The following is a 144,179-nucleotide window of genomic DNA, read 5'->3' on the forward strand; positions in this document are numbered from 1 at the left end:
ACTTTATCCAGGAAAAATGTCTGTTAGTGCTGCCTTGACACCAGCCGATGCTAGCCAACGCTCACTGACTCTCAGAACACACTGTAACTTGATAGAAGTGCTGAATCCTCGACTTTAAGTCCAGAAGATCCAGGACTTTGGATTACAGAACTACTGACACTGCGGTACTGCAAAGTCACTGGCTACTCCCCCCCAGCCTTGCACTGGCTTGAGGTTGTTTGTTGTAGGTTCCTGTATGGCTGCAACTCTCAACTGACACTCTGTACAATCCAGGGCCCAAACTGCAGGTGTCCCCTTTAATCTTTAACTCTTTGGGGTTCACTGACTATGTACCTCCATAGTAACTTCAGGGTCCTCAACCTAGGTACCCCCTTTCCTCAGCTAGCTGACACTGGATCCTAGAACCTCCTCCGGAGTGGTCCCCTCTGACTTTAGGCAGACCCCCAGGGGCAATCCTCAGTACTCACGACCTGTGTAGGCTTTCCTGGGACTGAACCCCTCTTGCTCTCTGCAGGTTCTCGGCACACCGGATCTCCTCCCCCAAACTTCCCCTTCCACAAACACATCTGGAACTCATCATCAATTTGCAGTGACCAGCTTGTCTGCCCCCATTATCAATTTGCAGTGAGTGAGTGACCGTGCCCGCCGTGCCCCCCCATCAAAGCAGAGACCAGCGTGCGTGCGTGCCACCTTTAAAGCAGACAGCGTGTGGGCCGGGCCCCCCCCCCCCCCCCGAGGCATCACTTACCTCACTCATGCTGCTTCCTCTGAGTCAGACGAGTTAGACGAGAAGATCACTCCGAATGAGACGAACGACTCCCTCTTCTTCTTCTCCCACCCGCCGGCTCTCTCTGGTCTGACGGTGCCGGCGGACGGGAATGGGAGGACGTGACACCGGGATGGTGAGTGACTGACGCACGCACCGCCCCCACATGTCACGTCACCCGGGATGTCCTCCTGTGTGATTGGTCCAGGCTGGAGTCTGGACCAATCACAGCCAGGACATCTCTAAAGTGGGGAGTGTCGGGCGCATTGCTCTGCACCCAGATGACCCCCAGAAGGCCGCCAAATGCCCGTCCCACGTGGGGTGAAACCCCCCCCCCCCCCATAGCAACCAATAGGTCCGGCGCCCCTAGTGGGCTGAAAATTGATTTTTTTTTATTTTTGTATCTTTTTTTTTTTTTTTGCCCACAGATTGGGGGGCGACGCCCCTGCGCCCTCTACAGACCGGCCGCCACTGGGAGAGCTCTCTCTCTCCTTCTCTCTCTCGCTCTCTCTCTTTCACTCTCTAGCTCTCTCGCTCTCTGTAGCTCTGAGCCCAATGATGCTGTGAAGGGTGAGACTGTTGACCACACATATTCAGGGGTATGAGAGCTCGCTCCTCTAATGGTGTGGGTGAGCAGTAAAGGCTGGGAGTGTCCTAGGAATGTCCTACAACAGGGCAGGATAATGCCATCTCTGGAAGTTTTTTGACCAGGCTTCAGGAGGTATATGAAACGCCTACACAATAAAAGCCAGGACATTTTTTACCTTAAAATCTGCACAGTTTGTTTTTTTCTCCAGGCACCCCTTATCTGCATTTGGTAAAGGTGAACTAACCCTTACATTTTTTGTTTAAAATTTTACATGCCAACATGTGTTTTTAAAGTGCACAATGCAAAAATAAACCATTTCCCAGCAAACAAAGTACTAGTACGTCACTAGATGGGAAGGGTGATATCTTGGTCATCGCTGCAGCAATGATCGAGATATAATTTTTTTTTCAGCTGGCAATTTCCTTCACTGGGAGCGGCTTACTTTTAAAGGTGGCAGAAGTTGGTCCCCCCTCCAGCTGCCGCCGCCACCGCCGCCTTTATCTCTCTATCCCAAGCAAAGGGGGGATCCTGGTAAGGATGCGACCAGCAACATCCAGTTTCTGGGGCAGAGGGAGAAGAATTTATGTTGTCCCTCCCACTGTGTCAGAACCCGGAAGCAATGAGGATTTAGCCACTTCTGGTTTCGGTTTATTGTTTACAAACAGTTATAGAAAGCATCTGATCAAACTGATCTCAGTTTGATCAGATGCTTTGGATGCCAGAGGAGACATCTGGGGCCTAATGGACCCCAGATTCTTCTATTAAAAGAACCTGTCACAGCCCAAGCTATCACAAGGGATAAATAAAAGTGATGAAAAAAAAGAAAAATTAAACCAATTAAAAAAATAAATACCCCCCCCCCCCCTGCTCATGTTAAAATACGAACACATGCGTTAGTCCTGTAGACATACAGTGGGTACGGAAAGTATTCAGACCCCCTTACATTTTTCACTCTTTGTTATATTGCAGCCATTTGCTAAAATCATTTAGGTTCATTCTTCTTCCTCATGAATGTACACATAGCACCCCATACTGACAGAAAAACACAGAATTGTTGACATTGTTGCAGATTTATTAAAAAAGAAAAACTGAAATATCACATGGTCCTAAGTATTCAGACCCTTTGCTCAGTATTTAGTAGAAGCCCCCTTTTGATCTAATACAGCCAGGAGTCTTTTTGGGAAAGATGCAACAAGTCTTTCACACCTGGATTTGGGGATCCTCTGCCATTCCTCCTTGCAGATCCTCTCCAGTTCTGTCAGGTTGGATGGTAAACGTTGGTGGACAGCCATTTTTAGGTCTCTCCAGAGATGCTCAATTGGGTTTAAGTCAGGGCTCTGGCTGGGCCATTCAAGAACAGTCACGGAGTTGTTGTGAAGCCACTCCTTCGTTATTTTAGCTGTGTGCTTAGGGTCATTGTCTTGTTGGAAGGTAAACCTTCGGCCCAGAGCACTCTGGAGAAGGTTTTTGTCCAGGATATCCCTGTACTTGGCCGCATTCATCTTTCCCTCGATTGTAACCAGTCGTCCTGTCCCTGCAGCTGAAAAAAACCCCCACAGCATGATGCTGCCACCACCATGCTTCACTGTTGGGACTGTATTGGACAGGTGATGAGCAGTGCCTGGTTTTCTCCACACATACCGCTTAGAATTAAGGCCAAAAAGTTCTATTGTGGTCTCATCAGACCAGAGAATCTTATTTCTCACCATCTTGGAGTCCTTCAGGTGTTTTTTTAGCAAACTCCATGCGGGCTTTCATGTGTCTTACACTGAGGAGAGGCTTCCGTCGGGCCACTCTGCCATAAAGCCCCGACTGAAGGAGGGCTGCAGTGATGGTTGACTTTCTACAACTTTCTCCCATCTCCTGACTGCATCTCTGGAGCTCAGCCACAGTGATCTTTGGGTTCTTCTTTACCTCTCTCACCAAGGCTCTTCTCCCCCGATAGCTCAGTTTGGCCGGAAGGCCAGCTCTAGGAAGGGTTCTGGTCATCCCAAACGTCTTCCATTTGAGGATTATGGAGGCCACTGTGCTCTTAGGAACCTTAAGTGCAGCAGAAATCTTTTTGTAACCTTGGCCAGATCTGTGCCTTGCCACAATTCTGTCTCTGAGCTCTTCAGGCAGTTCCTTTGACCTCATGATTCTCATTTGCTCTGACATGCATTGTGATCTGGAAGGTCTTATATAGACAGGTGTGTGGCTTTCCTAATCAAGTCCAATCAGTATAATCAAACACAGCTGGACTCAAATGAAGGTGTAGAACCATCTCAAGGATGATCAGAAGAAATGGAAAGCACCTGAGTTAAATATATGAGTGTCACAGCAAAGGGTCTGAATACTTAGGACCATGTGATATTTCAGTTTTTCTTTTTTAATAAATCTGCAACAATGTCAACAATTCTGTGTTTTTCTGTCAGTATGGGGTGCTATGTGTACATTCATGAGGAAGAAGAATGAACTTAAATGATTTTAGCAAAATATAACAAAGAGTGAAAAATTTAAGGGGGTCTGAATACTTTCCGTACCCACTGTATGTAAACGCACCACACATGTGAAGTATTGCTATGTACGTCAGAGTGAGAGCAATACTTATAGCTCCAGACCTCCTGTGTACCTCTAAACTGGTAACCTGTAAAGGCCTTTAAAGCATCGTCTATGGAGATTTTTTAGTACTGTACTTTGGTGCTGTTCCGTGGGCGTACGTAATTTTAAATCATGAATTGTTTGGTATCTATTTACTCAGTGTAATATCATCTCTTATGTTACCAATGTCCATATTATATTGTTATATGTTGTGCATTAAAATTCATTAAAGTTAATTTTTTTTTTTTTTTAAATTGTGGGAAAAACGGCTGCGAAAATATTGTGTAACATAAAAATATGCAACACTCATTTTATTCTCTAGGGACTCTGCTTAAGTCCCGGTTCACATTTGTGCGATGCGGGAACGCTGCGAATATGCAGCGTGATCCCGCATCGCATCCGCACCCTTGGCAGTTCACACTGCCATATGCGATACGCAGGGGGTGTCAATTAAAAGTTAACGACACCCCCAGTTGCAATCGCATATCGCAGTGCAATCTGCAAGTTCGCACAGAATCGGATTGCACTAGTGTGAACCACTATGCGATCCGATTCTGCTTCGGATAAAAAAAAGGGTCAGGTGCGTGTTTAGTGCGGATGCGGTGCAAATTCAGCCATACAAAGTGTATGGCTGAAATTTGCACCGCACATGAGATCGCATGTAATTTAGGAGCAGTGCGCTGCGAATTACATGCGATCTCCGTGAACGCACTAATGTGGACCGGGGCTTAATATATAATGTCCGGGGTTGTAAGTAGCTAGCAAAGAAAAAAAAAAATTATTATTCTTACTTGTAGGAGAGGAATGTAAGAAGTTGCCAGGTCTGGAACATAAAAAAAAAATGCAGTACATCTCTGCAATATATTTCTCCATGTTTTATCCTCTATCCACTAAACTTACATTTACGGCGGCAGGTCAGCTCTAGTGCGAAAAATCACGTACCTGTACATCATTTTGTGCAATTACCACTAGATGGCACCATCGCACCGCCAGAGGCGCTAATGCATCGTGATTGGCTAACAGGGATGTCAATCAACGGGTCCGATGGACCCCATATCCGCCGGCCACCTGCGATCGATCCCCAGAGAAGCAGAACGGTGAACAAGGCAAATCGCCGTTCTGACAGGGAAGAAGATGGAGATCTTGTGTTTCTGATAAGCAGGAAGACCAATCTCTGTCTTCGTCCAGTCAGACCATCCCCCCACAGTTAGCTAGCACCAGCTAGGAGCGTACTTAACCCTTTGATCGCCCCTGATGTTAACTCCTTCCTCGCCAGTGCCATTAGTAAAGTAACAGTGCATATTTTTAGCACTAATCACTGTAATAATGTCACTGGTTCCCAAAAAAGTTTCAAAAGTGTTAGGTGTCCGATTTGTCCGCCACAATGTCACAGTCCCGCTAAAAAATCGCTGATTGCCACCATTACTAGTAAAATAAATAAATAAATAAATAAAAATGTCATAACAATATCTCATAGTTTGTAGATGCGATAACTTTTGCTAAAATTAATATACGCTTACCAAAAATATGTAGCAGAATGCCTATTGGCATACATTGATGAAGAAATTTGATTACATTTTTTTATTGGATATGTGTTATAGCAGAAAGTAAAAATGATTGTTTTTTTTTTCAAAATTGTCGCTCTTTTTTTGTTTATAGCACAAAAAATAAAAACTGCAGAGGTGATCAATTTCCAACAAAAGAAAGCTCTATGTGTGGGAAGAAAAGAACATAAATTTTATTTGGGTACAGCATCGATCGACCGCACAATTGTCAGTTAAAATAACGCAGGGCCATATCGCAAAAAACGGCCTGGTCATTAACCACTTACCGACCGCCCGCCGCAGTTTTACATCGGTCATTTGACGCTAAATACCAGGGTTAATGCCCAGCAGATAGCTGCCATAACCCTGGTTTTTTTTATAGGGTGGCCGATCAGCTTTCAGATAAGGGTGGTCCCAGCGGCAGATTCACCACAAGATCACCCTTACGATGTGGCGGAAGAGGTGCCCCCCCCTTTTGCCGCGTCCCGCCCGTTTTCCCTGCTTATAGGACCCGCCGGCAGCGTGGAAAACGATCCGGTCCCGGATCCTCTGAGAAGTCGAGTGAGGGCAAGATGGCCTTCACTCGACTCTATGGTCTTGGAGGACCGGAGCGACGTCAAACGTCGTTACCTAACAACCGGTTTAAAGGGCCGATTTTTTTTCAACACTTTTTTTTTGTTTTTTTGTTTTCTTTTTTAGTGTAGCTGTGAGGTCTGAGGTCTTTTTGACCCCAGATCTCACAATAAAGAGAACCTGTAATGCCTATTTCTATTACAAGGGATGTTTACATTCCTTGTAATAGGAGAAAAAATGATCAAATTATTATTTTTTTTAAACTGTGTAAAAATAATAAATAAAATAAATAATAAAAAAAAATAAAAACTAAAGTGCCCTGTCCCCGTTAGCTCGCGCGCAGAAGGGAAAGCATATGCAAGTCTCGCCCACATATGTAAACGTGTTCAAACCACACATCTGAGGTATCGCCACGATCATTAGAGCTGGTAGCCGTAGACATTTTTTAAAGTGATGCCTATGGGGATTTTTAAGTACCAATGTTTGTCGCCATTCCGCGAGCGTGCACAATTTTGAAGTATGACACGTGTGGTATCTATTTACTTGGCGTAACATTATCTTTCACATTTTGGAAAAAAATTGGGCTAACTTTACAGTTTTCTTATTTTTTAATTCAAAAAAGTGATTTTTTTTCCCAAATTAATTGTGTTTGGAAGACCGCTGCGCAAATACAGTGTGATAAAAAATATTGCAACGATCTCCATTTTATTCTCTAGGGTCTCTGCTAAAAAAAAAAATATATATATATATATATATATATATATATATATAATTTAATGTTTGGGGGTTAAAAAAAACCTGATTTTAGCTTGTAAACACGGGGTGTCAAAAATAGGCCCGGTCTTAAAGTAGTTAAGGGGGTAAAACCTTCCGGGGCTGAAGTGGTTAAAGACCCTGCAAGTCCAGAGAAATACCTGTTATCTGCCAGAAATGTATTCAACTCCTAAGTCTTGTTTGCTGACAACACACAGCGCTTTTTGTAGGCTGAGTGCTGTCAGCCCCACACAGTTTTCTCTTGCTGAACTACTCAAACCCACGTACTCACCCATCTCCACAATATAAAGGCTACTCAATTTGTAGTCCTAAGATAAAGACAGGGAGGGGAAATTACTTTTTTTGAGATCACACAAAAGGTGAGCAGAGAACACAAGACCACAATGAAAGGCGTTTTTGCACCTATTCAACAGATATAATAAAACACTTTCAATGGTATATTTAGCAGACCAAAAGAGAGCAAATAACATAAATACATTTTAGGGTTTCCATACATTTTAAATAAAAATACAACAAGTTATGTATTAGTTTATACCACTAGAGGGTGCACTTGTATAATACAATTCTCAAGATTGGACCAGCAATGCAATTTTCAGCACTGAGATTCCGGACTACTTTAAATGAAGCATTTGTCCAAAAGATTATCGATATTAGACTATTCTGCATTTTAATTGGATTTTACAAATTCTATTGCAGCCTAAACACTGGTATATTATCACTACTCAGAAATAACTAAATATTTTTCTAGGCTTTGATTGAGTACACCTTATCAAGATTATTTAATTAGGTAACAGGAAAAAAGTAAAACTGCAGTAGCTTCTATAAACCAATCATAATTCACACTTTTTGCATTTTTCAAAGCTTAAATGGGCAATTTTTTATCTTAGACTGTATATTCTGCACATATATATACTTAATAGGCATACATATTGAACTGTATCATCATTAACTATAATTGATGCATCTACATAGAGTTTAGTGGTTGTAAGCGTTTTGCTTGCAGAAGAAAACCAAAAACACTAAAAGTAAAACTTTTTTAAGCTTTAGAATGGTGACGGGTAAGAACCACTGTCAGGTTTCTACAGCTGTCTGTGTTCCTTTTAGGGAGATTCAACCTCTCCATTTTTCCGGATGACCAATGTCACTGAGAATTAAAGTGAGGGTATATCCCTCCGCTGAGCTATTGTATTCTGGTAGTAGGACTTCTTCGCTGCCAAAATACAGATCGAACGGAAACATACTGGTAGTTCCATTTGAAAGATCTAGTGATCAACTCCTCTTAAAGAGCAAGTAAAGTCTGCTAATTTTTTATTTTATACATTTTTTTACCTGCAAAGTAAAGGCATAATGTGCTAGTATGCATCGCATACTAGCACATTATGTGACATTTACCTCCAAACAAAGCCCTCTTTGTCCCCGCTGGAGGCCATTCCCATCTTTGCCTGTCTTCCTTCCGAGTGCATGGACTTCAGCTGTGCTACTGGCCAGAGCCCCATGACCTCACTCCCCCGCGTGTGCGTGGGAGCTGTCGGTCATGGCACAGGGCTCTGAAGAAACGGCAGGGGCGGCTGCTTCTTCAGAGCGCATGTGCCGATGACGTCATTGGCCCAGTACACAGTAAATATCTCCTAAACAGTGCAAGTTTAGGAGATATTTACAGTACATATGGGTAAGCCTTATTATAGGCTTACCTATAGGTACAAACAGTAGAGGGAAGTTTACAATGACTTTAAACAGGAACAGCCAGACATTGATTGAAATTTTGTTGTTTTGGTCGCTTAGTATAATCAATCTTCTATAATGTGTTTCCAGACTATGACTGTTTCCTGAGTAAGGATTCCAAAAGATGTCTGGCAACCCTCTACTGACTATGCCCATGTTTGGGATATTTATTCAAGGTAAGGACAGACATTCAAAGTATAAAGACAAAATATCATGGCCATCAGAGGGAGAGGAGAGGAACAATACACTAAGAGTGCTGCAACAAATTAGGGGTGTGGCCAAATTGCAGTACCTGTGGGTGGGGCTTAAATGGGGTGTGGGTAAATAAAAACCTGAGCCTACGGGTCAAGAAAGTGTAAAACATACAATGCAAAGGTCAGGATTGACCACCTCAGCTCTGAAAGGCTGACTGGCCCATAGTAAAAGTACGTCATAACCTTGACGTTAAATACCGGTGGTATGGCAGCAGCTACCTGCCATAACTCTGGTAATGTTTTTTACTATAGGCGATTCTGTGTCGGATAAAAGTGGTCCCACAGGCGCATTCACTGTAGGATCATAGGATCACTTTCACTTTTAGAGGTGCTCTCCCCCCTTCACTTCCCGGTCGTTTCTGGGCTTACCAGAAGTGATCTGATGTGGCCGTTTGCTGGCCAGAAGGTCGAGTGAAGGCAGGATGGCCACCACTCGTCTCTATGCCCTTGGAGGACTGAAGCTAACCCTGACGTCACTTTGGGTTCTGTGGCTTTTTTTTTTTTCTTTTGATTTTAAAGGTAAATTAGAGATCTGAGATCTTTTTGACCCCAGATCTCTTAATAAAAAGGACCTCATATATATATATATATATATATATATATACAGTGGGTACAGAAAGTATTCAGACCCCCTTAAATTTTTCACTCTTTGTTATATTGCAGCCATTTGCTAAAATCATTTAAGTTCATTCTTCTTCCTCATGAATGTACACATAGCACCCCATACTGACAGAAAAACACAGAATTGTTGACATTGTTGCAGATTTATTAAAAAGAAAAACTGAAATATCACATGGTTCTAAGTATTCAGACCCTTTGCTGTGACACTCATATATTTAACTCAGGTGCTTTCCATTTCTTCTGATCATCCTTGAGATGGTTCTACACCTTCATTTGAGTCCAGCTGTGTTTGATTATACTGATTGGACTTGATTAGGAAAGCCACACACCTGTCTATATAAGACCTTCCAGATCACAATGCATGTCAGAGCAAATGAGAATCATGAGGTCAAAGGAACTGCCTGAAGAGCTCAGAGACAGAATTGTGGCAAGGCACAGATCTGGCCAAGGTTACAAAAAGATTTCTGTGCACTTAAGGTTCCTAAGAGCACAGTGGCCTCCATAATCCTCAAATGGAAGACGTTTGGGACGACCAGAACCCTTCCTAGAGCTGGCCGTCTGGCCAAACTGAGCTATCGGGGGAGAAGAGCCTTGGTGAGAGAGGTAAAGAAGAACCCAAAGATCACTGTGGCTGAGCTCCAGAGATGCAGTCAGGAGATGGGAGAAAGTTGTAGAAAGTCAACCATCACTGCAGCCCTCCACCAGTGGGGGCTTTATGGCAGAGTGGCCCGACGGAAGCCTCTCCTCAGTGTAAGACACATGAAAGCCCGCATGGAGTTTGCTAGAAAACACCTGAAGGACTCCAAGATGGTGAGAAATAAGATTCTCTGGTCTGATGAGACCAAAATAGAACTTTTTGGCCTTAATTCTAAGTGGTATATGTGGAGAAAACCAGGCACTGCTCATCACCTGTCCAATACAGTCCCAACAGTGAAGCATGGTGGTGGCAGCATCATGCTGTGGGGGTGTTTTTCAGCTGCAGGGACAGGATGACTGGTTGCAATCGAGGGAAAGATGAATGCGGCCAAGTACAGGGATATCCTGGACAAAAACCTTCTCCAGAGGGCTCTGGACCTCAGACTGGGCCGAAGGTTTACCTTCCAACAGGACAATGACCCTAAGCACACAGCTAAAATAACGAAGGAGTGGCTTCACAACAACTCCGTGACTGTTCTTAAATGGCCCAGCCAGAGCCCTGACTTAAACCCAATTGAGCATCTCTGGAAAGACCTAAAAATGGCTGTCCACCAACGTTTACCATCCAACCTGACAGAACTGGAGAGGATCTGCAAGGAGGAATGGCAGAGGATCCCCAAATCCAGGTGTGAAAGACTTGTTGCATCTTTCCCAAAAAGACTCCTGGCTGTATTAGATCAAAAGGGGGCTTCTACTAAATACTGAGCAAAGGGTCTGAATACTTAGGACCATGTGATATTTCAGTTTTTCTTTTTTAATAAATGTGCAACAATGTCAACAATTCTGTGTTTTTCTGTCAGTATGGGGTGCTATGTGTACATTCATGAGGAAGAAGAATGAACTTAAATGATTTTAGCAAATGGCTGCAATATAACAAAGAGGGAAAAATGTAAGGGGGTCTGAATACTTTCCGTACCCACTGTATATATATATATATATATATATACACATATGTATTATATTGGAAAATTGATCAATCCTGATGGATGATCTTATTTTTTGAGGCCCTTAAAATGCCAGGATAGTACTAATTCCCCTAAAATTAGCCCTTTTTGGAAAGTTTTTTCAAGTTGCAATTTTTTTGTCACAAGTTTTTGGAAAATGAGAACATTTAATATTTTTTTAGATACTGTCACCAGATCGGGGATTGATTTTTTACACACTATGATTGCTGTGATGATCATTGTAACAGCAATGTTTTCAACTGTCATGAATGGGTTACATTGATGATAGATGACAGCAGTGATTACTAGGGATCTGTGATTGGCTACAGATAATCACATGGTACAGGGTGCTGTGATTGGCCCGGTACCATGTAATAGCCGTGGGCCAATTACTGCATCATTCTGCAAGAAACACAACTGTTATGAATGAAATAAATTAATAACAGCTTTGTTCACATTGAGATCATGTGATCTCATAGCAATCCAACGATCCCCCGTCCGGTGGTCGCGGGAGTGGTTCTAACCTGGAACAATCTGGATAACATACATGTACGTCATCCAGCCTGCCTGTGCCAGCTGCCTGCCCTTAATGTACTGTGAGAAGTTGGCAAGTGATAAAGTAATTCAGGGGTTCAGCTCAGGAGTTCAGCTCAGGGGTCAGGATTAGTTACTGCACAGAGTCAAGAGACCTGTCCGCAGGAAACAGGGACAAATAATAACCTCACTACTAAGATGTGTCCCTATTCTCAAGCAACTCCTAAAGTTTGTGTACAGTCTCTGACCATCTTCTGTAGCAGGCCTGTAGTCTTTGACCATCTCAAGTCATATCATTAAATTGTCAAAAGTATTAGGATGCCTGGCTTTACACACACACATGAACTTTAATGGCATCCCAGTCTTAGTCCGTAGGGTTCAATATTGAGATGGCCCCCCCTTTGCAGCTATAACATTTTCAACTCTTCTGGGAAGGCTGTCCACAAGGTTTTGGAGTGTGTCTATTGGAATGTTTGACCATTCTTCTAGAAGCGCTTGTGAGGTCAGGAACTGATGTTGGACAAGAAGGCCTGGCTCACAGTCTCCCCTCTAATTCAAAATGTGCTCGATTGGCTTGAGGTCAGGACTCTGTACAGGCCAGTCAAGCTCCACCACCCCAATCTCGCTCATCCATGTCTTTATGGATCTTGCTTTGTGCACTGATGTGCAGTCATGTTGGAACAGGAGGGGCCATCCCCAAACTGTTCCTACAAAGTTGGGAGCATGAAATTGTCCAAAATGTTTTGGTATGCTGACGCCTTAAGAGTTCCTGGAACCAACCACTTCACTAGCCCAACCCCTATAAAACAACTCCACACCATAATCCCCCCCTCCACCAAATGATTTGGACCAGTGCACAATGCAAGGTCCATAAAAGACATGAATGAGCGAGTTTGGGGTGGAGGAACTTGACTGGCCTTCACAGAGTCCTTACCTGAACCTGATAGAAAACTTTTGGATTGAATTTGAGCGGAGATTGCAAGCCAGGCCTTCTGAAAGAATAGTCAAACACTCCCATAGACACACTCCTAAACCTTGTGGATGGCCTTCCCAGAAGAGTTGAAGCTGTTAAAGCTGCTAAGAGTGGGCAAACTCAACATTCAACCCTATGGACTAAGACTGGGATGCCAATAAGGCTAATGTGCGTATAAAGGCAGGCATCCCAATTACAATATAGTGTATCTGCAGTCTCTTACAGTTTTCTGTAGTATTACAACACTGTATTTTGAGTGTGGTTCTTTGATGATGTCTGGGACTGCACTTAGGGCCCCCATATCAAGAAAGTGGACCACCACTGCCTTAGAGTAGACCTTTCCTAAGGGAAAACATGCCACCTTCTCCATCTGCAAAAGCTATTTTCCTGGCTTTTGAGCTTTCCTGATGTGCATTCGTATTCCAGATCAGGTGCTGAAGCCATAAAAGTCGACAATATCAGAGAAGCCATTTCAGAAAGAGGTTGACAATGGCAGCCCACATACTTTTTCAGGAATTATTTATTTAGGAAAATTGAAAAAAAAAAAAAAAATCTCATGTTACAGTGTAGCCTGAAATTTGACTTGTATCAGTGTAGATTTCAGAGCAAAGCAGGGAACCAGTAATTTCACAAGTAGGAATCTCTGGAGTGTCCTGTATATATGTCAAGATATTTCTTGATAAAAAAAAAAAAAAATCTGAATCTCCAAATTGAAATTAAAAGGTCATTTTTCGTTTGAAATCATTAAATTACAAAATGTATTCTGCTATCTCAAGTTTATAGAGAAAGCGGAGTATTCCTTTAAGTGTCCGTAGTGCTCTTTTCCTTTATGACCATCTTAGCCCTCTTAAGAAAGTAGATACGCTGCTGCTTTAAGGAATGTTCCTGTATTGCTGTTTATGTAACACATCTGCTAATATCTGATGCAATTTCAGCAGTCAAAAGATGTAAATTAGGCATTAATTGCAGGCTACAAATGAGTTAACTTCAGTAGACAAGATTCACAGTCATTACACCTTGGCTCACATAAAGGAGCACTGGGGATCCGCACATCTGAAAATACCAGCTGTTAGGTGCTATCTTTCACAATGCATCTTGCAACATGGTGATTTTTAGTAGTTTATTCACCCTACTAAATTATCGTGAAATATTTTTCCTATCAAATTGTAGCAGCATTGGTAGTAAATAATACCACATATACTACATAAAAAAAAAAGAAATAAGGGAAAAAATAAATCCCACACAGAAAAAAAAAACATACTGGCACTAATGCAAGTCAGGTGCCTTTTGTTCTTATTTTTTGCAGAGACTAAAAATGACTGACATGTTTTGGTAGCATGACTCAGCGTTTCAGCGCTGTCTTTAGTGCGAAACGCATTACTTTTTATGTTCCTGTCATACCTATGATGTGATTTTAATGCTTCAATAAAGATATTAAGGAGTGCAGCAATATTCCAGATTTTTGCAAGCTACTGAATCTCGCAGATGAGCTGTGAAGCATCCTGGGTTCCAGTTCACAACATGTGAGAGTCAGTCACTCACCTAGAGCAGCATTACTTTGGCTTTACTGACATGTTGTAGATAAAAGAGAAGTACGGTGTTTGGGTTTATTGCAAATTTATACTTACCTAGGTGGGTACAGCATCGGTCCGATGCTGCATCTGTTCCCCGGTGCCTCTACACTGAGAACTGAGTGATTGAACATCGCCGATCGCTCGCTTCTGACAGCTCCCCGAGCAGAGAGCTGTTGACTGTTGGTCACCACTCTCTGCTCTGCCCCCTCCTCGCTCACTGGAGCGATGGGTTGTAAAGGGGAGGAGCGGCCGGCTTAGGCTCTCAGCGGCTCGCTGAGATGCTGAGCCGGGTGTCAGTCCAGGCACCTGGTGGATCCTGACTCCGTGGTCGTGATGACGCGGTGCCTGGACCGACTTCTGTGACGTCAGCAGAGAGTGGACTTTAAACGGGATAAAAAAGGGTCACAGGAGTGCAGGGCGAGCTGCCATCCTGTGATCCATAGGAGATGTACAGCTAAACAAGCTTTGGCTGTAAATCTCCTTTAAGTAAATTAAAGAAGAACTATAGGCTCAATTTTTTTCTTAATTTTGGATAAAGTAAGGGAGGGTTATAACCCCTGTCATTTTTTGCCTTTTTGGAGATTTCTCTTCACTTCATGTCCCATAGGCAAAACAGGAAGTGAGAGGAAATTGCTTCATAGTGAGTGAATCCCATGTTGTCACCAGGGTCACCAGAACTAGTCCACAGCAAAGCTCAAACTATTGTACATCCAATGGTGTCTCAACCCATAATTCTTTGTGCGATGCTCCCCTCCTCAGATTGGGAAATCTCCAAAAGAACTGTAAAAACACACAGGAGGGTACAAATGCCTAGTGCATTACTGCCACCAATGTTTATTCCATCCAACAGACAAAAACCTACACAAAAGGCATATCAAACACAACTCCAGCCGTAGGCGGTGTCATCTGACATCCAATCTTGGCATACACGGTCAGATGACACTGCCTACGCCTGAAGTTTTTTTTGGATATGCCTGTTCCTTTTTAATGCCTATGTTTTTGTCTGTTGGATCCAATAAACATTGGTGGTGGTAATGCACTAGGTGTTTGCTCCCTCCTGCGTGTTTTCACCAGAACTAGTGTCCACATTGGAGGATCTTCCCTTTATTCCTGTTCTGGTGACAACCCAAAATGTTGAATTTTCTTTCACTTTACTGATAATAGTAAATAGGACAGAAAACATGTAAATCTCACTAACAAGGGCACACACAGCAAGAAAACATGACACAGTTTCTAATCCCTCTCCATTTTATTTAAAATGTTGCCTTAATGCCTTTTGTTATACTTTAAGAGCTGGTTCACACTAGGAATCACACCGAACACGCTGTGCATTCCTGTGTGATTACAATGCAGTTGTTTGTGGTGCCATTTCACCCTGTTCATTTTGAATTGGGTGAAATGGCACCGAGCTGCACCAAAGTAGTGCATTCACTACCTTTGGAAACTCACTGCAATCAGATAGCATGGAACTTCTGTACCATGCAATCCAGGGTAAGCTAACACATTCTGTTGGTGGCCTGCATTTAGGGTGTCATTATATGAATATTGACACCTGCTGCAAATTGCAACTGCAGTGCATTTTCAATGCGGTGTGGACCACGCTCATGGAACATGAGTTCCCTGCACCGCATTCTAGTGTGGATGAGCTCTTAAAGCACTGGAAAAATGCTGGTCAGTGAGCATACATGATGGAGGGCGCTGTCACCCATTATTGATACCAGATTTCTCTCTAATCATGTAGATATCTCTGCTGCATTCTGGGCTCTGTGGTTCTACTGTGTACTGCCTTACTTGAACTCACAAATTGCTTTTTACCTGCGTTTGGTTTGATGTGTTTAGAAATTTGAATTTACTATTGCGCTGCACTTTTTGTCTTATAGTGTGCATACATGCACAAATGGTTCATACATTTTTCTGCATAAAGTGGACCTGAACTAAAAAAAAATGAAGATTTATAACGTTATAAGGAACATCTGGAAATGGTAATTGTGTCCAAGTGATACCATTAAAAATCAACCTTTTTGCTCTGAATTCCTCCAGACAAGAATAGCAGTGCACTTCCTGGTATGTGAGGATGCCTAGGCACTCCTGTGCTCTACAGTCTCATGGCTGTATATCTGTAGAGTGAGATCTAAGGCACTGCTGCCCCTGTGGTGATGTAACTACTGTGCTTCTTGTTGGAGATGCACTACATGTATCTCCCTCCTATTACTTCATTCATCCTGTGCTCTGTGAACCTCTTTTGTTGCTTTCTGAATATTCCTCCTCCTGTTATCATATCCCCAGTTGCCAAAAACAGCTCTGACATTAGTAAGCACATCCTTTACCAAGATGGCATCCCCCAGACAGAGGCACAGTACAGAGCAAGGTTTGGTAAGTCGTAATGTGGAAATGATAAGCTGTAGGGTAAACCGCAATGATAATCTCCTGCACATTGATGTGATGGCACAAATCGGGCTAAAGTCCACTCTCTGCTGTTGTCTCTGCTGAGCTGGCTGCTCCCTGCCCCTCCCCAGCCCAGCGCTCCAATGAGAGAGGAGGGGGCAGAACAGAGAGCTGCTGACTAGCAGTCAGCACCTTTTTGCTCGGGGAGCTGTCAGAACCAAGCAATTGGCGGTGTTCAATCGCTCGGTTCTCAGTGTAGAGGCGCCAGGAGATAGATGCAGCATCAGAGCGATGCTACATCCACCTAGGTAAGTATAAACCTAAAAAAACACATTCCCATACATATCTTTTAAAGATAAATAAAAATAAAATAAAACTACTCACAACTGTAAATAATAAGCTCGAAAAATCAAATCACTACAAGTGGCTGCAAACTTTGCCAGAGCCTCTAGCTCAAGGAGGACCAAACCAGGGTCTCTGCCGGCTGACGGGTTTCAAAGGTAACCCTTCTTCATCTGAGCCCTCCTATTGGCCGCAGGCAATACTGGTGATTAGCCTTGTGACCTCTCCCTGCCTTTTTTGGGCACAGCTTCTAGAGTTTACACAAAGAGGAGAAAATTGTGCTGGAAAAGTAAATTTTGCCCTAGTAATCAATTAAAAATAGCAGTCTATAATTGATACATCCATTAGAAGAAAATGTCCATAATAGTCCATATGGGGTGAAAAAGGCTTCACAGCATTAGTGAAAGCATCCCCTTAGAGTGAAACAAAGGCTCTGTGAATGCACAAACAGAAGTCACAAGGGGGTGCTAACTAAATGCAATATATAGTAACACATTTATTAAAAACAACAGATACGCAAATCAAGTTTTAAAAGAAGGCAGGCATTTCTACTTTACATCGGCAGAATGATGGTACCTAAACAGGTCTCCAAAAGGGGTCCAGGAAACCTGGATGCCAGCACACTGAGGTACCAGCAGGAGATGGCAGCAGGAAGCAGCAGAACCAGCGGGAAACGCACAGTGTCAAGACTGGATGTGATGTCACCAAGGAGCTAGGAAGCTGCAGGAAGCGGTGTGGTTACGTGTTTTAGAGCTTCTGATTCTTTGTCATATAGTTTCAGTTTGTAGTAATAGACAATGAGTAAAATCTTTCCGCAGCACATATAGAACTTCAACTAATAGAATACAAATAGGAGACGACGATGCTGGAAAGGTAAATATTACCTTAGTAATAGATTAAAAATAGCAGTCTACAATAAGTCCATTAGGAGCAAATGTCAATAATAGTCCATGTGGGGTGAAACAGTCTTTAGAGGTCAAGTCCTCTTTAATAATCATGCCCCATTTGTAGTCATTTTTGTAAGAAACCGCAAAAAATGTAAAGCGAACATTCACTCCCCTAAATTACTTTATGTCCCTGCACTCCCCCCCCCCCCTCAATAAAGTACAAGGGTCAGTTTATTTTTTCCATTATTTAATTTTTTTTTTTTTCATGTTTTATTCCTTGGCCCCTAACCCCATTCTCACCAATGTGAGAATAATGTATAATGTATCCCTGCTTTCGCAGCCTTCTGTGATATTCACAGTTAGAATATCAGTTTATGGTAAAAAAGTAAATATGGTACAGACACAACAGGTTACAAGATGGTACATAATACATACATAATGTAATAATTACGTAAAATACATAATAAAGGCAAATGTACAATAAGTACACATACAAGAAAGTGAAGGTCACACCTACAGTACAGATACTTTGGCAGTGTTTCTGGATCCAGCACGTATCAAGCAACAGAGAAGACAAGTTGTTTGTTCTAGATTGCTGATCAAGATTTATGAGTACCCCAACTTATTAGGGGACAAATAACCCACTCATGCTGTCCATGTTTGCCAAACTCTGTCAAATTTCTTGGGACAGTTGTCAGTTGATACATTGGTAAATAACTATTGACAGAGTTTTCCCAGAAGATCACAGTTGGAGGGGAGGAGGCATTTCATTTAAGCAATATAGCTTTCCTGGCATATTACAAAAGGTATGAGATCAAAAGCTTGGTTGGTTGGCACACCTGGCAAGCGTCATTGGGGAACAGCTGCCTCAACCCAGAGAGCAGCCAGTTCCTGATGTCAGAAGATAGCAGTCCAGGGCCCAGCCTTTGGCAGTGACACAGCAGATTGCAGCAGGAAAATCCTGGTGAGTATTTGATTTGAGGACAACCAAACAACCCAGCATAACAGGTAGGGGGGGGGGGGGTAAAAAAAAAGCAAGAGGAGGATTGAAAATCAACTTTAAGAAAGAATATCTTTTTTTCTACAGTGAGATCAACTGCTAACAATCACCTAAAGTATCCTAGGTATTATGCAAATTGTCTCAGCTTTAGTATATGAATACTTAGCTCCTGTGTATGCTTATAAATATGAATCCTAGTTGACGTGATTCTGGGTAAATTTTATTCAACCTATGATGAAACAATTGCAGTTGCAGGGGTTACTTTCAGTGAAAACTGTTATAAAAAAATCTGTATATCTAGAGATATAAAAGACTATGTACAATTCTTGACTTTTCTCATGAAAGGTAAAGTATTTACAGTTTTGCTGCCAAATTGACATAATGCCATTTGTTACATGTTTCCATGTTTCTAACTGCTACTTAGCTTTTTACTTGTTCAAGGCTAGTAAATGTCAAGGCTGTCCATTATTTACACATTTAGCTTTCTAAAGCACGATGGATGCTGCCTAGAGAGTCCTATGTATAAACCTGCTCCAAAGAAACAACTAGAAAGAAATGTTTTTTTCACATTTTTTTTAGGTATGGTGTGTGAATGGGAACACAAAAACGTATAATGTGGAAAGGGTTTCTAAACTTTGATTGCAAAAGTGGAAATACACTTTAAGCTTGACCCCCCCCCCCCCCCCGTTCTACGTTCCTGTTTGTCAGAGAGAGGTTGCCCATTACTAAGGAAGCCAATAGGAAGTTTTGGGAGGCAGGAAGGGTAGGTGATAGCTTACCTTTTACAGGAAAAATTCAAACCTAATGTCAACTGCCTATAGCTCGGGATCTACTGGTCACTTTAACATTTGTATTTTACTGATTGTAACCCCTACTTATGGTTTTCTTTGATTGAATACTCAGAATGATCTGTGACTGCATGTGTCAAAGTAAGCCTGTCATGAGAGAAACACAAGGGCTGGAAAAGTTGAGCTCCTTTTAAGAAATGCTAGTTGCCTGACTGTATGTCAGGAACCATGAACCAGGCAGAGACAGAAAATGCAGTTAAAAATCACACCTTTAACCACTTCACCCCTGGAAGGTTTTACCCCCTTCCTGACCAGGCCATTTTTTGTGATATGGCACGGCGTTGCTTTAACTGACAATTGCGTGGTCGTGCGATACTGTACCCAAATAAACTTGATGTCCTTTTTTTACCCACAAATAGAGCTTTCTTTTGGTAGTATTTAATCACCTCTTTGGTTTTTATTTTTTGCGCTATAAACAAAAAAAGGACCACAATTTTGAAAAAAAAAAGAGAAAACCATCATTTTTACTTTCTGCTATAAAGCACCCAAATAAAAAAAAAATTAAAAAAACTATTTTTTTTATCACTTTAGGTCAATATGTATTCTTCTACATATTTTTGGTAAAAAATCCTAATAATCGGTTATTGATTGGTTTGCGCAAAATTTATAGTGTCTACAAACTATGGGATAGATTTAGCCTAGCTGAAACACAAGATCTCTGTCTTCCTCTGTGACAGAAGGGCGGTCTTCCTTGTTTACCTAGGCAGACTGCTGTTCTGTCATTCTGCCAAATGATTGGCGGGTCCTGGTGGCCATTGCGGCTGTTGGACCCGCTGATTGGCTCCTGCTGTGTCCAATCACAGTGGGAGTGGCGCTCCAGTGGCGTGCATGCGCCCTTGACATCTCCTGCACAAAATCACATACATGTACGTGATTTTGCACAGCCGGGCCACCCTATTGCATTATATGTGCAGCAGGTGGTCCAGAATTGGTTAAGGTAATAGTAAAATAATACAAATCTGGAAAAAAACAGAAGCCAGGGTTAGGAAGTAAAAACAGGTAATTAGACGAGCCAGAATCAGGCAGCATGGAATCAGCATAGTCAGAAGCCAAAGATCAGCATCAGGAACCAGAAGAAACATCAGCCAGAAAAAGTCAAACAGGTACACAGCAGAGAGACACACTGGATATGTTGACCAGGCGAAGGCACCGAAGGAATGAGCAAAGCAGTTTAAAAACCCAAAAGGAACTGGCTGTAGGCTGGACTAATGAGGCAGGTAATTGTAACCAGGTGAGTCATTTTGGAAACAATGAGTGGCTGGTAGTTATCTGACAGCCGTCACGTACCTGGCTGGAGGCTGAGGTGAAGAGAGGGCTCCCCTTGCGGCTGAGTGCAGAGTACCCCTGAAGGTGGTGACAGAGGGTGCTATGCCCAAAGATGCACTGGTTGCCTGCAGGTGAAGCTGCCTGATAAAACCAGATGCAAGGACACCCATGGTAGAGAAGGTGGTCACAGCCAATGGTTCTCTGAAGGTACTGGCAGGTCTTGACCGTAGGGTAAGCAAGAGCAAGGTCAGAAGCCAGGCCAGGGGTCAAACACAGGATGTCAAACAGGAGCAGAGGCAGGTAGTGTAGTTAAGGTCAAGCCAGTGTCAAACACAGGAAGACAATCTGGAATAGACAGGAGCAGGTCCTTGAAGCAAGCCGGGTTCAGAGCTAGGAGAGAAGCCAGAGCAGGTCAAGGGTAAGCCGGCTCAGTATCTGGTAATCAAACAGAAGCACAAGACACAGGATACAAGCTGATGATAATCCAGCAATTTATGATAGCCACTGATGTTCTTACATAAGCCAGTGAACACTGGTAATTAGCACGCTTTGCGTACGCCAATGCGCCGTTGCTTACATCGATTCCCCATTGCGTGCCTTTTGCTAATGCACATGTATGAATTAGCGCGTCCATATTGGGCATTGGCATATTTGCCAGTTCTTCTCTGACTTCTTCCCTGACAACAGCTGAGCAGCCTGAGCACCGTGAGCACTGAGAAGAGAGCCGTTAAAAGCCCAACCCTGACACTTTACACCCTATCTCTTTATTATTTTCAGATTTACTGACCTAGAACAAGCATGAAGTTCAAGAAAAGGTGAAAACAATCAGATGTCCTTATCTGAACACTTGTCCTGGGTATGTGACTTAAAGTGAAACAAAACCCTCCCATTGTTTTCAGCCAAGAAGCTGCCATCTTGGCCTCTGTTTGATCTGGAACTGCCATGCTGCTTTACATGTGATCAGTTTTGAGTCATGACATCAGCCATTTGATGGTTTGACAGTTTGGTTGAGAGCACAACCAATGGGACAGTTACATTCTACATTACATTACATTCACACATATGTGCTGGAATGTAACTGTTTTTTTAAACTGGTAATCGATAAGTTTAGTTATGCTTTAAAATGTTAAAAGATTGGTTCACCTTTACTAAAAACCATATATAAAAAACCAACTGTTCAGCTTTGACTAAAGTTGAATAACGCCCTTGTTATAGGTGTAGGCCATTTATGTACCTCCTGAAGCCTAACAGAAAAACTCCCAGAAATGTTGTCCTTCTGCCTTGTTGCTAGAATGTTGCTAAGACACCAGCAGCCATTACTGCTTACCCCCACCATAAAAGGTATCAACTCTCTAAGTGATTCTGAGTTCAGTGGTGCTGTGATGAAGAAGATAGTGGGCCACACATGTGTGGGGGTTTGAGAGCTTGTTGCTTTTATAATAAGGGTGAACAGCAGCAGCTGGGAGTGCCTTGGCAATATTCTAGCAACAAGGCAGGACAGAACAACAACAGCTCTGGGAGTTTTTCACTCAGGCTTTGGGAGGTGAGTAAACTGCCTACACCTAACACAAGGTCAAAGCCAAAGCCAAAACTGCACAGTCAAAGCTGCACAGTTGGTTTTTATCCACAGGCACCAATTACCTTCATAGTTTTTTGTTAAAGTTGAACAAACTCTTTAAGGAATGGCAACCAGTCAACCAACATTTTCTGAAGATAAGGTCAACAATGACAGCCCCAATTTTCTCTTTCATGGCAGGTTTCCCTTGAGATCACAGAAAGCAGATGCAACTGTTTTCTGCTGCTTTTATGTGAAATCTGCATTTCCAAATGATCATTAATAATGTTTCCCCTGTTAGCCCATGGTGCACAGTGAAACGGCTGCTCAGCCAGATGGAACAGAGCAATGTTGGTGTGACACCGTCACTGATAACACCGCAGCAATGTGTTGTCCAATTAGGGAAATGCCTTTTAATATATTCAGTAAACGAGCTTCATTCATTTTCAGTCCATGGTAATTTTTTTCCAAAGGGAATAATTTATTTTTAATCAGTTTAGCTTGAAAAGTAGAAGTCTTTTGCTTCTGGAGCCATAGCAACACCTTGCTGCCTCATCTGGCAGTGAGCAGTTAATTAATTCTATTATCTTTGCGTTCTCATGCCATTGGAAAACATTGCTTTTTTTTTCTTTTTATGGTGGTTGTATTTGTAGTTCATTAATTATTTTACAAATTATCTCTGGCTGCCGATTTGACTCATGAAGCCATACTAAACTATACTCCGTCTTGGTTCCTTTTCTCTCTTCTGATCTTTCTTTGTCTCATTCTTAGAGTTATGTAGTGCCCCTTCTATCTGTTTGTCTGCCCCCTCCCCATCTCATCCCCATCTCACATCTCATATCTCTGTCTCCTTATTCCCTATCTTGGTGCTACACCCTCCCCACTCAACCTTTTTTTTTATTTCCTTTTGAATAATATTTTTAAGAAAAATATTACATGTACAATAAGCTGCAGCTAGGTCTAATCTTTCAGTTGAAAATTAGAATTGTAGAAACATATTGGCATCATACGCCATTTGACACAGTTCCAGCTCAAATGTTAAACAATGCAAGTATGTACACCACTGTGCAAAAGTTTTAGGCAGATGTGAAAAAAATGCTGTCAATTAAGAATGTTTTCATAAATAGAAGTGTTAGTGCCGGTTCACACTGAAGCTGCACGACTTCGGGGGCGACCTGTGAAGTCGCGAGCACCACGACTTCGGCGCGACTTGCATGGACTTCACAGAATGAATGTCTATGCAAGTCACTCCAGGTCGCCCCGAAGTAGTACAGGAACCTTTTTTTAAGTCGAAGCAACTTGTGTCGCTCCTAATAGAACAGTTCCTGTAGCACACAATGGACCGCGACGGACCGCGACTTGTCAGGCTGACAAGTCGCCTGACAAGTTGTGGTAGTGTGAATGGACACTTAATAGTTTATTTTTATTGATTAATAAAATTGAAAATAAATGGACAGATGAGAAATCCAATCTAAACTGACACAGTGCTTTCAAGGAACTCAGCAGGTAGGTTGTTCCAAACATCTTAGAGAACTAACCACAGATCTATTATGGATGTAGGCTGCTTCAAATCCTTCTGTCTCTTCTTGTAATCCCTGACAGACTCGATGATGTTGAGATCAGGGCTTTGTAGGGCCTAACCATCACTTTCAGGACTTCTTGTTCTTCTTTATGCTGAAGATAGTTCTTAATGACATTGACTGTATGTTTGAGGTCATTGTCCTGCTGTAGACAAAATATGGGGCCAATCACACATCTCCCTGATGTTGTGGCATGATGAAGACACCATTGATTCTGAATAAATCTCTAACTGCATTTGCAGAAATGCAGCTCCAAGAAACCTCCACCATGCTTCGCAGTTGTCTGCAGACACTCATTATTGTACCGCTCTCCAGTTTTTCAGCGAACAAACTGCCTCCTGCTACAGCCAAAGATTTCAAATTTTGACTTACCAGTCCAAAGCACCTGCTGTCACTTTTCTGCATCCCAGTTCCTATGTTTTAGAAGCTTTGTGGTGACATTGGTTAGAAAGGGGCTTATCTTGGAGATGTTGTGGAGATCGAGGTGTCAAGCTTTGGACAATGATTGGATGTGGGGCCAAAAGGATAGTTCAGAGTCTGGTATTACACCTAGGACCTTGGCATGGAGGGGGGGGGGGGGTGATAGTTGAGCTGTTGGTTTTGACAGAGAAATCAGGGGAAGTGGCACGTAGGGGAGGAAATATCATGAGCTCGGTTTTGGATAGGTTGAGTTTGAGGAAGTGATATGACATCTAGGCTGATATGTCTGTTAGTAAGTTGATGATCCGTGAGGAGACAGATGGAGTGAGTCGGGGGGATGGAGAGATAGATTTGGGTTTCGTCAGTGTAGAGATGATATTGAAAGCCATGCCAGGCAATCAACTGACCCAGGGAGGAAGTGTAGATTATGAAAAGGAGAGGTCCAAGAGCAGAACCTTGGCGGACCCCAACAGAGAAAGGAAGAGGAGAGGAGGAGGTAGAGTTGTAAGTGACACTGAAGGAGCGGTGGGATAGGTAGGATGAGAATCAGTGAATAGCACAGTCACGGAAACCAAAAGAGTGGGGTTTTTTGAGGATGAGAGGAGGTTCACTGTATCAAAGGCAGCAGAGAGGTTAAAGAGAAGTAGTACAGAATAGTTTCCTTTGGTTTTAGCCATTAGTGGGTCATGTGAGTTTAAGGAGAGCAGTTTCCGTGGAGTGTTGAGGGCGAAATCCGGACTGAAGGGGATCAAGAAGTTTGTTCATAGATGGCCGCTCAGTCGGTTGTAGACCAATCTTTCAAGGAGCTTGGAGGAGGAGAGTAAGGAGATGGGGAATAGGTTGTTAAGGTGGGGTCCAGTGAGGGCTTTTTAAGGATAGGGGTGACTAGCGCATGTTTTAGAAAGTTGGGAAAACTGCCAGAAGAGAGGGAGAGATTGAAAATGAGAGTTAGAGAGTGTAGAATAGAGTTAGACGGTGAGTGTAGCATTTGTGATGGAGCAGGTGGTCAGATGGACATTAGAAAAAAGTTTAGCAACTTTGTTATTACTAGCTGGGTTGATTGAGGGAAGCAATGATTGTACCTGTGGACATGGGGTGTTGAGGGGGGAAAGTTTTTGCACATTGGAGATCTCCTCACAAATTGTATCAATCTTATTTTTGAAGTGATTGGCAATCTCCTGGGCAGTGAGTGAAATTTGTTCTGCAGCAGACAACGACCCCAAACATACAGCCAACATCATTAAAAACTATCTTCAGCGTAAAGAAGAACAAGAAGTCCTGGACAGTGATGGTTTGGCCCCCACAAAGCCCTGATCTCAACATCATCAAGTCTGTCTGGGATTACATAAAAAGACAGAAGGATTTCAGGCAGCCTACATTCACAGAAGATCGGTAGTTCTCCAAAATGTTTGGAACAGCTTACCTGCCAAGTTTCTATGTTATGGACAAAGAACACAGGTGCATTTTATTGATGGCATTTTGAATGCACAGAGATACCGTGACGAGATCCTGAGGCCCATTGTTGTGCCATTCATCCATGACCATCACTTCATGTTGATAATGCACGGCCCCATGCTGCAAGGCTCTGTACACAATTCCTGGAAGCTGAAAACATCCCAGTTCTTGCATGACCAGCATTCTCACCCGACATGTCACCCATTGAGCATGTTTAGGATGCTCTGGATTGGCGCATATGACAGCGTGTTCCAGGTCCTGGCAGTATCCATCAACATTGCACAGTCATTAAAGAGAAGTGGACCAACATTCCACAGGCCACAATCAACAACCTGATCAACTCTATGCCAACAAGATGTGTTGCACTTCATGAGGCAAATGGTGGCAACACCAGATACTGACTGGTTTTCGGACCCCCCAATAGAGTATTTCTTCTTCTAATTTCTTCTAATATTTGCAATGTGCAGCTTTACTCTCAGCAGACATTACACTGTAGAAATGTTTTCACATTCTAAATCAGGGGTCTACAAACTATGGCCCTCCAGTTGTTCAGGCACTACAATTCCCATCATGCCAAGTAATGTCTGTGAATTTCAGAGCTTTACAATGCCTCATGGGACGTATAGTTCCGCAACAGCTGAAGGGCCGTAGTTTGGAGATCCCTGCTTTAGATCTTGGTCTCACCATTTTACTGAGAGGAGGAAAAAAAAACAATTTACTGACCACACTATAGGTAAACATTGTGCTGTGATGGTGGAGAACATTAATAGGAATCATTTAAAGGTTATAACGATAAACTAATTTGTCCGACAAATTTAACTTCTTACCTGTCAATTAAGGCCTAAGAGGAAATAAACTATCATCTATTGTATCCTAACAATCACCCAACTGGAGGAGGTACAAGATGGAGCCCACAAACAAACTAAACTGGAGCCTTTCCCCTGCAGTGCCACCTAGTGGCTGCTATGCATATTTTTCTTGTTTGAGAACTGCATCGAGAAGTATAGTGTTACTTGAATTGTATTCCAGGATTTGCTTGTCTTCAGCTTACAGAACTTAACAATTTAAGACTACATAAAGTCTAAGAAATCTTTCATTTTGGTGTTCATGTTATGTTCATATAGTTTGAATACCATGTCATAGATATATTATTTATCATTTTAAAAGAACATATTCCACACTTTTGTTTTTCAATTTTTCTTGAAAACAACTCTTTAAAAAAACACACAATTTTTTTTTTCAATTTTTTAGTTATTTTTCCGGCCTTCCCATCTCTAACCAATACAATATTCTTCTTTGAATTACTAAACCTGATTTGTCACATGTAGCTCCTTCTTCCAGCAATTTTGAGTACAGAATGATCTACTTAACATGTTACTTTTTAAAAGTGTACTGCTAAACAATATATATTGCAGTGTGTACCTTACAGAAATTTTTAAAGTGACGTTTACACATTCTTCACATGCTCCTCCATATTTTTATTCTTATATTCAAAATAGAGATTTGTTGATTAACCACTAGAGGGAACACTGCAACATAAAGAATGCAGTATTTTCATTTAGCCAGCCAAAATGGAGTTGATTTACTAAAGAAAAAGAGTGAAGATGCTTTACAAAGTGAATTTTCTCCATGCTTTGTGAATGAGGTAAAGCCAAGGGAAAATTTGCTTAGCAAAGAATACTCAGCCATGTGCAAAGCAGAAAGCAAAACCAAGCTTTTTGTTTGGATAGAAATGGATGAGTGAGGTCTTCACCTCATTGGCTAATCTGAAGGAAATTTCACCAAGCAAATTTTCATATTACAAAGTATAAATGCTTTATTTTTTTTTATAACCTTATAGACCTGCATTGTGCGAAGAAGCAGTAAAGCACAGCCACTGGGTAGCACCACAAAGCAGGAAGCAGAGCCTGTATATAGTATGTAGTGATCAAGTATGTATTCCCCTATGTGCATATACTGTACATTTAAAAATACTATATATTGTACAAGATGATCTTTTTACATGTACAATTTTCTTTTTCTTGGCAACAAAGAAATACTTTGATGTTATATAACTGTGGGTAGAGGGATTGTTCACATGATCAGAAACAGGATGTTCCCAACATTAGCTGGGTCTTCCGTGGAAACTACATGGTATTGCGTTCAAGCCCAGCTGCCCAATCTCCAGGGCTAACTGTGGAGTACCATACTCCTGGCTGTACATGACTTGCCCAGCTACATTTGCCTCATCACCTGCAGTAAGTTTGTGCCTCTGAGGGTGGGAAATAGGTACATTTATAATATATTGGCATATCCAGGAGATCAGGGGCTTGTGTGAACCCAAGGGATTTTGGGAATTAGATTCAAAGGAGCCCACTCCTGCATCTAAGCATGGAGAGTCAAGAGGAACTTCAATACATGTGCCCTGTTGATTCATGTGAAGTATAGATTTTAATGATCAGTAATTGTAAAGCCTGGTTCACACCAATGCAGTCTTCTTTTGATCCGTTTCTGCAGTGCTTTTTGTTGCACATTTTGCGTTTTTGCACTTTTTTTTCACACTTTTTTGGTGCATTTTGCTTTTTTAAACTTTTTTTTAAGGGGAAATGTTATGTTAGGTGCAAAATGCATCAACAATTCATCAAGACATGCACTACATGCATTTCTGCAGTGTGTCCATTGAAGTCTTTTGATCCAAAAACACACCATGTTTTGTTTAAAAAGTCCCTGACCCTTTCTAAAACAAATGCAGAAAAACTTATAGATTTGTCCCATAGAAAACCATGTTAAATAGACTGTAGTGCGTTTCTGCAAAACGCAAAATACAGTAAAAAACACATACTGTAGGTGTGAACCAGGTCTTAGACTCCATTCACACCTGAGCATATCGTTTTTAGGCATTTCTTTGGGTTTTTTTCAGACGTTTCTTTGTGCTTTTTTCAGGTGTTTTTTTGGGCTTTTTTCAGGCGTTTTTTGCAGGTGTTTGGAGGCAGGCATTGACATCTAGTAATTTGTCAAAAAAAGCTCATTTACTTTTTTGAGCTTCAGGCGTTTTGCCTCAGGTGACAAAACGCTCAGATGTGAACAGGGTCCATTAAAATGACTGGAATTTTGCTTGTTGGGCGTTTTGAGACTTCAGAGATGAGCATTTTAGGAGCTGAAAAATGTTCAGGTGTGAACTGGGCCTTAGTTTTGTGACTGGTGATCTAGGAGTCTTTGGAATGATTTGCTATTGGGTTGTGTCATATCCCACTGTATAACTTCTGAAATCATCAGTAGTGTGCTGTGATTTATTATCATCGACACTTGGAGTATCCAAAACACAGTAACAGTCACAGTGCTGTCTATGTCAGCCAAGGAAGATCTCCCTCTTCACTGCCTCCTTTGTTACTGAGGTTGGCATTAGGGAGAACCTCTCATATAGGTACAAAAGCAGCCCACATAAAAAAGAATGAAGGTTTGGTGGGAGTTCTAAATTAGACATAGCTTAATTGAGATATGTAGTATCCCATCACTTAGTACCGAGGTGCCGGTGGCCATCGTCCCTAATATGTAGAGAAAGAGAAAAACCTGCAATGGAGTTGGAACTGTGTAGGCGACCGTACACCCAAAAAGGCAAACGCAATTTGTCAAAAAATATATAACTTTTATTGTATACACATTAAAATATATTTTACAATCAACAAGGACATATAAAAAGAGGACTACATGTAAATCACAGCTCGTAGGACATGGTCCTTGAAATAGGTATTGAAGGATGGAAAATTGGGGTATGTATGACTGGAAGACCCGATACGTTTCGGGTGATAAACCTTCTTCGGGGGTCAGAAACTTAGACTGTGTGGATTTACCTATGTAGGTTCAAAATGTGAGAGTTTGTATATAAAATGTCATCTCATAAAAAGCACATATCAGATATATAGTTAGTAAGTAGTCCTCTCAAATGTGTTGGGGTCACTATGGAATGCAAAATTATTTTTTTTTGCTTTTTTTAAGCCTATCTGGGCAAAACTCACCCACCGATTGAGTTTTTAAATACGTTGTGGAGCAATATTATATTGGCCTAAGTCTGCCTTCTGGTTCCCTCATTGGTGCCATTTCCAGGTGCAAGGGAATGGTAATCCAGCGATGCAGATGTGCCGATGACAGCCAGTTGAAGAAAAAAAAAAAAGCCCCCTCGTTAGCTGGGAACATGTATAGATACTGACAAACAGAGGAACCCTAACCTGGTTTGTTTATCAACAAATGCAAGCACAGACATATTAATCACATGACTCCACAAAACTCTTCTCACCTGCCAACCACGGAATTATAAATGGGCCTTAAGGTGGGGGGACAGACTTGCCATTCATGTGACCAATCTGATTGGCTATTACAGTGGTGACATGATCAGGAGCCCAGTCTGGCTTGTTCACTGTGCTGGGAGCATGCAGTGAAAACACTCTCTGCACAGAAACCTCAGCCGCCATGGACGAATGTGTGCGACATGTGGGCGGTAAGGCCCACACACCTTGCTGCCACACATATGCATTATGAAATTGGCAAAAGGTTGATAAACAAGCTGGGTTGTTAGAAAACTGATTCTGGGTAAATCACTCTGCACATTCCTAATAAGTAGAGGCAATTGGGCAGAGGGAGTCGGGGCGTATTGCCCGTACTGTGAAGCAAGTTTATGAACTCCTGTATTTAACCACTTCTGGACTGGTTATACCCCCTTAACCTCCCTGGCGGTATGGTTAATTCACAAGAATTTCGTATATATATATATATATATATATATATATATATATATATATATATATATATATATATGTATATGTGTATATATATATATATATATATATATATATATATATATATACTGTATATATATATATACTGTATATATATATATATATATATATATATATATATATAAAAAGTACAGTAAAACTGCAGGAAAGGGCACTGGGGGCAATGTAATGTGATTTTATTTTATTTTGAATTGTATCAGTGTGTTTGGTGAGTTTTACATTTGAATTTACCGCCGGTTCCACCCCCCTTCGAACGTCACGTCGCCGGAGACGGAAGCCGGGGCTCGTAGACGATCGGGAGGAAGCTCCGCCGCTGCATACCGCCCGCATTCTTCCCGGAGAAAAGGTAAGTAAAACCTCTACCAGGATCCAGCGATCTTCCTAGCGGTACCCCGAGTGTGGCTCGGGGTTACCGCTTTTGGCTCTAAAATCTAACCCCCGAGTCACGCTCGGGAATACCGCTAGGAAGGTTAATGACCAGGTACATTTTTGCAATACGGCACGGCGTTACTTTAACTGACAATTGCGCAGTCGCGCGAGGCTGTACCCAAATAAAATTGATGTCTTTTTTTTTTCTACAAATAGAGCTTTCCTTTGGTGGAATTTGATCACCTCTGCAGTTTTTATTTTTTGCGCTATAAACAAAAAAAAGAGACAATTCTGGAAAAAAAAAAAAAAACAATATTTTTTATTTTCTGCTATAAAACACAAACAATGAAAAAATAAATTAAAAATCATTTTTTTTTCATTATTTTAGGCCAACATGTATTCTGCCACATATTTTTGGTAAAAAAAATCCCAATAAGTGTATATTAATTGGTTTGGACAAAGGTTCTCGTGTCTACAAACTAGGGAATAGATTAATGGCATTTTTATTTATTTATTTTTTTACTAGTAATGGCAGCAAATCAGCGATTTTTAGCAGGACTGCGACTTTGCAGCGGCCAGACACCTAACTGACACTTTTGAGGGAACCGGGGACATTAATACAGTAATCAGTGCTAAAATGTGAACTGTTACTGTACTAATGACACTGGCAGGGAAGAGGTTAACACCAGGGGCGATCAAAGGATTAAGTGTGTCCCTAGGGGATGCTTTCTGGCTGTGTGGGGGATGGACTCACTAGATGAAGACAGAAGCCTGTGTTCCTGAATAACAGGAACACAGGATTCCTGTGTTCATCTGTGACAGAACGGCAGTCTGCCTTGTTTACATCTCTATGGGGAGCGATCGCGGGTGACAGCAAACATCGTGTCCGCTGAACCCGCTAATTTGCTTTCCCACTGGCTATTGCACGAAATGACGTACAGGTACGTGGTTTCCCGCAATAGGGCCGACCTGCCGCAGAAAAACTATGGTGGCTGGTCAGCAAGTGGTTGAAGTGGTTATAAAGCCTTGTTTTTTTTTTTTTTTTAAATACACATCATACTTACCTGGTCTGTCTAATTGTTTTGCACAGAGCAGACCCGATCCTTCTCTTCTCATGCCCCCCGGCAATGCTTCTGGCCCCTCCCTATTGCTAAGTGCCCTCATAGCAAACAGATTGCTCTGAGGGCACTCGCGCCTGCTCAATCCCGAGCCGCCTTTGTGTGTCTAGCGGAACACATAGAGTGTGGCTCAGTCCCCGCCCCATCCTCACTGGCTTTGACAGCAGCGGGAGCCAATTGGTGTCTAAGCCAATCAGGAGAGAATCCTGGGAGAGCCCTGGTTCTCATGCACATCGCTAAATGGGGCTCAGGCATAGGTAAGTATTAGGGGGTGCTGCGGAGGAAGCTGCACCCTGAAGGTTTTTCACCTTCATGTATAGAATGCATGAAGGTAAAAAACCTTCAGTCTTTAGAACCACTTTAACCACTTGCCAACCAGCTGCCGCAGTTATACAGCGCCAGGTTCCTCCAAATCGCCGTACCTGTACTGCGGTTTGCAGGAGCGCTTCTGTGGGCTTGCGCGTGTGCCTACTTGCCAGTGGGGAAGCTGAGGCGTGGGGCCGGCAGCCACGATTGCCGCCGGGCACCCGCAATCGCTCCCTGTGAAGAGAGAACGGCGTTCTGCTGTTGTAAACACAGGAGACCATTGTTCTCTCTGGTATCAACACTGAACACCTGTGTTCCTGCTATTTAGAAACACAGGTCTCTGTGTTTATATTACAAAACCATCCCCCCACAGTTAGAAAACACCCCCTAGGCTCACACTTAATCCTTTGATCGCCCCTGGGTTAACCCCTTCCCTGCCAGTGTCAATTACAGTAACAGTGCATATTTTTAGCACTGATTACTGTAGTAATGTCACTGATTCCCCCAAAAGTGTCAAAAATGTCAGTTAGGGGTCCGATCTGTCTGCCGCAGTGTCACAGCCTCGCAAAAAATTGCTGATCACCGTCATTACTAGTAAAAAAATTAAATAAATAAAAATGACAAATCTTTTCCCTGGTTTGTAGACGCGATAACTTTTGCGCAAACCAATCAAAATACACTTATTGGGATTTTTTTTTTTACCAAAAATATGGAGCAGAATACAAATTGGCCTAAAATGAAGAAAACATTTGATTTTTTTTTTGGGGGGGGGGGGGGGGGAATTGTTATATAGCAGAAAGTGAAAAAATATTGGTTTTTTTTTTTTTTTTTCAGAGTTGTCGCTTCTTTTTGTTTATAGTGCAAAAAATAATAATTGCAGAGGTGATCAAATACCACCAATAGAAAGCTCTAATTGTGGGAAAAAAAGAACATCAATTTATTTTGGGTACATCATTGCACCATCGCGCAATTGTTCCTTTAACCGGTTGCCAACCGCCGCACGACTATTTACTGCCCCGGCCAGGCAGAGTGACGTAGATCTACGTCACTTGCCTGTCACTTCCTTGTGAGCCAATAGCAGGCAAGCGCCGCTGCGGCTTGTTCACAGGGAAGTCACAGGGAAGTCAGTGCATGTGACCGGCGGACTCGATGTCCGCTGGTCACTCGCCGATCGTCGGTGCAGAGGGAGAAAGTCAGGCGGCTGATGTAAACAAGCTGTCTGTCATTCTCCCCTGTGTAGAAACAGTGATCATACGGTTCTACTATGTAGGACTGTTGATCATTGTTCCTACACTAGTAGCCACAGCCAGTCACAGTAAAAAGCACGCCCCTAGGGACACACTTAACCCCTCCCTCCCCAATAAAGTTAACCCCTTCCCTGCCAGTGTCATTTTGCAGTAACAGTGCATATGTATAGCACTGGTTACTGCAGTAATGTCACTGGTAACCCCAAAAGTGTCAAAAATGTCAGTCAAGGGTCCAATCTGTCCGCCGCAATGTCGCAGTACCGCAAAAAAAAACGCAGATCGCCGCCATTACGCGTAAAAAAAAAAACACCAAAAATGACAGAAATCTTTCCCTTAGTTAGTAAACGCAATAACTTTTGTGCAAACCAAACAAAATACGCTTTTTGCAATTTTTTTTACCAAACATATGTAGCAGAAAACAAATTGGCCAAAAATGTTAAAAAATTTTGATTTTTACATTTTTTTTGGGGGGGGGGAATTTCATATAAAAAAATGTGAAAAATATTGTTATTTTTGCAAAATTTACGCTCTTTTTTTGTTTATAGCGCAAAAAAGTAAAAGTCGCACAGGTGATCAAATACCACCAAAAGAAAGCTCTGTTTGTGGGAAAAAAAGGACGTCATATTTGTTTAGGTACAGCGTCGCACGACCGCGCAATTGTCCGTTAAAGTCACGCAGTAAAAAATCACAAAAAAAACCCTGGTCAGGAAGGGGGTAAAATCTTCCGGGGCTTAAGTGGTTAAAGTAACGCAGTGCCGAATCACAAAAAATGGCCTTGTCATTAAGGGGGAAAATCTTCCGGTCCAGAGGTGGTTAAGTAACAGCCTGTATCATTCTAACAGTCACCCATCACGTTGAAACAGCCATTTTCAAAGGCTAATCACCTTATTATCATTGAATGGCGGATGTGCCTGGATTAGATTGTTTTTTTATAAACTCATCCCTATCGGTTCACAGCTTTAAAACCCTCTCCGGTGATCAGAAGTAGTGCTGCACTCATTTAAAATGCATCTCTCTGCAGGCAGAGGATGCGTTCCAGGTTAAAGCAGCAAAGGTTGCAAATGCACATTTATTTCAGTTTTATATGAAAATGATTCAGCCAAAGAAAAATAGCACAAATCTAAATAAGACACTGCCAGACTTCTACATTTGAAAATAGATTTCTTTCCATATAATTCGTTTTTGCTCAGCAAAAAATAAATTTTTTACTAGATGGACGACACAGCAGAGCCCTAAAAACTCCCCGTGAAGGGATCTTGAAAATGAAAAATGAACTTGTGCTTTCGAAAGGCATCCAAATTCTTCCCACCGGTGCGGAGGCTTAAACAGAGTCATCTGGGCTTCTGGGAGCGCGTGGCGTAAACACAAGAGACACGGTCACAGCGTTCGAGATGTAAATTTAAGAGCCACCTGGGAATCACAGAAAGAACAGTTTAAACATTAAAGACATCAAGAAATAAAGCACTAAGTGACAAATGGGAAGAAGAAAACTTGCTTAATCCAACTTTAAACGAATCTTCTTGTGAAGAATATTAGAAAATGACATTTTTATCAGCAAGCAGGGAAGTAAACATGGTGGCGTTATCTACAGTCTAATTTGTCATGCATGCTGCTGTCAAAGTTCAATGTTAGGTTTTATAATAATCCAACTTTAAAGCTTCATATAACAGATTCCTGTCATCCTTGTTTATCAGCAGATGTTTCAGTTCAGTTTGCTGGGAGAGTAGCTGAAAAGCAAGAATAATATTTGGGTGACAGTCAGATCGATTTACTAAAGGCAAATATTTTGTAGGGGAATTTTCCTTTTGTAGGGTAAATTACCCCAGAGCTTAGTAAATGAGGTTCAGCTCTGCTGACTTCCATCATCCACTCATGTGCAAGTAAAAATGTTGCTTTTCTTTTTCTTGCATGTAGTTGGATATTCCTTGAAAGGTGAAACTTCTTCACATTCATTAAATTCTAAAGCCCCGTACACACGTACCGAATGTCGGCCGAACGATCGGCCGTCTTTTGTCCGGTGCTGTCCTGTCGGTTGAAAAGTGCTAAAGACTGCACACAAATTTTGTCGGCCAACAACAGCCGACTGCAGAAGTGATGTAATGTGATGGTTAACTTTCCGTGTGTTTTTTCTTCTCTGAGCATGCCCAGTCTTGCTCATCTGCTGTTAGTCGGCCGAATTCTGTACTGACTGGCGTGGGACGCCTGTGCTATTCCCGTGACTTGCAATGGCACCCCAAACGTGGTGCGATTTTGCCGCGATTGTCACCCAACGAATGGCGGTAAAATCATTTAAACAGAATCGCGGGACGCCTGTAACCCCAAAAAGGTACAAGAACTTATTTTGTACGACAGGCATCCCGCAATTCTGTTTGTGCAATTTTACCGCGATTTGTAGGGCATCCGGTGATTTGCAATGATTCAGGCCCACAATACGAGACCCCTATATGTGAATGGAGCCTTAGGGAAGATTCCCTTGCACAATGCAACTTTTCTTGTGAAGTGAACAGCCTATTTGCCTTCAGTAAATGAATCCCAGTGTTTCATAGGTGTGCATCAGAAAATGTATAGGCTGGGGCTGCACCGGTTCCATTTTTCTATCTACGAGTATGAGTAGCAATCATTGGTGTGCGCAGGCTTTAGCATTAGGGTGTGCACACCAGAGCGCAAACACATATGTGTGTATATCAGCAGAGCAGTAGACAGGGTCAGCAGAGCAGAGATTGGTGTCAGTAGGGCAGTGGATGGTGTCAGTAGTTTTTATTTTTATTATTCTTTTACAATTTTTTAGGAGCCACGTCTGGTGGGCTTTGGTAGAATAACAAGGGTCTAAACAGAGAGAAAGGGACACTGAGGACAGATCTTCCCCAGTCTCTTTCTCTGCAGCCTCAGCTGCACTGGACAGTGAACGAATGAAAAGTGCTCTATGCTAAGCGGCTTCCTGTTCATTCACAAACTGAAGCATAGTAAATAGTTTACTATACTCAGGAATAAGCACAGAAGTGATCAGTACAGATCATTCACTGTGTTCATTCATTTATCCATTCTGAAACATACCCCGTAGCAGCGGGTGGGAGAGGAAGGAAGCTGGCAGCACTGCAGGGGGGAGACAGGGGGCACCAGGGAATCAGCAATGCACAGGGTGATTAGGGTGTGCCCAGGTACACCTGGTACACGCTGTGCTCATGCCTATGGTAGCGATACTTGGGCTCAAGTACTTGCCAATACTGATTACCGATACCTTTCAGTAGTAATACAAAATGAATGGGCTCAAATCACACTGCAAAGAATCGTGTGCGACAGGAATGGGAAACAGCATGCAATTCAGATAGGAATCGCACCACATTCCTGTTCAAATCACATGCAATTCTTTGCAGTGCAATTTGAGCCCATTTATTTTCTATGGGCTCAAAACGCACCACAAAGATATCAGTTTATGGTATTGGAGCATTTGTACAAGTATGAGCACTCGTGCAAATGTTTAGTTTTGGCACCGATACCATTGAATACCACTGAAAGAAGGCTATATTTGTGTGTGTAAAAAATTATATAAATGTAATATGTGTATAGTGTTGCATGATGGAGCAATTGTCAGTTAAAGTAGCACAGTGCTGAATAGCAAAAAATGACCTGGTAAGGAAATGGGTAAAACGTTCCGAGGGTCAAGTGGTTAAAGAAAATCCCAAATTTGGGGTTGTCACAAGAACAGAAGAGAAAATCTTCCAATGGAGACACTGTTTCCATAGACTCTGATGACAACTCTCCCTTACTTTGGAGGGATTTCCTTTTAATTCCTGTTTTAGGTAAAGGACAGACAGTGAAGGAAAATCTTAGGGACATAGCAAAAAACTGGCAGTTATAACCCTCCCTTACTATATCAAAAATGGAAAAAAAGTTTTGCCTTTACTTGTACTTTAAAAGGATAAGCCCCATTCATTTTTCAGTTTTTAGTAGATGCTGGAGACTTAAACCAATAAAAAAAATTCCTATAACTCTCAGAAAGTACTGAATGTTGGTGTGATGTCATATCAGTGCTTAAATTCCTGAGTCTAAGCATTAAAAGTGGGCATTATTAGATGTCTTCATTCACGCAGGAACAGAGTGGTGCATTATGGCAGGGTTGTCTCAAAAAATGCCTGATCGTTCTGGTTTGCAATGTCTTTCTTGTGTCTTAAACTAAAACTGTCACCTACCTGGGCAAATAAGAATGCATTGCAGGAGTCATTCCACTGAAAACTGCACGTTAAAACAATGAATAGATCTAAAGATATAGGCAGCCGAGGTTATATACTTGACCTTGTACATTTCCAAATCTTGAGCCTCCCAATTGACCAGTCACATAAAAGGTTCAAAATCAATATTTAAGAGATGGGCTCATGCTAAAGATTTGCAGAAAAATGTGAAAACAACTTCAGTTATCTACTTCTGGATCTGCTGGTGGTGGAAATGGATCAGGTTTTGTGCGGATGCATTTGCTTGCAGCGATTTCAGCTTATATATTTAGGCCATCTGTTTGTGGGGATGCGGGGGAATAAATTGGGTGGGTGACTGACAACTGGCCTGTAGCTTTAAGGTAAAAAATGGCTTTAAGGTAAAAAAAATGGCTTCTGAGGATTAGGAAAACTCCTTTCAACTATTCTGGATCTGGACCTGTTTGCTTCTAAAATTGTATTGTTCCATGTAGACCTATAGCTTCTTATTATTGGCTGTGGGTACTCAGGCCAAGCATGATCTGGTTATGTCTGGATGCATCTGACTGCAACGGCTTTTAGCTTATGTATTTAAAAAAAAAACATGTGTAGCACTGTCAACGCAGGGCCTGCAAAATTGTGACTTGATGGGCTCCCCTGATTACCAGCAAACAATTACCCTGAGATATAGTCCGTGGATCCCTCCTTGCTCCTGATGGCTCCTCACACACATAAACAGTCTAGGGGTGTTGGTTTTTTGGTGTTTATTTAGAACTGGGATAGGAGACGGGATTAGTGGGATACTCCAGTTGAACTATTCACATTAGTTGAGGACTTCTATCTTCAAGCCTTCTGGGTTAATTGGAAACAGCTAGGCTGCTTAATCCACACTGCCACAAGTGTAGAAAGGGTTAAGTCTCTTGCTCTTTACTTCCTAACAAGATGACTTGGTGGATGATAACTTATCTTCAGGGCACTCTCACTAGCATCCCCATTCAACTGACACCCGTCCACTGACTATCCTAGGAGCGGGGGTCCCCCCCCCAGGTCAGGCCCCTTGACACGAGATTCTGTACTCACTGTACTGAAGAGATAAATCCTCCAATGTCTCGCCTCTGAGTCAGCTTCTCTGGTCCTCCGAGTTCAGTTCCTCACTGCTACTCTCCAGGCCCTCAGGACGACCCCCTGAGGCAGAATGGCACCTCTACAGAGGAGGAGGCAGCTGCCCCCTCCCTCCAGGACTCCACTATCCAGATGAAAAAGACCTTGATCACATGTGCTCCTGGCTTTTATACAGTATCCCAACATGCACCGATGCACTTTTCCTCTGCCAAAACACCAGGGCTGTATTAGGTTTCCTCCTACTGTCCAATAAGACTCCCTATTGGACCAGTGTGAAACTCTCTCCAGCATGGGCATCCACAGGTAGGGGCAAGCGGGGGCAAATGCCCTCCCCTGGAATCTCAACTTCCCCTTTCAAGTTGTTGTTAAGCCACTTTATACCATCCTGTCTGGTCTGTTTAATAATCCTGTGTGTCTGTGTATGTGTTTTAAAAAAATAAGCCGTTCTTTACCATTTTGTTTCTCAACTCCGCTCCTCAGGGCACACTAACAGGCCAGATTTTAAGTATTACCTTGGGGAGATGCAGACTAGAATACTGCAATCACTGAGCAGCAAATGATATCACCTGTGATGCATTTCAGTTTTTTTGCAAACCTGGCCTGTTAGTGTGCCCTGAGGACCGGAGTTGAGAAACACTGCAGTAGGGTGTGTGAGTGTTGTCATCCTAGGACTATAATGGTAATAATGGCAAAATCACTTGATAAAAATAAAGGAAAACATCTTGAACAAAGAAAACAAATGCAGCCATTGAAGTTTTTCATTGAAGATACAGCTTAATAACAACATTTTTCCTTTTTGTCTGCCAAATTACAATTACGCCATGTTTAGTTGTTACCTAACATAACAGAAGCTGTGTTGTGGCAACACTTCCACTGAGTGTTCACACTAACACTGTTCTGTCCACCAGACTTCAATTCTGATTACTTGTGTTTATGTTGCCTAAAATAACATGTTGGGTTTTCTTGATTCACAAAAGTTAGTTATGTGCAGAGCACAAGCGCCACCTACTGTTCTTTTTTTTTGGTATAGCTTCAGTTGTTCTGCTATATTACATATAGTAAATTCTCAGAATGTATTAAATAAAGTTGTTAGGAACCAGGGCATTCTGGGTAGGTTTTCTACAGGAAGTGAATCTGCCACTATTTTGAGAAGATACAGCAGGGCAGCTAGACAGGTTTTCTCAATCTCTCTCCATCACCCCTGAGAGGGCTTAAAAAGTGAGTCCTTATTACCTCATCCTGTATAATAGAGCATTGTTTCTTTATTGTATGCAATTTTGTACTGATTGATGTTTGTTTTTATCAATTTGTAGTTTCACCTGGCGTGTTCTAATACATTTGAGATCAAAGAAATATGGTATCTAAGGTATATGGAGCAGGAAGGTTTAGCTCTCTATCCTAGAGACAGAACAAACACCATTTTAGAGACATTTGTATACTCCATTAACTCAATGTACACATATGCTAAATGTTACACCAGCTGACTGCTGTCTTAATTATTTTATAAAATGATGCAGGAGGGTACGGTCAGCATAGTCCATGGTATAGATGTTCCTCTGGCCTTTTTGGGTTAATTTGTGTTTAGACTACCTTTTACTCTGTTGTGTAGCATGGATGGTGACTACTCCATAATAGTCCTCAAATCTGCAAAAACAAGTTTATACTTACCTTTCCTGCTGCCCAAAGCACTTTGTTCAAAAGAAACCCATGTCTGGTGTTCAAAGGGAAATTAACACATTATGGATTGTCCACTTCATGGGTCTCTCCCAAGAAGTGTTATTTTTCCTTTGGACTTCATGAGATTTCTTGTAAATGTAGCAATGTTTTGTCGGTATGGGCAGTGAGAAACATACTGCGTGTATATAAATCTATATTTTTTGTACAGACTGTGAGTCCACAAATTCAGGCTGGCCATTATCTACTTAAAGTGGTTCTTTTTTTTTTTTTAATCCAAACTCTTTTATATTGATGTAAAAAGAAAAAGGCATCTGAACAATACAAAGACATATTAGTCAATAGATATCATACAAAATATGCATACAGAAGACATCAATCAATCCGTGCAAAGAAGGCATACGGTAAAGGAGTGTAAACAAAAACAAAAGAGAACAATCCAAGCTCATAGTTTAACAAGCTATGCAAATTGCCATTTCTTTCTGTTTTTCTTAGAGTAACATCCTATGAGCTCAGAACATTAATATAGCTGACACGAAAGGTTGGTAGAGCATTTCAGGCCCTGTAACCGTAGAAACCTAAATTGGTTCTAAAGCCTGGAGGTTTTTTACCTTCATGTATTCTATGCATGCAGGTAAAAAACCTTCAATTTACAGCTCCCCCTAATACTTACCCAAGCACAATTGCCATCCACAATGTGCATGAGAGCAGCTGCTCTCTGGGATCTCTACCTCCTCATTGGCAGCCATTGGTTCCCACTTCTGTCAATCACAGCCAGAGAGGAGGCAGTGGAGGCCGAGGCTGGGCCCTCCTCTGTGTGTCTTATGGACAAAGAGAGTGGGGCTCTCGGTGAAGAGGAGGAGCCAGGAGTGCCAGTGGAGGGGGGATCTGAGAAATGGAAGCTTGGGGCTGCTCTGTGCAAAACCATTGTGGACCAGGTAAGTATAACATGTTGTTTATTTATTTCATTTTACTTTAATATCACTTTAAATCTGGTGGAAGTGAGACACATGGAAGTAGGTAAGTATCTCACTTCCCTCTTTGGCACTGCATAACGACCTCTTAGTTGGTGAATTCTTGCCAGCGACAGGATGGCTAGCGTGTCACAGCCCTTAGAAAGACTTACCCTTGCTCTCCATCACTCCAGGTATCAAATCAATAAATTAGCAAAAAAAACTCTTTAAGTAAACAGAAAGTTCACCAGCCTTTATGTACAATGAGTTGGCACCAATTAAAAAAAAGCCAATTTCCTGTGTCCCCCTACACTGCTGAATGGTTCCTACCACTACTGGGACATGGAGGTCAAAGTGAGAACTGTGACACTCGATAATTACTCTTCAGCAGAAGGGTGGTTAGGGCGCATCAGAAGAAGAAGTATTCCGATGACATTTTTTCCAAATATGGAATTTTTAAAGTAACTTTTTCTTAAAAAGTGAATCTCAGGTGGGGGGACTCCCTTCTGCATGTTTCCATTCTTCTTAGTTCCATATCTTCTGCTGTGTCTCCAGGACAGGCAGTAAAGGGAAATCTCCGCGTGAGATACAGGTAGCAAAAGAAAAAACAACTTCATAGGGGTTAACCCTTCTCTACACCCGGTTGGGTACAAAGATCACCCCCTTTTCTCTAAGCAGGGGATGCTAATCAAATTTCTAAAAATATAGATAGCTTGTGTGCTAATGAAATATATTCATTATGATGACGTTTAATTGAACAAGAGGCTAGTGTTTTTTGACTGTCCAGTTGATAGTCTTTTATACCAATGATTTATGCTAATAAGTTGTACAAGGGTTGAAGTGTAATTAGCGGTGGTTATGGTTACCATATCTGGCGCCCATTTAAGAAATAGGGAAAGGGGTGGGCGCCCCGGGGGTCGGCGCCCGGTCTCTGTGGGGGGCGGGGGGGGGGTCGCACTGGGCCACAGTGATGTTCCCTTTGGGGGTGGTCTGGGGTGGCCTCCTTGTCGGCTCACTGCGGATGTTTAGGGCGGGGGGCTGGCCTAGGGGGTGCTCTGCCCTGGGTAATGCTATGGCGCTATCTGATAGCTGAACCAGGTATGCATTGTTCATTGTGATTGTTGCTGATTTCAACCAGTGTACCTGTATTTTGTGACTGTTATTTGTTCTCTTTGAAATTCAATAAAAACTATTGAAAAGAAATATAATCATTAAACTATGGAACAGGTATCAAACAGAAATAATAAAATCACCTAAGGGATATTTAGATAAATGTTACAATATAAAAAAGAGTATTAGAGGAATGTTATGATAAAAAATACACACATGCTGAAAATATGCTCTAGTTTCTTATTACGGAATTACAAATGAAATACACAACAATAGAAAATCTAAAAAAAAAAAAAAAAAAAAAGGAAGAGATGAAACAAAAAAATATACAATGCTGTTAAAACAATATGATTCATAATCATTTTTACTGAATATTTACATCAGTGGATAAATCATATTTCACATCTAAACACTGAATTAAATAGGAAACTAAAATTTAAAACCTTGAAAAATGTCAAGCCTCCGCACAACTTTCCTAAAGCTATCCAAATGCTTACAGCGTGTCAGTGATATTGAAACATTTATTCTTTGTCGCGTTAATATCAAAGTAATGTTTTGACAGGTAAGATCTAAACTTGTATATAGTGGTACAGACTGAGCTGTAAATAAAAAAAACTCGTTAAACTTCAGATTGGAGCTCACTATGCATTTAAGGAATGTCCACAGCAACCAATAGGGTTCTTCCTTTCATTCCTTCACTTTCACTCCTGCATGGGGAAGATGAAGGTTAGAAGCTGACTGTTTTTTATGGACAGCGGAAACATTTTAAATAAATGGCAGTATTTAATATTTAAACATATGATAATCGTATATCATCAACCCTCCCCTCCCTGCTTATAAACCTAAAACCACCAGTTTAGACAGATGTAACATAAATGGTAATGCATTTGTTTGCAGATTGTCCCAGAAGTTTTTAGCCCAAGCATAAATGTTTATATAACAATAAATTCCTTTTCATGATCATTCTTTCCATTTTCCCCAACTGGAGCAAACAAGAATTTTGAATTCCAGACCAATTACCCAATTAGAATGTAGGATTGTTTTTCTTTTTGGTTGATCTTGATGGACTTTGTAACCATGAAGCAAGTGCTGTAAAAGCAGTTAGTGAGAAAAGGGTTGAAGTCAAATGATGTTCAAAATCCGATTAGACTAGAGTTGAGCTCTCTTATTGTAAAGCCATTGTTTCTAGTTTTTAGAGACTCTTCAATGCCTGGCATTGACTACTGGATTGGCGCAATGCCAATAGGGATCAAAGTCTTTACCAAGTAACTAAAGACCGGTTTAACTTCTATAGCCAGTAAGAGTTTAACCACTTTACCACCGGAGGATTTTGCTGTCTTCCGTCCAGGCCACTTTTTGCGATTCGGCGCTGTGCGACTTCAACTGACAATTGCGCGGTCGTGCGACGCCGTACCCAAACGAAATTTACGTCCTTTTTTTCCCACAAACAGAGCTTTCTTTTGGTGGTATTTGATCACCTGTGCGATTTTTACTTTTTGCGCTATAAACAAAAAAAGAGCGTTTATTTTGAAAAAATAACAATATTTTTAACATTTTTTTTATATGAAATTCCCCCCAAAAAAGATGTAAAAACCAATTTTTTAAAAAATTTTTGGCCAATTTGTTTTATGCTACATATGTTTGGTAAAAAAAATCGCAATAAGCGTATTTTGATTGGTTTGCGCAAAAGTTATTGCGTTTACTAACAAAGGGAAAGATTTCTGTCATTTTTGGTGTTTTTTTTTTTAACGCGTAATGGCGGCGATCTGTGATTTTTTTTGCGGGACTGCGACATTGCGGCGTTACTGTAAAAATGACACTGGCAGGGAAGGGGTTAATTTTATTGGAGAGGGAGGGGTTAATGTATGCCTGGTGCTTACTGACGTGTAGGGGGGGAGGTGACTGTGTGAGTCATGGACAGATCGGATGTCCAGCTATGCTGAACACTCCAATCTGTCACTCCCTGTCACTATGGAGATCCGCCCGCTGTGTTTACACACAGCGGGCGGATCTCCAGACTCGATCCCCGACGATCGGGTAAGAGCAGTGGCGATCGCCGCTGCTCCTCCCCTGGCCCGACTCCCGCTGTGAATGAAAACAGCGGGAGCGAGCCTCCGGCGGCGCGCAAGCGCCGCCCAGAAGGGGGAGTGTCCAGTCACGTTAATACTACGTGGCTGGACGATAACGAACCACTCTGCCGCAGTAGTATTACTGTGAGCGGTTGTAGAGTGGTTAATAGAGGTCCACATAGAAGAGTGTTTGCTAGAAAACAATATTTTAAGCAATAGTTAGCATGGATTCATGAAAGACAACATTTTTAAACAAATCCGTTTTTTTTATAAGGAAATAAGCAAAAAACTTAGACAAAGAAGTGGCTAAAAGACCATATTCACAGATTAGTGATTAATGATTCATACGCTGAATGGTTTTAAGAGTAATATAGCGTATAGAATTGCGACACAAATCATATTGTAATTAAATTTGTTAATTAAAATTAACTTTCCTTTTTAATCTGCAGCGATTGCAATTTAAAAAAAATGCAATGCATTATGGCTACCTGGAGGTGTTCTGTATATAGAATGTGTACTGACCACCCTCAGAAACATTGTTTCCTGTATTTGCGATTAGCTCACCGATTTTCCCAAAAGTCTGCATTAAGATACAAGTCAGATTTCTGGGAGCCCCTGGAACAAAAATGTCATTTTTGGTGAGATATTCCCAATAGGAACATGTCTAAAGGGATGCAGACACAGCAGCTTTACTCATTAGTGCCCAGCAGCTGCCACAGCTGATTGATAGATATGAAATCACTCCCATTAGACCTACTCAGCACAGAGGCACAAACAGGTACTTTTGTAAAAGGTAGAAATATGCAACAAAGTTTGTTAAAATCCTTGCAATGTTCAGTACATAGATCACCCAGAGGGGAATGTTTTTTCTCCTAACAACAAAAGTGGAGTTACACTTTAAGGTTATTAGTGGTGTACCCCATGGTTCACTGTTGGGACCCTTACTTTTTTCTTTCTCTTTCAAATATTTTATTTTAATAATGCAAAAGCAAGAACATAAAGAAGATAACAATCGAAACATTTGCAATCTGGGTTACATAAGATTGTTGTACAATAAAGCAGATCCAACATTGATGACAATGCGTAGATGAGGCTAGAGTGAGAAATACAACAGAGATGTATCTGGGAGCTGTGATACCAAGTACGCACCAATTAAGTTAACAATAAGGAGAAGGACTGACTGCATAGAGTAATTACAGTCTAAGTTATGGCTAAAGAGTCCAAGCTCCCTCATAGCTGAGTAGGTGGGAGGAATCTACAGCATCGTCGGGTGGGTCAAGGACTGCATAGAAATATGGTACAAATTTGGACCTATCTAAGATAAAACTGACCCAGACTGCTGAACATAAGGAAGAAGAAAAGAACAGAGAGAGTGAAGCGAGAAAGGAAAGGTGAGGGAAGTAGAAAAAGGAAGAGAGAAAAAGGGGGAGGGGGAAGCAGCCGAACTCCAGAGAGGCACGCCCCAACCTCATGGCCTAAGTCAATCCCGGAACAAGGGATATTCCCACATGACCCTTACTTTTTTAACATACTGTACTGTTTCAGTTTGCAGATGACACAAAGCTATGCAGTGGAATAACATCCTTACAGGCTGTCTCCAACTTACAAGTGACCTTGATGCACTATTTAATTAGGCAACTTTATGGCACATAAAAATGTTGACAATAAGGACAAGTGTAAAGGGATAAAAACATGCATGCATCATGCATGTTAAGTGGAGAACATCTAGTTGAGTCAACAGCTGAGAAGGATCTGGGTGTTCTGCTAGATCATAGATTTATTATTAGCATGCAATGCCAAGCTGCAGTTTCTAAAGCTAGCAAAATACTTTATTGAATTAAAAGATGTACAGATTTAAGGGAGAGAGACATCATTTTTCCTCTGTACAAATCATTATTAAGACCTCATCTTGAATATGCAGTTCAGTTTTTTAAGCACTAGTTCACAAAACAGATAAACTGGAGAGAGTGCAGAGAAGGGTAACCAAACTGATAAGAGGCAAGGAGGAGCTCAGCTATGAGGAAAGATTAGAAGAACTTAATTTAAGAGGCAATTAAGGCTGGCCAGCCACGGCCGGGACTGACACAAACACTGGTAGGCTCCTTGCAGGGAGCGCGTGCTTGTCAGCAGCTGTGGGGGAATTCCCACCTCCCTCTCCTTCTCTCACTGTGCAGTGAGTGAGAAACACACAGACAGAGCAGCTCACTCTGTTCCCTCCCCTGCTTTCTCATTGGCAGGGGGAGGGAACCAAAGGGACTTCAGCACAGGAGGAACAAAGCATCACGGGACATGTAAGCCCCCAACACAAATGGACCCATAGCAGTTCCTGGGGACAAAAACTGCACAGACATAGTACACCAGGGGCTAACTGGGAGCTAGTCAGACACCACGAGGCAAGGGAGAAGACTGGACCCAGGGGAGAGGTGCAGCCTCCCGGGTCCATATGCCATTCCTCCCATAGATCCATGGCTGGTTCAGGGCATCCTGCCTAAGTGGGGGATCCCAGGTGCACCTGTACAGGTGGCGTGAATCATTCCAGTTGTGAAATAGCCTGTCGGGCTATCTGAAGAACCTACCTGATCCAGGACACTTCTCTTGGGCCTTGATCGCAGGATTGGTGAGTGAACACTTGCCCATTTTACAAAGATACAGAGAAACTCCCCGTTGCCTGTGGTTACCTACACTAAATTAACACTGTGCTGCACTCATCCTCTGCCAGGCAGTAAAAGTGTTCTTCTGTTTATTTCTATTTCTAAGACATTTTACAGTAAAGACCATTTCTGTGTTTTACTATAATGTGCGTCTTTTATTGGTGATGTTTGCACTAAGACTTATGCCAGGTGTGCCAGAGGGCCTCAGACTGTCTTTGGGTTGAGAAGCGGAGTACAGAACCAATAATACTCAAGCAGCTCATTCGGGGGTAGTGCTACACATGTATAATTACGTAAGTAGTCTATATAGTGAACTTGGTGTTGAGTTATTCACTATTAGGCCATTACAGAGGACAAGGGGCACTCTTTACCTACGAAGGAAAAGACATTTAACTTCCACATATGAAAATACTTCTTCACAATAAGAACTGTGAACATGTGGAATAGACTCCCTCAAGAATTAGTTCTGGCCAGCTCAGTAGATTGAAAAGAGCTGCATGAATTCCTAAATGAATAATATATAACTGGATATTTCCATTCTTAGGTAATAACCCTAGGGATTGTTGATCCAAAGAATATCAGATTGCCTCCTGGGGCATCAGAAAGTATTTTTCCCCACTGAAGCAAATTGGATCATGCTTTATTGTTTTTTTTTTTTTTTTTCCACTTCCTCCTGATCAACTGTGGGTATTATTATTATTATATAGGATTTATATAGTGTCGACATTTTTCACAGCACTTTACAACTTGAGGGCAGACAGTACAAATACAATACACTTTAATACAGTAAGAATCAGAGGGCCCTGCTCGTTAGAGGGTATAAGATTTTCTATTGAGGTTTTCCATTTGTTTATTTTTTCCATCGGTTGAACTAGATGGACTTGTGTCTTTTTTTTCAACCAAACTATGTACCTACAGTATGTACCAACAGAGCAGTTGATCATACAGAACATTCAACAAGGAGCAGTCTTCCTCCCACTGACACAAATCTAAGAGGCATTATTCCTCCCACTGACCACCAATGCTGTGGCAGTTTTACTCCCACTAAATAACAATCCCGGGGCATTATTCCTCCTACCAACCACTAGAGATGGGCTGAACGACCCCCTGTTCGGTTCACACCAGAACTTTCTAATATCACAAAAGTTCGGAGTTGAACATCGAACCGCATTGAAGTCTATGAGACCCAAACTGGAAAAATCAAAAGTGCTCATTTTGAAGGCTTAGATGCAAGTTATTGAGCATACAACGGATATGGGGGTCCGGGTACTGCCCTGGGGGACATGTATCAATGAAAGAAAAATTTGTAAAAAACATAATTTTTAAATGAGCAGTGATTTAATGATGCTTAAAGTGAAATATTAAAAATTCCCTTAAAGATAGTGCCTGGGGGGTACCTTTAGTCTGCCTGTAAAATGGCACAACTGCACCGTGTATTGAACCTACTACAGCAAAACTGACATATTTAAGGTAAAAAATAAATACATTTAAATTGTAAACAACAGCTTGGGGAGCCAGTCTGTATGACGAGGCCACAATTTAGTGCACTCGGAAAACGATTAGAGATTTTTTGGATAAATTCTGGTGTCTCTTTGGCAGACTTTGGATGGAAAAAAGTTTTGTACCACAGTGAGCAAGCCTTATGTGAAGAAGCCAGATTATAGTACACTCAGGCCCAAGTTCAATGGGGGAACATGATCGCCAATTTGTTTTTTATCAGTGTTCTCCCCACTCTGTAGGTTCATGTTACTCCCTTCCTCAACCTCAGAACCAACATCTTAGTCAATTAATGCCTGTGCATCATCAAGGATCAAGTGGCTGACGCTGCGTTCAAATAATTCAGATGACTCCTCCATGCATGATGCTGGGGCTATGGCAGGAATAGCTGTGGACAAGGAGGCAGAATAAGCCACTCTGGCAGCTGCAGTGGACGGCAGACTAGTCTCTGCTTGGGTATGAAGGGTGAAAATGGTTTAGTAAGGCAGTCCAACACCTCCTATGCATGCTGTGACTGGATAGCATGGGCAACAGCACTGAGGACGGACCACGTCTACCTTTGCCTGTAGACACAGTGCCAAGGGAACATCTGCCTCTCCTTGTTTGCCTCCCAGACATGATAGGGAAGGGATTATTAAGGGAATGTAATAGAAATGGGGAAATGTGTATGTGGATGCTCTTTTTTTTTTTTTTTTACAATACAGGAGTTTTATTGAAAAAGTATAAAAGCATAAAACAATATAAACACAATAAGAATCAAACAAAAATCGTTTGAGATGGTGATTTCAGTACATTCAGATGTGTAGCATAGACAAACAAGAGATCTGCCAACATAAAACAGCATGTACAACAAGTAGTTATGAGCACATATCGAGCAGCTTAGGGGGGGAGGTGGTTTGGGGGGAGGTGGTTTGGTGGGAGGGGGGGGGGGGAGGTGAAGGGGGGGGAGAAATGGAGAATCCATCAGGGTACTAACTAATAGCTAGCGCTCATAGAACATAATGAAGTACTACACAGTGTTACACAAAATATAACCCCACTGGTTGGATGTCCAGGGAAGCCACACTTTGTCATATTTCCATTGACATCCTCTGTTTGTATAGGTTTGTATAGGTGATCTTGTACATTGTAGCATCTATCATGGCCTCCCAGGATGTCATCGTGGAAGACTCTGCCAAAGTCCGCTTCAGAAGGATCTATTTTTTTGTATAATACAGGAGGTAAGAAATCAACATTTTTAAATAATTGGACCGTTGTGCATCATGAAGCCCTAGCAAGGCTAAATCTGGTGAGACAGGTAATGACAGTTGTAGATAAAGATTAACACTCAAAAACCTCTGACCAATATGGAGTGCGCTTGGAACATGTCCAGAACATATGCAAAAAAGATCCCAGGTGTATGCGACAGTGGGAACAAGAAGAGTCCCACCCCGGATACATCCAAGCTGAGGGGGTATAATAGACCCAGTGCAGAAATTTGACCGGTATAAGTTTGTCTCTGGAGAAGATAACCAGCTTGGGACCCCTTTCCAGACAGTCCTCCTAATCCTCCTTATCTATAGAGGGAATGTCTCCTTTCCAAATCTCCCACAAGCGCTTTATCTTAGGGGTGTTGACACACAGCAGTGCACTATAAAGGGTGGATAAAGGTTTTTGAAGGTCTCCCTGAGCCAGCAGCTCTTCAATAGGATCAGGCTGGAGCATGGGTAATTGTGGAAATTGTGCCCTGGCTGCATGCTGCAGCTGAAAGTACCAAAACAACATCTCCTGTGACAAACAGAAATGATGAGAAAGCTGAAGAAAGTGTAGCAGAACTCTAGAAGGCATTATATCAGCCAATCATCCAAACTTTCAGCGTGGCCTGGGTTGGATCCAGTACGGTCCCATATGCTCTGAGCCCCCGATAAGCTATATTATAAAGGTCAGCTAATGAGCCAAAATAGATAGCCTCTAGACAGACAGCAGCATTGGATCTAAAACCCCCAAACCACCAGGAAACTATCACTAGCATTGCCGCCCAATAATACAAAGTTTGGAAGGGCCAACCCCCCTAAACTAATAGGAAGATTTAGTGTAGCTTTCGCTAGGCGGCGGAGAAAACCGTCCTAGATAAAGGGGCCTACACAGCGATCCATATCCCAAAAAGAAGAGCCAGGGATCCACACCGGACAGATCCGAAAAACATAGTTAGATTTTGGGAGGATCATCATTTTTAGCAGGTTGATTCGGCCAAGAAGGTTAAGATGGAGACCCGACCAAACCTGACACCGTCCTGCAATAGTGACAAGAGGGGAAGTATGTTACAGTCAAAGAATTGATGTATATACTGTATGAGAGTGAGTTAGGGACCTTAAACTGTAAGCTTCTTGAGAGAAAGGACTGATGTGAATGCACAATATTCACTATATAACCAAAAGTATTGGGACACCTGCCTTTACAAGCACATGAACTTTAATGGCATCTCAGTCTTAGTCTGTATTGTTCAATATTGAGTTGGCTGTCCATAAGGTTTAGGAGTGTGTCTATGGGAATGTTTGACCATTTATCCAGAAGCCCGTTTGTGAAGTCAGCCACTGATGTGGACCAGAAGGCCTGGCTTGCAGTCTCCACTCAAATTCATCCCAAAGGTGTTCTTTCGGGTTTAGTTCAGGACTCTGTGCAGGCCAGTCAAGTTCCTCCACTCCAAACTCACTCATCCATGTCTTTATGGACCTTGCTTTGTGCACTGGTGTGCAGTCATGTTGGAACAGGAAGGGGCCATCCTCAAACTGCTCCCACGAAGTTAGGAGCATGAAATTGTCTAAAATGTCTTGGTATGCTGATGCCCTAAGAGTTCCCTACACTGGAACTAAGGGGCCAAGCCCACCCCTGAAAAACAACCCCACACCATAATCTCCCCTCCACCAAATGATTTGGACCAGTGCATAAAGCAAGGTCCATAAAGACATGGATGAGAGATTTTGGGGTGGAGGAACTTGACTGGCCTGCACAGAGACCTGACCTCAACCCGATAGAACACCTTTGGGATGACTTAGAGCAGAGACTGCGTGCCAAGCCTTCTCATCCAACATCAGTGTCTGACCTCACAAATGCGCTTCTGGAAGAATGGTCAAACACTCCCATAGACACACTCCTAAACCTTGTGGACAGCCTTCCCAGAAGAGTTGAAGCTGTTATAGCTGCAAACGGTGGACCAACTCAATATTGAACCCTACAGACTAAGACTGGGATGCTATTAAATTTCATGTGCGTGTAAAGGCAGGTGTCCCAATACTTTTGGTAATATAGTGTATATGTGTGTGTAAAGCACTGTGTAAATTGTTGTTACTATATAAGTACCTATAATAAATAGTGATAGTGTCAGCAGATATGCCGATAGCATGTTTTTTATCCTGCGTCTGACAGCTCTGGAGAGGGTCTCTCTGGAGCTGTTAGGATCTAAGGATGAAAAAACGTTCAGGCTGGGTTCACATTTATGCAAATTGGATGCGGGTTTCCCCGCATCCAATTCGCATGACAGGAGATTGTGACTGGCTCTCAATGGAACCGGTTCATACATCTCCGTGGCTGCTGCAGGGTGGATTGTACAGGGGTCCTGTGCGTCTTTGGCTCCGTTTGAGGTCAAAATTGAGGCAAAAATTGGGCCTGATTCATCCCTGAAATGAAGAACAGGGACGCACCGAGCCCCTGCTGTGAGCCGCATGCGCATTAGGTGTGAATCCAGCCTCATTCATGCTAACTACAAGCAAGCAACTCATTCATTGTCAGCATGCATCATGGCTTTCAAATAAAGAAACTCAATAAAAGAAATAGCATGCATATATCTATTTCATGTATCTATTATTCTTCATGAAAAAAAAGCTTGAACTGGTGACAGGGTCTCTTTAAAGTGCATTAAACCAACATAAAGTGTAAAAATTTTCCATTTTCTGTTGCGGCATTAAATCGTCCCTGACCTTCATAAAGAGAGTCTTCTTAGAATTGTATGAACACTCAAAGGGAAGTTGAAATGTTCCTGTAATTTTCATAAGCATGACACGAGCACATGTTTACGTGCATTAATGCATGTAAATTATTTGTCCGTTTAAAAAGAAAAATGACATCCTGTACAATAAAAGGTCACCTTACCCTGCCGGCAGACTACAAGTTATGTAATTACATCTTACATAATGAACCCTTTATTTTTATTAATTCCACTCTTTATCTGTGGGGTTGCAACTTGACTGAAGATTCAAGTGGAAATTACACAACAACAGTTTAATTGCCGATATTTAATTATCCACATGAAATTCGTAAATGCCTCTGTCAAAAGCATACAAAAGGGAAAAAAAATCAGTGCAGTTACAGAATTGCCACTAAGCCTTGATTACTGATAATTGTAAGAGATAGTTTGTATAGAGAAAAGGTACTGTAATTACAGGTTGTAAATATATACTTTAGTGTTTATTATTAAAGCAGCCCAATTGTCACAGCCAGGTAATTGTGACAAACTTAAGACTGATGATTAGACCAGTAAAGTTTTTTTCCTTTTGGCTTATTTAAGCTAAAAGTTTTTTTGTTACGGGGACCCTAAATTGAGTGGCAATAATGAAACTTGTTAAGTGTACTAAATAAGAATTATTTAAATTCAAAAACAGTAAGAAATAAAGTTGAACAGTGCTATTTTTAAATGGAGTCTGACATATTTTAAATTTATATGCAAAATTGTGGTCATATATATATATACAGTAAAACCTTGGATTGCGAGCATAATTCGTTCCGGAAGCATGCTTGTAATCCAAAGCACTCTTATATCAAAGCAAATTTCCCCATAAGAAATAATGGAAACTCAGATGATTCATTCTACAACCATTTATTCATAAATCCTTCAATTTATAGACCATATTAAAAGATTATAGCATTGCGATATGTTATATAACCATAAAATGTCCATCCACAAATAGCCGCTTCCACAAGGGGATTGGAAGCAAAATCCAGCAGGAGCTACAGGGTAGCAATATGGATACATTTAATGAAGGTACAACATTTTGCAACTCACATGGTTGATGAATAAAACAGGCACATCCAAGTATGCAGGCATCCGGGGTAAAGCTGTCCACATAGACCGTCCTCTGCACCGCCGGCTGCTAGTCTGTAATCCTGACCGGGAAGATCACCCTGCAGTAAAGCGATCTGAAAGCGAGGGGCAGCATGGAAAGGATGACGTAGATGACGGTGCGGAGGATGGTCCTATGTGGACAGCTTTACCACTGATGCCTCCATCCTTAGATGTGCCTGTTCCAATCATCAACCATGTGAATTGCTAAATGTTGTACCTTCATTAAATAACCATATTGCTACACTTAGAGGCGCCTCTCTTCTCTTTTATACTCAGCTGTGACTTGAGGCTACTTGTATATCAAGACATCGCTTCTATATCAAGTCAAAATTTATTTGAAAATTTTGCTTGTCTTGCAAAGCGCTCTTAAACCAAGTTACTCTCAAACCAAGGTTTTACTGTATATGATATTCTATATATATATATATATACAGTATTGTACAAAAAGTCTTAGGCTGGTGTGAAGAAATGCTCTAAAGTAAGAATGCTTTCAAATATATAATTTAATTGTTTATTTTTATCAATTTACAAAATTTAGAGTGAGGGAACAGAAGAAAAATGTAAATCAAATCAATATTTTGTGTGACTATCCTTTGGCTTCAAACCAGCATTAATTCTTCTAGGTACACTTGCACAGTTTTTTTAAAGGACCTCAGCAGGTATATATATATACACATTTTATACATATATACTGTATATCGTCCTGGCTAAAAATTTTGACATCCCTGAATTTCTGCCGTTTTGAGATCTCTCCTCAGGTGCTCAATGGGATTTAGATCTGGACTCATTGCTGGCCAGTTCAGTACTCTCCAGCACTTTTTCTTAAACCATTCCTGGGTGCTTTTTGACGTGTGCTTTGGGTCATTGTCCTGCTGACCCATGACCTCTGATGGAGACCCAACTTTCTGACACTGTGCCCTACATTGCACCCCAGAATTCTTTGATAGTCTTCAGATTTCATAATGCTATTCACACGATCAAGACATCCAGTCCTGAAAGCAGCAAAGCAACCCAAAATCATCAGTGAACCTCCACCATGTTTGACTGTAGGGACTATATTCTTTTATTTAAAGGCCTCATTTATTTCTGAAAACAGTAGAATGATGGGCTTTACCAAAAAGCTGTCATTTTGTTTCATCTGTCCACAGCATATTCTCCCAAAGGGATTTTGGCTTTCTCAGGTAAGTTTCGGCAAACTCCAGTGTCAACAGTGGGGTCCTCCTGGGTCTCCTACCATGGCATCCCTTTTCATTCAGATGGCGACGTATAGTGTGAGCTGAAACAGTTATACCCTCTGCCTGAAGGTCAGCTTGAATTTTTCTGGAAATTGATTGAGGTTCTTTATCCACCATTCAAACAATCCTTCATTGCAATCTTTGATCAAATTTTCTCTTTTGTCCATGTCCAGGGAGATTAGCTACAGTGCCATGGGCTGTAATCTTCTTGACAATGTTGCGCATTGTGGACACAGGTACATTAAGATCTCTGGAGATAGACTTGTAACCTTGAGATTGTCCATGATTTTCCACAATTTTTGTTCTCAAATCCTCAAACGATTCTTTGCTGCTCTTTTTCTTCTCCATGCCCTGTGTGGCACCCAAACACACACCAAAAAGGGTTAGTACATTTTTTACCAATTTAACTGGTTTCTATTTTAATGTGATTTCTATATTGTCAGCACCTGTTAATTGATGCAGGTGAGTTTAAAGTGGAGTTCCACTGGTTTTTGTGTATATTAAAAGTCAGCAGCTACAAAAAGTGTAGCTGCTGACTGTTAATAAACACACACTCACCTGTCCCACGGTCCAGCGATGCGGCTGGCGGGAGCCTCAGTTCTCTCCCTCTTCTCCCCGCAGTGCTGGCATCATTACTATGGCTTCTTAGCCGGGTGCGCACTACGTGAGTCGCGCTGTGCGTCCTGAGTGGACAGCTAATCTTCTGGGACCTGTGATGTGTCCCAGAAGATTGCAGAGAGGGAGGGGGAGACGAGAACTTCCCCTCGAGCTGCCTAAGCAGCCTGAGCGAAAGTGGGAGCGTGTACCTGTCAAATCTAGGTACTTGCTCCCCCCCCCCCCACCAAAAAAAAATGACATGTCAGGAGGTCAGGAGGCCTTAAAGCATAAGTTCCACTTTTAAATTACAAATTACAGGAGCATTGCAAACTTGGAATCCAATTATTTCCTAAATTTCAGAAGGTACCAATAGTTTTGTCCAATCCATTTTTAGAGTTTTGCGTGGAATGTATCAGATTTGGCTTTTAGTTTCTCCACTTTTTTTGGCATCATACCAATACAAGCAAAATAAATAAACATGAGAATGCCTAAACATCAATTTTCTGGGCTTTCTGGGATTTTACACTGGGATCTCCTTCATTTGTTCGGCCGTTGAGAGCAATAAAAATGTCTGGTTCTTCTGAATATGGGGGAGCATGTGACTCACTGCATGTCACAATGCTCGGTCAATCACCTGAATGGCAAGCACAGTTTCTCTTTAACATCTGTATATGGATCAGATAGCTGACTTTGTCTAAAAGCTGTGGGAATGTCACAGATCTTTTTTAACCTAGGTATATATGTAGCACCCTAAAAGGTAGGTGCTAGGTAAAAGCATAATGGGCTTTGGCTGCCTAACAGCAGGGCCATCATTTTCAGCTAGACTGTCATGTCTCCCAGGTGTGGCTGCTGAGAAGGGAGTCTTCCCACTGGGTCCATAAGAGGACTCTCATTGGGCAGTGGAGGAAACCCAACCAGTGGCTCATTCAGGCCTGTATCTACCCCAGAAGGCAGATTCTGTCGCAGAGGATTCTGGGAGTGGGTATAAGTTTGAGGGGAACGCATGATGCAGTGTCTTTGGCGGGAAGCAGAGTCCCAGGAGGCTATCATAGAAGAGCATGGCAGGGGAAGAGTTACAGCTCTGCGCAGGAAAGCGCACCACATGCAGACCTGCCTAGCAGGAGGAGTCATTGCCCAATATGGTGAAAGGGTGGAGACAGTGGGAACATCCAGCCAATCAGGAGTGACCAAGGGGACCCTATTAATATCCCCTCCTTCGGGTGTGGCTGTGCGGAAGACACGTGTAGGAGAGAGGAGCATGTCGTTCCTGAGCGAAACGAAGAGTGTACCCGCTATCACTGCCACCATGGATGAAGACTCTGCCAGGCAGAACCCGGAGCTGATCCACCAGCCCAATCCTTCACTTGTCTGGGACACCGGTATCCGGATGGTACTGGACTGCGGACTTGCGCTGTGCACAGGAGGCGGCCAAGAGTTCCTAGGAGCGGAACCTCAATGTGTCACTGTCACGTTAAGAGTACAAGTGTGGGTCCAGTGTGGGCAGTGTGGTTATCTGCTGCTCGGGCTGAATGTTGTTTTATTTTAACCAGCAAATGCCTCTTGATATTAGGCCTATGTGTACCAAGCCTTAGGGTTAATTGCCAAAATCTAAGACTCACTCCAGTTTCTCTTGTGGCCTGTATATACTAATACATCAATCATTTGTAGAACATTCTTAACACATGGGCTTGTATGCTGAAAAAACACTATTAACCACTTGTTTACCACACTATAACTGAAAGCCGGCTACAGTGTGGCTCTGTTGTTCTGGGAGGGCAACCATGCCGTTTGCGCACCCCCTGGGGCGTGCATCTGGCACGCTCTGTGATGACTGTGTCCTTCAAACACAGCAGATCACAGATCGTGGTAAAGGGCAAATCACAGCAGCCCTTTACCACGTGATCAGCTGTGTTCAATCACAGCTGATCACAGTGTAAACAGACTTGCTGGTTATTGCCAGTACTCCTCATGCTCTATCTGTCTCAAAATAATGATAAAAATTTAATGTAAGTACAGTGTTGCATGACTGCTTAATTTTCATTCAAAGTGCAACAGCGGTGAAAGATGAAAATTGGCATGGTCAGGAGGGAGGTTTACTGTAAGTGCCCAGTAAGCAAGTGGATAAATGATTGGCATACATTGCCAGTTTTTCTTTTAGCTTGCCTACTTCCCCCCATCCAATTTGCACAACAGGGGACTGTGCTCAGCTCTCAGTGCAGCCATTTCACACAGCTCCATGTTGGCTGCGGAGCAGCTTGCAGAAAAGTCCTGTGCATCTTTGGCTCCATTTCAGGCATGAATTCAGTCACAAATTCGGACCTAATTGGGACCTGAAATGGTGCACAGGGATGCACCGGACCCCCTGCTGCGAGACGCTCAGAATTAAGTGTGAACCCTGCCTAAAGCTGTCACAATGGATTCCATTATAAGGGCATGTAATGCTGGCAAGATGGGACAGGCTTGCCTAGTTTCCCTACCAGTGGGAAAGGATGGCCTTACCCATTTTAATCTGAGCTAAGGGACTTTTTATAAAATTGCAAAGCATTTTCTCAAATGTATGCCAAATCACATGATTCCTAATACCTAGTATATGTAGGTCCAAACAACAGAGTCTAAGTTTTTTTTTTGGTATTGAGTATAGCAAACATGCAAGCACCAGTGGTCTGGTGAGGGTTTTGGGGGATTGTACATACCCTGAGCAAATTAATAATGGTTGCCTTGTGTGGCATGAAGTCAGTTTGATCTGTGCCTTTTAAGGAGTCAATTACCCTAATGACTCTAGTGGCTAAAATTTTTGTGAGTGTTTTTAGGCACTACAACATTTACTTTGTTGTGGATATGAGAAGGTCTTGTTTCATTCAGTCTTCACTGCATGTTTGTTCCTAGTCAGAAAATCTAAAGGATTTGAAGCTGTAGGATCAGTGTGAAAGCCAGGCAGCTAACCTCTTTCTCTCTTAGTAATTTTCCTTTATTATGGTTACACAGTCACTACCAATCTGTATTTGAATTATCATCTTAAAAAATAGCAAGTGAAAAAAATGCAAAATTAAGAAAGCCATGCCAAAAATGTTACCACTTGCCGACAAGGCTTTTCCTGTAACTTTTTGTTTACAAGTTTAAATCAGTATTTTTTGCTAGAAAATGTACTTATAACCCCAAAAGATTATTATTTTTTTTAGCAGAGACCCTAGGGAATAAAATGGCGATTGATGCAATATACATGGTATTTGTGCAGTGGTTTTGCAAACGCAAATAAAAAAAAAAAAAAATGTAATGAACTAAAAAAAACACAATTTGTACCCCAATTTTTGTATAATGTGAAAGATGATGTTAAGCCAAGTAAATAGATACCTAACATGTCATGCTTTAAAATTGCACATGCTCATGGAATGGTGACAAACAATGGTACTGTATTTATCGTCGTATAACGTGCACTTTTTCCCCCTGAAAATAGTGGAATCGTGTGTTATATGCCAAATTTGTACCTGGCTGCCTGGGAGGGAAAGGGGGTGGGGCGGACGCCACATTACACAAAGCCGGGATCTCCTGTGTACTCGGCGGGCGCTCACAGTCACACACAGTCCCGTCTCCTGGACCGGCTCTTAGGATAGACGTCATATGTCCCGGCATTAGACCAGTGTTCTGCCCATCAAAAGAGCCGACCAGGGAGGTGGGACTGTGTGTGACTGCAAGCGCCGAGTACACAGGAGATCCCTCTGTGTATTCTGGCTGCAATGATGGGCAATGGCAAGGCTGTAATGATGGACAATGGCAAGGCTATATGGGCAATGCAAGGCTGCAATGATGGGCAATGGCAAGGCTGTAATGACTGGCAATGGCAAGGCTGCATATGGGCACAGATCAAGCTGCAATGATGGGAAATGGCAAGGCTGCATATGGGCACAGATCAGGCTGCAATGATGGGAACAGCTCAGGCTGCATATGAACACAGATCAGGCTGCATATGGGCACAGATCAGGCTGCAATGATGGGCAATGGTGAGGCTGCAGATGGGCACTGATCCTTATTTTGCTTCAAAGTTGTTTATTTATAATGTAAGTTTTTTTCTGAAACTTCCCTCGTAAAATTAAGGTGCGTGTTATACGCAGATAAATACGGTACCTAAAAATCTCCATAGGCGGCGCTTTATATGCCAATACAGGTTACCTCTTTAGTGTTACAGAGGAGGTCTAGTGCTAGAATTATTGCTCTTGCTCTAACGTTCCCGGCCATACCTCACATGTGTGGTACGAATACCGTTTACCTATGCGTGCATGACTTACTTTTGCATTGCCTTCTGTGTGCGAGCACGGAGGAATGGGAGCACTTTAATTTTTTTTTTTCTAATATATTTTGTTTTTTATTTTTACACTGTCCCTTTAATTTTATTTATTTATTTTTTAACACTTTTATTCCTATTACAAGGAATGTAAACATCCCTTGTAATAGTAAATAAGGATGACAAGTTCTCTTTTTGGAGAGATCTGGGGTCAAAAAGACCCCAAATATCTTTACCTTTAAAAGAAAAACATATCAAAATTTTTTTTGACATTTTGCTGAAAAAAAAACACAAAAAAAAATTTACTTCGAGCCTGGACCGGAAGTGATGTTGCATATAGGAGGAGCAGCCAGCTCCCGTTGGATCGCTTCTCGGTGAACCGGCTGAAATGGTAAGCCTGAGAAATATCGTCGAGCAGCTGGAGAGGGGGTGGGGGACGGGGACATTTCCTGCCGCTGCTTGGGAAACCGTTTTAGTGGCTCATGAGCCGCTCGGAATGGTTTCGTGAGAAAGCTAGCTTTCAGCTGAGAAAAAACAAACTTTGAAGGAAGTGTGTTGGGACTGGGAGGAGGGGGGTAGGAGAGCGCCCTTGCTTGTTCTGTTGGTATCAGTGCACATGTGAACACTGAACAGTCTGGTGTCTGCAGGTGTTTGAACTGGGAGACACGCTCCAGCAGAGGTCAATTCCTACCAGAGCCCAGGGGATTTGTGGGATCCATCCATCCATACTGGAGACACCTGAGCGATTGGGCTTCCATATTTGATGTGTAATCATTCTTGCTTGTGTGACTCAGTGCCGTAAAGTGCTTGGTTCCACATTTTCTGAGAAGTGCAGTATTACTATCCATGGTGGTGGGGTTGTCACGCTGGTGGTCATCAGCCATAGGATTTTCATTTTCATTCCAAGCACCCTTGTGGATTTTGATTCCATTTGGACACTTCCTTGTTGGCTCTTTGTGGATTGTCTCCATTATGAAATTGTAATTTTGCACTAATTTAGTTTAACGTTTTTGCACTTCTTTTGTGATATATGTTCATATATATGATCACTTTATACATTTAGTGCTGTACCTTAAAGTGGTTGTAAACCTCAGTCATGAAATATGAACACAGCATATCCCTCTATAGCGTATACTTGTCTCAATTCCTGTGTGCTGTGTGAAAGGGGGTGTAACCTTCCCTCCAATCAGCTCTCAGAACTCTCCTCACTGTGCTCTGCCGAGTGTAATTTCAATTCTTCACCCCCTACTTTTCTGACAGCTCAGACAAGCTTTTTAAATCCTTGACTTTGAATGGCTGTAGAGGAAAAAAGACTGCAGATAAGCAAGGACAACTTATGTAGAAAGATGTGTTTCATCTTTGTGTAGCACCCGAGGACAGTCACTTCTCTGGGTATATGTAAGAGTTTACAACTGCTTTAAATATGGTCTGTTCAATCATTTTTCCTTCTTTCACCTGGCAATCTGGTCAGTAATTTGCTTCCTTTCTAAGGGTGTCTCCACTTCATGGAGGAGCAACTGAGCCACACTTGGGTAGCAGCCTTGTCGATCTGGGGAGAGGGTAATGTTAGATGCACTAGTAGATTTAGATGGACTTGACTAACCATTTAAAAATGAACTCCAGCTAACACTTTTTAAAGCAGTTACAGCAAAAGTTTTTTTTTTTCTTTGAAATAAGAGTTTTATATAAATAAATGAAAGCTGAACATTGTAGGCACCGTTGTCAGTGGCAAATTGTTTACCTCAACCCTTGAAATGCCACTGTCCAGTGGCGTATTTAGGTTTTGTGCTGCCCTAGGCCTGACTAAACTTGTGCACCCCCTAATTTAAATGTGACCCATCCCTTCCTGTAAAGGCCACACCCCTTCCTGTTTAGGACCCACCCTGTCATCTGTAAACCCCAGTCTATCAGTGCAGCCTTATCAGTTCCCATAAGTTCAGACTCATCAGTGCAGCCTCATCAGTGCCCATCAGTGCAGCATATCAGTGCAGCCTCATTAGTGCCCATCAGTACAGCCTATTAGCGCCCATCAGTGCAACATATGAGTGCCCATCAGTGCAACATATGAGTGCCCATCAGTGCCTGGGGGCAGAGGAGAGTAGGTGGAGCATTTGGCTGCAGTGCCACACTTATTAGCATTGGCGGCAGTCGGGCCAGTTGTAATTAGTGTGGTCGGCGGCCTGCGGTCTGTCCGAATGTCCTGACCGGCCAGTATTATCGTACTGGTAGGTAGCAGTGTGACCGCTTTATGGGAGTACCAGACTGATTTGCCTCCTGGACCCTGTCTTCCGACCCAATTCACCACATAAGACTGGCACTTTACAAAAAGTGTAGTGCAAGCCGGCAGGGACCCTTTTCATGCCGGGAGGAGGCTGGTTTTTTTTTCGTGCAGGGTGCTGCTTTTTGCTGCCCCCCCCCCCCTTGCAAAGTGCCACCCTAGGCCTGGGCCTTGTTTGCCTAGGCCAAGATACAGCACTGCCACTGTCTATACCCCTGGGAAGTTGAGAAATAGCAGACCTACTGGTTGAATTGCCAGGTGAAAATAAAGTAGAAAAAGCCTAAAATATAAAAACGAATGCAACCACTTTGTTTTTGGGTTTCTTAAATCAAAGCCCAGGCATATCTGGCTACAATCCTCACCTCTTCTCCGGTGCTATCCACCACAGTAGAGCCTTTCCTCCTCTAGACATCCTTAATCTGCCAGGATGAATAATACTCAGTATCAGACGTAGGGGGAGTCACCCCATCTCCCTGCACTCATAGGGGGTGGTTTAGTAAAGGCAAATAGACTGTGCACTTTGCAAAGTACAGTTGCCCTCTGCAAGTGCAGTCGCTCCAAAGCTTAGTGGATGGGGTAAAGCTTCACTTTGCAAGGAATACCCAATCAGGTGCAAGGAAAATGAAAAAAAAAAAAACAGCATTTTTGCTTGCACATGATTTGATGATGGAAGTCAGCAGAGCTTCTGATAATTTTCTAAGCTCTGGAACAACTGCACTTGCAGAGTGCAACAATACTTTGAAAAGTCTTTTTGTCTTTAGAAAATGTAATGATGCTGAAAAGGAAGAGGAACTTGCACATCACCTGACTGGCCTGAAGACGCTTTTACTGATAACAGTCAATTGGGCAGATCTAACTTCGCTCTTTCTATTGGTCCTGGACCATTATCCCAGGGAAAGAACCAGGCTTTTTTTTTTCTCAGAGAATAAGTGCAAGAACTCCCCCTTTGTCTTTGCTCCCTACCCACCTCTGAGTACTGTCTCTTGGTTCCACCCCCTACCCACCTCACAGTACTGACCCTTTTAGACAATACAGAATCAAGCATCATTTTGTGCTTAATAGTATGGAACTTGTTGATGATAAGAAGAAAAGCAGTAACAAAGTCCCCCTAGCAACAAAAGACCCCCACACAACAATAGACCCCCCAGCAACAATGGATTCCACCCTGGCAATAATAGATCGCATCCTAGCAACAATAGACCCCACCCCAGCAACAATAGATCCCCCCACACAACAATAGACCCACACACCGCTACAATGGACCACCCACAACAAAATACCACACCCAGCAACAAAATATCCACCTCAGCAATATTACACCCCTTTCCCACACAAAAACAGATCCCCACCAGTCACAATAGATTCCCCCAGCAGCCAGCATCAATAGACCCTCCAGCACACCCCACACCCCTTGCTATTACAAACATTCAGTATTGGAGGTGCCAAAACTGCATTCCCGCAAACAATAGTGCAACAAAATTTTACAGTTGTAAAACTGTGCACTGTAGAAATACTAGAAATTTTAATAGAAAGTTTGGATCATTGCATGTAGAGAACCAATGGCATTTCCCCTCACTTCTATTTTGTCTGATACATGTCAAATGTTTACCAGTTCCATCTAATAGCTGCCACATTGACAAGACCTGATAAGAAATCTTCCAAATGGGGTCAAAGTAAGTCCCGGGTTCACACTTATGTGATGTGGGAACCCTGCAAATCTACTTCCGGTTCCCGCATCGCATTCCCAGCGCAGGCAGTTCACACTGCCATATGCAATTCACCGGGGGTGTCAATTCAAAGTTAACAACACCCCCAGATCAGTTCACATATCACAGTGCGAACTGACATTCGGACATGAATCGTATCGCATAAGTGTGAACCACCATGCGATCCGATTCTGGTGCGGGCCCAAAAAAGGGTCCTGTGCGAGTTTGTGCCGAATCAAATGCAAATTCAGCCATACTATCTGTATGGCTGAATTTGCATCCCACAGACATCGCATGTGATTTTCAGAGCAGTACGCTCCGAATCACATGCGATGTCTGCCATCGCACCAATATGTACCGAGCCTTAAACAACAGACTTTTTACCCTTCCATGGTCTGTGCAAAACAACAAAAAAAAAGGTTTTGGCTGGAGTTGGGGGTTAAACAGTTAAACACCTAGTATGAAATCCTCTACCCTTTATGTTTTCTTTTTCTTGTTTTCTTGTTTCTATTTCTTCCTTTTTATTTCACACTATTTTCCACCTTCTAACCTCGCCTGCTCCTCTCATTTCTGCAGTCCAGTCACAGACGGGACTTTTATGCTTCAGTAAAATAAGATAAGCAACATAGAAATTATAGACATGGCTGAAAGACCTTTCTCGGCAGCCCTCGCTGGCCTGAACTGATACAGTCTGAGAACTTCTTCTTCAAGTTCTACACTGATAAACAAATGACTCATTACACTGTTTATGCTAATATGGAAATGTTTATTTCTTGTAGAAATAACGCAAATGAATAAATGCTTTAACATACAGACATTTATAAATGAAAACTCTGCATTCTGACCCCCGGAAAATGAAAGCAATCAAAGTCTTCCTATGCTGTAATTACTTTTTTAGTTTAAAAGTTTAATTGAATAATTCTTCAAAGCTGCATCATTCTTACTCCTTAAAGGAGTACAAAAGTCACATTCATTACATTAGGTATGGTCTTAGTGCATTCTCTGCATTAGCGTAAAAAAACCTTCGATTTTTAGCTCCTCCCCCCCAAATACTTACCTGAGCCTGATCTCGATTCAGTGCTGTACCTGAGAGCAGTAGCGCTGCTCTCTCCCTTCTCACTGGCCATTTACTCTTGCTGCTGTCAATAAAACCCAGTGATGAGGGAGCATGGCTGAGCCGCGCTGTGTGTGTCAATGGACATCAAGAGCAAAGGCTTGAGATCGAGTCTGCACGTGTGCCACCATTGTCAGTGGCTCTCTATGGTGGCACATGGAGCAGACGAGAAGCCTACAGCACTGCTGGGGAACCCCAGAAGAGGAGGATCAGGGCTGCTCTGTGCCAAACTATTGCACAGAGCAGGTAAGTATGAGATGTTTGTTATTTTAAAAAAATAGCTTTACTACCCCTTTAAGGCATTAATCAGTTAGTCAGACAAGTGTGTTGTTGAAAAAATATTTCTTACTTTGAAAATGTGTGCTTTCAGTTGCAATACCACCAGTCCATCCCTGTAGCTGCAAATGCTGTTTTTTAGTATTTGCAGCTCTTCATAACTACCAGTGGTGGGTGATACATCAGCCTTCTGCTGTTTACAAATCCACTTCTATGGCTCCTTTGAGTGTTCTTAGTCATTGTATTGCTGTTCCATCTGAGCCAGACTGAAAAACCATATTCTCTGGTGCCCTTTAGATGTGCATATTCCTAGGGAGGGAGCTTGCTACTAAATCTTTACTGATGTAAACTGTATGCAGTCTGCCCATCAGTTGTTAATTACATTCTAGCAGACATTCTTTCTGAACTGGTATCAAGCAACTGATCAGCACAGCTAAAGTCTGCACCATCCACTCGCCAGCAGGGAGGAACATGATTGTCTAAAAGGATGTTGAGAATGTGTTCTTTAACATTTTGTCATCATTCATCATCACTTACACTTGTAGTCTTTGTTCTGAGTGCATCTAAATGGGTGACTACAAAGAGAGATTGCGAGAACAGAATGAATTGCAGACACAGGCATAAAGGACTTGAATGCAGATGGGGGATCTCTGGATTCCAAGCAGAGGCGTAACTAGAATCTTTAAGGCCTCAGTACAAGAAATCATGAATGGTCCCCCTTCCAAAAAACATGGTCAGTGGGATTGAATGGGGAGTCGCTCCAGCCAGGAGGACCACATGCACACGGTGAAGCTTGCTGTCTAAAAAGGAGATGGCTATTATCTCAGTGCTTTGCCGAGAGGATATGCATTGAATATCTCCCCTACCAGACATGTAAGCTTGAAGTGCAGGTCCATGAACTTACAAACAAACAGTTGCTATTCAAAAGTTGTAAGAATTGCAAGCTCGAGTCCGGATACTTCTGTGTCATCTCTTTTGGACCACATGTGAAGTCTTAGTGTGCCGCCTTCTCTTCCCCACACTCACGGTCCACGTCCGGAATATCCATACCTCCCCATTCTGGGGACCTGGTGAGGTGTAGGCAGTGTTGGATTGTGGGGTGATCTCTGGCATACCTCTCCTGGTTGGTCGTACAGTCAATGTTTTTATTCAGGCGCCTATGCTCACAACTGTGACAGATCCACATGATTGTTTGTAGTGGAACTCTGGTCTAAGACCCCTGAGGAAGAGACTTTATTTGCTATATCGAAATGCGTAGGGTCTCCAGGACCTAAGTCAAGGTTCCTCCATGCCATGTCAGTCACAATACAGCTATGCTCAGTCGCCATTTACATTTTAAAGGCTATTTTTTGTATTTGAACATGTATGTCAAGTATATATTTTCTATCTGTATTATGGAATAAAATGTATTTATATATAATTTTTTTGATACACTTATGAGTTATTACCTGATATAGTCCCACATAGGGGGTCCCCTTCCTCTTTTATGTTCACAAGCTGTACAATAGGGTTCATGGCAGAAAGGAGACTATTTAACCACTTTCGGGGACAGGTGGAGTGATCTACTGCACTGCGGTTCAGACAAGTAAATGAAAGCCCCGACCTGCCCAGCGGATTGATATAAAAGAGGCCGGGACTTATTTCAATTATCACAACCGCAGTGCTTTAGATCACTCCGCCTGCACCTAAAAGTGGTTAAATAGTCCCCTTTCTGCCCCCAGGTCCCTAGCTGAACAATGGGACTTGGGAAGTTTTTTTTTTAACTAGCTGCCAAGCGGGAGGTGCCCAAAATGTGTCAGCCAGACTCCTCTCTCTAACTCCCCCCCCTACTGAATTAACAGCGCTGGACAGAGCGATGTGCACAGCTGATTAGGGTGTGCCCGGACACATCCAGAACACCCCGTGCACACGCCTATTGAGGCTTCCAGGGGTTTGGCATCCCACGTGGGCCAAGGCAGAGGCGCCAATTGGCGGCCGTTCTGGGTGTCACCGGGGCACAAGCAATGCGCCCCGACACTCCCCACTAGTCCTGTCCTGGCTTATGATTGGTCCAGACTCCAGCCTGGACCAATCATGATTCAGGACATCCCTGCTGGCGTCGTTGGGGGTGGTGCCGGTGCGTGCATCAGTTACTCACCATCACCGCCCGGTCACCTTCCCGCCGCCACAGAACGAAGAGGAGTCTCGAGGAGAGGAGAAGCCGCTCACCTTCCTGCCGCTTTCTGCCACTGCAGGATGAAGAGGAGAGGAGTCACTCTCGAGTGAGTGTGAAGTGACTGTCACGGTTGAGTCAGCGAGCCAGCCCAGGAGAGCAGGTAAGTGAATGAAGCCGCTGCAGCGATGCCATGACCTGTGACCTGACCTGTGACCTGACCTGTGACCTGACCTGTGACCTGACCTGTGACATGACCTGTGACATGGCCTGTGACATGGCCTGTGACATGAGCTGTGACATGAGCTGTGACATGACCTGTGACATGACCTGTGACATGACCTGTGACATACCTGTGAACATGATAGAAAAAAATGACTGCTCCTGTGAAGCCAATTTCCAAGCACAGCCCCCTCATGCTTTGCACATTATAGTCCGAGTCTGCTAACATCACTTCCAAGATGGCGGCACCCAGCAGCAGTCCCAGGGTTTGTTTTACAGATTAATAACATGCGTAAAATACTGTACATTCAATGCATATAATAATATTATAGAGACGTTTTTGTTGCAATTAATGACCTGTTGACAGGGTCTCTTTAATTATTCTTCAAAGCAGTTATTGGGAACGCTGTGCACGAAAGGATCCGATGCCGATGAGGTAAATGATATCTGTGATCAGATTGCGTAAAATATCTTGCCATCAAAACATTAGAGAATTGGATTTGAGAAAAAGATTGTAATCTGCACAGACAGCTTTGGAAACAATATAAACAGTTTGAAGGAAAGTAGGGCAACGTAACAACGTAATCTACAATACATTAGCAGATGTTAATTTATGGTGATGGGTCCAGTTTAAAAACACAACCTGCATTATTGTGACAGTTCTGTCACTCCAGTTGTAAAAACGTGCCACACATCCTCTGAGATACAGATGGAGGAAGGATACAGAACAGCTTGGAGTAAGCAGTATGAGTCACATTTCTTATGGATATATACCCAACTGAATTAGCATTTTATTTAAAGACCAACTCAACAGCGTCATTTTGGATTGGAAGGGTTAGAATCGCAGTCAGGCTTTTTTTTTGTGTGCATCTCCCTTGGAGAGCTTTGCTCTTTCTTATTGTCCAGGTGACACCTGAGAGTAGGCAGAATTCTACCTTAAAGTGTTACCAAACCCACAACAGTAAAATCAGTGTGTATATGCAGTAAAGCATGCTTGTTATACTCACTGTGGAACCTAAGGGATTAATCCTTCACATTGTGTAAAAAGGCTGTTTGATCCTGTCTTCTCTGATCCTCCCTTTCTTCCACAGTCCCCAAACCATCTCCTGATAGAACAGAGCCTTGAGGATACTCTGCACATGCTCACTTTGGTGTGTATTGCTAGAGAGTTTTTTGTTTTCTTGGAAGAGTGCATGTGATCAGCACAGGGCCAATCAGCACTGTCCAGATAGAGGGTCAAGGGTCATGCAGCCTCATAGGACAATCTGAGAAGAATGAAAACACCTCCTACAAGCTTTAACTAGACACTGATAGAAGTCACAAGACTGCTATATATTACTGATGAGAAAAGGTATTTAGCAGTTTATATTTACTATTGTATTTCCATGTTCTGTGTACTGTGGGAGACCAGATATAAAGAATGCAGGGTCCTGGGTTTAGTAACACCTTTAATTATAAAGGTGGCAACTGAAATTTAATGTGGATAAGTGCAAGATAATGCACCTGGGGCGTAAAAACCCAAGGGCAGAATATAGAATATTTGACACAGTCCTGACCTCAGTATCTGAGGAAAGGTATTTAGGAGTAATTATTTCAGAAGACTTAAAGGTGGGAGGACAATGTAATAGAGCAGCACGAAATGCCAGCAGAATGCTTGGATGTATAGGGAGAGGTATAAGCAGTAGAAAGAGAGAAGTGCTTATGCCGCTGTACAGAAGACTGGTGAGACCTCACTTGGAGTATTGTGCGCAGTACTGGAGGCCATATCTCCAGAAGGATATAGATACTCTAGAGAGAGTTCAGAGAAGAGCTACTAAACTAGTACATGGATTGCAGGAAAAAACTTACCAGGAAAGGTTAAAGGACCTTAACATGTATAGCTTGGAAGAAAGAAGAGACAGAGGGGATATGATAGAAACTTTTAAATACATAAAGGGAATCAACTCGGTAAAGGAGGAGAGCATATTTAAAAGAAGAAAAACTACCACAAGAGGACACAGTTTTAAATTAGAGGGGCAAAGGTTTAAAAGTAATATGAGGAAGTATTACTTTACTGAGAGAGTAGTGGATGCATGGAATAACCTTCCTGCAGAAGTGGTAGCTGCAAATACAGTGAAGGAGTTTAAGCATGCATGGGATAGGCATAAGGCTATCCTTCATATAAGATAGGGCCAGGGACTATTCATAGGATTCAGATATATTGGGCAGGCTAGATGGGCCAAATGGTTCTTATCTGCCGACACATTCTATGTTTCTATGTTTCTATGATATGTAAATCCAATGAACTTCTTGTTTTGCTCCCTTTTGGTCTGTTAATTAGACAATTGAAAGAAAGAAAGAAAGAAAGAAAGAAAGAAAGAAAGAAAGAAAGAAAGAAAGAAAGAAAGAAAGAAAGAAAGAAAGAAAGAAAGAAAGAAAGAAAGAAAGAAAGGAAAGAAAGTAACATCTTTAGCAAATCTTGACAGGTGATAACTTCCTGTGCTGCAGTCTTATTAATTACATTTACCTCTGAGGTCTACAGAAACCCTCCCTTCTATGTAATTAAAAAGAGGAGAAAACAAATGTGTGGTGGGGAGCTATGAGAGTGCCATCATCCCAGTAAATACAGAAACAAAGGTAACCCTCCACCTTGCAGGACTTTTATAGACACCACGGACAAACACCATAGAGGCACAATATATGAAAGTATACATTTTATTAATACATTAAAATGGATCACTAAAACATGAAGAAAAAGGAAAATGGGCTACAGGTAAAAATACCAACAGACAGGTCAACTATATCTAATGCATGAAGAAATGAGGCATCCAGTGCGTTTCGAGATTTTCAGGTTTACACTCTTCTTTAGGCAAGTGTTGTCATCCTATGACAGGAAGTGTATTATTGGCAGGATCACCGATGAAGATAAAGGATTACAGCTTAAAAATGAAGAACAGAACAGTCAAAACTGGAAAGCTTCAATGCATTATGTTTTAGTTCTTCGTAAATACACATTTATAAATCACAATTGGTTCACTAGACATAAAATACAAGTTGATTTATATAAAAATGTAACCGTTGCATGATTAGATTAAAACAAATCTTAACTGTTTTGCAACTTTGACATTTGTTAGTAAAACTGTATGTATCATCGCAACTACTTCGTTTATCCAGTTGAATTATACTTTGTTTTTTCAGGATAAATTGTGCTTTTATTTGTTGGTAAATGATAACAGATATCCATTGATTTTTGTTTTATTATTAAAGGAAAACTGGCACAAAATTGCAAAAAAATACATTTTTTTAAATTACATTTTAAAATTATTATTTAATTTAAACATCCCAACATTAAATTGCCTTATGACAATCGCATTGATACCAGATATGCATATGTTATTTGTTGCATTTTGCTTTTTTTATCCTACCTAACACACACTGACACTAACTGACACTGATACTAAATGAAAAAAATGCTTTTATTTAACACTACCAAAAATAGACAAACCCTGACATTTTAAACCTACTTTTGACTCTGAACATGACCTTTGACCCTAACCTAAACCCTGATCTAGCTATTTTATCGTCTTTATTATTAATATTATTATTTACACAGTCTTCTTTTTTTTTTTTTACAGTTTATCCTCTAGCAAGGAGAAAAAGATACACTGTATCTTTTTCTCCATTCATAAGGAGAATAAACACAGGGGCGGGCTGTACATTGACTGATTACTGAGTTAGCAATAGCCAGTTAACAGCCTTATCAATATATCTGCGCCAGATACAATGTACTAGAAACAAACGCTGCTGTGCACTGTGCCAAGATACCTTAACAAATAAACAATGAGGCGACACGACTCTGTACTACTTCGGGAGGCGACTTGTCAGCCCCGTGCACCACGAATTCGGCACGACTTGCACGGACTTCATATAATGGAAGTCTATGGAAGTCGCCCCGAAGTAGTACAGGACCCTTTTTCTAAGTCGGAGCAACTTGTGTCGCTCCTATTAGAACGGGTCCTGTAGCAGTCAATGGACTGCGAGGGAGCGCGACTTGTCAGGCTGACAAGTCGCCTGACAAGTCGCGCTAGTGTGAACCGGGTCTAAAAAAAGTGCAGCGCTAAAAGTGAACAATTTAAATAATGTCGCTTAAATAAACAGAAAAATAAATGCGACAAGAAAAAACAGGAAAAAGGTTGAAATAGTGCAGTGGTCCTACAGCCGTGTTAGTTAGTTAGAATCCTATGTGAACCCAGTGACAACACACACGCTCAGATCCTGATTACCGGATAGCCAGTGACCCCCTATTAAAGTGGTCAATCTGTACTTGTGTGTATTCCAGCTCACCAGCATAAATGATCACCTCCAACACAAAGCCCCATCCGGTATACAGCACAGCCCGAGGTGGATGTCAATGGGGCAAACTCCAAACACTCCAAAGCTCCAGATAGGTTCAGATAGATAAAAAAATGCCCACAATAGTGTGATATTGTTTAAAAGCAAATATTTATTAAATCGAAAAGCACTCCCACATTTCCAGATCAGTACGAGCATGTAGTGTCATTACAGACGCCAGCAATCCACAGTTCCAGAAACAAAAATGGCTGATCCTCGAACACGCATGCGTAATGGTGTGCGTACATCTGCCCGACCTGTTTTGTCACAACTGACGTTATCAGGGGCATGCACGCACACCTCACCACACACTTAATATAGGCACCATCCCGGTGTTCCGTGAAAAAACCATACCCGTGAGAAAACCATACCCTCGTCACTTCCGGAGGGTATGGATTTCTCACGGTACATAAACTTGCCGCGGTTAGAAGAAAACAGCTCCTCTGCAACATGAATAATCTCCGCTCCTTTCCCTCTCACTTCCCTGCTCTCGGCTAATAAATATAAAAGCGCATCACGGAGACAAGATGTCCGTCATATCGATTCCATACACCCGCCGCCGCTTTTATATTTACTAGCCGACATCAGGGAGGTGACAGGGATAGCAGAGGAGATGATTAATGTTGCTGCCGAACTGTTTTTATGTACCCGCCGCAAGTATCTGATTATACACACTTCCGTTATGATTTCCTACCCTCCGAGCATGCGCACTTCTAATCTTCACAGCTGTTCCATGCTGTTTTCGGGGCTCTGAGCATGCGCACTGCTGCGCTGCTCAGCTGTTTCACACAGAAAGTGACGAGGGTATGGTTTCTTCATGGGGTATGGTTTTTTAACGTTACACTGGGAGAAGATCACGGTGATTGGTTAGCCTTTCACAGTCACCTGGCCCACCCTTCTAATCAAAAGATCTCAGTCAGCTGCTTTTATTGCTGTCCTGAGAGGCATTATGACTACTGACATCTTGTGACCAAATAAGAATTAATGCTCAAATTAAAAACCAAAAATCCTATTAATACACAATATATATATATATATATATATATATATATATATATTCTATATTCAAACTATTCTACAGGTAAATTTGACATTAATAGAAAGCCATTGATCTAGTCCTCCTACTACCTAGATCATCTCTCGGTACTGTGCTGATAACAGGATTGTATTATATACATTTTATTAAACCTATTCTAAAAATAATCTAAAACATAAAAAATGTAATAATTAAAGATAAACATAAAACTACTATGTTGAACTAAACTCTACTACTGTGAACTAAACTCAAGATAAGTTAGTCAAAATTAGTGCAAGATATTATGTCCTGGAATCATATTTAAGTGAAAAATAAATAAGGAGGGGCCATAACAAGGGAACCTTAAAGCTCAGTTGTTATTGATTAAACAATATATGTCCCAATCAATGTTTAAACCTAGAGGGGTCTATGACTTGAGGCGATATATCCAACCCGTTTCGGATCTGGAGATACTCCTCTTGGCATTACTACCCCTCCAGTTTTAGTGATATTTTTCTATGCCACAAAAGGCAGTTCCCTTGGGATCCTTATTGTGTTTCTCTACATAGTACCTAGACACACCATGACTGGGGAAACCCTTACAAATATTTGAAATATGCTCCCCTGAGCGGATATGGGTTTATATGTAGTATGATCCACATAGTCCAAACCGCATGGGCACTTAATGAGGTATACCACATTTTTGGTATAACAGGATTATACCTTATTATATATAAGTGATCCCTGTTTGGTTTGAAGTAAAAGAGGTCAACTTTCTTCCTCTGAAAGAATTAATTTGGCAGGCCCTGCATTTTTTACATGGATAAAAGCCATCCATGTTCCCAAAGAAAGAGGGTCTTTCTGGAGGGTCGGTTACATTGGTGGCTATCCTGTTTCCTAAATGATTTGCACCCCTAAAAATGACAGCCGGTTTATCTGGTAAATTAGGGTCCACTGTACGATAATTTTTTAAAACTGGCCAGTACTTCCTAATGATATTTTTATTAGCATAATGCTGACATGAATAGGTGGTCAGAAATGCTGAGCCAAAATTATTTTTGGCTCTCTGTCTCTTTCACCTACATCACAAAATATGTTATCTAATCTTTCTTTATTAAATCCCCTCTCAACAAACCCAGATCTTAAAATGGCTGATTCCCTCAGGTAATCCTCTCTGCAAGAGCAATTTCTTCTAAGTCTAAGAAATTGACCCTTTGGGACTGCCGCAAATCAAGTAGGATGACAAGAATCATGAGGGATATAATTATTCCTGTCAGTTTCTTTTTAAATAGGTAGATGTTATGATGGTATCATCCCTGATAGAAATTTGCAAATCTAAGAAGTGAATACTCTCAGAGCTATTTTCATAACTCAGATTATTTCCTTGATCATTACCATTCAGATCATGCATAAAGGAGTCCATTGAGTCACCATCCCATATAAATAGGACATCATCAATAAATCGTCTCCAGAAAACGAATTCTGGTCGCTTATCCCTAAAGATAATGTTCTCCTCCTGTTTTGCCATGAAGAGATTGGCCATACTGGGGGCAAATTTAGCCCCCATGCCCCTCTGTTCACCTGCAGAAAATAGGAGCCCTGGCACAAGAAATAATTGTGAATTATAGCAAACTAAGGAGTTCTAGAATAAAATTCCTTTGGATGATGGGAACAGAATTATTTTGAACTAGATAATGCTTCATAGCCTCTAAATTAAGTGTGTGTGAAATAAAAGTGTACAATAATGCCACATCAACTGTTACTAGCCGGTAGCTTAATTTCCATTGAATATCTCTAAATAAATTGATGACATGTTTAGTGCCTCTCAAAAAAGATGGAGTTCCTATCACCATTGGTTGGAGGTAAAGGTCTATATATATAACTATGCTTGCTGTGATCTAATCTATGCCACTGGTGATGGCTGGGTCGCTCTGGAGGTGATTCCAAAGATTTATGAATGTTGAGTAAACTGTACTTTGCAGGTAATCATGGCACCAAAGGAATTACATTTTTTTTTTATTTACGATGCCATAATTAAAACTATCTGTTATGATTTTATGCTCCTTTTTATATTTAAGTACTGGATTGCCAGTGATGGGGACATAGGTTTCCCTATCTGATAATAATCTTTTAATTTCCAAATTATAGGCTTTTTTATCTAGAATCACAATAGCTCCTCCCTTATCAGTGGGGCTGACTATTAAATCCTTCCTTTCACAAAGTTTTTCTATACCTATTTTCACATCCCTATGTGGTTCCACCTTTTTGATTTTTTATGCGTCTAACTCCTTTAGGACCAAGTCTCGGAAAACCATAAAGTTGGGAGGTATGTTCCCTGGGGGGTTAAAGAGTGAGGCTTTGCTCAAATCTGAGTGGATAATCTCAGATGAGGCCATTGATTGATTCCTCGCAGGTTTGATTTTAGGTACCTTTTGATGTTAAGTTTGCGTATATACATTTGAACATCAATAAAGGTCTGAAACTAACTTAAGACCCTTATTTAAAGTGGAGTTCCACCCTAAAATTTGACTTCGGTCCATCTTCTTGCTCCGGGTCACCTGAAAAACAAATGGATTATCGCAATTTTTTTTTTTTTTTTTTACTTACCTTGTTTTAGAAGATAATATACTTACCTTACTTCATCCTTCTCCCTCGGCGGCCACGGCGAGTCGTCACTTCCTAGTTTGCAATGATTCCTGGGAGATGAACATCATCGCTCCCAGGAATCAATGCACCTGCACCGGCCCCGACGTCAGTTCCGATGCAGGCGCGTCATACCTTGCTAAACAGCTTCTGGGCATGCCCAGAAGCTGTGCAGGGATGACGCTGCACCCCCGGAAGTGACGGCAGGGCCGGTGCAGTGCATCGTGGGACCGAAGAGGACGGAAGAGGACACAGAAGAGGATCGCGCTGGCTTCAGCTGCCCACACCTGAGATGGCAGCGCTGGACAATACATTTTCAAGGTAAGTATTTCTTCTAAAAGGTAAGTGCAACCCGGGACAGTTCAGAGGCTATCCATTGTGGAATGCACTAGCCCTGACTGTCCCAGGGGTATTTTTATGTATTTTTTTTTTGTTTTAGGTGGAACTCCGCTTTAAGGTGTTCTCTTCCTCGTGGTTAGTGTTTTACCACTTAGATTATTAATCCCACTCTCCTCTAAACTTACCTCCTTTTTAATGTAAACACACCTTCCCCCTCTGGTCCCTCTCCTATGTCCATTATTCTTTTGTGCCCTCCTTTTCTCACCCCGTAAAAATCCTGATGACTGTGATTTTTCATTAATCCAGATTTCCACCATAAATCTGATCCTGTAATATTATTACCACGATTATACCCATAGGGAGTAGTATTTAAGGGGTGGTCAGTCATGATAGACTCTATCCCACTCCTACTAGTTCTATCCAGGGGAGCAAGACTATTATGGGTCTCTACAATAAATCTACCAGATGGTGGTGAACCACCATAGAAGCCCACCCTCTGGCCCATATAATCAGGGATAGCTCCACATCGTCCACTGCTATTGGCCCTGGATGGATTGCAACTTCTCACATTCCCATGACTGGGCATGTGCATGATCTGAATGATAATGATCGAGGAATTAATCTGAGTTATGAAAATAGCTCTGAGAGTATTCACTTGTTAGATTTACAAATTTTATCATGGATGATACCATCATAACATATACCTATTTTAAAAAAACCGACAGGAATAGCTATATCCCTCTTGATACTTGTCATCAGTCTACTTGGTTGGCGGCTGTCCCGAAGGGTAAATTTTTCAGGCTTAAAAGAAATTGCTCTCGCAGAGAGAATTACCTGAGGGAATAAGCCATTTTAATATCTAGATTTTTTTGAGAGGGGATATAATAAAAAAAGTTTAGACAACATAATTCCTAAAGTAGGTGAACGAGACAGGGAACATCTACTTAAAGAAGAAGTAAACCCTCCTCTGCAAGTTGTACCTATAGGTAAGCCTATGATAAGGCTTACCTATAGGTACTGTAAATATCTCCTAAACATGTACCGTTTAGGAGATATTTACCTTACATGCAGCCAGTGACGTCACTGGCACATGCGCTCTGAAGGAACGGCCGCTGGTGCCGTTCCTTCAGGGCCCCATGCCATGACCGTCGGCTCCCGCGCGTTTGCTGGACTGACATCACCGCGGCTCCAGCCAATCAGATGGCCGGATGCCGCGATCCCGGAAGACGGGCGACTGAACATGTCGCCCGTCATAGAGGTAAGCGGGCGGCACGGCGGGGGCTCGTTCTAAGGTAAGCATTTCATATTGAGCTAGTGTGCGATGCATACTAGCTCATTATATATTTCTCTTTCAGGGTGAAAAAAAAATCGGGTTTACAACCTCCTTAATACTGATAATATTTCTAGAGATACAAATTCTTTTGGCTCAGAATTTCTGACCACCTATTCATGTCAGCATTATGCTATTAAAAACATCATTAGAAAGTACTGCCCAGTTTTAAAAAATGATCGTACATTGAGCCCTAATTTACCGGATCACCCGGCTGTCATTTTTAGGGGTGCGAATAATTTACAAAACAAGATAGCCCCCAATGTAACGGACCCTCTAGAAAGACCTTCTTTCTTTGGGAACATGGATGGCTTTTATCCATGTAAAAAATGCAGGGCCTGCCAAATTAATTCCTTCAGAGGAAGAAAGTTGACCTCTTTTACTTCAAACCAAACAAGAATCACTTATAATATTCACACCTTTATATCTTATCATACCAAAAAAGTGGTATACCTCATTATGTGCCCATGTGGTTTGGACTATGTGGGTCATACTAAACGTGAACTCCATAATTGTTTTATCAATAACAACCGAGCTTTAAAGTGGTTGTTAAGCCACTTGCAGGACTTTGTATAACCCTGTCTGTCTCCTAAACCTGTGTGCCTTTGTCTCTGTGTTTTATAACAAAAATGCGGTTTATACCTGATTTCAGTTTGCTGCTCAGCGATCACATGACTGGCTGGCTCTCTCCTCTCCCCGTCTAACTTCAATCAGGAGGAGAGGAGGAGAGATACAGAGAGAGAAAGAGTCGGCTGGTCACGTGATCGTTCAGCAGCACAATGAAATCAGGTATATACAGCATTGTTTTTATAAAACACAGAGGCACACAGGCTTAACAGAAAAACAGGATTATAGAGCCCATTAAAAATATGTAAGCAGCAGGAGGGGTGCGCGGGCCGTGACACGGAGCTGACAGGCAGGGAGGGGGGGGGGACACAGGAAAGCAGAGAGCAGGGCTGCGGATGACAGAGGCATGTACACTGACCACGGTGTCAGGGCTCAGCAGCCATGATACACTGTGGTCACTGTACAGAGGGGAAGGTAGAAACTGGAAGAATCAGCCAGGATTTTTAGGTGATAGAAGGGGCAAAATTACACAGTACAAGATCTGTGCTGTATAACATGCTTTAAGGAAACAGGATCAAAATAATAGCAGATTACCTTTTTTAAATGCTGTATTCTGGACCCTCCAGCAAGGAAAAATCCTGCAGAGCTCTCTTTATTTATGAGTGGGCTGGGCAACTGTGTTCACCATAATTAACCCTAACTGGACTGGGCAGCTAGGTCTTCATTATCAGCTGTAACAGAATTTTAACACTATCTGTTCTAACAAAGGGTTAAAGGTTGAAGGGCTTCTTGCATTGTATGTTGATGAAGACAGACTTGGGACAGACTCACTCTGATATTGCTAAAAAAGTTAATAAAAAAATATATTTTGCTCTTACCTAAAAATCTAAAATTCAAATGTGAAGAAGCTGCAACTCAAAAAAGTCCAAATACTCAACTTAAAACAGATCAAAAACAGATAAGTGTGCAACCTAAAAAAATTGTGTATATACCAATGCTAAATATTCAACAAATAATTGAGTCCTTATAAAAGAACCATCATAAGACAGATCCCTGTGAAAAGTAATTTACAAAATATCAGTGCTTCATATGGTGCTCTCTGCCACATAGACAACTGCACGCCTCTTACCAGAAAGGCTGGATCCCAAATTATAAGGATCTAACTCGTTCGTGTCAGTGTAAGCCAGCTGGAGTATATCACTTCCAAGGCTTCCGTGAGAACACTCCTTCCCAGTAGGGTGCCAGTTCCACTAAAGCACGTTATAGCTCTCAAATATCCCTTGCTCCACGGATCATCCTGCTACAGATATTCTCCAGCATAGGGGATTTAAGGAGGAAACTTCATAATGCAGTATGAATAATTACCATTTATTTAAAAATAACTATTGCACTTACATGAAGACAAAGGTTAGAAAGCAAAAAACAAACACCCACCCACCACCTCATCTGCAGGCTGGTACGTGGTGACTTCACAGAATTCGGCTCCTTCCGACGCGTTTTCCCGTAAGAGGCATTGACTGGGAATGGAGTCATTGACATTGTTAAAAAAAATGTTGCAGTCATCAATGACACCTTTAATTAAATACATCTAAGAGGCAATATATATTTAAATGTTGTGCCATAATTTTTAAATATATTAACAACAAAGTGTTGTCAGTTTGGTTGTTGTTGAAGGGCAACCAAACTGATAAGAGGCATGGGGGAGCTCAGCTATGAGAAAAGATTAGAGAAACTGAATTTATTCTCTCTTTAGAAGAGGAGATTAAGGGGAGTTATGATCAACAGGTATAAATACATAAGGGGTCCATATAGTGAACTTGATGTTAAGTTGTTAACTTTAAGGCCAACACAGAGGACAAGGGGGCACTCTTTACCCCTAGAGGAAAACAGATTTCCTCTCCAAATACAGAAAGGTTTCTTCCCCATAAGAGCTGTGAACATGTGGAATAGACCCCCTCCAGATGTGGTTCTGGCTAGTTCACTAGATTGCTTTAAAAAATGTCTGAATTCTTTCCTGGGTGTACTTAATATAACTGGGTACTAACATTTTTTTTAGGTAAAGTTGATCCAGGGAATATCTGATTGCCTCTCGGGGGATCAGGAAGGAATTTATTCCCCCTGCTGTAGCAAATTGGATCATGCTTTGCTGTTTTTTTTTTTTTTTGCCTTCCTCTGGATCAACTGCGGGTATAGGATTGTGTATATAGGATTGTATGGTTGGGTTTTCAATAGTTTTATTTTTTTTTTTTTTTGGTTGAACCAGATAGACTTGTGTCTTTTTTCAACCTGACTAACTATGTAAAGTAGGATGAATTCCCAACTGACTGGATATCATTTGAATAGATTCTTAACCCCTTGTCTACCAAGGTACACTTAGGCTGGGTTCACATCTCTCCCCTTCCTCTTTCAGTCATTTTGACTTGTGTTTGGTTAATGTTCTGTAACATGCATCTGTAGTGCTTTTTACACGTGCTTTATGCGTGTTTGTACATGCTTTTTTTTGCCTGTTACATGCGTTTTTAAGTGCTTTAATAGACTTCAATGGGCAACAAAAAATGCAGATGAATGCATAAAATACGGAACATGCCTCATTTTTTCTAAAGCATTGTGCAGATGTGAACAACCCCATTGTAAACAAAGAATATTCCTGACCTATGCATTTTTATGTGCTGAACAATGTACATAAAAAATACACAGGTGTGAACCAAGCCTTAAAAACAGCATGGTAAAAAAAGGTTTTAAAGCAAGCTCACTATGTCCCCTATGCACTGTGCTCAATCACCTTCTTCCCCGGCCAGAGAGGCTGAGATCCAACAGCTCTGAACCCAGAAATTCTCAGAGCTGAGTGCTTCTAGGTTCATACCACCTGTCACCTGTTTTTTCCCCCTCTCTTTTCTTCCTCTGTATTCCAGGTCATAGGGCACTTTGGGTGTTTCCCATCTTTCTCTACAGTTGATACAATATAGACATAGGTCCCCTTTTTTCCTTAATAAGTGAATATAACGATTTTCCAGACAGGTGTTTATGCCCCGATCTGTTAGGCTACTGATGTGGCTCCTTGTAGTCCTGCGCATCTTCTTCACCGCCTTTGGTGGGAGGGCTCATACCTCCATCTTGGAAGACGACTTTTCAGTCATCAATATGCTCTCTGGTCTTCGATTGATATTGCCAATTTGGTAAAGTTACTCCAAATGTCTGTATATGCTTGTGTGATATTATACAATCTCTGTATGTGTTTTAATTGTAAAAAATGCCCTTTCCTTGAGGAAGGCCTTACTTCATAGGTCGAAACGCGTCGGACTTCCCGCATTTTCATGTGATGATCTATATTATGCGAATGTCATTTACTTTTGTAATATCATGTTACTTTGTTTGTAACCAGAGCTCATAATTTATCAATTTTCCCCTTTGGGGATTTTTTATCATGTGTGCTTTTTAAATTTTTTTTATTAACTAATAAAGGAATTTTTTTTATACAAAATTACAGTTTCATATATTCTACCAAATATTTTTTGCTGCTAAAAAACCCCTGGGGGTTTCTGTACTTCCATTTTCTAGTTCCTATTTGGGGTGTGCAGCCTCTCCATTATGTGTGTTGTTTCCCTTTGCATACCACCTGCCACAAACCTGGACCTTGTGCTGCTTCTCCCCCAGTCTGAGCTCTGCTGTATAGTGGATTGCAGGAGGCTGATACCAGGTCAAATTCAGGTGTCTCTACACTGCTGGCATTAAAAAAAAAAAAAAAAAAAAAAAAAAGCTTAAATGATGCACCACTACAGAGCTGCAGTAATATCTGTCTTATATGTCAGCTCAGAGTTCTGCTTTAAGGTGACCTCTGCCTATTCACTTTTTCATCATATGCTTAGCTTGTATTGCCTAGCTCTGTGACAGGTTTACTTTAAATGTGTTTTCTGGCGAGGCATAGCAACATTATGCCATTTATTGGGAACATTATTAGCAGTTGTTCTATAAAATAGCTTTTTTTTTTGTTCTGTGTTTAATGGCCCTTTAAACATGAAATCAAAAACAGAAGAAAAATAAAGCAATTTCTATCAAACACACAAGAGGTAACAGATTTTCGGTGGAATGATTGAATCTAGTAAATAAAAGGGCACTGGTGTATGTATCGCAGAAATAAACAGATGGTGGATATTGAAAAAAAAATAAAAAAGCTAAATAAAATAAGTGAAAGCTTTAGGTTTCCATCTGACTATAACCAGCAACCATGGCAGTCTATTCCCTGAGGGTTTCTTGGCCTCCTTACAGGTTTTATAGCATACTTGCCAATGTTGCCAAAGCCATACTTGAAATGAAACGGTTAGGAAACAAAGAGTATGTTAGTGAATATGAGCATAGTGGAAAAAAAAGTTGTGTCCGGGAATGGAAATAAAAGAATATATATTTTTTACATTTATTTGAAGGCTGAAAAGGAACAGAAACACACAGCTGAGCAAAGGAAAGGTATCATTTTAACCACTTGCCGACTGCCCACCACAGTTTTACTGCGGCAGGCTGGCTCAGCTGCGCGAAATGATGTAGGAGTACGTCGGTCGCGGAAGTGGTGATGGGGGGCGAGCGCCCGCCCCCACTAAGCATTGGGGATGCCGATCAATGGGACCGGCATCCGCGATTGCCGCTGGGCACCCGCTATCACTCCCCGCTGAGAGAGAAGGATGGTCAGCTGTTGTAAACACAGCTGACCATTCTTCTCTCTGAAATGATCATAGAGCTCCTGTGATCCTTCTATATAGGATCACAGGTCTCTATGCTAATTTCACAAGTCCCTCCCCCCACAGTTATAAAACACTCCCCTAGGCTCACAATTAACCCTTTGATCACCCCTAGGTTAACCCCTTCTCTGCCAGTGTCATTATTACAGTAACAGTGCATATTTGTAGCACTGAATACTGCAGTAATGTCACTGGTCCCCCCAAAAGTGTCAAAAATGTCAGTCAGGGGTCGGATCTGTCCGCCGCAATGTCGCAGTCCCACTAAAAATTGCAGATCGCCGCCATTACTAGTAAAAAAAATAAAACAAATAAAAATGACATAAATCTTTCCCCTAGTTTGTAGACGCGATAACTTTTGCACAAACTAACCAAAATATGCTTATTGTGGGGTTTTTTTTTTTACCAAAAATATGTAGCAGAATACAAATTGGCCTAAAAGGATGAAAGATTTTGATTTTTAAATTTTTTTGGGGGGGGGAATTTTGCATAGCACAATGTGAAAAATATTGTTTTTTTTTTCAGAATTGCCGCTACTTTTTTATTTATAGCCCAAAAAATAAAAATCGCACAGGTGATCAAATACCACCAAAAGAAACTGATTAACAGTTTTTCTTTTTCTTTTTTTTTTAGATATACTGTATGTAAGACCCCTTTCATACTGGCAAGCTTAAAAATGCAATATGCATTGGTCAAAAACACATATTATGTTTTTAATGCACTGTATGTTGCTCTAAATTTTAAACCAGCACATATTGCAATTTCATTGTGTTTTAAATACATTTTTTGATGCATTTTCTAGGCAATATATTACACCATTTCCTAGCATGCAACTGTGAAGTTTGAACTAATGACCCCAAAAATGCACCAAAAATGCAACGCGGTGCATTTTTTATGCCCTTTGGCATGTTTTTGGTGAGTGTACATTGATTTCTATGGAAGGTGCATTTTTGTGTGCTTTTTACATAGCGCACCAAAGATGCATCATGCAGGACTTTTCAAGCACAGTGCAAATGCATTGCACTTATGTAAAGAGCTAAATAGGATTTAAAGTGAATCATTTTAATGTGCAGGGACCTACAATGGATCAGCTTAATGTCTTGTTAGTGGGTGTCAATCTTTTAAGGTGAAACTAGCGTAGCTAGGTGCTGGGCTACTGCAACATGGAGAAGGAGACATTGGGGGAGATTTGGTAAATCACTGGACTCAAGGTTGGGGGGGGGGGGTCTATCCTGGTGCAGGGAGTTAAGTAGTAAGTAGGTAGTAAGAAGTACAGAAAGAAGTGACAGCGACAGAGAGGAGAGAGCCAGGAGGAGAAGTGGGTTGTGCTGTGCTCTCCCTCTTCTGTCATACCAGCGCTCCTCCAGTCTATACAGCAGGTGACAGATGATCAGGGCTAGATTGATTACCAGTTTGATTACCCACCCCTATCCACATTTCCTGTGCTGGGAGATGAGCAGTCTTTGGAGGACATGGGACCCTTCCGGCTCTGTAGCGATTTCTCCCCTATAAGTTTTGGATGGGGGGGGGGGGCTGTTACTTAAAGGTAAGGAAAATGTACACAATGGGTGAAGGGCTAACAATCATTTGTACTTGGGATGAGAGGTTTGTGGAGAAGGAGGGATGGGGGGCAATTTGTGAAGGGAAGGGTAATTTGTGCTATGAAAAAGTTGTGATGGGTGGGGGGTTGGCTAAGAGAGGCATATTTATAGGGGGATTTGACCTACTGTACCCTGCCCTGCTGACCCCTGTGCACTGCCCTGTTGATTCTGTCCTCTAAACCTGCGTACCCATGTACACTGCCCTGCTGACCCTTGTCCTCTACCCTACTGACCCCTTTCCCCTGTGCTGCTGATCCCTGTCTTTCATCTTGCTCACCCCTGTCCTCTGGCCTGCTGACCCTTGCACACTGCCCTGCTGACCTCTATCCTCTACCCTACTGATCCCCTGCCCCCCATCCTGCTGACTCCTGTTCTCCATCTTGCTGACCCCCTGTCCTCCATCTTGCTGTCCCTTCTCCTTGAAACACCAGGCCACAACATCTTTGCTTATTTCTGAACTTTGCCTTATGGGCAAGTCCGCTTGGCAAAGTCCGGATCAATTTGTCCAGATAGTCCAGATGCAAGGCCTAGCCAATGCATCTGCATTGGTAATTTTTTATTTCACATATTTATTTATTTGTTGATCTCCACATGTATGTTGTTTATACTTATATACTGTATGTGTTACCTTTTCACTTTGGATGGAGAATGTGGGTCCTTGGGCCCACCCTGAATTCTAGAGGAAGGATGTGTGACTATGTTTAACTAAGTTCCTTCCTCCTCTGCCTTTGGGGTCTCTCTCTGGGAGTACTCATTAGTTAGCTTCAGCTGACCATGAGGAGAGGGGCCATTAGTTGTTTTGGCTAGGTGGACCTGAATGTGCCTTACCCCTGTTAGGAGCTCTGCAGCCTAAGGAGGTCAGAGAGGGGTCCTTCCTCTTTGGAAGGAGGACCGTAAGTGCACTCTTTTCTGTGTTTATACACACTTTTTTAGTTCCCTTACTGGTGTTTAGTTTTGTGCACCCACAATAGAAAAACACAGCCTAAAAGATTTCTACAAGAATTTGAGTGTGCCCGATTCAGCCAAAGGAGCCTTTGTGTACTCAGGGACTGAAGCTGGACAAGGGTACTGATTTTTGCGGAGAAATTCTGGTTCACAATCAGTATTTAAATTTTTCACAAAGGTGTTCATTTGGGTTGAGATCTGAGCACTGTGTGGGTCACTTGAGGTTTTTATGCCTGGCTTTGTGCAGAGGCGCACAGTTATGCTGGAACAGAAAAAGACCTTCCACAAACTGATGTTACATGGCTGGAAGTTTACGGGTGTCTAAAATAGTAATTTGTGTTTAATCTAAAATCCCTTTGTTGGAGTCCACTGAGGGCTATTGGAAACGTTACATCTTATGTTTATCCTGCCTTCAACAGGATGATTGGACACAGGCAAACAAAAAAACTGTAGGCTAGTCCAGAGTATAGCCCCCCCTACTACAAGCATGCTTTAGTTGCCAACAGTCTCTAAAAAATAATAGAGAGTACTGAGACTTTCCCTTGGATGTTGCTGATAGCCAATGTTGGTCCAGACCCAACTGTAGGAAGAGATTTTGCAGGAAGTGGACTTCCTACCTAGCCTTTTTGCATCATGTTAATTATAAACTCTTAGATGCTCCTATCCCTAAGAACATGTGTTTCAACAGCCATGCCATTAAATCCAGCGACCGTGTAGCAGGATGGCAAATTGGCCCTCGGACCAGTATATCTGTTCCTACAGTGGATCTCCTAGTAGTTTTACTTGGCCAACATACCAAATGTAGTTAATCTAAAAGGTGCGCAAAACCAATATCTCTGTGGTGATCAATACAAAAATATGTGTGTGAAAAAATAAAGTTAACTCATATTAAACCATAATGAACAATGCACATCAAATAAATGGTGAAATAGCAGTCTCATAATATATAATTCACATATGCATAACAAAGAAGTAAACGTCAAAGATAAATATATAAAAGTCCAAATGTGAAATCTTGAAAATGATGAAAGTCCACGTGTAAGAACCCCAAACCACCTCACAGACAAGTATGCCAGTTCCCTTATCAAACTTTAATTATCTCCAAATGATAAGAGATCAACAGAGCAGAAATCATCCAATTGGGGGGCCACCACTCAGCATACCACTGACTTGACCACCTCCATGGCCCTTCACTGCATATTCAAAGCAAGCAAATCAATGTAATAATGGGTGAGAGAAGGAACAAAGGACCATAAAGTAGTATGTTAAAAACCACATGATTTATTAAAAGTAGGTATACTCTCAAAGGTTGCAAGTAAGGATGGGCGGGCTCCACTGGAGTCCGCCTGCTCAGCGGGGAATCTGTCTGCTGATCCCCGCTGAGCAGGCTAATGGCTGGTCCGTGTCCACTCCGAATATGCAGGGAGGACACAGATCCAGTTTGCTCTCCTCTATGGGTGGTCAGATGTACACCCGACTGCCATCGATATGATCAGTCAGACTGATGGAGAACTAGGATCAGACTGGATGTCGGTGGGTGTCAACAGACAGATTTCTATTGACACCTGCCGCTTCATAGAGGAGACGGAAGGGTCCAATCAGATCCACCTGAAAGACTGACAGGAGGACCTGATCGGTCTTCTAGTATGAAAGGGGCCTAAGACAGGCAAAACACACCACACCAGGGATCAACAGTGGATGTACAACATCATATGCCACTGACCTCATCTGGTGCAACGGACATCTTCAGGGGATAAAGATGGTGGATAAGTGAATTGTATGTTATGGGATTGCTTTTTCATCATTTATTTACACTTTGTTTGTTATGGTTTAATATGAGTTAACTTTATTTTTTCACACACATAATTTTATATTGATCACCAAAGAGATTTTGGTTTTGCACACCTTTTTGAGTAATTATTTTTGTAATTCTTTTGTATCTAGAATATAGGTTGATACATGACATCTTTTTGCACTAAGCAGACAATTCTTTCTGTGTTTACAACATACCAGATTTGCCTGGGTCAATTGATAGCAATGAAGATCATTAGAATGCCCTCCATTTCGATCACCTAGAGCAGACAGGAAGTACTAGAGAAAGAAAGGCAAAGATCTGGGTATACTGATCTCACAGAGCTACCACTGCATCCACTGCTCTGGCCAATTGATCCCGCACCTGCACCTGGATACAAATCTGTCTAGTTTGTTGAACCTGGAGGAAATCAGATCCACATTTGGTGCCCCCACCTGTGACATAGGCACTGGCACACCTTTGGGTGTAAAGACCGCTCTCCTGGGTGGAGAAACATAAAAATTATCTTGGACTCTTTTATTCCATTTTGTATGACATTCCCTTCTGTATTTCTATAGCGTTCTGGAAAAGACATTCAACCTCTTATTGGTTGGGTCTTTAAAAGCAGGTGTAATCATCCACCACACACGGAGGTTACCTTATTAAAGCAAGACATGACTGGATTCTCAGAGGTAAAAGACTACTACTGAACAATATCAATTTTAAGTGGATACTAAGCTAGCATACACTTAAAGTGGTTATATCCACATTTTTGATCATGTTTCTTTAAATTAATAATAGCAGGCTATTGTATTTTTTTTTTCTTTTTGCTCCTCTTACCCGCTTCTTTTCCGGGAAATCTTTGTTTTTCGTTTTAATGACGTCACCTGCGCAAGCGCCGTTATTCCTTATTTTCTGGCAAGGTTAGGCTGACGGAAAAATGCTGGGTCTATGCCGGGTCTGTGTAATTTCCTTCTGTTGACGTCAGCCCCAAGACCCCACGAAACTCCTTTCCCATTGACAAGCTACGGATACTATGGCCAGGGAAACATACAGAGGGCGGAAATAAAGCACTGCAGAAACACGGAAGACCATAGTTGTGATGATGGTGGCTAGGAACAAGCGGGAGCGATCAGAATCTATTGATTTCTAACAGTAAGAATTCTCTTTGAGCATACTATTAGTGGGTTTTTAATTAAAAACAACTTATTGGATTTATACATTGCTTAAATGTGGTTTCATTGTCTGAGTTTACTACCGCTTTAAGGGTAGCAAACAGATTACCAAGGTGCTTCCAATCACTAGAAAAGCAGGTGCAAATAAAAAATCTTTGCAGACTTAAGGGGTCTATAGTTCCCAAGATTGGAAATAGCACCAGTAGAAGCAACAGCCTAATCCTCAAACTATAGGGTTTTGTGCACTGCATCAATAAAAGCCAAATGGTCTCCATTACCTTGGGAGCAATAAACTTTGACTCCTCTGTGGTAAGCTAATCAGACAAGTATATGCAACTCAGAATCTGAGTTTCTAAGACTGATGACTCCAAAGACACTAAGGCCACTGGTAAATAAGATACAGAATATATAATCTGCCGGAGAGAGACTGTAGCAACAGAGGAAAGTATGACTCCAGGGTGCAAACATTGGCACTATCAGTAGGTGTACTGCAAGCAGCCCCTGACCTGTTAGTAGAGTTAGTAGTGGGACTGGGTCTCTCTCCAACACACTGCAGCAAGATAGTCACCACCAGCACCCTGACAACGAAAGTCCATTGTCTGTTTAGACCTGGGGAGATTTTCCCTCATTTCCTGGCCTCACAGGAAGTGTGATTACCTAAGAAGAAAGGTTGACCTTGAATCACTCTTCAGTGGGCATTTATCAGGTGGTGAGAGTGGCATAACGTGAGAGGGGGAGCAGCCGGTGCGTGGGATGTGATCATAGTGGGGGGGATATCTGGGGGGGGTGTGATCAGGGTGGTGGCATCTAAAAGTCCACGGGTTAGGGGGCGCAAATTACTTGACTTTCCCTAGGCGCTGACAACCCACGCTACGCCACTGCATAGGGGTAGAGCCAAGGCCTTAACTACTCATGAAACCTGGACAATTGGTTGCAGGTGAGGCTCTGTGACCAGAGGTGACCAAAGTCACTGTAGGAAAGCAGCAAGAACAGAAAAAAGTCTTGTGGTTTTCTGCAACAAGAACAGCAGCAGGGAGGTGCTTTCTTGATGCTTATGATGTCAGTGGCTCTGGAAGTGGAAAGTGCTTCCTAAATCAAAGCCAGTACCTGAAGGCTACCTCCAGACTCTCCCTGCATCATCCAGTCTAGCAGGTCTGGATGCAGTATAGTCCAAAAGCCAGGCTAAGAACAACAACCCCGGATAGCTGCAGAGCTAAACCTCCAGCAGTGATGTAGAGAAGTGTCTTGTTTAAAAAAAAAAAAAAAATCACAGGTTAGTCTTTTAAACAGCAGAGCTGAGGAAAAGATGAACATCTTCCCAGAACATTAGCAAACAAATGGAGGCATGATAGTAGTGAGTGGGATTATCCTGGACTGGCCTACAGTTCTTTTTTGTTTGCCATTGTCCAATAATCCTTTAGGAGGCAGTATACCCTTTAGGAGGCAGTATACCCTTTAGGAGGCAGTATACCCTTAGGGTTTAGGGCTTCCTGTGTCCCTGTGAATAGGAAAGAAAATGTTTTTGTATGCTGTAACAATATGCAGTGTGTCTGCATACTTTTGGCAGTGTAGTGTATCTGTACTTCTTAGTAGTAAAGTAAATTTCTAGTAATGTGTATTTTTATATATTTTCTACATTAATCTATTAGGTTATGTTGGGGACATTTTTTCTTAAATTACTTAAAGCAAGACATGGTTTTGGTTTCATAAAAAAAAAAGAAAATTGTATTGGTGTCATAAAAAAAAAAAGAAAATTGTATTGGTTTCATAAAAAGAAAAAAAAAATGTATTGGTTTCATTAAAAAAAAAAAAATTGTATTGGTTTCATTGCAGCAACAGTACTTTACGTGAAACAAAACCTCTGCCTATCCATTATAACGCATGTGCTTCTACTATGCAGGCTCTCAAAATTTAGAGGTAGGACTACAGATAATACTGGGGTGCTGTGAAGAGGCTCTGCATGTATTTGTATATATGCGCAAACAAAACCCCTGCTTTTATCGCATGCTGTTAGACAGGATAATTTGGTTGGTTGCATACTGGTTGGTGAGTAGCGCTAGGAATTTTCTTTGTTTTTTTTTTTACATGCGTCACCCCTCCATGTGCTTCTTGCTACAAAGACCAGTTATAGGTGGGGTCAGTGGCCATTTGCTGGTACTTTATGTAGACCTTTATGTGAAAGATAATTTATCCTTTACTTTTTAAGCTCTGAACCTAAAAATAAATCAGAAACATTTGTACAAAACTGCAATAAAATTTAAAAGGGATTCTCTTTAATATACAAATGACCAATAGACAGAGCCTTAAAGTGATTGTAAAGGCAGAAGTTTTTTTTATGTTAATGCATTCTATGCATTAAGATAACAAGCCTTCTGTGTGCAGCAGCCCCCCTCAGCCCCCCCCCTAATACTTACCTGAGCCCATCTCGATCCAGAGATTTTTCAGGAGAGACTCGGCTGCCCGGGACTCTCCTGCTCATTGGCTGAGACAGCAGCAGAGTTCCATTGGCTCCCACTGCTGTTAATCAAAGTCATTGAGCCAATGAGGAGAGAGAGGAGGCAGGGCGTAGCCGCGGCTCCGTGTCTAAATGGACAGACACAGAGCAGCGGCTCGGTTTGGGCGCCCCCATAGCAAGCAGCTTGCTGTGGGACTCTTGTCAGGAGGGAAGGGCCAGGAGCACTAAATAGGGACCCGAGAAGATGAGGATCCAGGCTGTTGGTTATTTTTAAGAAGAAAAAAAGGCTTTAGTATCACTTTAACATATATTTATAAACAAAATTCTAATATTAAATCATGAAACAGCAAACAAGCAAAAATGTCATAATTGAATCACACATCACTTTCAAGTAAAAATAAGAATAATAAATAAGAATATAAACGTACACTATAATTTCCCTTAAAAAATATTTAGACTTTTAAAAGGGCATTTTATAACTGTTTTGCACTAACCCGGTATACACTTTTGAAGATTTCAACCGAATATGAATAAAGTCTACCCAGGACCATGCAAAATACACATTTAACATAGCAAGACTCACTGTTATGCTGATGCAGCCATTCAAAACAATGACGTTGCTGTTTCCAAAGTTTTGTAGAGCAAAATATGCTCCGGGCGACTTTTTCCCCTTAAATAATAGATCTCCCAAAAGTGCCAATCGCCCATCCTCTTCAGCTTGGTGAGCTTGTTGAAACATTTTAGCTGCAGCTTAATCAAAGCCATGGCGGATGCTAGTTGTCACAGCGCACCAGTATGTGTTGGCAGATGCTTTTTCATTCCATGTCAGTTTAAAATACAGGAGCCCAGGATTCAATCACTCAAACTTTGAAATAAAACATGAAGTCTTTGGGAAATTAAATCATGCTGGCTGACCATGTCAGTTTAAAATGTGAGTTTTTGTCACTGTAAAAAGTATGACATTAGATATATGTTATATATTGTACAGACTGCAAATCAGCTGAAATAAATGACTGAGAATAGACATTCCAGTGACCAATTAAAAGCAAATGTCTTTATGACTATTATACCGAAGATTAATTCCAAAGGGGCAGGGGCTGTGTTTGCTGTTGTGTAGCTGCACGTACAGGAAGGACCGGGGACAAGGGATCGTCACTGGAACATGTCCCTGCTGCTGTCCCAGGCTGTCCCCAGCAGCACGTCAGGCAGTATGGAGTCCCAGGTACCACCCCTGTTTGATTGGAACCTTCTGTGGGTATACCACAAGAATTGATCTGATTGAGACGGTTCAAGTGCCGGCGCTCCTGGTTAATTCCTGAGGAGATCGTTTCTAAGCCTGTGATAGGCTGATGGTACAGGCGCTTGTTGACCAGATTTCTGGTGAGTGTTTCTGATTTGGGGGAGCACATTGGTGAGGTGGAGGGTCCGGTGTATTCACCAACATACTCACGACCTTGGATTGTCAGGAGAGAATATTCTGGGCACACTGCATGATCATATGAGCACATGGACTTTATCCCAGTGGACTGCATTTATATATATGTATTTTATGCTCTTAGCGCTGCTAGTGTGTTGTAGTATATCTTGTTTGTGATATTATTATATATGCACCTTTATTGTATGTCATTTCATTTATAGCAGCAGCTTTGTTAGATATATTGTTTGTATCAAACTTTCATATATCTTTTTTACAATAGATTTTAAGGTACTTGTATTTTAGTGCCGGTTGAGCAGGTGTTTATAGTCCCTCGTAGTGCCCCGCCTACTTGCTCCTTTTTTTGGGTATATATATATATATAATATTAGTGATCGACCAATATGATTTTTTAAATGCTGATACCGATACCGATATTTTGGTCATCGGATATCGGTATCGGCCGATATCGGGCAATATTTTCATACATGCAAAAAAAAAATGTTTTATTTATTTTTCCAGGTTCTCTGGTGGAGGGATCTGAGGGTCTAAAAGATACATATACCCAGGGAATTGACTAGCCTCAGATGATGCACATACAGGGCTGGATCTGGGGGTGCAGTAAAAAAAAAAGTAAATGAGCCTGCTTTCCAAACTGAAAAAAAATGATAAATAATGAACCGCTAATATAATTTAACGGACTATAAACTAAGTAATGAAAATGAACACAGACACATGTCAGTAGCATCTAACACACCGTACAGAGGTCAGAAGTAAATAAAGCAGTTCAGAAGTAAGTAATGCACTGTACACCACCAGGGTGGAATTCGGAAAGTCGTCCCTGTATGTATAGGAAGCAGATTGTTTTGTACCCATGACTAAGGCCCCTTTAAGCACAGTGTCCTTCCCTGATTGAAGCATATGTCATTAGTGGAAGGAGAAGTGTCAGCATTATCTGGAGCAGCCATTCAGATTGCAGCCGCCACTCACCTGGAAAAAGGAAGCAACTCCTGGTTGGTTGCTGGGAAACGATCAGTGTGTCTGTGTGATCCCAGCCCCACTGTCAGTGTATACAGAGAGGGAAGGCTGCTGTTACTGCCTGTGTGCATTCTACGAGTAGCACTGCTGTGCTCAGTTGATACTCCATAAATATTAGTGCTGTGCAGAGGGTTAGGCAGTGCGTGAAGGAATCTCCAAACTGAACTGCTTACAGGCATTCCCTGTCTGGCCCACCTGCTGACCGAGTGTGCTGTAGGTGTATTTGCTGATCCTATTATCAGTGACCCTGGCTGTGCTTGCATTGCAGGAGTGACAGGTAGGGGCGTACTGAGTCCCAGGCTGCACACCTTCTTCTCACACTGCCCTGGTCTCCAGAACAGCTACAGCAGCCCTCTTGTGTCCTGTGAGCAGTGAAGGAAAGGACTAGGAAGGGCTGGTACAGTTGTTCTGATGGCTGTCAAAGTGACTGAGAGAATCTGCTTTTTATACAGAGCAGGGCTTTTTTCTCAGTGAAGAGGTGCAGGAACATGCACTGACCACCATCAACACCCCTCTCCACTGGTGAGGTGACCTAGTGTAAAGGGTATTAATAGGTCATTGCTGAATACCAGGAGTGTGTTACGTACAGGGTACAGTGTTCATAAGTGCGCTACATACAGAATGTAGAGTTCAGGAGTGTGCTACATACAGAGTGCAGTGTTCAGGGGCACGCTGCATACAGAGTGCAGAGTTCAGGAGTGCACTACATAAGGAGTGCAGAGTTTGGGAATCTGCTACATACAGAGTGCAGGGTCCAGGAGTGCAGAGTTCAGGAATACAAGGTTCAGGGCTCCGGAGTGCACTACAGACAAAGTACAGTCTTCAGAAGTGTGCTACATATAGCACCCATAGTTCAGGAGTACACTACATACAGAATGCAGGGTTTAAATAATGCAAATCTTGTGCTTGCTGGGGGCTTTATATTGCCAACCTCCCTATTATTACATGCAAACAATCATTTCTATGGGACTTTCAGTGGCATGAAATCATAAATTTACATTTATGACACTATTTTTTACAAAATAAAAACATTTTATTACTATATAGAACAATAAACGTAAGTTAAATAAAATCACATTAGGCAATGGCTGTACATAGCAAAGTGCAAAAGCAAAACCCATATGTGTCTAGATGGGTCTAGATTATGATGCCTCCCATGAAAGGATTTCTTCATAGGGTAGGACCTGGACAGAAATTCCAAAGTGTTTCAATTTAACATTAAAAAAACATTTTCATCATTTATGTGATTGATTGCCAATCCTCAGCACTTACTGGAAGTTTATGATTGGTTGCCAATAAATGTTTCTTTAGCGCCCCAACTTCCTGTATTGACTATATTGAATGGATTTAACAAGGGGTAAAGGGTGAGAGCTGTTGGCACATTGTATTGTGGCTTTTGGTTTACGGTAGATTCTACTTGCCAGACTTCCATCTGGTTCCACATAGACCCAAGATCTGAATTACAAGATATCTAGGATACTTGAGACTTGCAGTCTCTCCATTCACAGATCTCTATGAATGGTTTGCATGACTGTGCAGGTGGAGTCACTTACATCCTATGAATTAGGTAAGTGGGGGGGGGGATTATTACCAGGAATCATGTTACACCCTTAAAGAGGATATAAGCTTATCGTTAGGCTCAAATTCAAGCATTTTTGGAGCATTCTTTACGGGCATGCATTGTTCTGGTATTTTCAGGCTTGAGCATTTTTGTTTTAGCCCATGGAAAGGCATGATGATGCTGTTACTATTCACCTAAAAATTTGGGGTGTTCTCATCCTCCTTTGTGTATTCCAATCTATCTGTGGAATTATCCATCAAATAAAACAAGTAAAAGTAAAAATAAGAGAGGGGACCTTTCATAATGGCCACATCACCTAAGAACTCAAGGCAAAAATCTCACCAAAAAAGTCTTCAAGAGGTATAGGCCATCCAAATCTGAAGGCTCTTTGCAACAACAAGACCATGTAAGACCATACCTAAGAGACAATAAGTGGTACACTGGACCAGACCAATGTAAAGCAACACAGATTGTTGTAAAGGAAACTTTTTGTGCAATGTGTGTTCTTAAATTGGACCTAGCATTACATAAATTACATAAAAAGAAGATACCATCTGTGTTCTGCCATCATTTAGGGTCAGAAACTACTACAAACTGAGATGGTGGCTCCGGGAGGACACAAGGTCAACAACAAACACAAAATTACAATGTTGCAATCTGCCCACTGGGGGGGAAGACTAAGGCAATGCTTTCTCCTGCCTGCAGCAGACTCATGACATCATTTCAGCCTAGGTAAAGTCACTTATCTCAAGACCTGCTTAGGTTATATTGAAAAAAAAATATATACTGTTACTGTATACTGTGAATGAATGTCAGGAACTTATTCATGCAGACTTGTGTAGCATTGTCCCATAGGGCTTGCTGTATGATGAGTTGTTGGGCCTCCTCTGATTACCACTTACCAGCACACAGTCACTTAGGGTTCAGTTCACACATCCCTCCTTACTCATGATGGCTCGTCACACAAACAGTCCAGGGATTTTGTTTTTTTAGTGTTTATTTTGGAACTTGGTTGGGAGAAGGGAATAGTGGGATACTCCAACTGTAACTATTCACAATGGATAAGGACAACTCTCATTTGGCCTCACCGGGTTGCTTGTGGAAGCAGCTGTACTGCTTAATTCATACTGCCACATGTATGGAAAGGGTTAGGTCTCCTTTTCTCTCCAGCAATAGACTTGGTGAATCTGCATTATCTTCGGGACACTCACTAGCATCCCCTTTACTGATACCTGTCCACTCACACTTCTAACTGAAGGGGTGCCCCCCTGTCATGGGTCTGCCACCTAAGGGTTAACTTAGTGCAGACTAATTGCAATGATTGGTAACAGGCTGCCCTATTTAAACACCTCAGAAGCACTGTGTCATTGCTGTCTGATCTGCAGCTTTACTTTGAGTCTGTTCCTGTGCTTGTATTGATTCCTGTATTGACCTGGCTTGTCTGACTTCGTTGCTATCTCCAGTCCTGATCCCGGCTTGCTTTGACTCTGCTATACCTGCTTCCTGCCTGATATCCTGCTGCCAACCCCTGCCTGTACACTGACTACTCTCTGCCTGCTGCTTGAACTGTATCTGATTACCTGTGTCTGAAACCGGCTTGTCTGACCCTGCTCCAGTCTTTGCCCATCCAGCTCCTTCCAGTGCCTGGAGACGCTGTCCTGCATCCGCTGTGCATCCGCTGTGCATCCGCACCTCTTTACCTGCTTCTTCCTGCTGCTCAGCAATCCAGCCGCGTTCAGTGACTTATCAGCTACTCTTCTCAACTGCCAACAGAAGACCAGCGCAGGCACTCTTACCTCACTGCGCTCTTGCATCCACTGTTGCAACTCCAGTGGTGCCTGAGCCAGGGCTGTACGAGAGGTCTCCCTCTGCACGTCAGGCTCTGCTACAAGGTACGTGACAGTATCAGACAGCCATGTCTGAGCCTGCAAGAGGGACCTCTGCAATGGATGAGATCTGTCAACATCTCACAGCCCTCAACCAAGCCGTCAAGTCCCTGCAGGAAGGCTACGTCCAGCTGGATGAACGTGTGCAGCCTTTAGCCACCTCTGCAGGACCTATCACAGCTCCCTCTCCTGCTGCTGCACCAACGCTGACTACTACAGCACCCACTGTGATGATGCTACCACCTGAACCCAGGGTTCCTACACCTGAAAGGTTCTCGGGGGATCGAAGCAAATTCAGGGCATTTCGCAACGCATGCCAGTTATTCTTTGCCCTGCAACCCCGGACTTTCTCTCTGGAATCTACTAAAGTAGGATTCATTATCTCCTTACTTCAAGGGGAACCCCAAACCTGGGCCCACCGTCTACTCGAGGAAAATAGTGCTCAGATTCATGCTATGTCCTCTTTCTTTGACGCAATGGCCCAGCTGTACGATGACCCCCAACGAACTGTCACGGCGGAGGCTGCTCTCCATGCGCTCCAGCAAGGCCGCAGAGCGGCTGAGGACTATGTCACGGACTTCAGACGCTGGAGCGCGGATACACAATGGAATGATGCAGCTCTGCGACACCAGTTCCGCCTTGGATTGTCGGAAGGTCTTAAAGATGAGTTAGCCCGGGTTGGAGTACCTAATACCTTGGAGGGCCTTATCACCCTGGCTATCCAGATTGACCGTCGGCTCCGTGAGCGTCGGTCAGAAAGATCTTCCCCGCAGTTTCGTCCTACATGGATGATGCCTAGAGCTCCAGTTCCTGCTCATCCTATGTTTACAACTTCAGCTCCAGCCAGTTCAAGTTCTATTAACCCTGCATCAGATGTCCCTGAACCCATGCAACTCGGGTTAATGCGTCCTGCATTGTCTCCTGAAGAGCGACAACGCCGCCGACTAGGCAACCTATGTCTTTACTGCGGAGAAGCCGGCCACTATGTGAGGACCTGTCCTATTAAGATGCGTAAGTGTCCATCTGTCTTCCCTGCTAACCTGTCAACTTTATCTGCTAATGCAACTCACCTAGCTCTCCCACTCTCGTTCCAGCTTCCAAAAGGAACTATCTCAGTTAACGCCATTATTGACTCTGGAGCATGCAGTTGTTTCATTGACTTAAATTTTGCCACTCAGCAGCAAATTCCTCTGCGACCTAAGACTCAAGGACTTTCTGTCTACCTGGCAGATGGCTCATGTATTAGATCAGGACAAGTTACTCAGGAAACACCTCCGTTACCCGTGATTACTCCTACTAAACATAAGGAGTTATTGAGCCTGGATGCCATCTCTTCTCCATTATTTCCCATCATCTTGGGCCTACCTTGGCTTCAAGCCCATAACCCTCAGATTGATTGGAGTTCCGGAGAGGTCAGTTTCCAATCACGCTACTGTCAAAAACACTGCTTTTCTGAATTCCCTGACGCCTCATTGACTCTGTTATGCACGGACCCTGATTCCGAAATACACCAGTTGGTGCCTGAGGCCTATCATGGGTTTGTTGATGTTTTCAGCAAAAAGGGGGCTGACACTCTCCCTCCACATCGACCATATGACTGCCCGATTGAACTATTTCCCGGGGCACAGATCCCCTTTGGGCGAATATTTCCACTCTCTGAACGTGAGCAAGAGGCCTTAAAGGAATATGTTGATGAAAATCTAAAGAAGGGATTCATCCGCCCATCTACTTCTCCTGCAGGGGCGGGAATTTTCTTTGTTACTAAGAAAGATCAGTCTCTGCGACCATGTGTGGATTACCGGGAATTAAATAAAATCACGGTTAAAAACCGCTATCCCCTTCCCCTCATGCCTGAATTATTCCAGAGATTAAGGTCCGCGACCATTTTTACCAAGTTGGACTTGCGAGGGGCCTATAACTTGGTCCGTATCCGCGAAGGAGATGAGTGGAAGACAGCCTTTCGTACCAGATTCGGCCACTTTGAATATCTGGTCATGCCCTTCGGGTTGTGCAATGCCCCTGCCACCTTCCAGCATCTTATAAATGATGTGTTCAGAGACTTTCTGGATATCTTTGTAGTCGTGTACTTAGATGACATCTTGATTTTTTCTACGTCCCTTGACCTGCACCGAAGACATGTCAACCACGTTTTGGGCCGGCTCCGCCAACATGGACTGTATGCTAAACCCGAGAAATGTGAATTTGAGCAGCAGAGCATCCAGTTCTTGGGGTTGGTGATTTCCGCAGCAGGAATTAAGATGGACCCCCAAAAGGTTTCTGCTATATTGGACTGGCCTGCCCCTACAGATAAGAAGGGGATACAACGTTTTGTGGGGTTTGCAAACTTTTACCGGAGATTCATTAAAGGCTTCTCTGCTATCATTACCCCAATCACGCAACTGACCAAACAGAACCTGCGGTTCTGCTGGAGCCCAGAGGCTCAAGACGCCTTCGAAACTTTAAAGAAATTATTCACTTCAGCCCCTATTCTCAGCCACCCTGATCCATTGCTTCCCTACATACTTGAAGTGGATGCCTCTGAAACAGCAGTAGGGGCAGTTGTTTCACAACGTCAGGGTCTTAAAGATTTAATGCATCCTGTAGCCTTCTTTTCACGCAAACTCTCCCCAGCAGAAAAGAACTATGATGTAGGGGATCGAGAACTACTAGCCATCAAAACAGCTTTGGAGGAATGGAGGTACCTGTTGGAAGGCGCAGCACATCCCATATTAATATACACGGATCACAAAAATTTGGAGTACTTGAGGTCTGCCAAGCGTCTAAAGCCTCGTCAAGCTCGATGGGCATTGTTCTTTTCTAGGTTTTCTTTCCATATAACCTACCGACCAGGATCAAAAAATATTAAGCCAGATGCTTTATCACGCATGTATGATGACCCCAAGGAATCAGTAACCCCAGATACCATCTTACCCGAAGGTAACTTCCTGATGATACAGTCTGACCTACTCTCACAGATAAAGCTGGCCTCCGTGGGCATCTCTGGCCCTGCCGGAAACACTTTGTCGTCTAAGGAAGGGTTGTTGTGGCAGGAAGACCGGATTTTTGTGCCAGAAAATTTACGGGTGAATGTTTTAAAGCTACTTCACGATCACCCATTGGCAGGCCATTTCGGCATCCATAAGACTCTCGATTTGGTACGACGTACCTTCTGGTGGCCAGATCTGGAAGGGTTCTGCAAGAGATACGTGAGCTCATGTGCTGTCTGTATCCGAAACAAGACTGCAAGAAGCAGGGCTTGGGGTTTACTCAAGCCTTTGCCTGTCCCTGACAGGCCTTGGAAAATGATCTCTATGGATTTTGTAGTAGAACTTCCACCTTCTGAAGGTTGCACAGCAATCTTTGTAGTGGTCGATCGGTTATCTAAGATGGCCCATTTTCTGCCCTTAAAAAATACACCATCTGCCTTGGAAACAGCCAAAGTATTTATTAAAGAGATTGTTAGGTTGCATGGAATCCCGGCAAACATCGTGTCTGATCGAGGTGTGCAGTTCACATCACGTTTCTGGAGGGCCTTATGTGGGGTACTTAAGATTGAATTATCCCTTTCCTCAGCTTATCACCCTCAAACTAATGGGCAAACAGAAAGGACTAACCAGACACTCGAACAGTACATTCGATGTTTCACTTCCTTCGTTCAAGACGACTGGGTGTCTTTATTACCATTAGCAGAATTTGCTTATAATAATGCCAGTCACTCAGCTACAGGACAATCACCATTCTATGCCAATTATGGTTTTCACTTGTCTTTTTTGCCCGATTTTATTCCAGAATCTACAGTTCCAGCTGTCCAGAGCACAGTGGACTTCCTCAAACGCAATAACCAAGTACTACAAGAAGCAGTAACAAAAGCCCAGGCAGACAACAAGAGAGCATTTGACAAGAAAAGAAGAGGGGAACTAAGTCTTCAGTTGGGCGATCAAGCATGGCTATCTACAGCAAACCTCAGACTGGCGTGTCCTTCGAAGAAACTTGCACCCAAGTTTATTGGTCCATTCCCGGTGAAGAGGAAATTGAACGATGTATCGTATGAACTATCCTTACCTGACTCGTTTAAAATTCACCCTGTATTTCATGTGTCACTTCTGAAACCTGCAACACCAGATCCTTTTCCTAATAGGGGGGCGGGCCCACCTGAACCAGTGTTGGTTGATGGAGAAGAGGAATATGAGGTGAAAGCAGTGTTAGACTGCAGAAGGAGGAGGAACCAATTGCAGTATCTAATTAAATGGAGAGGTTATGGTCCTGAGGAGAACTCTTGGGAACCAGAATGTAATGTCCATGCCAGAGAGCTAGTTCGTGCCTTTTTCCGTGCCCATCCAGAAAAAGAAAACCAGCTAGGCATCCGGAGGCTGCCCGTCGGGAGGGGGCAATGTCATGGGTCTGCCACCTAAGGGTTAACTTAGTGCAGACTAATTGCAATGATTGGTAACAGGCTGCCCTATTTAAACACCTCAGAAGCACTGTGTCATTGCTGTCTGATCTGCAGCTTTACTTTGAGTCTGTTCCTGTGCTTGTATTGATTCCTGTATTGACCTGGCTTGTCTGACTTCGTTGCTATCTCCAGTCCTGATCCCGGCTTGCTTTGACTCTGCTATACCTGCTTCCTGCCTGATATCCTGCTGCCAACCCCTGCCTGTACACTGACTACTCTCTGCCTGCTGCTTGAACTGTATCTGATTACCTGTGTCTGAAACCGGCTTGTCTGACCCTGCTCCAGTCTTTGCCCATCCAGCTCCTTCCAGTGCCTGGAGACGCTGTCCTGCATCCGCTGTGCATCCGCTGTGCATCCGCACCTCTTTACCTGCTTCTTCCTGCTGCTCAGCAATCCAGCCGCGTTCAGTGACTTATCAGCTACTCTTCCCAACTGCCAACAGAAGACCAGCGCAGGCACTCTTACCTCACTGCGCTCTTGCATCCACTGTTGCAACTCCAGTGGTGCCTGAGCCAGGGCTGTACGAGAGGTCTCCCTCTGCACGTCAGGCTCTGCTACAAGGTACGTGACACCCCCCCCCCCCCCAGGTCAGGCCCTTGACACAGGTCTGTACTCACTGTACAGCAGAATCAGATCCTCCAGTGTCTCCCCTTTCAGTCAGCTTCACCGGACCCCTGGGTTCAGTTCCTCACTAGCTCTCTCAAGGCCCTCAGGTTGACTACCTGAGGCCGCATGGCACCTCTACAGAGGAGGAGGCAGCCGCTCCCACACTCCAGGATGCCACTATCCAGCTGAAATACCCCAATCACATGTGCTCCTGGCTTTTATACAGTATCCCAGCTTGCACCGAGGCACTTTTCCTCTGCTTAATCAACAGGGCTGTATTAAATGCCTGTGAGCTCATTTGTCAGGTTTCCTCCCACTGTCCAATATGCCTCCCTATTGGACCAGTGTGAAACACTGCAGACAGAACGAATTGCACCTGAGCACAATGAGCAGAAATCACGAACAGATCCTGCTCTATAGTAAGCAGAGAATATTGATTTACCTACAGTGCTTCTGGTAAGCAGACAGGACTCAAAACTATACTTTCTCTCTAGCACCTACCTAGGAGGGTGCTACACTTGTAAAGATACTGAAATATCCACTTTAAGAAAGGACAAATGCTCAGATGCCAGAGCACCACATCGACCTAGTATATACAAGGGGAAACTGCAGCAGGTTCGAAAAAGGACAGACGTCACTACTTTTATTTCCTGTGACACATCTGCCTGTCTTTTAAAGCATGTGTGGGCATCCTAACCGTAAAGTCTTTTTCTTCTCTGCTCTGATTCTTGTTAATAGAACCTCTGGAAGTAATTTGAATAAGTGATTGGCTGGCTTGTTTCAGATAGTCTTCCTGCATCAATAACTTTGGCTTACACAATTATTTTTCATGCCAAACAGGTCAGGCATAAAAATGTTATGTGACAATAAATACCATTGTCTCTTGAAAATAATTAGCATTCTCTAGCCATGCCAGGCAGCCATATTAATAATGAACATTACTGATCATGAAAAATATAATAAAAAAAATAAATAAAAAATCACGAAGCTAAAGTTGGAAAATGGTAAAGCAGCAAGTCCTAAAATGTAAAACTGCAAATAATACACAACCTCTACTGAACTCCTATAGCACCCTCTTCAGACCACAATGGTGTAAACAGGTTAAAGCAATCATTACAAATGGCACATGAAAGTGTGAAGAAATCTGGGGCATTACATTTAGCATCTATGTTTTGATGCTGTTTGTGTCTGGTGCAGAGGCCAGGAGTACTTAGTCTAGCACAAGTTTGATTGATACTTTCAGTTATGACAAGGTATATACACTATGTTGTCAAAAGTATTGGGACACCTGCCTTTACACGCACATGAACTTTAATGGCATCCCAGTCTAAGGCTGGCCATACACTGTACACTTTTCTTATTCAATTTCCTTTAGATTTACCTTAAACTATGTAGTGCAAGGGCCTGCCTGACTGCATACAAATTGAAAGTGTTTAGGTTTGACCCTATATTACATGGTTTTGGTAAATCTAAAGGAAAGTTGAACAAGAAAATTGTATAGTGTATGGCCAGCCTTAGTCTGTAGGGTTCAATATTGAGTTGGTCCACCTTTTGCAGATATAACAGCTTCAACACTTCTGGAAAGGCTGTCCAAAATGTTTAGGAGTGTGTCCATGGGAATGTTTGACCATTCTTCCAGAAGCGCATTTGTGAGGTCGGGCACTGATGTTGGACGAGAAGGCCCGGTTCGCAGCCTCCGCTCTAATTCCTATCCCTAATTCATCATTGGTTTGCGGTCACTCTGTGCAGGCCAGTCAAGTTCGTCCACCCCAAACTCGCTCATCCATGTCTTAATGGACCTTGCTTTGTGCACTGGTCAAAATCATTTGGTGGAAGGGGGGGGTGGGTTATGGTGTGAAGTTGTTTTTTACGGGTTGGGCTTGTCCCCTTAGTTCCAGTGAAGGGAACTATGAAGGCGTCAACTTGACTGTCCTGCTTTCAACATGATAACACACCTTTGGGCTGAATTAGAGTGTAGACTGCAAACAAAGCCTTCTCTCCAACATCAGTGCTTGACCTCACAAATGAGCTTCTGTAAGAACGGTCAAACATTCCCATAGACAAACTTCTAAACCTTTTGGACAGTCTTCCCAGAAGAGTTGAAGCTGTTATAGCTGCAAAGGGTGGGCCAACTCATTATTGAATACTACGGACTAAGACTGGGATGCCATTAAACCTAATGTGCGTGTAAAGGCAATGCCTCTCAATACTTTCGGTAATAAAGTGTACAGGGCCAGGACAAGGTGTGGGCAGGAGGGGCGGCTGCCCTGGGCACTATAGTATCATATGAGGTGGGGGGCACCACGGAGGGATGGTGGGAAGGGGATTGGTGTTGGGGGAGGGGATTTGGGGGACTACAGGCATTGAATTGTTCTAGGAGGGGAAATCTTGGAGGGGTGTGCTATGTGGTATGGTAGAGGAGGTAGGGGACTTGTGCTAGGATAGGGCCTATCAATTTCTCTCCTCTCCGGGCCCCCTATACTGTTCTCTCCAGGCCCCCCTATACTATTCTCGTCTGGCCCCCTGTACTATTCTCTCCTGGCCCCCTGTACTATTCTCTCCTGGCCCCCCTATACTATTCTCTCCTGGCCCCCTATACTAGTCTCTCCTGGTCCCCCCTATACTAGTCTCTCATGGCCCCCCTATACTATTCTCTACTGGCCTCCCTATACTATTTTCTTTTGACCCCCTGTACTATTCTGTCCTGGCCCCCCCGTACAATTCTCACCTGCCCCCCCCGTACTATTCTCTCCTGCTCCCCCATACTATTTTCTCCTTTCACCCATACTATTTTCTCCTGGTCCCCCGTACTATTTTCTCCTTCCCCCCCCATGCTAGTCTCTCCTGGCCCCCAGTACTATTCTCTCCTTCCCCCCTATACTATTCTCTCCCGCCCCCCTGTACCATTCTCTCCTAGCCCACCTGTACTATTCTTTCCTGACCCACCTTTACTATTCTCTCCTGACCCACCTTTACTATTCTCTCCTGGCCCCCCTATACTATTCCCTCCTGGCCCCCCTGTACTGTTCCCTCCTGGTCCCCCTGTAATGTTCTCTCCTGCCCCCCCCATGTACTATTCTTTCCTGGCCACCCTGTACTGTTCCCCCCTGCCTCCTCCCTGTACTATTCTCTCCTGCCCCCCCCCCCCCCGCGGTAATGTTCCCTCATGCCCCCCCTGTACTATACAGTTACCTTCTGCCCCCCCTTTACTTTACAGTTCTTTCCTGGCCCTCCTGTACTATATAGTTCTCTCCTTGCCCCCTGTTCTATACAGTTCCCTCCTGGCCCCCCTGTACTGTGCTGTGCTCTTCTCTCCCTCCCCCCCCCTGTACTGTGCTGTGCTCTTCTCTCCCCCCCCCCCCTGTACTGTGCTGTGCAGCACCCCCCCCCCCCCCCCGGTACTGTTCCCTTCTGAATCCCTTGTGCTTTGCCCTGCTGACCCCCTGTACACTGCTTATCTTAATTTTGACCCAGAACTGAGCATCTGTGAAAGAAAGCATACACAAGTTTCACATTAAGGAGGTATGTTTTAATCATTTATTCTATTGCTTAATGCTATTTCTAAGAATAATTGTTGTTATATCTACAGCTCGCTGATTACACCAATGTTTCATGAGCTGTAAATATGACATTTTTTCAGGGGTTCCCTGAACTCTCAGACTTTCCAACAGGGGTTCCTCGAAGGTAAAAAGGTTGAGAAACACTGTCCTAGACCTATAAAAACTGGAGAAGGTGTTAGGTGAAAATTCTCTTAATTCTTTACAGATTTACCTTTAGAACAGCAAAGTGAAGAAAGAAACATTTTTAGGAGATTTCACTTTTGCTTTCAGCTACATATTAAGTTGCTTCCATGAGAAAACCCCAACACTTAGAGAACATTTTACTTGGCCTCTACCTATGAAATGTGCCTGGATTAATGAACACAAAATTGAGGAACAGATGCTGCGTTACTTTATATCTCTATAATGAAAAGTAGCTATAAAATAGACTCTAGCCTCTGATCTTTGTAAAATGTCACAGCTATATTGATAAAAAGAAAGGAAAATCCAGACTTTTTAAGCTTCTACACCGTTTTCATTTGATTTTGCTCCTTTGACTGATTTTTACAAGGCTTACATCTACTTTTAAAGCTACATATTAGGGTATATTTGAATATAAAATAGTCAAAAAGGCCATGATAAAAAAATATAGAATAGATTATGAAAAGGAAAAAAAGATTAAAGGAAAGGAGAAAATGGCAAGCTTCTTAATGCTCTATAAGTGTACTGAGAACACCAAATGAAAGAGTGAGAATGAGTTACGTAAGGACATAGAACCTGGTGTAAAGCAAAAACTCTCCATTCAATCCATCCATAACAGCTGTGCTTAGTGTGTACAAAGAAGACATTTGTCACAATGGAAAGCAGAATGTTCAGAACTGTTATATATCTCTCTAGATAATGTACTGTAAACTCCTCTTAAAAGAAGTTTTGAGGAGTTTGTCTTATTTTTCAAGGCAATGGACAACTTATAATAAGCAAAAGTTACTGTGCAAGTTACTAGTTGACATCAGAGAACAATAAAGGAAAAACACAAAGGGAACACTTCAGGCAAGATAAAAATCTTGAAGCAGAAAGACAGATCTAAACAGATACAAATTTAATCTTATTATTTGTTATTTAAATCCTTATAGCGAGCCTGTGCATTTAAGGCAAAGTGACAGTGGTCCTGCAAATGAACACTTCCAACCCACCTAGCCAGCGCTCCCTTGTTGCTCCTTCCTGTGTTGCAGTTGCTTCTAAAATCTCCAGTGTTGGATGCAAGGGGGGGAGCATTTCCTTTGCCAGGTGGCAGTGCTTAGGTCTTAGGATTGGCCACTAGACCCAAGCACCCTCACATACATGTGTACAGCCTATTGCATTAGGGTGTGCACACCAAAGCTCAAACACGTACGTGTGTGTGTGTGTGTGTGTATGTTTGTATATTTTATATATATAAATATATACAGTATCTCACAAAAGTGAGTACACCCCTCACATTTTTGTAAATATTTTATTATATCTTTTCATGTGACAACACTGAAGAAATGACACTTTGCTACAATGTAAAGTAGTGAGTGTACAATTGTATAACAGTGTAAATTTGCTGTCCCCTCAAAATAACTCAACACACAGCCATTAATGTCTAAACTGCTGGCAACAAAAGTGAGTACACCCCCTGAGCGAAAAGGTCCAAATTGGGCCCAATTAGCCATTTTCCCTCCCCGCTGTAATGTCACTCATTAGTGTTACAAGGTCTCAGGTGTGAATGGGGAACAGGTGTGTTAAATTTGGTGTTATCGCTCTCATTCTCTCATACTGGTCACTGGAAGTTCAACATGGCACCTCATGGCAAAGAACTCTCTGAGGATCTGAAAAAAGAATTGTTGCTCTACATAAAGATGACCTAGGCTATAGGAAGATTGTCAACGCCGTGAAACTGAGCTGCAGCACAGTGGCCAAGACCATACAGCGGTTTAACAGGACAGGTTCCACTCAGAACAGGCGTCGCCATGGTCGACCAAAGAAGTTGAATGCACGTGCTCAGTGTCATATTCAGAGGTTGTCTTTGGGAAATAGACGTATGAGTACTGCCAGGATTGCTGCAGAGGTTAAAGGGGTGGGAGGTGTTTTGCTTGCATCTATCTAGCAAGGTTACTTTGCAGTATAATCAAGGAAGCTCAGACCTCTGCAGTGTATATAGTGCTTTTACTATACAAAACATGCTGTACATACAAAACAATTACAATATTAGGAACATAATATAAGACTGGCAGATATAACAATGCCTAACAAATGAACAGCCTATGGTCTGTAAACAGCAAAAATACGCTTAAAGTTACTTAACTTTTTTAGGAACAGTGTGTTCGTGATCTCTGATGACAACGAGGACTCAGGTTCCTAAGCAGTTGCTGGAGAATCAGGTGAAAGCATCTTGGTAAAAGAAACTTGTGATGCTGAGCACCCTGCTCCTGCGCTCAGAACCAGGTCCTCAGGCTGCCTCTATCTCGGAACTCTCACTTGGCATCCATTATGGCTAAGCCTTGCTGCCCTCTACGACCGGGGTGGTCAACAAAACACTGCAAATAAAAACAAAGAAAAGGGCGCACCAGCCTAACGCATTATCCTCAGTGGGCTTTTAATGAAACAAGTTTAAAATCAGCTACTCACAAACATGCGAAAAATTGCAGCATATCAATTCCATAGAGCAAAATCCTTGTTAAACGTCCAATGTCTCGTGAAGACGAAGGGCTGGCGCGTTTCAAGGCCGTGCCTCTTCCTCAGAGCCTCAGAGGAGAATCACAGGCGCTCGGTATTGATTCCCGAGAGAACAACGGTCTGCTGTGTTTACAACAGCAGACCACCGTTCTCTCTCCACGGGGAGTGATCCCAGGTGCCCGGCGGCAATCGCGACCACCAGCCCCGTGAATGAGCTGCCCCACTAAATAATGGGGGTGTGCGTTGCCCCAGGACTGCTTCCGCAGAGTGCCGTACAGGTACTGCGACTCGCGCAGCCGAGCCAGCCTGCCGCAGTATATATGCGGTGGGCGGTCAGCAAGCGGTTAATTTTTTTAAGCAGTATGTGAATATATATATATATATATATATATATATATATACTATCTGTGCCGGGACAATGTCATCTAGAGCCTGGACGAATATGTGAAACTGCGCGCCCCCCGCCCCCCAATACAAGGTACATTATGTGTCAGCAACCCCCCTCCCCCCCACCCAAAAAAAAAAAATTAGCAGTAATCTGCATCTCACAGTCTGCGCTCTAATTTATCCTAAAGGTGTTCAGTAGCTTTGTAGCCTTCCCCTTCTCCCTCGCTCCCCTTGGACGTGGTGGTTTGGGCGGGTCCTTTCACTATGCGCATTGGTGCCACGCCTCCCAGGCCTGACGTCAACACATGTGGCGCCATCATGCGTTCACTCCACGAGGGAGGATTTGGTGCCAAATGCCAGGACAACAAGCACCACCCAGGTGATGGTGCCTCCCCTCATTACGAATGCTGGCGTGATGCCGGGAGGCACCCGTGCTCATGCTGATTGTACATATACCATCCTCTTGAGGACCACACTTCTCAACCTATTTTCCTCTCTCCCCTTCTGGGACATTTTGCACTATATCTTGGACAATAGCTACACCATGCAGAATGAGGTACTCCATTTGGTGAATGTTGCTTAATGATTATCCTTTATGCTTACTTTGGTACTGACCTTTTTACAAGTCCCCTGTGGGGTAACTTCACCATGGTTTTACATCTTTTATACAACTTTATTTCCTTTCCCAATATGGGAATATGTTCAACTACACACCCCTTTCCCTACTTTTGTGTTCTAACTGGGCCATGAGTATTCCTATTTTTTATCCCTTTATCATCTTTTACACTTGTGTTGAGCTACACAAGCACATTCTTCGTATTCTGGGTTCTTTCTTCCTTTTTTTTTTTTTGGTGGAATTTAATTAGCAGTCACGTAAAGTATACTACACAGGCACCAGCTATATTAACCAACTATATTTACCACACTAATCAGGTTAACAAACATTTTTCATAGAACTCTCATGGGATTGCTAGCTATGCCACTATAGAGTTCTGAACTTTTCATGAGGTCCTCCCATTTGTGCCTTGGCATTCACGGGTAGTACTCCCACAGCTCCCAGTCTAGGAGTTCCCACACAACCCTTAGTCCATAGCACTATGTGTTTACCTTGAGCTAATTTGTGAGTAAACTAGGGAAGGGTATTCCTCAATTTGGGTGGGCTTTTTCTTCTACCCCCCCCCCCCCTCCTCATTTTTGATAATCACCAGACTACAATGTTGTCTATATACTTTTTGCAGATTTTATATATCAATTTTTATGAATTGCTGTAATAATTTGTTGATGAGGTATTTTAATAAAAATCAACATCACTTTCTTGTTTACTGTACCGTTTTATAATTCCACTTGTCCATATACATGAATTATCAAATGTGTTTTCATGCACTACTATTTACCAACTGTTTGTCACACACCTCATTTAAAGTCCCAGACCCTTTTATTTTCTAATTTATCCTGAAGGTGTTCTATCAGGTTGAGGTCAAGACTCTGTGCAGGCCAGTCAAGTTCCTCCACCCCAAACTCTCTTATCCATGTCTTTATGGACCTTGATTTTTGTTTCAGCAGGTTTTTTTTATTTATTTCTTTTTTTTTTTTCATTTTTCTGTTAGATGAACTTAATGGACACTTATCTTTTTTTTTTAACCTGGCCAACTATGGAACTGTTCACTTGCCTCTTATAATTATATTCCAATGGTAGTGAGCCTTAGACATTTCTATGTTTCCCTAGGCTGTGCAGAAATTGCCAACTATGGCTTTTTTTACATCAGCAATTCCCTTTTAGAGGTGATCTGTGGTGTCTCAGCCTCACTGCCTGTATTAACTGCTAAAAACCCATACCATTGCATCACACTTGAGTGCAATGCATGTGGTTGTGTGGAGGATGCAGCACAGCCCTATTTAAAATTTGAAAGGATCAAATTCAGCAGGTGGTATTGATTGCCAAACTCAACTAGGGGTTGTTTCTTGCAGCCAAAGCATGAACAACTCCGTCCACTGCATTTTCAGCTTAAGAGGGAGTGGTGGACTACCTGTAATTCCCTCTGTCTCTGGCTTTATGTTACTCCTCCAGAGCTGTCTCAAGCTCCAGCACCACACTCCTCATTTCCTGCTTTCACTGGAGAAGCCATAGGTTCCTGCTGCCTGCTATCAGTCAAAGTCCTGTGAGGAGGGAGCATGGTTTAACAGTGGTGTGTGTCAGTGGTGTATTTAGGTTCTGTGCTGCCCTAAGCCTGACTAAACTTGGGAACCCAGTAATTTAAATATGACCCATCCCTTCCTGTACAGGCCACACCCCTTCCCGTTTATTACCAGCCCTGTCATCTATAAACCACAGACCACAACCACAGTCTATCAGTGCCCATCAGTGCAGCCACATTACTGCCTATCAGTGCAGCCTCATCAGTGCAGCACATCAGTGCGGCCTCATCAGTGGCCATCAGTACAGCCCCATCAGTGGCCACCAGTGAAGCCTATCAGTGCCCAGTAGTGCAGCCTATAAGTGCATCATTTCAGTGCCCATCAGTGCTGCCTTATTAGTGCAGCCCCATCAGTGCAGCTTATCAGTGCCGCCTCATCATTGGCCATTAGCACAGCCTCATCAGTGGCCATCAGTGCAGCCTATTAGTGCCCATAAGTGCTACATATCAGTGCCCATCTGAACAGCATATCAGTGCAGCCCCATCAGTGAAGCTTATCAGTGCTGCCTCGTGCCCATCAGTGCAGCATATTAGTGCTTCCTTATCAGTGCAGCCTCATTAGTGCCCATCAGTGCAGTTTATCCATACCCACCATTGCCACCTCATCAGTGGCCATCAGAGCAGCATATTAGTGCCCATAAGTGCTACATATCAGTGCCCATCTGAACAGCATATCAGTGCAGCCCCATCAGTGAAGCTTATCAGTGCTGCCTCATCATTGGCCATTAGCACAGCCTCATCAGTGGCCATCAGTGCAGACTATTAGTGCCCATAAGTGCTACATATCAGTGCCCATCTGAACAGCATATCAGTGCAGCCCCATCAGTGAAGCTTATCAGTGCTGCCTCGTGCCCATCAGTGCAGCATATCATTGCTGCCTTATCAGTGCAGCCTCATTAGTGCCCATCAGTGCAGTTTATCCATACCCACCATTGCCACCTCATCAGTGGCCATCAGAGCAGCATATAAATGCCCATCAGTGCAGCCTATTAACGCCCATCAGTGCAGCATATCAGTGCCCATCAGTGCAGCATATCAGTGCCCATCAGTTCAGCCTATTAGCACCCATCAGTGCAGCACATCAGAGCCCATCAGTGCAGCATATCAGTTCTGCCTTATCAGTGCAGCTTATCAGTGCCACCTCATCAGTGGCCATCATAGAATTATTTCACTTATTTGTATAAAGACTAGGAAGTCGATAGTCATTATACAAATAAGTGAAATAATCAGTGGCAGCAAACACAAGTCAAAATATCTTATAAGATTGGAGTAATCTTACTAACCCAGTGGCATATTGTGATAGCACATATGAGGTGAGCAGGTCCAAAATATTATTGCTATCATATACAATTAAAAGTCTTATTTGTAAATGATGCAATTCAATATGCTTGCTCAAGGACAAGGATGTTTAAAGAAATGAAATTATATTATTGACATGATACCTGCCATACCTGGGGGAGGAGGAGGTTAGACGGAGCATTAGGCTGCAGTGCCACACTTATTAGCATTGGTGGCTGTCGGGCCAGTTGTATTAGGTGTGGTCGGTGGCCTGTGGTCTGTCCGCAAGTCCTCACCAGCCGGTATTATCATACTGGCAGGTAGCAGTGTGACCACTTTATGGGGGTGCCAGACTCACTTGCCTCCTGGACACTGCCTTCTGGCCCTATTCGCCCCATAAGACTGGCACTATACTAAAAGTGTAGAGCAAGCTAGCAGGGACCCTTTTTGTGTGGGAGACGGGAGGAGGTTGTTTTTTTTTCATGCGGGGTGCAGATTTTTTGCTGCCCCCCTGCAAAGTGCTGCCCTAGGCCTGGGCCTTGTTGGCCTAGACCAAGATACAGCACTGGTGTGTGTATCTATAGATGCGTAAAGCCTGGATTGGGACCCAATGGAAGCATGTTTGCATGGGTGCCTCCTTAGCTTGTTACAGGAGGCACCCGAAGGAGGGAGAAGCCAACAGCGCCAGTAGGGACTTCCAGAAGAGGAAGAATACATTTCTATGCAATATCATTGTACAGAACAAGAAATTATAACCTCTTTTTTATTAAGAAAAAATGCTTTTAGTTTCACTTCAAAGCAAGTATGGATACGGTTGTGCCTCTTGCTTGCTACCCTACCCTGTCACACAGCAGGTCAAAATTACACATTTTTGATCCTTTGATAAATAAGATCCACAGAGCTTAATATGTGACTGTCAATACTTACAGTCTTGTTTTAAATTATTAATGTTGCTTGCCAGCTGCAAAAACATTTAGAATCCACATAATACTCATTAAAAGGTGAATGATGACAATGTAATAAGCCAAGGGATACTTTGTTCCATCAGTATTGTGTTATTATATTGTCACATTGTGGCCAATAAAACACTAGCGCACCATTACCAAAATTAAATCCCTTGATTTTCATTGTATTCTAATGTTATCATTATCACGGGCTAATATTGCCATTACTGCTTTATCAGTTCTTCTTTATTAGATTTTGTCCCATAGGTTCCATAAATAGATTTAATGAATATTCTGTCAAATCTCCATTGCTCCTCTCTCTCCTGTCTGATGTTGTATTGTGGCTGTAGCATCTTCTGCATGGAGTTACATCTTTTGACCTCAGTTAGTCCTCATTTTGTGAGCAATAATAGCAAAAACAATATTAATAATAATCATAATAATAATAACAGTAATAATTGTAGCAGTACCCCTGGAGAAGCCCCTGGATTTATTTGGATGCTCCTGCCCTGCTAAGTGGAGAGCCACCCTGAACCTGAGAAACAGCAGCACACCTAGAACTATGAAAATTAGTTTTATTAAAAAGGCAAAAACATTTAAAGTGGTGTTGGAGTAACAGGGTAAAGTGCAGACAGGGTTAGAACAGACTCAAGTACTGGTTAGGGCAATGTCATTCAACAGCACAGTGGAAAAAAGGCTTTATTGGAGGGCAACCAATCTGTGAGCCTCATTCCCTGGCCAACGGAGAGTTATTCAAAGTCCTGCTGGCATTGGGACAGCTCTGTCCTGCTCATTTAGTTTGCCAGTGATAGCAACTTCTCTTCCCTGGGAGACGTCTGCAATCTTTCTCCCTATTTAGCAGAGGACACTTTCTGGGCATAATTCACAGTATGTCCTCAACTTTCCTGCATTCCTAGTGTTGTACCCTCCTAGTTAGGCTGCAAGGCAAATTTAATTTCGCTCTGGCTGTAACTGGAGGAGCAATTATATTTTAATGTTGTTTGCTCAGGGCTGCACTGGCTGGGATTTGTATTGCTTCCCCCTGCCTCTAGAAGAAGTTTCCAGAGTTTAGGGGAGAGTGAATTAAAATCACTAGCTGGGATATTGAGCAGGGTCCAGCCAATCCCTGGGGAGGCGTGCATAGTTGGTGGCTGGGAGAACTGTTAAATAGTGGAGATCCCCCCCCCCCCCCCCGAGGTGATGGATCGCTAAGCTGAAGAGGATGGGGGCTGCTTGCCTCTGGAGCCCCGGGACTGAACATTAAATTGTTGCAAAGTGGCTGCGTCTATGGATGGACCCTATACCAGGACTGTGCTTAAAGCCTTCCTTAGGTCTGCACTTTTAAGCTCTTTTCATGGTCCTCAGCCATGAACTTGACTGATTATAAATGTTCTCTATCCTACCCCATGGTCCACAGCTGTAAGGGAATAGACTGTTCAGTATTCATCATTTTCACTTAAGGAAAAGTTGTCTTTGGACTGCTGCTTTTGAAGTATCTAATTTCACCCCTAATCCCCTACCACATTTCTACCAGAAAATAAACCACAAAAAGACACACCCCTGGATTGTTCAGTTAACCTGGGTGAATGGACTGTTGCTGTGTGCCTGGCTGCCTCTGCACTGTGTGGGAAAGAACCAGTAGATCCGAGTGGCTCCTTATGCTGAATAAGTGCCACTTGCTTTTCACCCCCTAAACTGTTCTCCAAGGAACCTGTGTTTCATCTGGTGTGGAATGGTCTCCAACCATTTATTCAAGTCCTCTGCAACAGCAATAAAAAGCATTTAAAGAGAACATCATTAGGTAATGTAGCACTACCCCCGAACATTACCTAATGATGTTCTCTTTAAATGCTTTTTATTGCTGTTGCAGAGGACTTGAATAAATGGTTGGAGACCATTCCACACCAGATGAAACACAGGTTCCTTGGAGAACAGTTTAGGGGGTGAAAAGCAAGTGGCACTTATTCAGCATAAGCCTGGGGGTGGTATAAAAGTAAACCTAAGAATGCACAGAGTAACAATGGAGATGTTATGCTGACAAGAGAAGTTTGCTTAGCAAATGACACATGTCATAAGGACATGTCATAAGGACACATGTCAAGAGTCACTTTTAGGATGCAAAAATAGTAGTACCATCCATCATCTTTTCAGGTATAATAACATAAATTAAAGTGATTGTAAACTCTTTAAAAAAAAAAAAATAACATATAGGTTCATACTCACCTGCTATGTGCAATGGAATTGCACAGAGTGGCCTGGAACCTCCTCTTCTTTGGTCCCCCACCGGCACTCCTGGCTCCTTCTCTTCTTGGTGTGCCACCATAGGAAGGAGCTTCTTATTGAGGTATACCTGCAGGCTTGATCCCGAGCTGGGCTGCCTGTGTATGCTTCTATGAATCATTCCTGAGAATTACACCCAGCATGTATACAGCAAAGAAGTTATAATAGGAATTATACATAGTTACATAGTTAGTCAGGTTCATCTGGCTCAACCAATAAAAAAAAACAGTAATGAAAACCCAACCATGCAATCTTATATACACAATCCTATACCCACAGTTGATCCAGAGGAAGGCGAAAAAACCCCAGCAAAGCATGATCCAAGGGAAAAAATCCCTTCCTGATCCCCCGAGAGCCAATCGGACATTCCCTGGATCAACTTTACCTATAAATATTAGTACCCACTTATATTAAGTACACCCAGGAAAGAATCCAGGGATTTTTTAAAGCAATCTAGTGAACTAGCCAGAACCACTTCTGAAAGGAGTCTATTCCTCATTTTCACAGCTCTTCCGGTGAAGAAACCTTTCCGTATTTGGAGACGAAATCTGTTTTCCTCTAGACATAAAGAGTGCCCCTTGTCCTTTGTGTTGACCTTAAAGTGAACAACTCAACATCAAGTTCACTATATGGACCCCTTATGTATTTATACATGTTGCTCATATCCCCCCTTAATCTCCTCTTCTCAAGAGAGAATAAATTCAGTTCCTCTAATCTTTTCTCATAGCTGAGCTCCTCCATGCCTCTTATCAGTTTGGTTGCCTTTCTCTGCACTTTCTCCATTTTCCCGATATCCTCTTTAAGAACTGGTGCCCAAAACTGAACTGCATATTTCAGTCTAACTAATGATTTGTACAGGGGCAAAATTATCGCTCTCTCTCTGGAGTCCCTGCCTCTGTTAATACAAGAAAGGACTTTGCTTGCTTTGGAAACCGCAGCTTGGCATTGCCTTACCTAAGATAGAGAACAAGAGAAGTGGTACTGTGAAACATCCATACATGCAGATTGAGAACAGATACTGAGAATTACACCCAACATAGAGAAAAAGACAAATGATATTGTGCAGCACCAATACATGCAGATTAAGAACAAATACTGAGAATTACACCCAGCATAGAGAACAAGTGAAGTGCTACATTGCCCTTTCAATAAATACAGACTAAAAACAGATAATGAGAAATACACCCAACATACAGGACTAGAGAATAGTGTTATTTAGGGTCCATACATACAAAAATAAGAATAGATACTATGAATTACACCCAGCATAGAGATCAAGATAAATGCTATAGCCCAGTGTCCACATTAAAGGAGAAGTTACAGCCAAAGCTCATTTGGCTGTACTTCTCCCATGGATCACAGGAGTGCAGATTGTTTTGCACTTCTGTGACCCGTCAGCTGACATCACAGAGCCCGTCCAGGCTCGGGAAGGATCGCGACCCTAGACCGGCATTTGGCTCAGCCTCTCAGACTTTTCTCTCAGCTTCCTCCAGAAAGCCCCCGAGAACCTGAGCCGGCAGCACCTGCCCCCTCCACAGCTCAATGCTCCAGTGAGAGTGGGGCGCAGAGCTGACAGTCACTAGCTCTCTGCTCAGGGAGCTGTGAGAATCGAGCGAACTGCGGTGTTTGATCGCTCAGTTCTCAGTGTTAGAGCAGGTGGGGGACAGATGCAGCATCGGATCGATGCTGCATATAATAAGAATGAATAATAAAAAAAAACCAAAAAACAAACCCATGCTTCTTTTTTAAAGTAGAGCTAAAAGAAAATGTTTTTTTTTCCATTTCAGATGGAAGGGACAGTTATAACCCATAACAGTTGGTTTTTTTTGCTATCTGTATCCTGTTGGGGAGATTTCCTTTCACTTCCTGTCCCATAGCTATAACGGGAATTAAGAGAAAATCCTTCCAAAGTGAGTAAATCTCTGGTTCTCACCAGGGTCCCCAGAACTGGTGTCCACATTGGAAGATTTTTTCTTTTATTTCCTCTTGTTCAAGTGACAACCTAAAATGTGGGATTTTCTTTCACTTTCGATGATAAGGGCAAACAGGACAAGTAGAGGGACTAAATCTCACTAATTGAGACACAAACAGCGGTAGAGACCTGACAGGGGTTCTCATCCCTCTCTACTTTATCTAAAAAAAAGTTCTGCCTTTAGTTATACTTTAGGAACAAGACAGATACTGAAATTTTCAAACAGCATACAGAAATCATGTCATCTGTGTATACACAAAATAGGTTCTCTGCAATGTCTGTATAAGAATCTTGTCCAACTTTTAGAAATAGTAACCAAAACAGAAACATACACATTTCCTGTATTTTACATGTATGGAAATACACATTTGTCTTGTGAGATTGAGGACACCTGGGAATTATTCACCAAATAGGGCCAGGTCAGGTCTCGGGTGAATAAAAGGAATCAAGGAAGATTTGTACATTATGCAGGGTGACAGGGTGTGAAAACATGCTGACTCTATGGATTTTAGGGTGAGTTGACATGCCTACCTTCCCTGTACTATTCTTGACATATATTGCGGATGACCTGGCCCTACAGGGGAAATGCCCTGGCTTCTCGCATGGTGGCCCTTCACCAATTTTTCACCTGGCTTCACGAGAAAAAAATCAAGGGACTAACATTTGCGGAAACAAAGCATTTTATCTGTGCTTCTAAAACATTGCTAGCAAGCCCAGCATGTACCAAGACTCCTGAACAGCTCTGACTAGTCAGATGCAGTTTATTGTAATATCTTTTTCATTGGCATTTCATGCACAAGAGCAGGAACTTAATTCTACTTGAAAGGAATAAGTGGCAGAAAATCTATACTGCAAGTCAGCTTGCTGCAGCAATAACAGTCAATTTTTCAATTCATTTTAAATACTTTTTTATTGAAGATCTATTGTCCCGTTATTTAATTGCAGCATTACTTGTGTCTAGACTGTTGACAATATAGGCTCTGAATCTTACAGTGAGTGCTGGTATTATTTCCTGTACTCAAGTATACTGTTTACTTTGCTCAATAAACAAAATGGCTCCCTTAACGGTAGATAACCTTTCCTCAGCACTCCTGGGCTGTCTCAACATTTCTGCTCTAACAAACTGCCAGAAAGAAATCCTAACGTGCAATTACTCATTCTAGTGATATTGCAGACATTCATTCTTTATATTCCTAGATGCTTTAGAAATCTGATATTCTTCATAAAGACTGTTGCTGATGTCGACATCTCTTTCATATTAGTAATGTGGTGGTGTAATGCTCAATGGTATTTGATTTTAAACACTGCCTTCTGTAAACCCTTGCATCCTTCTTTTCATTTCATTCACGTTATCTTCTGTACAACAACCTAAAGTTCTGGGTCTACTTTATATAAAAATTGTTTTGTTAATATCACAACATTTGCACAGTTGTTGTGAATATTCTCCTTCTTGCGTCTAATATGTTTATTTGTTATGATCGTCAGCACAATCTAATGGCCATGGTGTGGCATGTTCTTGACATACTTTGATCAGGAAAATACAGTGTTAAGGCCACATAATGGTACTGATGATCATAGGAAATACATATTTTAGACATATTAGTGGGATTATTCATGTGTAATTGCTGTGATAGTTGCAATTTTTCTGATAAATAGATTTCTTACCGAGGGAGTTTCTGAACTAACTACAGAACTAACATTGAAAGCAGGGCAGAAACAATTGAAACACATCCTGTTTTTATCCACAGGTATCTGAGACAGACACATTTTTATATTTCATACTAGTGAAGGATGTTGCAATCTGATAACACAATCACCTTTGATCTGCCAACAACTATGTAGTTTGGGGGCCTGCCCAATTGGCTACAAATTAAAGTTGTTTAGGTTGGCCCTCACACCGCAAAGTTTTTGTTAGATCCTAAGAGTATTGTATTAGGATTGTACAACCTAAAAATATCCACTTTCTGAGGTTTGAAGAAGGACTTCTTTTAGAGAAAACAGCTAAGGTAAAGTGCATACTCACTACCCCCCCCCCCCCCCCCCCCCAGTACGGTGGACCTTGAAGAAATCAGGTACATTAAATGGTCAATAAACCGGCCCTTTCTTACAGCAGCTTTTCTTTTATATAAAAAATAATCAGTGCAAAAATGTACAGGTTAGATATAAAGTTTAGTGCAAAAGGAACACTTGTAAAATACTAAATTCTATTTAAAAGGTCTCCACATTATACTTAAAAGAGGGAAACTTGAGGGAATAAAGAGGGATGGGAAAATTTGGTTACAAATAGTTAACTATTCCTACAAAAGATGAACAACTGAATGTCTAAAGCAGCACATAAAGGTCACACAGAGTGGATGCATACATTGAGGCAAAGTTGAGACTCCGAGATAAATAGTTGTAGGCCTACCAAATGGGAATCTCAGTCTTCATGTTAAACTACTACAGTATATGGTATAGGCATATGGAAGACAATGATGGTTGCAAAGACTCAGGACATATAAGAAGAAAGAAAAGAATAAAAGTGGTCACTGTGGCCCTTTAATTACTTAGAAGTAGTGGTACACTGGTTTTAATTTTTGTTCCTCAAAGCCTGACTTCTGAGTGTAACTTTTAGATGGCGGCTCAGATTGTTTGTACCAAGTACGACCTTAGAAACTGGAAAGAGTTTCTGCAGAACATGCAAAGAATACAGAGAAAGGTTTGAGTTAAAGTATCTCAAGTAGTTTAGGGCAGACAAGTGCAAATTTATTGCGGTGGGAGATATTAGAGGTAGAGGCTGGTTGTAAAAAATGCATAGTGAAGACGAAAAATAATTCTCAACAAGACTGAAAGAAAAGCACTTAGAAGCTGAGTTATAAAAGCATCTCTGAGCACAGAGTGAGATAAATCTTTTCCATGAAATATTTAATGGCAGGTTCTTTACAGGATTATTCAATAAAATATAACAATATTGCAGCGCATTAATGCTTTTTTTGAAATAAAAATGGAGTTCAGAATATATGCTCCACCCTCTATTTTGGATAAAGAGGTTTCTTTCATTGTACATGCATAACAGGAATTGCTCAAAGAATTGTTTTTTTGCGTGCATAATGTGCTCCAAAACATAGTGGCATTGCATATGCAAAAACTTTTTTAACTGCTTTTAAACTGCTTCAAGACCAAAAGCTGCTTACAATATATTCTGCATGCCCCTGTTACAGTTTTAGTCTAGTTTCTTTGATACATGTACAAGAGAAACTTATATACCCTTCAGTTCTAACACAAGATACCCCACTAATCAGCCCCATGCAACCATCAACAGCTCTCCCTACACCGATGAAGCCTTGAACTGAACAACCCAATGACTCGAACAGTCCCTTGTTCAGTTCAATCTTCCCAGTTCTGCATCCACTTCACACAGACACACACACAAACACACACACTTGCAATATGTGTCTCTCTAATATGGAACCCATTGCGGTGGAAAAACCCAGGATAATGACTTGAGATTCCCCAGATGAGACCAAAATGCCATCAAATGCATCTTTAGCAGGTTAAAAAAGATGCTTTGCTTTACATTGCTTCCCATAAAATTCAAAATATAAATACAAAGCCATTTGCAATTTAGCCCCAAGCTACGTCACCGATCTTGTTTCCAAATATCACCCAATCCATACAATTTGCTCCTCTCAAGACTTCCTGCTCTCAAGCTCCCTTGTCTCCTCCTCCCATGGTCATCTCCAGGACTTCTCCATAGCCTCTCCCATCCTCTGGAACTCCCTACCTCAATCTTTCTGGCTAGCTCCTGCTCTCTCCAGTTTTAGTCGATCCCTGAAAACTCAACAAAGGCAGGATAGGCTTCCCCAAAGAGATAACAACTGAATTTTTTTCTCCCATCAGTTCATCCCTCACAATTATTACCTTTTGCTCCACTAGCCCCCCTCTATTAGAGCGTAAGCTCCCAGGAACAAGGCCCTGCTAACCCTCTTGTATTGAATTGTATTGTTGCTGAATTATGTTGTAAAGCGCTGCGCAAACTGTTGGCGCTATATAAATCCTGAATAATAATACATACTTCTTAAGATATACAAAGGAAGTGCTTATCTGCATAAAGTGAAAAAATATAATCATATGAAAAAGCTCTACTCTCCTGAAGAAGTCAAAATGATGATCCACTGGCACTCTGCCAATCCGTCAGAAAAGTTTTGCAGATGCCACAGGTTCCTAGTAATATGGCATATACACATGCTTTCAAATGTTCAGTGCAACAGATGCATTCTTAGAATGTTAGTTTTTTCTTATGGTATTAAGCTTCAAGACCCATTGTATATGAGGCATTCAGTCCCTGTCAATGCAATCCCAGCATTTTAGTGCACCCAGGAGGTGACAATTGCCAAGAACACAGACTACATGCTTTCCCGGCATTCCTCCCTGAACGCAAATCCTTTTTTTCTTTTTTATCCTACCTAACACACACTGACGCTAACTGTCATTGATACTAATTTAAAAATTGCTTTTTTTAAAAAAAAATCCTGCCCAAAATATATTGACCTTGATCTTTGACCCTGACCTTGACCTTTAACCCTTCCCTTAACCCAAACACTAATCCTAGCACTGGCCTAGATCAAACTTTAATCTTGCTATTTTTTATTTGATTTTCTTAATTATTTTTTATTTATTTTTTACATTATTATTAATAAAGATTTCTATAGCGCCAGCAATTTACATAGCACTTTACAATATTAGAGGGAGACAGTACATATACAATACAATAAAATACAAGAGGATTTAGAGGGGGCTGCTCAGAAGAGCTTACAATCAGTTTTATTTTCTCCCTGCAAGGAGAGAGAGAGATACAATGTATCTTTCCTCTCCATTCACAGAGAGAGAGAAACACAGGGACAGGCTTCACAGTGACTGATCACTATAATAGCCAATCAGAGACTTTTACAGCAATCAAGTGACCTGGAACCAGAGTTTTCCAGGTTACGATCGTTAATGCGTGACCCGGGGCACTCGCTGATCAGCGCACTCCCTGCACAAAGACAGATACATATATATACAGCACCATGGAATAAGCCCAGTCTGGTGGGGCCGCAACTATGCATACTGTCGTTAAGGGCTTAATCACCAGTACCGCTCGGTATAGCCTTCAGGCCCAACCAACCTCAGCGAGTTTTAGCATGCCATAGATTTTGGTTGCACCGGTGCCTCTGTCAGGGCTGGGCTACTGATATTTACTCTTCCGATTCCTGCTCCTGATTTTTGGCTCCTGACAATACTGACCTCTGGTCCCCTGTTCCTAGCTTGTCTGATTACCCGCTCTGGCTTCCAAACCCTGGCTTCTGTCTTTGAATACATTCCTGAACTGTTATTATTCTTGCTATTAAATTAAAGGTGTGATTTTAACTGCATTTTCTGTGTCCGCTAGGTTTATGGTTCCTGACAGCCTCCCAGATGCACTAAAATTCCTAGACTGCATGCACAGGTTTGACCTAAGTCTTTTAATAAATGCAAGGTTATACATGTTTGAGGATGCAAGCACTAAAAGGAATACTGCCCTTCAGGGCCGCTGATAGGGGGGGACCACCAGCCCTCTTGTAGGGGGCCCCAAGCACCAGGCGGGGCCCACACAGAGAGGGGAATTAGTGATGGACAACAAATACAGAAATCTTCCTCCAGCACCTGAATCTGATCTGTCCCTCTCCCTGCTATCAGCTTTTATCTGTTGAGAAAGAGACAGTTGTCCCTCACTAATCCCCCTCCCTTGTGTGGGCCCCCCTCCCAGCACTTTTCTCTGCTCAGGAGTTTATTTGTAAATTGTAACTTTGTTTCTCTCTCTCTCTGTCTCTCTGATCACTGAGCTCCAACTGCCCAGCCTGTATATTTTTCTCATCCTCTTTTTTATTTAGCATAGTTTTTTTTTTTTTAGATTTAGCAGGAATTATGCGAGTTATGTTATATTTGTGTCTGATAATAGTGATTTTGTTGTAATTTTAGCTAAATATATCTTTAATATTTTCTTGGGGGGGCCCTGCCAGGTAGTCTGTATGGGGCCCCGCGATTTCTAACAGCAGCCCTGCTGCCCTTATGATATACATTGGTGACTATGTGCCTGATGAAAAATTTGGAAAAGTTTATTATAATGGAACATTATGACTTACCTATAATTTGGAGGTTTTAGCTTCTAGTGGGCTCAGTTTGGACTCTTTAAATAGAGCTCTCTCTGTCACCTATTTTCTCTTGGTGTTAGAAAAACGTAAGAAGTGACTCATACAAAGATCAGAGGAATGAGGCAGCAGACAGAAATGTCACTGTGTGCTCTGGATTGAGACACACTATAGAGGGATATGCTTTCTTCATATTTCATATCGGAGGTTAACAACCATTTTAAGAGCTTAATTTCTTTGTATATCCTAAATTGTTTATTTATTGCTTAGAGAAGTTGCTAACATATAGGCCCTTAGCACTGAGTGTTTGCACAGTGTTGGTTCTTCCATATTTTATAATTCTTTGGCATTGCACTCCTCTAGCTTAAGCACCTACATGCCATTGTCATGACATCTCAATAACTATCTTTTTTTTCTATTCCTTACACCGTTTACTTATTTATTTTCAACCTGGTGTCACCGCCATTAAAATTTATAGCTTATATCGTCAATGCTGTTCAGGGCAGAGTTAAAGTTTAAAACCAGAATATGACCTACAGAAAGAAAACAGTAGCCAAGAATACCGTTAACTACATTATTACATAATACCAATATTATCCAGAAACTATTAAGAGTTGCTGAACTTAGCAATCTTTAAAGATAATTCATTGTGTTCTTCACAAGGCCATCTTCTAATAATCGAATATCTCTAACACTCACAAGCTAGTGCTCCCTCAGCATGGATTAAGTATTAAAGTAGCAGTGGTCTAATTAAATAAATTTGATGTGGCAAATTAATGTACTGTAAAGTAATAGAGGCTGATAACTTCACAGTACTTTACAGTCCAGTCTTATTTTTCATTTATAGAGCACTTCATTAGGAGCATTAACCGTGGCCTATTTTCATTCAAAGCACATCAAACACACCCCAAGCATGCACAATCCATTTACTTATTTTATTTATTAGCCAGCTGCATTGTTATTTTGTGTATATTGAATTTGAGCAGGAGAGTGTGTTATTATATCTCTCATTTTACATGACTGAATGGATGACCACAATAAACCTTATTTTAAAATTACCCTGTCACAAAAATACATTTAAAATAAGCCTGCCTAAGAACAGTACGAATTTACCTATCCCGCTGCCCCCGGCACCAAACACCACTCTGCTGCAGACAAATCATGCATATACCTTTTCCACATTCAAATAAAAATGACCTTCCAGCTAAAGCCATGAACTTTGACATGCTTCTGCTTTCCAGAGTTGAAATCAAATATCTTTGTTAATGGAGGGATGTTGGGGTTGAGGTTTTTTTACAGGTCCTAAATGTGTTCTTAATTGTGATACCTCAAAAGCCAAAGCCCTTAAAGGCATGAGAAAACAAGATAGGTAGAGGATAATATTTATAAATTATTGTTTCTCTACTTCATTAAGTGTAAAAGCAGTGTGTTTTTTTTTTTTTTTCTTCTAGGATCTGTTGCTATGATATTAGAGAAAACCGGGGGGCGTGGCTTGGCGCGCAGACAGCATGGACGCTTAGAGAAAGAGCTCCGGGGGAACACTCGCTTTACGGCCGCATTTAAGCTACTGTGGACCCACAATGGGAAGACCCTCTAAGCCCTCAAACAGCACCAAGACCCAGCGCACCTCAGGCTCTTCATCGCAGCGCAGCATACCGGCTATATTCCATGCAAAACAGAATTGTCGGAACACTGTGTCTGCAGGCAAGATGGCGACGGCGCGCCACGAGGAGGACTCGGGAGACGAATCACTTGCACCCTCGGATGAGCTGGTAAGAGACACTGACCGCTCTGAGACACCACTCACGCTGACCGAGATGACTCACATAGCTGCAGATCTAAAGAGATCCTTTACAAGTGCCATTACTGACTTGAGATCGGATCTGATGACCTTATCCGAGCAAATGGCGACCCACAAGAAGGCAGGGGCTAACAGAGACAAGGCCATATCAAGGCTAGAACAGGTCACTGAATCTCATTCCACCCACCTTATTGCCTTAAATAGACACTTGGAGGACCTGGATAACCGAGGTCGAAGGCACAACATTAGAGTGAGGGGGCTGCCTGAAAATATAAATGCGGAACAAATCAGGCCTGCTATACAATCCATTTTTAATAATCTCCTTGAACGGCCAGAGGACTCAGCCATTGAGCTGGATAGAGCGCATAGAGCCCTTAAGCCCAGGTCAGCAGAAAATGCTCCTCCAAGGGATGTTATCTGCTGTGTCACCAGCTTTACTTTAAAAGAGGAGATCCTCAGGAAGGCAAGACAAAATGAACTAATCACATTCAACGAAGAGACTATACTCCTGTACCAGGATCTGTCACCTATAACACTGAACAACAGGAGAGCGCTTAAACCTCTCCTGACTGCTTTAAGGGAAAAAGACATAATATACCGCTGGCGTTTCCCATTTGCCTTACAGGCCACTTACAAAGGCAGACACTATACACTAAAGATGCCTGCTGAGCTGACAGATTTCTGCAACAACCTGCAGATACCGGTGGTAGAAGTACCGGAATGGTATGCAGAATTTAAACTACCCGCACCGGCTTTAAGGAGTGCACAGTCACCTGAGAAATCAGCCGCCCCTAACTCAGCCCGCAAGAAAGACAGACAAAACAGACAACGCGGCAATAACTCCGGTTTTTCTTCCCCCAAATCAAAGCAGTCCAGATTCAGGGAGGACCCGGACGATCTTTGATTTCTATATAAAATCTTTTCTTTTATTCAACACAGAACTAAATATTTTAAAATCATAGAAAAATACAGGCAAATAATTGTGTATTAAGGACACAGTGAGACCACACAACAATGGTCTATGTTGTACAATATCTCAGTGCATAGAACTTATAAAAGTCGGTTTACATACAGTTCAAAGTACAAGATCATTAGTAGTCATATAATCCTTGGAAACGTATTGCTTGTTATCAGAAGAACCGCCGACGGACATCCAAGCAGTATGGTGCCGGTCAGCAGGGTCGACTGAAAATATAAGTTAACATTCACCATGTAATATATGACCTTTGCTCGACATGTTTCGCTTTCTTAGACAAAAAAGCTTCATCTGGAGCATATCATTTCTTTTGTCTGTGTGAGAAATAACAGTATTTAGATAGATTACATATATGTGTTACCTTATTTTCAGTATGTTATAATTACAATTGCATATCATTTATCTTTCCTTTTAATTACATATAATCGTCTTACACATCTCAGATAAGTCCTTCTATTTTTGCAATATCAACACAATATAACATTGGGTCTTAAGTTGCATTCAGACACTAGAGGAGTTTAGGGGAAAGAACGGAGGTTGCCAATAGTGAGTATATGTGGGGATCCATGCTGTAATTATAGTATAAGCATATATATCCTATTTATATACCTGGTAAATGGACAGAAAGATGTATACATACCTGTACATATAGTAATCAGGCACATATCTCAATTTCCATAGAGAATTCTTTAACGAGGAGGACTGTGCGTTTTGGGAAACCTTTTACGAGAACGCCTAATGGCTCGTGGATACAGTAAGCGTCTGTTGAGAACAGCTTTTAACAAAGCGTTTTCTCAAAATAGAAACAGCCTCATCTTTAGAGCCAAACCTCCAAATACGCAATCGACAGTTAAACTAATAACCAAATACTCTGCTCATGAAAAAGTATTGAGAGATATTCTTGAACGGAACTGGCATCTTCTTCGTGATGATCCAGTTATAAACAAATACGTGGGCAAACATCCCCAAATTGTTTTCAGGAGAACAAGATCTTTAAGAGATCAACTAACAACAAGCCACTATCAACCCATTAGAAATAAAGTAACAACAGGTAGAGGTACTTATAAATGTCGCAAATGCGCTTTTTGTCCTTGGATAGAGGAGAATACTGAATACACTTTACCTAATGGGGAGACGTTTGCTCCAAAATTTCGAGCCGACTGTAGCACACGTGGAGTGGTATACATGATGCATTGCACCTGCGGTATGTTCTATATAGGTAAAACTATAAGAGAGCTCCGCCAAAGGATAAATGACCATGTGTACGTATCAGCAGGGGGAAGGATGATCACGCCCGTGAGCAGACACCTTGACCTATACCACAGGTTCAATCCCAAAAAGGCAAGATTTTATGTGCTTGAGGTTATCCCTCAAGATCCTCGGGGTGGCAACTGGGACAAAAAAATTCTCCAGAGAGAAACTCTCTGGATAGAGCGTCTCAATGCCACTTATAGACCTGGGTTAAACGAAACACAGTCGTACAAACCCTTTCTGTGAAGGTTTCCTTGCTTACCTAATGCCAACAGATCTAATTGACCTCGAGTAGTATACTCGGGTTACGATAATGGCCCTCTGTGGGATATATGGGTCAGGGTGTCGGCTTGGTTTTGGCGTGATCATCCTCCCCCCGTATATACATATATTCAATTAGTCTGATACCTCTTCACATTAAATAGGTCTTATGGCACATATACCCCTCTTCCTTTCTTATGTATAACAAACAGTTTTTTGTGCTATAATCCCTATCTCATCAATACTATGATCTTGAGGATTTATAATAAGTCAAAATATGCAACTTTCTCTTGGGGTTTGAAGTATGGAAGTGTTTCTAGTAGGGGGCAGTTCAGCCCCTGTTCTTTCATTAGGGCTGTTACTATTGAAGCCCTTACTAGTGGTTAATGTCAAAAAATAAACATGGTTATAGAATAATTTTTGATAAACAAATATGTTACCGATATATATCTCCTGGTTTCACCAGGAACATTTTTGTACCTTAGTGAAATTTGCTTTTATATCTGTATTTTTTAAATATATAATTTCTGTCCTTGTTGTGTTGTTTTTTCATTTCAGGCAATTAGAATTCTGATGTAATTGCGGACCGATCCTGTGGGGGCAGTGTGGGTAAGCATGGAGGTCGGCCTCATTAGTGAGATATGTGCGGCCAGATAGGCCGCAGGTCAGTCCCGCCCCTTCCGGGCGGAACTTCCTGTGGCACCTGAGCGGACTGCGGAGGCACTTCCTGCCTCTGTATAGTCTGCATACACCTGTGACTAAGCCGAGAGCCTCGCCGGGGTGTCCCCGCGCTAGCTCTCGAGCGATGTCCGGTGGGAGTGGCCGGGGCGGTGACGTCCGTTTGACGAACCACCCGGGATCCATGCTACTTAAGGGCGCCATTTACAAGCCCTGGTATGGTGGAGGTTCCCCATCCGGTGAGGACTGTGCGGAAGCTGGGAACAGCGTGGCAAGGGGTAAGCTTTATATGGCCAGTATTAATACTGTAACATTACACTTTTGTGATATCCGGGAATTCACCTTAATCTTACTGTGCTTAACAGCCGACATACAAGCAGAGGAGACATGCTCCCTACATTTAGGCTCTGGTCCTTCCTAAGTTTGGTGAGCATTGCTAAGGTGTCTGTGTATGTTTGGAACTTTTGTACTGCATAGCGATCTATCATCTTGGGTGGCACTCTATATATATTTACTACTATGTTTATTACTTATGTTTACTCTAAGTACGCTTTGCATGTACTCATCTTGGACCTCATGTAGCAACTGCTTATTTATTTATATATAACCCTGGTCACCCCCCTACTATTATAGAGGAGGGTGGGCCGGATACGAAATTGATTACACACACATTTTCACATATGTGTGTGAAAGCAAATCAGTATACATGATATATATTTTACTACAGGGGTAGCCCATATACGAATGGGTAAACTCTATATGTTAGTGTGTAATCGTTTATAAACGCATGGCACCTGTCTTCTCTTACGGTCCAGAATGACTATGTGTCTTTTCTGTTGCCCCCCCCCCCCCCCCCCCCTTTTAGGGCAGATGTTCTATGGGCTCTATGGGTACTTACACACTCTTATAACAAGCATGAGGCATACAGATTTTACCACTTTAGAACATTTGAGCTTATGGTTTGGCATTCCTATGGGCTTTCCCTTAAAGTGATATCATAGAATTAAAACGCTTACTACTCTGAGAAACATTGTTTTTCTGCTCTCATCCACCCAGATATGAGACATGGAGTGACTACCCTCACTACTATGTCACTATACATTGCCTTTTTGAGTTTCCCAAAACGCACAGTCCTCCTCGTTAAAGAATTCTCTATGGAAATTGAGATATGTGCCTGATTACTATATGTACAGGTATGTATACATCTTTCTGTCCATTTACCAGGTATATAAATAGGATATATATGCTTATACTATAATTACAGCATGGATCCCCACATATACTCACTATTGGCAACCTCCGTTCTTTCCCCTAAACTCCTCTAGTGTCTGAATGCAACTTAAGACCCAATGTTATATTGTGTTGATATTGCAAAAATAGAAGGACTTATCTGAGATGTGTAAGACGATTATATGTAATTAAAAGGAAAGATAAATGATATGCAATTGTAATTATAACATACTGAAAATAAGGTAACACATATATGTAATCTATCTAAATACTGTTATTTCTCACACAGACAAAAGAAATGATATGCTCCAGATGAAGCTTTTTTGTCTAAGAAAGCGAAACATGTCGAGCAAAGGTCATATATTACATGGTGAATGTTAACTTATATTTTCAGTCGACCCTGCTGACCGGCACCATACTGCTTGGATGTCCGTCGGCGGTTCTTCTGATAACAAGCAATACGTTTCCAAGGATTATATGACTACTAATGATCTTGTACTTTGAACTGTATGTAAACCGACTTTTATAAGTTCTATGCACTGAGATATTGTACAACATAGACCATTGTTGTGTGGTCTCACTGTGTCCTTAATACACAATTATTTGCCTGTATTTTTCTATGATTTTAAAATATTTAGTTCTGTGTTGAATAAAAGAAATCTTTTTAACAAAACTCCTGTGCCCGAAATCTCTGTTTCCCAATCCTTCCAGATGCAATTGATCAATTGAGGATAGGGGCACACCCTAAATTGGATACGTCATGGCCAAGATGGCTGCTATCTGTGGACACATGACTTGTAAAATAATTCTGATATAAAGGTGGAAGCACCAGCCATCCTGGGAAGTGGCAAGCAGCAAAGTATATAGGTTTAAGTATCACTTATTACCTTGTATACATATTATATTTGAGCAGTATCATATGGAAGGATCGTGAAACATCTTTTATGCAAAAAAACCCCGTAAAAAGTTGCCTATAATTTTCTAGTGCCAATTTTTGGCCTGCATCTGGCCTTTGAAGATAATTTTGTATTTGTTTATTTAGTCAAGCCATAATTTATACACAGTTCTTCAAAAAATAGAAACCTATATAGAAGAGACCATAAATCATTCTAACAACAACTGATAGAACTCATAGGACAACCATGGATTTCGTTGGAAATGCATGGACGGGTCTTATGACTGAAATTGAATCTACCTGTAACATCCCGGCCAAGGACGATATAAGCCTAAACCAATATATTAATACAGTAAAGAGACTTATTAAAAAAAAAGTCAAATCTATATTGGCATATAGAATTTTTCTTGAAGTATATACAGGCAAATGTATGCCCTATGGGTCTGAGGATTCATCTATTCCCCTCCTTCGATAATGCTTCGAGCGAGTTTAGAACTTTGTGGGAACGTATTCTAACCAAATGCAGTACCGACTTGTGCCAGCTGTTGGTGTCCCAATACAAATTAGACCTAGCTACTTTGGATACTGAGTTATCATCTTTATATACTAAGAACGAGAATCTAAAAAAACATATACATTACGAGGCAAGATGGAAGGAGGTGAAGGAGTATGGAATCAAACTTAATAGGGATATCATTGGTAAAAAACAAACTAAATTTTTAAAAGATAAGATGGCCTTCACGGAAGGCTATGCTTACCGATGGCCGGGACCCAATAGTTCAAGGCGACCCCGCTATTCGCGAGGCCCCCGTGAACAGATGTTGAATACAGGTCCAAGGGAAACCGACTGGGAATCAGACTCGTCTTCGATCTCCGCACAATCTAATAGATCCAAAACATCGATTAGATCTAATCAAGATACTAGACCAAAAACAGACATGGCGACACGTAAACGAGGACAACAGGAAGGAGCCAATTACACACCACGCTCCAAAAAGCGACCCGATGAAACTTCCAAATTTCAACCATTAGGAACTGGGGGGACTCAAATTGGACAGACTCTTCGATCTGTCGAGGCACTCACACAAGATGGTTTGGAAGCACAGGACCCTTATTTGGGACCCCTGGCTCTCCAAGCGATACAAATGTTGCAACCCTTATCCACTAACACTAATTCAAGTAATCCATCCACACAAGATTTCACATCTAATTCTCAAACACATTCACTAGGTGCTGTGACACCGGTTTTTTCTAACACACTACCTTCAAATATACCCAGCACTACCTCTCTTAGACAAACCACTATTGATGGCCACTTTGCAGCTTCACAGGCCCAGGCCTCAAATTTTCCCCTGAGCACATCACTAAGCCTTCCCACTTAAAATTATCGATCATTAACTTAACCCCTTATCACTTCTCCCCCCAAGAACAAGAGGTCCTTGAACTTGGCCTCACGTTCTGTCCATCTACTCCTATGGATAGATATGAGACCATAAAGGACGTCTATATGTTCATAAGGAACTTGACGTATAAACATATCTACGACCCAGAAAGACAACGCAATACACAAGATAAAGAAATTTCAGAAAAAATAAAACATTATACAATGCAAGAATTCCGTGTTCTACGGGATCTAATCTTACTATTGGAGGAAGGCAGTCTTCCGGATTCCCAGTCCCCCGATCAACCTATACAAACAAAGACAGTAAATCCAAGACAGGTCCCCTTCAAACCAAAATCCAACAATTTCCCTGACTTGACTACAAATCCTAACCTTTTGGCTTTTCTGACCACAGTGGTAGGTGAGATTAAAAATTGTGAGCTAAAATCAACACAAAATAATCTTTCTAAACAACAACTACAGATGCTTAACAAACTAAGAAACCATACAGACTTGGTTATCAAACCCTCAGATAAGGGTGGTAACCTAGTATTGATGACTCGAGAGGGATACGAAAAAATGTGCCTTAATATCCTCTCAAATCGTACATGGTACAAAAAGATATCCCCATCGGTTACTACAGAATTTAAAGCAGAGTATTTGGACATAATTGGACGTGCATATCAATTGGCTCTTATAGACAAAGACTGTTATAATTTTCTTAACAACAAATTTCCGAGACAGGCGACATTCTATTCACTCCCAAAAACCCATAAAAATTTAACTTCTCCACCGGGGAGGCCTATTGTATCGGGCATTGGAAGTTTAACTGAAAATGCGAGTCGTTTGATCGATTATTATTTACTACCACACGTAGTGCGGTTACCGTCATACGTCAAGGACACACTCGAGTTTTTAAAAATGATTGAAGATATGGTGGTTCCTCCCGACGCCCTGCTCGTGACTTTGGATGTGGAGGCATTATACTCCAGTATCCCTCACGAGCAGGGCGTCGGGATGATACGCACGTTCTTATATGAGCAAGATCATCACACTTGGCCATTTTGTGATTTTATTTTGGAACTTCTATTGTTTATTTTGAAACACAACTGGTTTACTTTCAACGGGTCCCACTACCTCCAGGTGCAGGGCGTGGCCATGGGCACTTGTTGTGCCCCGGCCTACGCCAACCTGTACCTGGGGGGGTGGGAGCGACAAATCACATCAGATGAAAATTTATCCCATTTTTTTTCCTCTGTGGCAATCTGGTTTCGTTATATAGACGACATTTTTGCTGTCTGGACAGGTTCAAAATCAATGCTAGATGAGTTTATTGCCCAACTAAATATAAACGACTTCAACTTGAAGTTAACATCTACCATCAGTGACTCGAGTGTTAATTTTCTTGACCTAACGGTACTCAAACATGTGGATGGACACCTGACGACTAACCTATACAGAAAGGAGACGTCAGGGAATGTAATATTACATGCGTCTAGCGCCCACCCAGGGGCGCTTATACGCAGTATTCCATACGCCCAATACATACGCCTACGGTGTAATTGCACATCTGATAAGGATTTCAAAATACAGGCTAACCTTTTACGAGAACGCCTAATGGCTCGTGGATACAGTAAGCGTCTGTTGAGAACAGCTTTTAACAAAGCGTTTTCTCAAAATAGAAACAGCCTCATCTTTAGAGCCAAACCTCCAAATACGCAATCGACAGTTAAACTAATAACCAAATACTCTGCTCATGAAAAAGTATTGAGAGATATTCTTGAACGGAACTGGCATCTTCTTCGTGATGATCCAGTTATAAACAAATACGTGGGCAAACATCCCCAAATTGTTTTCAGGAGAACAAGATCTTTAAGAGATCAACTAACAACAAGCCACTATCAACCCATTAGAAATAAAGTAACAACAGGTAGAGGTACTTATAAATGTCGCAAATGCGCTTTTTGTCCTTGGATAGAGGAGAATACTGAATACACTTTACCTAATGGGGAGACGTTTGCTCCAAAATTTCGAGCCGACTGTAGCACACGTGGAGTGGTATACATGATGCATTGCACCTGCGGTATGTTCTATATAGGTAAAACTATAAGAGAGCTCCGCCAAAGGATAAATGACCATGTGTACGTATCAGCAGGGGGAAGGATGATCACGCCCGTGAGCAGACACCTTGACCTATACCACAGGTTCAATCCCAAAAAGGCAAGATTTTATGTGCTTGAGGTTATCCCTCAAGATCCTCGGGGTGGCAACTGGGACAAAAAAATTCTCCAGAGAGAAACTCTCTGGATAGAGCGTCTCAATGCCACTTATAGACCTGGGTTAAACGAAACACAGTCGTACAAACCCTTTCTGTGAAGGTTTCCTTGCTTACCTAATGCCAACAGATCTAATTGACCTCGAGTAGTATACTCGGGTTACGATAATGGCCCTCTGTGGGATATATGGGTCAGGGTGTCGGCTTGGTTTTGGCGTGATCATCCTCCCCCCGTATATACATATATTCAATTAGTCTGATACCTCTTCACATTAAATAGGTCTTATGGCACATATACCCCTCTTCCTTTCTTATGTATAACAAACAGTTTTTTGTGCTATAATCCCTATCTCATCAATACTATGATCTTGAGGATTTATAATAAGTCAAAATATGCAACTTTCTCTTGGGGTTTGAAGTATGGAAGTGTTTCTAGTAGGGGGCAGTTCAGCCCCTGTTCTTTCATTAGGGCTGTTACTATTGAAGCCCTTACTAGTGGTTAATGTCAAAAAATAAACATGGTTATAGAATAATTTTTGATAAACAAATATGTTACCGATATATATCTCCTGGTTTCACCAGGAACATTTTTGTACCTTAGTGAAATTTGCTTTTATATCTGTATTTTTTAAATATATAATTTCTGTCCTTGTTGTGTTGTTTTTTCATTTCAGGCAATTAGAATTCTGATGTAATTGCGGACCGATCCTGTGGGGGCAGTGTGGGTAAGCATGGAGGTCGGCCTCATTAGTGAGATATGTGCGGCCAGATAGGCCGCAGGTCAGTCCCGCCCCTTCCGGGCGGAACTTCCTGTGGCACCTGAGCGGACTGCGGAGGCACTTCCTGCCTCTGTATAGTCTGCATACACCTGTGACTAAGCCGAGAGCCTCGCCGGGGTGTCCCCGCGCTAGCTCTCGAGCGATGTCCGGTGGGAGTGGCCGGGGCGGTGACGTCCGTTTGACGAACCACCCGGGATCCATGCTACTTAAGGGCGCCATTTACAAGCCCTGGTATGGTGGAGGTTCCCCATCCGGTGAGGACTGTGCGGAAGCTGGGAACAGCGTGGCAAGGGGTAAGCTTTATATGGCCAGTATTAATACTGTAACATTACACTTTTGTGATATCCGGGAATTCACCTTAATCTTACTGTGCTTAACAGCCGACATACAAGCAGAGGAGACATGCTCCCTACATTTAGGCTCTGGTCCTTCCTAAGTTTGGTGAGCATTGCTAAGGTGTCTGTGTATGTTTGGAACTTTTGTACTGCATAGCGATCTATCATCTTGGGTGGCACTCTATATATATTTACTACTATGTTTATTACTTATGTTTACTCTAAGTACGCTTTGCATGTACTCATCTTGGACCTCATGTAGCAACTGCTTATTTATTTATATATAACCCTGGTCACCCCCCTACTATTATAGAGGAGGGTGGGCCGGATACGAAATTGATTACACACACATTTTCACATATGTGTGTGAAAGCAAATCAGTATACATGATATATATTTTACTACAGGGGTAGCCCATATACGAATGGGTAAACTCTATATGTTAGTGTGTAATCGTTTATAAACGCATGGCACCTGTCTTCTCTTACGGTCCAGAATGACTATGTGTCTTTTCTGTTGCCCCCCCCCCCCCCCCCCCCTTTTAGGGCAGATGTTCTATGGGCTCTATGGGTACTTACACACTCTTATAACAAGCATGAGGCATACAGATTTTACCACTTTAGAACATTTGAGCTTATGGTTTGGCATTCCTATGGGCTTTCCCTTAAAGTGATATCATAGAATTAAAACGCTTACTACTCTGAGAAACATTGTTTTTCTGCTCTCATCCACCCAGATATGAGACATGGAGTGACTACCCTCACTACTATGTCACTATACATTGCCTTTTTGAGTTTCCCAAAACGCACAGTCCTCCTCGTTAAAGAATTCTCTATGGAAATTGAGATATGTGCCTGATTACTATATGTACAGGTATGTATACATCTTTCTGTCCATTTACCAGGTATATAAATAGGATATATATGCTTATACTATAATTACAGCATGGATCCCCACATATACTCACTATTGGCAACCTCCGTTCTTTCCCCTAAACTCCTCTAGTGTCTGAATGCAACTTAAGACCCAATGTTATATTGTGTTGATATTGCAAAAATAGAAGGACTTATCTGAGATGTGTAAGACGATTATATGTAATTAAAAGGAAAGATAAATGATATGCAATTGTAATTATAACATACTGAAAATAAGGTAACACATATATGTAATCTATCTAAATACTGTTATTTCTCACACAGACAAAAGAAATGATATGCTCCAGATGAAGCTTTTTTGTCTAAGAAAGCGAAACATGTCGAGCAAAGGTCATATATTACATGGTGAATGTTAACTTATATTTTCAGTCGACCCTGCTGACCGGCACCATACTGCTTGGATGTCCGTCGGCGGTTCTTCTGATAACAAGCAATACGTTTCCAAGGATTATATGACTACTAATGATCTTGTACTTTGAACTGTATGTAAACCGACTTTTATAAGTTCTATGCACTGAGATATTGTACAACATAGACCATTGTTGTGTGGTCTCACTGTGTCCTTAATACACAATTATTTGCCTGTATTTTTCTATGATTTTAAAATATTTAGTTCTGTGTTGAATAAAAGAAATCTTTTTAACAAAACTCCTGTGCCCGAAATCTCTGTTTCCCAATCCTTCCAGATGCAATTGATCAATTGAGGATAGGGGCACACCCTAAATTGGATACGTCATGGCCAAGATGGCTGCTATCTGTGGACACATGACTTGTAAAATAATTCCTATATAAAATCTTTACCTCAGGCTGAAGTTCTGGATATTTCCACTATGTCACCTTTCTTTGTAGATCTCCTCAAACGCCTCTGAGAAGCTTACTGTGACCATTTACCAAGATGACACGTGTATTCCAAAGAGGCACTAAACTCGGTACAATACAGACAGACGAGATGATCTCTATGCCCCTTCTGGAAGAAACTTTTGGGTAAACCGACATGGAATAGACTACTTTCCCTGCTGAAAGACTGGAACTCATTTACCATCAAAAGAGCTCATACTGCTGACTGAGCCATGAACCAGCAATCACAAGTTTGCAAGTCTATCCCCAAAGGGGAAATGACTCACATAGGATCGTTTTACCCATTGATTATGTGCACCCTCTCATAGTTGTCCCACGACGTTAAGACGGAACTTTACTGTCTTCTTGGACCTGCTTTATATGAGAGGAATGTCTAACACAATGAGTAACAGACTGTATAATGATCCTGCTCTGCATACTAGGTATTTGACGGTTACCCACATATATGCCTTCAAAGGAAAAGGGACTCACATAGAAGCATACTACCCATTGATCAGGTGCATTCCCTCATAGTTGTCCTATACTGTTGGGATGGAACTTACTGTCCTCCTGGACCCCTTTTTCTTTTTTTTTTTTTAACATGAGGAGAATGGCCAGTCAAGGGAGTAACAGATCCCATAATGTGCTTGTTCTGTCTGTTATATTTCTGAATGTTACTATATTTTTCCCACAATGTTCACTTTAATATCTGTAGGCACAAACGAATCCGTACTTGTTAATGGTTTATATGTCTTCTCCACATGCACAACGGAATGCTAAGTGCCTTTATATTTCAATGTTTTGCGGCCGTGGGCGGGATGTTGTCCCGTGTTTAATGTGGATATATCTAGTGTAAGTTAATCAGTTTATATCAAGAGGTCTTTGGGTGTATGCGGTAGTCCATTCAGGGTACGGTGTACACCTGAGGCCACACACAAACTAGAAAATATATCTACCCTGCTACTGACACCTCCCACCAACCCCCTCACCCTAGTGGTTTAAACTGTTTAACCATTGACACAAGTTGTCAAAGGTTGTGTTAATTTATTTCCTTGACTTTTTAAGTCAAAACCCTTACAACCTAACTCCCTTTACCTTCCCCCCCCCATCCTCTAAAGTTCCCACACCCAGCGACCCTCCATTCCCCTCTTCTCTTCCTCTTTTTCACCCATTTCTATCCCATTCCATCTCTTTCTTTCATCACCGCTTCCTTCCCCCTCCCACACAACCTCATTTACCTGTTCTCACTTCTTCTAACATCATGGCTTACTCCACATCTCTGGGCAGTGAACCTTTACTAGTCTCACATAATATCAGAGGTATGAACACTCCAGAGAAGAGGTCGCAAGTCCTCACTGAGCTTAAGAAGATCCGACCTAAAATAGTGTTTCTACAAGAAACGCACTTTAAATCGCACTACATCCCTAACTTAAAAAACAGCTATTTTGTCAAATCTTTTCATGCCACGAATCCCTTAGCCAAGACCAAAGGGGTCTCGATCCTAATAAGCAAAGATGCAAATTTTTCGGTAACAGAACAAATGGCAGACCCAGAAGGTCGTTTCTTATTTCTGAAGGGCACTTGGGCAGGCAAGCCGGTAACGCTTGCAAATGTATATTTTCCTAACAAATCTCATATTTCCTTTTGTAATAGGTTAATGGACGAGCTGAAGGGTTTTGCCTCAGGTTGTGTGATACTGGGCGGGGATTTTAATGTCCCGTTGAATCCCCTCCAGGACACCTCAAATGGCAAAACAGCAATTGCTTATGGAGTTCTCAAAAGAATCAAGCAGGCATTAAGATCACTTCTGCTGGTGGACATTTGGAGATTACTACATCCCTCAGGTAGAGACTTTACTTGTTTTTCCCCCCCACATAACAAATACTCACGTATCGATTATATTTTTGTTACACAGAAAGACCTCCCTGCTGCGACAGAAGCCCATATAGGTATTCAATCTCTTTCAGACCACGCACCCATTTCATTGCACATGAATCTAGAGGAGAGGCAGGAGAAGGTCTTTAATTGGAGGCTTAATCCAGCACTACTCTTAGATTCAGAGATCTTTTCAGATATCTCAAACACAATCAAAATGTTCTTTGAGACAAACCCACCAGAATTAACCTCACACATTTTAAACTGGGAAGCGCACAAATCCGTAGTAAGGGGAGCACTGATAAAATGGGGAGCCAGGAAAAAAAGAGAAAAACTGAAAAAAATTGCAGAACTGTCCTCCACCATAAACGATCTCGAAAACGCACATAAACAATCACTCGCTTCAATAAATATGGTGAAATTGAGTGACGCAAGGAGGGAACTTCGTGACCTTCTTGACGCAGACTACAAACGGGCCCTTTTCTTCAGGAAAAGAGTATACTACGAAAAGGGAGATAAAAGCGGCAAATTACTTGCTAAAGCGTTGAAAGAGGCTAAAATGGTGGAGAACATCTTTGGCATTAAAAACAAGAAAGATGAAGTAGTACATGACACCAAATCCATCGCGGACGTGTTTCAAGAATATTACACTAAGTTATATAATCTACCGGCTCAACACAAACCCTCCCATATATCTCACGATAAGACAAACGCCATTAAAGACTTCCTTTCAAATAGTAAGATGCCCCACCTCTCCGCTTCCGAAACCCAATTACTTGAAAGACCCATAGAATCTCAAGAACTATTAGCGGCTATTAAAAGTCTAAAAGCAGGGAAGAGCCCAGGTCCGGACGGACTGACGTCTCAATACTTCAAATCTTTTAAAGAACTACTAATAGTCCCTCTATGCGACACTTTCAACTCTCTTTCCAAAAGTCAGGACATCCCTCCCTCCTTCCTCGAGGCCCACATAGCTGTAATCCCCAAGAAGGACAAAGATACATCAGACTGCTCTAACTATAGGCCAATATCGTTGCTAAACAACGATATTAAATTGTTTGCAAAAATTCTGGCCAATAGGCTACGTCCCTTACTTACGAAATTAATAGGCCCAGAACAGGTGGGCTTCATGCCGGGCAGAGAGGCGAGGGATAATATATCCAAGGCGCTCAATCTAATATATAGTGCTGAGCGGGGCCGTGTCGAAGGCCTTCTCCTCTCGACAGATGCGGAGAAGGCCTTTGACCGGGTTTCATGGGACTACATGTTCTCGGTATGCTCACATGTTGGACTAGGCCCGACGATGCTCAGCAGAATTTCCTCCTTATATCATCACCCCACCGCCAAGATCAAAATAAATGGATCTCTATCAAAAGATATTCACATCAAAAATGGCACAAGACAGGGATGCCCCCTATCCCCACTCCTTTTCATCCTATCACTAGAACCCCTGATCAGAACAGTTAACCTTAATAATTCCATCCGAGGTTTCCATCTAAACGACAGAGAATACAAGGTTGCTGCATACGCAGACGACCTCCTGTTTTTTCTGACCAGCCCCCATATATCTATTCCAAATTTGTTACTAGACTTTAAAACATTTACGTTCCTTTCCAACTTCAAGATAAATCATACCAAATCCGAAGCCATGAATATATCCCTGCCAACTAGAGTCAAAAATAGAGCACAGAAAAATAGCTCGTTCCGATGGGTACAAGATTCCCTCAAATATCTGGGCATCTGGCTGACCCCTCAATGGAATGACCTATACAAACAAAACTACATTCCACTACTAAACAAGATTGACTCAGATCTCAAAAGATGGAACACGAACAATTTCTCTTGGTTTGGAAGGGCGGCCATTATAAAAATGGTAATCCTACCAAGGCTTTTATACTGCATGAGCGCCCTCCCAATCAAACTTCCTCTCCTTTTCTTCAAAAAATTGCAACAACTCCAGAGATCCTTCGTGTGGGCAGGCAAAAAACCTAGGATTAAATTCCAACTTATTACCCGCTCAAAGAACTTCGGTGGCATGGGCCTACCGGACTTCAGGAGATACTACTATGCTATCATAATTGGTAGGGTAATAGACTGGAACTGTCACGCCAATGACAAGGACTGGGTCAACCTGGAACAATCACATACAGATACGCCACTTGGCCTCGCTCCTTGGATTGCCAATTCCTCCTATCCAAGTAAACTAACGGAATACCCACTTATATCTAACACCTTGGAAATCTTTCACAAACTGGCGGTACACTTTGACCTTGCCAGTATCCCGGGTCCCCTGACCACGATCTTTAATAATCCAGACTTTCCGCCCGGTTTGTTCTCTCACTTGACACTTAAAACGACAAACAACAAACCCCTACGTATTGCACAATGTCTTAAAGACTCAAAGATTATTACCAAATCTGAGTTACAAATTGTTTGCAACAATACCAAAATCCCATTTTGGACTTATTTACAAATACATGACTTTCTTACCACACATAAGAAAAAATCTCAATTCTCACATGAACTCACCGACATCGAAAAAATCTGCTTGTCAGGCAAACCTACAAGAAAGACCACATCTCTAGCCTACTCTTGGCTACAGGCTAAACATGATGACACCTCAGACAACTTTAAGAAGCGATGGGAATCAGAGCTAAACTTAACAATCTCTGAGGATCAGTGGAGCACAGCTTGCGCTCTGACACACAAATGCTCCATTAGCACAAAAATGCAAGAATCATCTTATAAGCTACTTACGCACTGGTACGCCACACCAGACAAGCTTCAGAAATGGTTCCCGCAGACAAGTGATAGATGCTGGAGGTGTGGTCAAGAAAAGGGAACATTACTACACATTTGGTGGACTTGCCCCTTAATAACCACATTTTGGTCGCAAGTCTGCAACCTCATACAAGAGATCTCAGGTGCTCAGACACATAATGAGCCCGTTGCCTTATTAATGTACACTCTCACTCTATCACGCAATACAGGAACACTCTGACAAGACACCTGTTAAATGCCGCGAAAATACTCATACCGAGGAAGTGGAGATCACAGGATGTACCCACTATAAAAGACTGGCTAGTTGAAATTGGGAGAGTTTACGAAATGGAAAAAACACTGACAATGTCAGATGACAGACTTGCTAAATTCAGGAACATCTGGGCCAATTGGCAATTGTTCACCCTCTCTGATCATTATGCGGAGTGGATGCCTGCTTGATCCTTGATCAATGGATTTATGATACGTAATTCATGACTCCTTGCCTATATTCTTTGAAATGCTCATTATATGCACTGAACTCCTAATGTTGTCTTGCGGTAAAATGCCACTAATATCCTGAGTTGCACCCACAGAAGTTACCGATTGTACTAAACAAATTTTGTTATATTACGTTATAAACTCTTGGTTTTGCTACCTTTTTCATTTCCCCTTCCCCTTCACCCTCACCCCCCCCCTTTTTCCCTTCTATCCACCCCCCCCCCTACAAACTCTAATCCTAATTATTCCTCTTTATTTTGTTTTCTTCAATGCTTAAATTACTAAATTAAACTTTATGGAAACGTTTTTGGTGACGTTATGACCTCACCGGTCAAAGTAACGGGTGATGTTTACATTTAACTAATTTACGCTATTGCGAGTTATCATATGACTAACTGTTCTTAATTTACCATTGCTGTAAAATCTTTTTCCATTGTAATGTTTTACAATACGCATGCTCACCATTTCATATGTCTTTCTTTGACAGAAAGACCACAAAGTTTTTGTTATTGTATTCTTTGTTCTTTCTCAATAAAACCAAACTGTTTAAAAAAAAAAAAAAAAGATATTAGAGAAAACCATAATGGTCCTTCAAGTCCCATGCTAGACATGGTGTAAAGACTGATTCAGACGTAGGATACAATAAACCCTATTTTACAGCAATAAAGTGGCTTACCTGGGCACTTTCCTTGTCTTCTGCTTCTCCTTCTTTAAATGTTTGCCCTTTTTCTTCAATTATCTGGTCCAAATATGCCTGCAGCAGGTTTCCTCTTCTGGGGTGGATCCATTGTCTTGTGGTCCTGTGGAGCCACCCTTACATGAAAGAGTGAGAGAGAGATGCTTCATGTGCCAACATCAGGCAGCATCAGAGGACTTGATGGAGCACACATGGGAAAGTGGGGTAGACCAAGGTTGTGTTCAAAAAGTCTTTCTCAACCTTTTTTTTTTAAATAGGGTCAGCTGGCCTATATACTGTACATGTGACCATTCCTAAAATGTAAGGCTTTAATACTACTTTAGGCTCAATTTTAAAGGCTTTACACAAGAGTAGGGGTCTTTATTTTAGCCACGTGACTGTTATTTTCAATTCTCATTAAATTCAGTTGAAAATGTATTTGTTTTTAAATAGGTATCCTCATCCTGGTGTATTACCTTTGTGAAATGAGTCACAATCATCTTCATTAGTTAGTTTGCACATTCTGGCAACAAGCAGTGCTGGACTTTACAAATCTTTACAAAGCTTACCATCCTCAGCAAACTGAGTGTACTGAATGTATCTTGGAATAAAAAAAAAAAACTTTGGGACTAAAAAAAAAGATCAAAAAAATGCAAAACAAAATTAACAAAACCTTAAGATCCTCTGCCTCTATTAAACATAAAGTGACATTCTCTTAGTAGGCAACCCCTGGCCCAGTATACTCATGCTTCTCTGCTGCTCTGTTGCTTCAAAGTGAAAATCTTGTGAAATCTCTAGGATGGCCGGTATTCTGGCCTGACAATTGGCCTCCTAGACCCAAGCACTTCAACCTAGGAGAAAGCTGCATCCTCAAGAGTGGTGGGGGAATGTGGCAAAGGTGGACTAGTAAGACACTTTGAATAGGCAAAGCAACAGTTTATTTTTAAGAACTTGGAAAAAAAGCTATCAATACTTTGTAAAATAGAAACTCTACTATTTTTAGGCCAGTCAGATGTGACTGCACTGAGAGAAAGAAGCAGTGAAGAACAGCCTCTATGAAGTGTTACAATACATTTGCAGAACCTTTATGTTTTTAACACATTATTTACAGTATAGCTAAGATAATGACATGTAAACACTATGGTTGATTAACTAAAGGAGTAGTGTACCGTATATACTCGCGTATAAGCCGAGTTTTTCAGCACATTTTTTTGTGCTGAAAACGTCCCCCTCGGCTTATACTCGAATCAAGGAAAAAAAAGTCTGCTCCGACGGGCTTAAGCTTTAAAAATGGCGCCGCCCGTCGCATACATGTCACTGCGCACGCGCCGCCGCCGCTCGGGAGAGGCCGGGAATAGCCGAAATTATACGAGCGATGGCGGCGCGTGCGCAATGACGTGTCGGCGCCGGGCGGCGCCATTTTTAAAATGAAGGCGCCTCTGGAACAGGTAAGTGAAACA

The sequence above is a fragment of the Pelophylax lessonae genome (assembly GCF_965119305.1).
Source record: "Pelophylax lessonae genome assembly, chromosome: 6".
NCBI classification, from domain to species: domain Eukaryota; kingdom Metazoa; phylum Chordata; class Amphibia; order Anura; family Ranidae; genus Pelophylax; species Pelophylax lessonae.